The sequence below is a fragment of the Syngnathus leptorhynchus genome, chromosome 1 (genome assembly GCF_054491065.1).
Source record: "Syngnathus leptorhynchus isolate UIUO chromosome 1, UIUO_Slep, whole genome shotgun sequence".
Classification (NCBI taxonomy): Eukaryota; Metazoa; Chordata; class Actinopteri; order Syngnathiformes; family Syngnathidae; genus Syngnathus; species Syngnathus leptorhynchus.
The window spans coordinates 16,223,355-16,346,347 of NC_141195.1; the positions used below are offsets into that span (position 1 = coordinate 16,223,355).

Sequence of the window (122,993 nt, forward strand, 5' to 3'; positions counted from 1 at the left end):
ACTGGACTCTTCTGACTGGGTGCTCTCACGTGCACACACACACGCACAAACACAGTCAGTAATCAGATTACTGTAGATTTTTTGAGAGCCTTTCTCCTGAGGCCTCCATCCTTTTCTTCCATGTGTCTGCTCCTTCTCACTTTGTCGCTATTTTTTCCCCTTCATCTGACAGAACAACCAAACATGGACGGTGAGCCGCCGATGCTCAGCCAATGAGAGCAGGGAGCGGCAACAGGAAGCTAGGACAAGTGAGAAAGAGGGCGGTGGCGACGTGGAGCTGCAGATGAAGCCAAGAAACACTTAGAGGAGGTGGAGGAGGAGGAGGAGGAGATTGTGTTGAGCTTGCAACTTCGCTCGCATCATCACAATTTAATACCATCGCGGCCACACACCCATTTGGATCTGAACAGCAACTAAGTTGTTGTTCTTTACCCCAAGTGTGATCAACACTTCCTGCAATTGTTTTAATGACGTGACGGGCAGCAGTGATCGGTCCCCCTTCCCTACCTCTGCCCCTCCCCCTCATCAACATGTCAAGCCGCCGCATCACCAGGAAGTCAGGACAGGGTCAGTGACACACCCCACCCTACACTCCGAAGTCCGAGTGGGTTTGATGCAAGATGGCGGCTGGCGTGGCAACATGGCTGCCGTTCGCGCGGGCGGCTGCCGTGGGCTGGCTGCCGCTGGCCAAGAAGACCATGCCCAAACCTCCCGTGGACAACTCGTCCAGATCAGACGAAATCCTCTACGTCAATGTCAGCGGGGTCCGCTTTCAGGTAAGGGTCAGTGGGTGCAAAACTTCTGTTTAACACGAGTCTCGATGTAATGTCCGGTCATTGATTAATTCTGAATCCAGCCACGTCCCTTGTGAAGCATTAGCCTTTGATGACCTTTTGCCACATTTCATTTGAACCTTTTTTCTTTTGAATGAAATGTAGGCAATGCAAATTGATTCACCCCCCCCCACCCCCCGCTTTTCTCTCAGTGCAGCCAACTTGAGTCTAGAGATTCCCTGATGATTTCTGAATGATCCAATGTAGACCTAAATGACTGATGATAAAAAGAGCCCATCTTTGAGTAATCTTGTCTCATTATGACTGCATCGGCTCCGCCATGGTCACAGAGGTCTGTTAAAAGAGCATCGTAATGACCAAGTAACACATCAGCCAGGTCCGGATTCAATTTACGGAGTCGTTTGAAGCAGGATTAGGACGTCAAAAGAAGTTTTACATTTCTCACGGCGCATCTGTTTGATCAATCATATTGAAATGGATCACTGCAAAAATCACAATTTGTAACCCTATTCACGTCCTCAGCAGTCCTGAAGTAAATCCACACCTTTGTTGTTTGTTCAGACATGGAAGAACACACTGGATCGCTATCCCGACACGCTGCTAGGGTCCTCGGAAAAGGAGTTCTTCTACAACGACGATACGCAGGAGTACTTCTTTGACCGGGACCCCGAAATGTTCCGCCACATTCTCAATTTCTACCGCACTGGGAAGCTGCACTACCCGCGACACGAGTGCATCCAGGCCTTTGACGAGGAGTTGGCCTTTTATGGAATTGTGCCCGAAATCATCGGCGACTGCTGCATGGAGGTGAGCAAAGCCCCTCCTTGTGAGTTAAAGAGCTTTTAACGGCTGGCTTTATCCTTGATGCCAAGGAACTATGTTGAAGTGATTGGAGGCAAGTCATTTCAATTAAACTTGTGCTTCGATGCCCTCTTGTGGCATCTTGGTGCCAAGGAACAATATGAATGTGATTTGAGGCGCTTAAATTAAACAAAAGTAGTGCATTGCCACCTTCTTGTGGCATCTCGGTGGCAAGTAACTATGTTGAACCTTTGTTTTAAATTAAAGGAGTGATTTGCTCCTACTCTGTGGAATCTTATTTCCAAAAATCTATGTTGAGGTTAGGAGCTTCATTTGGACAAAATTAGTACTTTGATGCTATCTTCTGCCATGTTCATGCCAAAGAACTTTGTGAAGTGAGGAACTTCATTTCTACAAAGAAGTGCTTTGACTACCTCTTCTGGCATCTCGGTGACAAGTAGATATGGTACAGTGAAGTACATTGAAGAGTTTCATTTAGACACAACTAGTGCATTGGTTTCAAGATAGGACCTTGACTAATTAATTTGCTGTCCTCTTGGTGCTAAAGAATCATGTTAAAAGTAGTGCTTTGACATAATTCTATGGAATCTTGGGGCCCCCAAGTTGAGGTCAATTGAAAAGCTACATTTAGACAAAAGTAGTGCTTTGACACTCTGTGCTTCATAGCTCTGTCCATGTCCAGACTGCAGTATGTCAGTGAATCATTTTCCCTCTTCTGCTCTGAAGGAATATCGAGACAGGAAAAAGGAAAACCAGGAGCGCCTGGCTGAGGACACGGAAGCTAATGAAGCGATGGATGCTCCCCTGCCCCCGCATAGCACCCCCAGAGAGCGTCTGTGGCGAGCTTTCGAGAACCCGCACACGTCCACCATGGCGCTGGTCTTCTACTACGTGACGGGCTTCTTCATCGCCGTGTCGGTCATCGCCAACGTGGTGGAGACGGTCCCCTGCCGGCCTCCCAAGGGGAGCGTCAAGGACCTCCCGTGCGGCGAGAAGTACCAACTGGCCTTCTTCTGCATGGATACGGCGTGCGTGCTCATCTTTACTTTCGAGTACCTGATGCGTCTGTTCGCCGCGCCCAGTCGCTGCAAGTTCATGCGCTCGGTCATGTCGGTCATCGACGTGGTGGCCATCATGCCCTACTACATCGGCCTGGTCATGCCCGAGAACGAGGACGTGAGCGGCGCCTTTGTCACGCTGAGGGTCTTCCGTGTCTTCCGGATCTTCAAGTTCTCACGGCACTCGCAGGGTCTGAGGATTCTGGGCTACACTCTCAAGAGCTGCGCCTCCGAGCTGGGCTTCCTGCTCTTTTCGCTCACCATGGCCATCATCATCTTCGCCACCGTTATGTTCTACGCCGAGAAGGGGACCAAGGGCTCCACCTTCACCTCCATCCCGGCCTCTTTCTGGTACACCATCGTCACCATGACGACATTAGGGTGAGTTGCCCCTCGTTGGCTTGCGTGTCACCATAGCGACCGCGCGCACGTTTGCCTCGTATTTCTGTGTCCCGCTGAGTGCACCTCCCACGCCGCGCTGTTCGAGCATGGCCGCCCATCCGCATCCTGCCGCCGCCCACGCGTATACAGTAATCCTTTATAACGACGGTCATGGCGTCTTAAACCGACGTGCGCTGTCACGGATGGAGAAGCGTACACTTTCATACTTCCAATACTAGTGAGTCACAGCAAATAATCACGAGCTTTAGTGAGTCACGCTGTGTCCTCCTTCATTGTAATATTTCCCAACATGTCTTCTAGTAAGTCACGGCATGTATTCATCTGGAATAGGAGTCGCAGTGTTAAGTCATTGGTGTCTTCTCGCATGTTGGTGACATGTTAAATTCAGTTAAGGGGCTTTGTTTGAGACCCAAAAAGTAGTGGGTTGACGCCATCGTGTGGCATCCGTGCCGAGGACCTATGTTGAAGTGAGGTGTGGAGTTTCGTTTTGAAGAAATGCACCCCTCAATGTCAAATGGTATTTAACGACAAAGATCAAGGAGCGCTGCAGACATTGGAGAAGGTTCGGCCATCAACTTCGACCAACACTAACCATCCAACGAATGATGAATGAAATGTGATGACTTACAGGAATAAAGTCGGCAGAAAACGGGACAGCAACGGGAGACGGGACTCCATAACTAATACCCTGGTGCCCTCTAGTGGCTGGAGGAAACCTCTGAACATTTAGACAAAAGTAGTGTTTTGTCACCATTGTGTAGCTTCTTAGTACAGAGGAACTGTCAACATGAGTTGAGTAGCTTCGATTTCAACAAAAGTGGTGCCTCTCATTCATCAATTATGATCAAGCGAGTTGTGGAGCTTCATTTTGATGAAAGTCGTGATTCGCTGCCATCTTGTGGCATCTCAGTGTCAAGGAACTATTTTGAAGTCGGTTGAGGCGCTTCATTTCGATGAAAGTAGTGCTTCGCTGCCATCTTGTGGCATCTCAGTGTCAAAGAACTATTTTGAAGTGAGATGAGGTGCTTTATCTTGATAAAAGTAGTGCTTCGCTGCCATCTTGTGTCACTTTTGTGCCAAGGAATAACTAAGTGATATGAGGATCTTCATTTTAGACAAAGTCAGTGCTTTGCCACCTTCTCGGTGCTCATGGATTATGTCGGAGACTTTGTCTAACCTCCATTTGGACAAAGTAGTGCTTTGCCGCATCTTGTGGCATTGCTCTGCGAAGGAAATATATTTTATGTCGACATAAGTAGTGTTTGCCATCGTCTTGTGACATTTCAGTCAACTTGATGTAGTTAGTCAACGAGTCAGCGTTTCATTGAGGTGTGTTGATGTCTCTATTGTTTTATCTAAAGTGCTTTGTTACAGTTACGCTATATAAATACAATTGTTTGTATTGTATTGGATTCAATCGTTGTGAGCCGCTCCGTGTAGTCAGGTTCATGTTTGATGTCGTGTGTCAAAGTGAGTCGTAACGTGTGGAATACTTCACAGGGTGCTTTTGCATTTTGTCAAGTTGTCATCTGGAATTGCACGTTAAGTCATAACTGTTCTTGCAGCGAGTCACAGGGCTGCTCAGAAACATGCTCCTCGTTGTAGTTGTGTGTTGCTTCAGTGGAAGAATCGCGAGTTCGACTCCCAGATCAAGCTCACAGCAGTCGTATTTTGACTTTAAGAGAGGCAATTACAGAAGCTTCTTCTCTGAGTCTTTTTTTTTTTTTGTTGCCACTCTTTGTTTGCTGATTTTGTTGTTACAGGCGCACGGTATCAACTTGTCTTTTTATTGCTCTGCTCCACTGGCCGCCACCGCAATGACGACGGCCACGACACAGAACTTATCGCTTGCAATTTTAGCATCAACAAGAAAGTTTAGAATGGACCGTACACTATCAATCTTTTTTTTTTTTTTTTTATATATGACTAACATGGATGGATGGATGGATGGATGGATGGATGGATGGATGGATGGATGGATGGATGGATGGATGGATGGATGGATGGATGGATGGATGGATGGATGGATGGATGGATGGATGGATGGATGGATGGATGTTTTATTTGAAGTGTCTTTTATAAATAACCAGATGAGCTGAATATAGATGCAGATTTTCATGTCCGCTTCCAATTTTGTATTCATCTTTTATTTTAACTTGTATTGGCGGGTTCAGTAGCTGTCGTGTGTGTGTGTGTATACTGTGTACAACTGTACGTACAGTATATGATGGTATGTGTAATTGTTACTGTATATAATAGTAGTGAGTGTTACTGTGTGTTATCGTTAGAAGCAGTTGAATTTTCCTTTCGACACCAAATTATTGTTGTATCACTTTCGCAGCGAGCGAATTGCCAGTAATAGTTCCTGTAAGTAACTTGTGTTAACTTTGTCAGAATGACTTCAATCTTGTTGTGATTGATTTTCTTTTATTGTTACTTTAGCATTTCCTGCATCAACCCTCTGTTGAGATTCAGTTCAGTGCCTTATGGAATTATTTTGTTTTTTTATTGTTGGTTTTCCATTAACCTTTTGTCTTTAGTTTGAACTTTTTAAGTACTTTATGTTAACTTTTTTCCACGTGGTATGTGCACATTTTGTTTGTACTTTTGCTACTTTCCACACTCTTAAAGTTTAAAAATAACCCAATTTGAATTAAAAACTGGACGGCTCAACATTGTGGGTCCATTGTCTTGGGTCGGTCCAATTTTTTTTACCCAGCGGTTTTACTGTGACAACTATCATTGCTTTTTGCCATCACCGCTATCATTAGCCTTTTCTTTATCAGTCATGCTAAATGAAGTTGAATTACAAAGAAATGTGTACATTTATCCAAACTCATAGAGACAATGAGTGCAAAAATAAGTGAGCTGTGTGCACGTGACGGGAGAGGGAAAGAGTGAGAGTGACTCAGTGAGACAGACGAGATGTGCTTGGCGGGGTTGTGACAGAACTCCAGTACCGCACTGTACAATCTGGCGTGCACTTAAAAATATGAACTTGCAAATGCAATATGGCATTCAATGTCATTTGTTCATATCTATGAACATTCACAGCTTGAGGAAAACCTATACAGTTCCTTTGCAAAGTCACATTTTGTTCCCACAAATCAATTGATAAACGTTCACAAGCATTTTATAAAACTCTCATTCAAGCTTACCATTCGCTACCATTGAACTAGAGTTGAATAGGAATCACATATTTTTCAGTCACCAAACTAATAATTAACAGGTCACATAAAATGCATGGAGTTAATTTAGCTACAGTTATGAGTAAAGTAACTCAATAACTTTTCAAGTTAATTTGTCAATGTAACTCCAGCAACATTCTTGTGTACACATGGTAGTCAATTGTCATTGTAACTAATGTTAATGTGGAGTAGTGAGTGTGTACTAGTAGGTCCTACTGCATATCAGTGTGTGTTACTGTGTACTACTTTGTGTCGCCGTGTACTTTGTGTCACACTCGCTGTCGGCTTGTAGGCTAAATATACACAAAGTATATGCACTCTTGTAAATGTACAATACATAGCTGACCAGTGTAGTGAAAGTGGAAAAATAGATGTCTATTTAGGAATGGTACTGTCATGTTATATTATATATTGACCAAAATGTGTCAATAGAGATGATGTAGCACAATAGAATACTGCTGAAGTACATTCAAATGGTAATAGATAGAGAGAGTCACATGTTCAGCAGCCGGGGAGAATACACAGAACCAGCATCCTTGCTCTTGCAACTTTCATCATCACATTATCAATTAAACATGGCTGCCAAAGAGGAGAGAGGGCAGATCTCGCAAAGGACGAAAGATGAGGAGGACAAGGAAGGCGGGGGGGACTCCGGCGGCCTTGAAGCTGCACTGTTAAATGATCAACTAGCGCTCGATACTGACATGCTTGTGACCCACCGCTGGGACTGTGACAACTCTTTCACCCACCGCCTCGTAACACGAGAGCCAAGACAGTCGGCTGTCAGTATGACTAGAGAGGCAAAAAAGGGCTTTTTCATGCCGCACTTAGCAGCGAACAGAGAGCCATCGACGAACCCATTCATTGTGAATGCGGTGGGGGGGGGGCGGATGTGGTGAAGCTGTGTGCACGAGGCTTTCAAACTGCTCTCTGCTCAGCTTGAAATATGCCATGAAGCATTATTGGTGCAACTGCAGCTCACCAACATGATTAAACTCTCCAAGTTCCTGCCAATCCATTAGTAAGTGATGCATCGGGAATCTGGTTTTCTTCTTCTTCTGCTGGTTTTATCCACCTCCTCCTTAAAATGAGCAAATCTTTTGGAATAATCACAGTACAGTCGACTTCTCGTCTAAACCAGCGGGAGAAGCGTCCGTGTTTACTTGCTGCGTCAGCACTAAATAAGGGCGAGGTTCCACCAGGACTCCGTTGTGCATCCATACTGCCCTGAGGACCTCCGACCCTAAGCAAGAGTCATGTGAAAGGGCCTTAAGGCAACACCCCAATCTTTTCACCATCTTGGATCGGATTACTGTCCGACGATATTTTTTAAGGTGTGGCGGATAAATACAACAAAATAATCCGAGCGGCATAAAAACAATGGTATTGTGGTGCCGAAGGAAAGGAGACGTAGGAGGTGTGTCGCAAAAGACTTGATTAAATATACTCATAAAATGATGTGTGCAAGTGCCTTAGCACATAAAATGCACGATCACAACACACCCCATCAACCCTTAGTTCCATGGAGGAATTCTGTTTGCGAACACCACAGTAGAATATATGTGAATCAACTGTGTCATGAAACTTTACGAGCAGCGTCACCGAGGTGTAGGAGAGAATCAGGTCTATTTTTTCAAAATAAAAGATCGTCCGGACTCAGATAAATAAAATAAAAAGAATGCACGTTATTTATTCTTTCTTGTGCGCCCGGTATCAAATGGACGCAAATTTCGATCTCTTTTTGTGTTTTGACATGTGAAGAAATTGACAATAAAGCAGACTTTGACTTTGAAACTTCATCCAACATGAGAAAACTTGAAAGTAGAAGTCACTGTTCCGTCTGGTCTGCAGCCCACAAGAGGACTTTTGGTCTCCTCTGAGTGGAGTGAGCCATAAATCAATTAACATTGGCTGTCTGTGCTGAATCATGATTGGCTGATAAACATCAAGCCAAGTCTGATTGGTCAGCTCACCACTAATGGAGTTTTTATTTTCTTCTTTTTTTTTTTTTTAAACAGGCCTAATCTGGAATCAGATTGTTTACTTTCAGGCCCATTAGAAGACTGCATGATTCATTCCATTTGTCTCCTTGTTCTCACTTGCTTCTCTTCTTGTGCTCTCGTGTCTGTCAGGTTCACGTGTCTGTTTGTCTGACGGTTGTCATGGCGACCATTCAACTCTCCACCATCTTTTTTTTTTTAGTGTTGTTCTTCTAGAACATTTTCTTCTCAGAGTTCCCCCCCTGTGTTGAGTGCAGGATGACATAATCCCGTCATGAAATATTTAAACAGTAGAACCGGGATGACCCGGCCCGTCTGGGACCTCCCACGCTTGTAAAACCTTTATTTGTCCTGACATCTGACCAACCGCCACCCTCTCTTCTTTTGGTGTGCGCGTTTGTGTGTCACATGAAGATGATATTGACATGATATTGACATTAGATGACATAATATGACATGAGAATGATGTGACATGATAAATCAAGTCACATCATTTGACATGAAAATGATGAGGATTACATCAGGTGACATCATGTGACATGAGAATGACGTGATATGTTGATATCACATGACAGAAGAATGACAAGATGATGACATCATGTGACAATCTGGCGTTATCATTCAACCATATGACCACAAGTGGCACGAAGATAACCTGTGACCGGAGGGTGACGTGATATGTGAATGGCATGAGGTTGCATGAGAATAACATGTGAAATGGAAGATGACATGATGTAATAAGAAGGTGACATGTTAATGACATCAACGACATTTGCTTTGAAGTCACAGTTTTTCATGTCAACATTACGCTCCGCAGGTATGGTGACATGGTACCCAACACCATTGCCGGGAAGATTTTCGGCTCCATCTGCTCACTGAGCGGTGTGCTGGTCATCGCACTCCCCGTGCCCGTCATCGTGTCTAACTTCAGCCGGATCTACCACCAGAACCAGCGTGCGGACAAGATGCGAGCGCAGCAGGTCAGGGCACCGCAAGAAAACCACGATACCATCAATATCAACACAATCATCGGTATCATTACATTCAAGAAAAGTTCAAACTTGACCGACTTTCAACCTCACCACTTCTACTAAACTCACTACCTGCTCAGATGTGCTCCTCTGACAACTTGACCCATACTTCACTACTTTCACCATACTACTACAATTGTTCTAACTACATGACAATGAGTAGACTAATTTCACTACTCTAATGACGTACATGACTAACTGCATCACACTAACCATACTATACTACTCTAACTTCATTATTTATATTAGACCGCTACCTTACTCTCACTAACTACATGAACTCCAATCCAGGGTGTTTGTAAACTAACTTTAACAGCACAATGTTTATAATCAATCTGTGTCACAGAAAGTGCGTTTGGCTCGAATCCGCATGGCCAAGAAAGGAACTACTAATGCCTTCCTGCAGTACAAAGAAGACCGAGCCATTGGGGTGAGACACACATACACGTTTTTGACTGTAGCCACGTGTTTCAATTGCCTATTTTGTTTTTTGTTTTGTTGCTTTGTTACAATACATGCAATTTGTGTTTGTAGGATATTGTGTGAAAGATTAGATTTTGTGAATTTAAATGAAATGATTTAAAAAAAAAAAAATGCACACACATAATGGTCTCAAGAAATCACCGCGTCATATGCATAAATAATTATTAATTCATTTCATAATTAATTTGCAGCCTTGGCACACAGATGGTAGACCATTTATACTTTTACACTGTTCAAGCTTTGGACATTTTACAGTATATAAAGACAAAACAAAAGTGGTTCAAGGATTGAACCCTGTGGGATACCTGTGATAAGATCTTTGAAAATAGATTTTGTATCATGTATTTTACCTCATTGAGATTGTCCATTAAAGATTTAACCCTTTCAAAAAAATAAACAGTTAAGTGAGGGGAAGGCATAGAAAAGTTGACCAGAGTTAAGATGAAAAATAAACTGATCTGCCGCTAATTTTTCAGTAATCATTTCCACGGCACGAAGAATGTTTATTGGGCTCTAGTTTTATACCGAGTGAGGTTCAGCACTCTTAAAAACAACTGCTGGCTTCCAATATTCATGGAAAGTTCCCTGTGTGAATGAAATATTTACAATGTGAGTTACAGGTTTGGTCAAGACACAAGCGAGTTCCTTAATCACAACAGTCCATTTCATACACATCCTTTGACCATTTAGATTTGAGTGAGTCAATTACCTTTGCTACTTGACTTTCAGATATGCTTTCAAAATTACAAAATGGCACAGCCGGGTTTAATGGCTTTGTGTTCATTTGCACAGGAACTCCCAGTGTGGCATATTGCATCTACCAAATTCACAGAAACGCTGAACTACTCCATACCCCTGAATGCAGTTCATTGCACTCATCACTTTTTTTATTATACGTGTGTGTGTGTGTGTGTGTGTGTGTGTGTGTGTGTGTGTGTGTGTGTGTGTGTGTGTGTGTGTGTGTGTGTGTGTGTGTGTGTGTGTGTGTGTGTGTGTGTGTTTGCATGTGTACAGGACCGAGACAGCGACAGTGGAGCTTTGTGCGTAAGGAACAAGTCGACATTCGAATATCAACATCATCACCTTCTTCACTGTTTGGAGAAGACCACGGTGAGTAGAATATGCTTAGTCATTGTCAGTACATTACATTACACATAATGTTGTAATAATAATAATCACAACGATAGTAATAATAATGACTCATAATAATTTGCGTACTCTTTGAAATGCTACAAGCCTTGGTTATAAAGAACATGGAAATATTGAACCTCAGTTTTGGTGTTTAATTTGTTTGAAAAAAAATCTGATGAAAGCAAATTTATTTGAAAACAGAAGCAATATTTCCGATAAGAAAGAATGTAACTTCATCGTACGTTGCTTTAAGTTGTTTCTTTGATTTGATTTTGTTTCTCCCCTTAATTCATACGCTTTATACGGGCGCGTGCAGTTCCGGTAGGAAAGTCGAGCGGGTGTGTGAAAACCGGGATGAAACTGAAATTCCACTGACGTTTAAGACGTATATTGAAATGATACATCTAAGATGTTTTAGTGTCTGAAAGGATCCAAATTTAGCTTCGATTATTAGTGGAAGTTCCACTGAGTCTTTGCCACGTTTGTTTTTTCCCAGCTAAATGGCCTATAAAGGTTCTATATAAAGTTCAAACTAACAAAGAGACGCTATTTTGACAGGTTGTAACGGCCACATGTACTTTCAGTGGCAGAAATAAAATCAACTGTAAGGTATCATCATGGAAGACAAGTTTGAAAGTATTTGAACACGTTTGGGTATTACAGTTTGTGGTTGGACAAGACTGGAGTTGTAAGCAAGACAATGATAAGGAATGAATGTGAAACAAGTAGCAAATACAAAACAATATAGGACAGAAGTGCTGAGTCAGACAATGCTACAACACTCTGACCTCGCCTTTCACCCCCCATAGAACCACGAATTCACAGACGAGCTTAACTACAGCGAGCTGTGCATCACCGAGTCGGTAGGCTTTCGGACCAGCCGCAGCACCTCCATGTCCAGCCAGCAGGGTGCGCTGAATCACTCAACGGGCTGCTGTCCTCGCCGAGTCCGAAGGCGAGCAGCCATGCGGCTGGCCAACTCCACCGTGTCCGTGAGCCGCGGCAGCGTGCAGGAGCTTGACACGCTGCATGGAAAGGGCACACCTGGACCACCGCAAACGTAAACCTTTGCACCCCATAAAACATTTCCATGATGTTTTACATTGACCTCCTCCTTCCATATTTCATTCTGCTTCACTCCATTCACGCGGTCGTTTGTGTGTCAGGCGTTCCAGCCTCAACGCTCAGATCAACCTCAAGCTGAACTGTGGCGACCAAGACTTCAGCGCAGCCATCATTAGCATCCCCACGCCGCCCGCCAACACGCCCGACGAGAGCCTGCCGCCCTCGCCCGCCGCCATCCCGAGCGGCATCCTGCGCAACACGCGTGCCACCGCCTACACCTCTGACACCGTCAAGATCTCCTCCTTGTAACATCAGCCAGGGATTTTCCCCATGCGCCTCGCACCCTCTTGCCTGCCCGCTTGCCTGCCCGCCCGCCTGCCCGCCTGCCTGCCTGATGCCCGTCGCAGCTGACAGTCTGCAGCCGGCTGAGGATTGTGGGTAGAAGACATAAACACAAAGTCTGTTCTTCCAGTTTTGTCCTCAGCTGATGATGAAAGTGGACATCCAAAAATATGCAAACAAAGCGGGACGTCATCGCAACGTTGGAACTAACCGTCAATAGTCAACAATAGGATCAAATGTTTATGTGTGCCGTGTTTGACAAACAAAACTAGTCGACAAATGAAGGAAAAAAAATTCCAAACTCAGCTTCCTTCCATCGTACAACAATGCTAATGTGATTCCATTTAACAAAAGAAAAACAGACAAAAGCACTCGAAATAGATAAACCTCTCATGTGTAGCAATTTCAACCGTTAGACTGTTTATTTAGCAGCATCACGGCTGCCTACTAGCTAGTACATCTGCCTTTTTGTGTTCCAATCTTGGCTAGTTTTCATATTGTTGCTGTGCTTGCATGCATTTTCCTCCCACGTTCCAAAAACATGTTAGCATGTTCGCTTCATCGAAGATGCAGAAATTGTCCATATGTGTGGATGAGAGTGCTTGTTTGTTTACTTTTACGGACAGTCTGCCGTTTATCTATAAACTATGTGCCCTTATGTTGACGTCGGTCAGGGAACATATTATATGGACAATTAATGGGACTGGTTGCCGGTCAATTGTAGTCTAATCAGTGTCATTTCAAATGAATTGATACTTTTCAGAAGGTTAATACATGATCATGACATTTTCAATCACATTTGTTGTCACAATGGAAGAAAACTGAAGCTAAACCTGACCGCCCGCTAGCTTAAACATTTGTGCTGCTTGTGCACGTGGCCACTTTGACATTCCTCAGTTTCCTCCTCGGGCGTGTATGGGCGAGCGTGTATGGGAGTGTGACCAAGCACAAATTGTAACATATTTTGTAACATAAACGTTTACCTGCACCTGTCAATCACCCCTCATCCCCTCAAAAAACTAGGAAAAAAAAAAAAAAGCAGCTGTGGACATCGCCACCTGGTCTGTGCATGAGCATCATAAGACTTTCAATTTAGCCAGCATATTCCCAAAAAAAGAAAAATACAATGAGGGGGAAGATTCTTTCTTATTTTGCATGAGGACTTTCTAATGATTTTTCTTTTCATTCAACCACCAAGACGTGGCATCATTCAGGAATGTTCCTGGGCTGGAATGCTGAGAGACGTCACTACTATGCATGGATACCGTTGTAGGTATTTGATCTCAACACAGTTTTTGTTCACTGGACTTCTTCTGAAGATGGTCATGAAGGCTACCTTTAGCGCAAATTCTCTTCAGTATTTGAGTATGCTAATTTGCGCTTACGTTTTTCACCTCACTCAGTAAATAACCTCTGCGTCCATGATGGGTGTGTTACTACTAGTGACGACAGATGCTAATTTATGTTAAGTTTGTGCCTTGGAAACAAGGCGATCGCAACAATTGCTTATATTAGTGGCAACAGATGCAAATTTGCTCACACAGGGAATACTTGGGGGGCATTGAAAATATCTGCACCAATGATAGTGACCACTAATGGTATTAGCTAACAACAAATTTAGCTAAGATTAGCATTAACATTTTGACAAAAGTAGGGGTTGAGGGGGTTCAGTGAACAAATTATTAATAAGTAAATGATAAAACCATGATAAAAGCACATACATGTATATTCATGACACCAATAAATGACATGATAAAAACTCCTCTTCCTCTTTTTTCTAACTTTATTGACCTATATTGTTTTATTTTTTAAACACACAATCAAAACTAAGAAAAACATCTGTATCCAGTCAACTGGATTTATTTACCTGCTGCTAGCATGATTTTAGAATTATTTTTCAGAACAAATAGACGTGACGTCTCCAGGGACTTGATTCTCATTTTGGGCATTTTTATCCCGCCAAAGAAGTAACCTATGAGAAGAGACATAGGTCACGCCCCGCCCAACACAGGTGGAAAAAGTCGCGCAGTGCATTGTGTGAGGAGTAACTTCGTCGGCTGAAAGGACCAACGCTTTTTTCCTCTCATCGTCTGCTTTTCTACGTTTTTTGTTGTTGTTTGTTTGTTTTTTGTAATGGGGCGGGAAAGATTAAAATCCTGTGATACGCTTTGTGATCTCAGGCAACCTCAATAGACCACCTTTACCTTTTTTTAAGTTTTGGAAACCTCTTTTCTCTCTCTCTCGCGCGCGCGCTTTCGACGTGGACGCGCACACTTACCTGCTCGCGATGGAGGAGTACGCGCACACAGCCAAGTGAGGGAGAAGTGACGTCATCATGGATCCCTTGGAGATGGGACAGAAATTCAGCCTGAGACAAGTAAGTGGAGTGGACTAACCGGTTCAGCATGTCTGTCTCACAGTTTCGGTTCTGAATTTGAATTTGAAGTTTGTCTTCACCTTGTGCTGGTGTGAGTGTATTTCAAAGTGTTTAGGTTTGAATTCTTGCCTATACATTATGTGCCTTGGCAATGACTGGCAGTTCATCGTTTATCTTCCATATATCCACATATTATATCATATTATTACTCGGTAGAAAGACCAGAGAACATTAATAGCATTCTCTGAAATGAGTGGATCACCATTGCCCTCCCATCAGGATCTGGATCTGGACGCCAACCTTCAATTTCTACCAGCCCCAGATGTGAGAAAAGTGGAGAAGAGGCCAGTTCTTCACAGAAAACTGTGCATTGCTTTCGGCCTAGTAGCGGCAGCTGTCTCTCTGTCTCTGCTGACCGGACTTCTTGTGTGGCGCTTCCACTGTGAGTGGACCCTTTTTTTTTTTCCTCCCCGCACATTTTGTCTGTCTGCATGAACCAAAGTTATTGGTTATGTGGTTAGTGCACCGGGACATGGCCAAGCCACGCATCTATGTGGGCTCCATGTCCATCGCCAACCAGCGCTTCCTGTCAGACTACGAGGACCCCGACAGCAAGACATTTGTCAAGATGGCATCTCTCGTCAGTCAGCAGGTGAGTGACGGCGTGGGCTCGATGAGAGTTCAACTGTGGCTGACGTTATCACGTTTTCGTTTCGCAGCTTAGAGTGATGTACGACACAAACACGGTGTTGACCAAATACTTTCAAAACTCATCGGTGGAAGCGTTCAGGTGGGTCACATGATATCGTGTTAGCAAAATGTGTTTTTCAACAAGGTGGTATCTTTACCTCGCTGCAGCGACGGCGGTAGCGATTCTTTGACGGCGTACTACCGCTCCGAGTTCAGCATCCCCGAGCCCCTGCAGGACTCAGTAGATGTTGCCGTCCAGTCGCTGCAAACGGCGGCAGGAAGTCAAAAAAGTCGGCAAGGGAGAGTGCTGCTGAAGCCCCAGCACTCGCTCAACGTCGACGCCGTCGTCACGAGAGGTCGGTCCTCCCGCGCCACTCAATTGTCAAACAAGTGATTTGTTGTCGCCATTTTAGGTAGCGGCATCAGCTGACACATCCATGTAAAAATGTCCTTTTTGTGTGCAGCCATTGATCCACGGATGACATCATCATCCTTATTGGGTAAGAATAAGATGTGTTTTTGTCACTGCTGGCACCCAGTCCATCTGTTTCTTTGTGTGTTCTGCCAAATACTCCTGATTTGTTTGTCTTTATTCACCATGACATTGGCTAATGACAAGCATTTTCGAAAAAACTGTTTTAATATTTTGGTCAAACTATTGATATTTGGTGTGACTAACAAAGTAACAACCTGCTGGTTTCCAGTCAAGAAGTCCTTTAACGTGCATGTCCGAGAGGGCGGAGTCATTCAGTCGCCGGGTTTTCCTGATTCTTCGTACCCGTCCAACGTCTACCTGCAGTGGCGCTTGAGAGCCGACGCTGCCCACCGCGTGCGACTGGACTTCCAAAAGTTGATTCTGGAGGACGACTGCCAAAACGACTTTGTCAAGATTTACGATTCGCTCGCGCCCATCGAGCAAACCGCCATCGCTGAGTGAGATGCTTCATCTTGAGTATTACCGTCGCACGTTTTCTTGATGTTTATCTTCTCAGCATTCATCTCTGTGGCCTTCTGACAAATACTTGGTAACCTCTGTCCACTTTCATGACCTCATCTTTGTGACTTCAGTCTTACCTTTCATTTCCTTAATCAACATTTGTACAACTTCAGTCAAAGTGCACGTGTTACGTTTTCAGACATTGCGGGATTCCTCAACATTTGCTGTCCTTTGTGTCGTCGGGGAACGTAATGCTGTTGACGCTGGTCACCAACAAGGAGAAGGACTTTCCAGGCTTCCTAGCCAACTTTTCACAGGTCCCTCTGGAGCCACCAGGTGGGTACGTGACTGTTTTTTTATTTGGAATATTTAGGATGTTGCATTTAAGATCCATGCTGCCAGCAGACTGCGGGGGAACTCTGAGTGGTGACGTGGGCCAATTTTCTTCACCGTACTTCCCGTCCAGCTATCCTCCTCGGACTTTGTGCGTGTGGAACATCCAGGCCAGTATCTATTACTCCGTAGTCTGTCCCCTGCTCACACGCACTGACAAATTGTTGCAAAACTTGAAGTGGGAATGCTGCTTGTGTGTGTGTGTGTTTTTTTTTTTTTTTTAGGTGTCGAAGGGCAAGTCTGTCAAAGTCAAGTTCAGCAAGTTCGACGTTGGAAACGACTCCATCGATTGTTCCCGAGATTATGTGGAAGTCAACGGCCGAAGGTTCTATTCTCATTGTTTCAGTCTAACGTGTTGTTTTATGTGATGCATCTAGTATACAATACAATTTTTATTTACCAAACACATAAAACAACCTGTAGGTACAAATGTTCCTTATATGTAGAATACTTGCATCATGTTGAATGTATACTCAACACACGTTTAAAGTAACATATTACCTCGGAGTTAATGATCCGTGCCATCTCTAAGAAATCGTATTTGCATCACAGGCTGTGCGGGTCGAAAGTGGGAAGTACAACAGTGGCCAGCAGAAGCAACCTGATGAGCGTCAAATTCAATTCGGACTGGTCGTATGTGCACCAGGGTTTCTTCGCCACCTTCGAGGCTTTCATCCCTAGTGACTGTAAAGTCTTTTTTTCTACCAGTCAAAGAGTCTGTGTTGTGTTGTTGTGTGGGCGTATTGTGTTTTTATGCTTTTTACAGCCTCTTATGTATGTACCATATTGGGGCTAGTGTTATTGAATTAGCATTGATTATTTGAATAATTGGATACAATTCTATTTGCATATTTAAGTATTTCAATTCAATAAATCAATACATTTAAATGTATTTATTTACGTATTTAAAAAAAAAACTTGATTGTGAAACTGATTATGGTTTAATAACTAATGAATGATGTTTTGTTTGGGAGCAGCTTGTCCGGGAAGCTTCCGGTGCACCAATGGCTGGTGCGTGGACTCCAGTTTGCGCTGCGACGGTGTTGACGATTGCGGTGATGCCAGCGATGAGGAGGAGTGCAGTGAGTTTCAATTTAAAACAGACAGATGGGCCAGATCATTTGCAGAAATGTTGACTTAAAAAAAAAAAAATCAAAAATATTAAAATGTATGTCAAAAATCATGATAATAAAAATTACAACAATACACATTTATGCTTGTAAATGCAATTTAACGAATTAACTGGAAGGCGTATCAGGAGTTTGCACACCATGATGTGAACCTCATTGTTTTGAATTTTATTTTGTTCGGCAGGCACCTGTGCTCCCAACGTATACCGCTGCAAGAACGCTCGCTGCGTCTCGCGAACGACGTTATGTGACGGCAAAGATGACTGCAGAGACGGGTCTGATGAGTTCAAATGCGAAAAATGTGAGAAGGAACACGCTTCCTGTCTCGTGAATACATTTTCAAAAAATATTCCAATTCTCCACATATTTGTGAAAATAAGACACTTCTATCAAAATAAGAAATTTGGGACAGAACAAGACATCCACGTTGAAATGAGAAATCTGTTGTCCAATGAAGAATTTCCTATAAAATCGACACATTGGGGTCAAAGCAAGACATTTGTTTCATAATCATACATAATCATGTTTACTTTTGTACCCCTAACACGTGCTTGTGATGTCCCACAGCGGACGCCGTGACGACGTGTTCCGACTCCAGTTTTCGTTGCAGAAACGGACAATGCCTGGACAAAGTCAACCCCGAGTGTGACGGCGAGGTTGACTGCGAGGATGAATCTGATGAGGAAGCCTGCCGTATGTCCATTTTACACACGTGCACACTATCTACCCTTTCTGTTATGTTATTGAAGTCAAAATGCAAAGACGTTTTGCTGTATGGAGCTTAAATGCTGACATAGCCTGCCTTTAAAGTTCATTCCAGGTTCAAAAGCTATCCATGATTTCAAGTCAGGCAGTTTTATGTTCTTTTTTTTTTTCAGAGTGTGGTTTGCAGCCGTACCGCAGTTCTCGCATTGTCGGTGGTGAGGCGTCGCAAGAGGGCGAGTGGCCGTGGCAGGTCAGCCTCCAGCTGGTAGGCCAGGGTCACGCATGTGGCGCCTCCCTGCTGAGCGGCCGCTGGCTGCTGACGGCCGCCCACTGCGTCCAGGACAAGGGTTCGACCAGGTACCAGCAGATCAACCACAACAAGTTTGAAGATTTAAGAGTTGTGGAAAAGACTTCAAACTGAGACCGGATTTACTTTCTTAGGTGTCTTTACAGAATAGTTATGAGTTTTCAAAACGTCTATACATCAATTGAACTATGACTTGTTAAAGAGTCTAAAGTTGAATCAGACTAACAGTCTTCACCAACAAGTCGGAATTTTTCAAAGGCTTTTACAGACTAGTTGTAAGATTCTTTAGCGTAGCAAAACATTTGGCACTAATTGAAATTTCTAAAGTGACTCATTTTAGTCACTACAGACTAGGTGAACTCTCCAAAGAGTCTCTCAAACTAGCTTTAAAATCTTCAAAGGTGTGTTTAGAAAGTTGTCTGAATTGGTAAAGAAACTTTGCAGTCGTGTTGAGGAGTTTGTAGATTCAAAGTTTTTGAAGTTTGAGAATTTTTTTTACAAAGTTTATGTTTGAAAGTGACCAGTAATAAACAAAAGGCTTTGTTTCACAGGCACTCACAGGCTGACCAATGGGAAGCCGTTATGGGCCAGCAGATATTGAGCCAGCCTAACGAGTGGACGGTGAGAAGGAAGGTGTCGCGGATCGTGGCCCACCGTCATTTCGACCAGTTCACTTTCGACAACGACGTGGCGCTGATGCAGCTGGATTCGGACGTGCCGCTCAACCAGCACATCTGGCCCATCTGCCTACCTTCACCCACGCACCGCTTCCCTGCCGGCCAGGAAGCCTGGATAACCGGCTGGGGAGCCAATAGAGAGGGAGGTGGGCAAACTGTTGACATTTTTAGTCTCACAAGTTGTCAAATGAGAACTTTGACGGCATCCTTGTGTCATTTGTAAGGTGTGGCGGGGAGTGTCCTGCAGAAAGCCAAAGTTGGCATTATCAGCAGTTGGGTGTGCAACATTGCTATGAACAATGAGGTGACCGATGGGATGATGTGTGCCGGCGTCCTCAAAGGTGGTGTGGATGCCTGCCAGGTGAAGAGTCTTGAATGATTTGCTTCATTCATTTGTTTCAAGAGATTACTGAGCAGTTGCAATGTCTGAACAGAATCTTTACGATGGACAATTTCTTTTTATCTTTGACTCTTGTCAGGGTGACTCCGGTGGTCCACTGTCTGTTATCAGCCCAAACGGGCGGGTCTTCCAGGCCGGCGTGGTGAGCTGGGGTGACGGTTGCGCTCGTAGGAACAAGCCAGGCATCTACACGCGAGTGAGCCGATATCGCAATTGGATCAAGGAGCACAGCGGCATTTAGCAACACAGCTAATTCTCACCACAGGAAGTTGAAGAGTTTCAAGTGAAACTTTGAGAATTTTAGCAACATATGCAACAAGTCTTATGACATTACACTAGGATCTCGAAAAGACACTAGTGACAAGAAACTTGTCAAAAAGCAAGTTGACTTTTGGAAGAGCTTTTAGACTTTTGGAGTCTTTATAGACATGTTAGACGTTTTGAAATTCTTTATAAAATGTCAGAAAATTCTTTACTCAAAGTCTTTACTGGGCTGTTGGGGAGTTTTTAAAGAAACAAACAGGTGAGTGACAAACAAAATAGTCATACAAAATGCCAACACTGAATGTGTACCACTGAGTTTTTTTTACCATAATAAAACAGTGAAATTAAGATATCGTTACATCCCTGCTCGTTTCCCGAGGTAACACTCTAGTTGGACAAATAAACCCTTGACTCTGATTGTCTCCATACAAGTGAACCCGGGGCGGCAGCTTCAAAGTTTGTTCTAGCAGGCAGCCGATTGGTTTGCCAGTGTTCGGGGGCGTTTACTTGGCGGCTCCTCCGATCGGTCGTCGTCTCTAAAGCCATCCATTGTGATTTGGTAGTTAACTGTGGCTTCCTCATGTTCTGGAGACTTAAAGATGGTCGCCTGCCTTTGAGAACCTGCCCACCGCAGGAGGAGCCTCACGGTGGGCGCGTGGCCCCAGCTCTCCCCCAAAGCAGGGACCAGCTGAGATTGTCCGCCCTGTAGCCGTGTGGTCATCTGGTTGCTCAGGAGCACCGCCAAATCGTGCTTGGTTGCCATGGAGATGAGCTGCTGGGCCAGGCCATTGAGCAGGCGGGTTCGCTGACTTTGCAGCTCGTCAAAGTGCTGACGAAAGGGAAAGGCCACGCTGTCAATCACTAGGAGGCGGACCTTTGGGTGACTAGACAGGAAGTCGGGTAGAAGGTAGATCTCGGCCAGGAGCTCCACGTAGTCATGGCAACGCACCTGAGGTACACCAAGATGGAAAGTGAGCGCACGACTACATCACCTGATGATGTTAAGTAGATCCAGGTTCTTGTAGGGGTGTCACGTTACCAGGAAGATGTTGGACAGGATCGTTTCCACAGTGAAGGCGGAGGCGGCATCTCGTTGCTCGGCTCCTTCAGCCAGCAAGGTGCAATGGCGGACGGTGGCAGTAGCAAGGTCCACTACTCTTTGAACCATGAAGCTTCCCTCTGTGTCAATGAAGACCACCTGACCCCCCAGTCCACCAAAACAAGGGGGCACCTGAACATCCACGGCCAGCTGCAGACTGATGCCATACACGTGTCACATCATCTGCCATCGTTGTACTTTTATTCATTTTTGATTCTCTGCGAAGAACTAATAGTACTGCGGCTTACAGAAGAATTTAGGGCCATCTAGAAAAGCGCTATATAGAGCTTATGCAGGTCCCTCACCAAAGTTGTGTTTTTCCCACTCCCGGCGCTCCACAGATCTCTGTGGTTTTCCCGACAGGAAGTCCTCCTCCGAGCGCAGCATCCAGCCGTGAGGAAAACGTCACGATGCGGTTTTGCTCTTCTTCTTTCTGCAGAAGATCAAGTGCGGTCAAAGAAGCTCCATCTGCTGCTGCTCCTTCTCCATCAGCTCCTCCCTCCCGCCTCACGGCCTTAAGCACCTCCAGCGCCTCCTCTTGGCTCAGACCTGCCTCTGCAACAAAGAGATCTTCAGGTCTCAACCATTGTGCTTGGAATTGATGTTGATGTTCTGAGATTGTGTTGATACCATCCATTCATTTTCTATCTTGATTTTAAGATTTGGGGTAAATTGGACTCTATTCCTGCTCTTTTGGGCCAGAGGCAGATTAGACACTGGATTGATTGCCAGCCAGTCGGGAGTTTTTAATACTCATTAGTTTTATTTATTTGTGTCTGTGTTTGTGACCTGAATTAGATGCTTGTGTGTTTTGAAAAAACTGATTTAGGGATTTTTTTAATCAATTAAGGCCTTGAATTTATATATATATATATATATATATATATATATATATATATATATATAGATTAAATGTATTTTAAGAATTTAAGGATCCTCTGGAACCGTGTATATTTTGCCATTATGATTTTGGAGGAAATCCTCACATAAGAGCTATGCATTATTTTCAGAATTTCACAAGAAACTTTCTGAGGAAAATAAGTTTTAAAGCTAGTAAAGGAATTTTCTTTGATGTCATGTATAAAATGACATGTTTGGTTTTTCTATAATGAATGGAGAATATATTTTTGTGAAGAAAACAGGTGCAGATTTTACTTACTATAAGGTCATAACGCCTCGCTGTGTCTGTGAAACGAGAATTTACCTCGACTAAGCTCGAGTGCGCTGACTTGCATGACGTCATCCAGCATCTGAAACCCTGCGTTGAGGATTTTGACTTTGACCTGCGGACTCAGTCGCAGAGTGGTCAACGGTCTCTGCATCCTGTTTCCCTGCTAAACATTAGCTTCTAGCGTCTAGAATCTGCCACTTCATGACAATCGTCCTGGACAGCCTCGACACAAACGCCTGGCAATTAAAAAAACATCCATAGTTAACTTCTGAGACATTCCAAAATTATTTGCACAAAATGCGATTGAACATTCCCGCGCAGATAAAGTCGCATATTGCTTCGCGCATGGCAACACAAAAATAGGGACAACTCACTTCCTGTAAGATGCGCGACTTCAAAATAAAAGCTAGGCGGTGACGCCCTTTTGCATTACGATTGCATTTCGAGTCAGTACAAAACTAAAATTTGTTAATAAAAAGGATACATTAAATAGTTCTAAGTTGTATTCGTTTTTAAAAACCAGCACAGAACAACTTTAGTTCCATTGAAATGTGGCATATTGTGTCGAGGTGGCCTATCCCTTTTCTCAAACAAGATTTCAAAGTTTTCTTTAATGGAAAGCTACCATCAAAATAAACTACTTTTAGTGTCTTAATACGAAGTCGCCCGATTTAACAGGAAGTGAATAATCGTCACTACTTTGTCGTCACTAACATGCGACCTCTTTTGCACGTGAAGGAGTTTTAATGGTGAGTTTATTTGATTTGTGGTAGCTAGGTAAATGTACATTCATTATTTTTGGAAGAAAAATCCCACCACTTACGTAAACGTCCACGCAAATTTAACGGAGGCAATCTCTTATCGATTTTGTACCTGTAAATAAATTCACCTGCTTTTTCTGCATCATGCTAATTGTTTCATTACATTTGTTTAAAACATTTGCTACACTATTACTCACCCCATAAAACACGTAAAAGTAGTTATATCATAATAATAGCTGTGTGAAACTAAGCTGAATTGACATTGTTGACATGTTTACAACAAACGTACATTCGTTTCTTCAAGTGTACTATACGCGTGGAGCCATCGCTTATTTTTATTTTAAACCAAATATTTTTAATTCTATTGAGTAGAGATGGACAAGGGGGAGACGACGACAGCTCAATTAGAAGTGGAAGAAAGGAAGATGATGACAGCTCAAAAGGAGGAGGAGGAGGAGGAGGAGGAGAGGAACTCTACAAATGAAGAAGGGAAGGAGGATAGAAATATTACAACTCAAGAAGAAGAGCAAGCAGAAGAAGAGAAGAGCACAATTCAAGAAGGCGAGGAGGAAGATGGGAAGCTCTCAAGTCCAAAAGAAGAAAAGCGAAAAAAACTAATACTGAAAGGGCTGGCAAAGACTTCCTCTTCAGCGGACAAAAAGTGTGTTCCAGGAATTATTTACCTGGGTCATATCCCACCAAGATTCAGGCCTAAACACATGAGAAATCTTCTGGCTGTTTACGGCGAGATTGGCCGAATCTTCTTGCAACCTGAAGGTAGAGTTCAGTGATGGATTGATTTTATTACAGTTAATGAGAATTTTTTTTTTTTTTTTAATGCAGCGTTTGTTTTTGAAAGCGTGCCTCCGCTGACTAAAGAATGACAATGAGAGGATTTGTTGAGAACATAGCAAGTTTGTTGCGGTAGTTCAGGAACCTTCCCAACTCCTCTGACTGTGTTTCACGTTGGCTTTAGCGGCTGACGGTTGAACATAAACAAACCGCTGCAATTTCTGTGATTCAGTTTTTTGTTGGCGGGCAACCATGTCCTTTTCGTGGTTTTCTTCATCTGACCGTGTTGTGTCGCCGTTTGTGAAGATGGCCAGGTAAAATCGAAGAAGAAGCGCACGGGCCGCAAGAAGAAGGGCTTCACCGAGGGCTGGGTGGAGTTCCGTGACAAGCGTGTGGCTAAGCGCGTGGCGTTGTCTCTTCACAACACGCCCATGGCGACACGTAAACGCCAGACCTTTGTGTCTGACCTCTGGTGTATCAAGGTACGGCGAATGCTCGACATTCATCGTGGCTAACAGCTAGCTAACAGCAGGTCTTTGGCTTGGCAGTACCTACACAAGTTCCAGTGGACGCACCTGAGTGAGCGCCTGGCCTACGAGAAAATGGTTCTTCATCAGCGCCTCCGCACCGAAGTGTCGCAGGCCAAGCGGGAAACCAACTTCTACCTGGAAAATGTAGACAAGAGCGCTCACATAGATAAAGAGAGCAAGAAGGGCAAGCGGAAGAAGATGGACGTGCAGGAGCACGTGAGTTACCTGCATGCGCACACACACACACAGACTTTCTGCGTTTTTCACTCACTCGTGCGTGCGTCCGCTCTGTCTTCTCATCTTGTATTATTTTATTCCTCTTTTCCTCTTACACTTTCTTATTCCCCCTCTCCTCTCTCAATTTCTGTCTATATTGTTGTCTTTTTATTTCTCTTTCCATCTCTTCCTTCTCTCCCCTCACCATTTCTTTTCTTTCCTTCGTTCTATCCCTCTTTCTCCTTTTTCACATTCTCTTGTCTCCTACTTTTTCTGTCTTTCTTGCTCGCTGTCTCCTCTGTTTTGTTTTTTTCTGTGTATCATACTTGATTTTTCATATTCTCAGTTGTTTCCCTTCTCGCTCTTCTGTCTTGCACTCCCCCCCCCCCTCGACCTGTCACTGTCATTGCTTCTTTTTGTTTTGTGTATTTATTTTTTTCCTCTCTTTATTTTTTTTGACTTTTTTCTCCCTCTCATTTCCCACCCTTTGTATCGCTATTTCACTGCAAACCAAACCATGACACGCTACATATTCACACCGTAATATTGTTTGTAGAAGAAAGAGCAAACGTGGGACTACACACAACACCAGACGGAGGAGGAGATCCAAAGAAAGAAAAACAAGAATAAAAAGACAACAATGACTACGATGAACTCTGTCAGCAAAAAGCAACTAGACAAGGAGCGCATGCACCAGCTCAAGAGCCAATCAAATGTCTCCTTGTTGGCGAAGATTTTTAACTCCCAACAGACTTGATCTGGTCAAGGAATAATGGTGTGACAAAAAATGTACAGTTGGCGTGTCTGATTAAATTAGGAAATCATAATGATTAGCCTGCCAGTCAATGTTATCTGTATAGCGTGCAATCCGTTTCATGCACGGCGGCCATTAATCCGAGCTACAGAAAACTGAATTAACTTGACTGTGTCAGTGATCATGTTGAGTGTGAATTTTTACAATGTCTATTTTTCAAACAACTTCCCTGTTAAAATGTAACAGCCAATGTTTTGTCTTGCTTGGAAGCGATTTACTTCTTCAACAAGGCATTCTAACTGCCGTGTCGGCTAAACAAGGACAAATATATTTAAACCATAAATCTTGCTTTTTCAGTGGCTTTTCCATTTATTAATAACAAAGTCTCTAATTGTGTTACCCAGAAGTCATGGTGAAAAGTTCTATTAGCCATCAACGAGCTGAATAGAGTCGTTGTGTGTGCTAAGATTTTGTTGATCAAAATAACAGATTCGAATAAAGTCTCGTATGATTTTTTTCCTCAGTCTATTTGAAAATGGTTTGCTGTAAAAATGATATTACGGAACATGAGACATAATAGGCAATCTGTGCGCGCGCACAGGACGGTGGCAGGGGGCCGTGACGTCACGAATGTGCGAAGGAGCAACATGGCGGCAGATTACTGGGAGCAGGAAAAATCCTACACACAGTCACGCTGAACCGAGCCAAAGACAAGCAGGGCGACGCCGGGACCGGGCCTCCCGGTGAGTAACCCGCTGCTGTGTTCGCGTTGGATGTAACGGGCACAGGAAAAGGGTAAACGGATGCGATGTTAGCGGCTGATAACCCGGGGATCACGCCGATTCGCCTACATTTAGAATGCTTGAGGTGCAGCAAATAGACGCCCCCTTTACTACCGAGAGCTTGGTGGGTGCAACCTAAACCATGGAATAGCCGTGTCCCACGAAATCGCCGGGAAGTGGGACGACACTGTCGCTAACAGCTAACAACAACAAGCTGGAATCACATCTGACGTTATCGAGCGACTTTTTCAATTGGTATTGTTGTGCGAATATTTAGCGATCACAAATTATCTTGCCCTTAATGTATCCCACAATGCACTTTGTGAAGAAGAGCGCTAAGATTATCAAATACATCCCAAGAGGCGTTGCGCTTGTGAGCTCATGCGGATTTTTTTGTTTGGTTTGAGTTGTTGTGCGAAAATATCTTAAACGCTTCACAACACTGATCAAGATTAGTATTGATTTTGTATTCATCTTATAGGATGGACACAGTTTTAATCAAAATGTACGGTAATTTATATGTGCAATATGTATAACGAAATGAAACAAATGAAATAACGGCGAGCTCAAGCAATGTTTTCAAACTTTTATCTCTTGATGAAGTGTGCTATTTATTCCACTGTATTATCCACTTTATTACTGACATCTGTCCTGGAGGAACCAATGTGGGTGGAACTTCCGGCAAGAGACTTCCGGTCAAATGCTCCCATTGGTTACAATAAGTTTTGCTTCATGAAGCGCTGTTTTTTGAACGCTTTTCTATACCCACTTTTCAAAGTGATCATTAGCCGTCATTGCATTGAAATTTGTCTTGCTAGTTGCACTTCTGCTGGTTGTATTAACGAGCAGAAGAACTTGAATCTGTTGTTTTTTGACTGGCTTTCCCAGATGAGGGCAAAGTGCTCTTTTGAGCCTCCAAAGATTCTAACTTTTAGAGTTTGAAGTTGACAAAGGTAGAAATGTTCACATAAACGTTGAAGAATGAGCAAAGCTTTCTGTTGTTGAGCAACGTGAAGCCCTGAACTGATTGTGTTTTTACATTTTTATTGCATTAACAAATAAATGCTAATTTTGTGTTTTTTGAGACCATGTTTGGTCCAGTGTACAGTAAATGAGACCTTTGTCATTGTTTTGATGAAATAAAGGTTCAATAAAATTAAACAAGGCAGACTTAACTATCCATCCATCCATTTTCTGAACCGCTTTGTCCCCACGGGGGTCGCGGGCGGGCTGGAGCCTATCCCAGCCGTCATCGGGCAGTAGGTGGGGGACACCTTGAACCGGTTGCCAGCCAATCGCAGGGCACACAGACACGAACAACCATTCACACTTGCACTCATACCTAGGGACAATTTAGAGTCTTTAATCGGCCTACCAAGCATGTTTTTGGGATGTGGGAGGAAACCGGAGTGCCCGGAGAAAACCCACGCGGACACGGGGAGAACACGCAAACTCTACACAGGAAGGGCCGGAGGTTGAATCGAACCGGTACCCTCCTAACTGTGAGGCGGACGTGCTACCCAGTGTGCCACCGAGCCGCCTGACTTAACTATAGTTCTTCAATTATTCACATTGCCATTGTGCTTTATTTGAGCACAAGTCAAAGCCTTCTTCTCCTTTCGTTCCTCAAATTGCTGTCGTGCTACATGTTAGCCTTCCTGGATGACAGTCACTTCATGTGCGCAGGTGCGTCGTCCACGCTGGCTGCCCCGCCCCCCTCAGCTTCACGACCCCCCCTCATGGAGAGGATGAGGAAGATCAAGCGGCAGCTGTCGCTCACCTTGGGGAGGGGAGGGGCTGGGGGAGGAGAGCGCACACTGAGCGACCACCAGGACATTACCTCACACAGCGACTCAGGTAATATTTGTTCCCAACAGAAAAAAAATCAACAATAAGTCAGAATAACATCCAACACGTTTGAGCTTTTCTACTATGCTTTGCTGCTATTTGAACTGCATGATTTAGTGAAGTTCAATAGAGGTTTTTAGAGGTTTTTATGTTCTAATCTTCAATTTTGCACCTCAATTTTGTTGTGTCTGCACCACACAATGACAAGTCTTTCTGTTTTTTGTCGTAACCCTTTCAGAGGCTGGCACGCTTCGTCCCACATCGGGGGGAGTGAAGGTCAGAGGGTCATCTTCATCAGTTCAGTCTCTTTTCCAGTCGTACAGCCGCCGGCCTCGAGGTCTCGGACGCAGTCTGAGCTCCTATTTGAACCACAGCAGCCGGCTGGGTAGGAGCCTGAAATTAAGTCTTTCATTTTTCTTAGCAAAAATACATCTTATATTCTTTCCCTCTCCACGTAGAGTGATTTTTGCTTTATTTCTAAGAGTGCTTTGGTTTTCAGCGCCATTGGCTCTGTGATTGCCTCTCTAAAGCAATGTGGAAATGATTCCATAGTGACTGCTAAATTGGCTGCCTGCTTTTTGCCTTGCATTTTTTTCCGGTGTGTTCTCACATTACTTCCTGCCTTTCCGTGTCCAAGCAGAGATCGTACACGAGGACGTCAAGATGAGCTCTGACGGAGAAAACGAGCCCACGTCGTCTTCCGATGACGTCCAGAGTCCAGTTCGAGTTCGACTTAGGACCAAGAAGATTTCCACTGAGGTAAACCAACTTCTTTAGTAGCTTTTATAGCTTCTTTTTCATCTATAATCACTTGAAACAACAAAGTGTATGCAGGAATGGAGGGAGGGGCATAGCATACATGTCTGTTGACTTGGACTAACTCTGTGGTGAACATTCTTTTCAGTAAGCGAGTGCAATCTCTTATTTATTTATTTTTAAACAAGTCCTTATCATATATAATGTAATAGTCCTCGTGAAAGCATTATTTAAAGAAACTTGAGTTGAGATTCTGGTGTGTGGCGTGCTTGAATCCATTTTCCGTAACGCCTGAGCCAGTGTCATAGCAGATGGAGACAAACAGGAATTCACACACTTTTACTTGCTTTAAAGATGAAGTTCTGCCTCTAAAAGTGATAGCATCTGTCTTTCTCTACTTGCTTTTCTCATTGGACTTATTTGTCAAGTAGCCAGTAACGTAGTTGCAATGCCCAAACATCACTGCTGGTTGCCATAGTAGAACAGGTTGGCCGTTGAACAGCATGAGTCACAAGTCCCAAAATAACATCATTCTCATCGTTTTACATTTTGTCGTCCCTGTTTACATAACTGAAACGTGAATACACATAAGTTCACACTGACTCTCTTCTCTGTGTGTTTCTCAGGACATCAACAAACGTTTGTCATTGCCTGCGGATATCCGTCTTCCAGACGGCTACCTGGAGAAGTGCAATGTGATTGGTCCAGCTCTCTTTGAACAGCCAATTAGCAGGCGGTTGCGTAGAGTTTCTCTGGTAAGCCTCTGTCGTGTCGTGACTATGGATATTATCGTTCGCTGGCGTTGATCCTCCCGTGTCCTTTTGTGTGCAGTCAGAGATTGGCTTTGGCAAACTGGAGACGTACATCAAACTAGACAAACTGGGAGAGGTCAGAACCGCTTGCCTGTCTCTCTCTCTCACTTCTCATTTCGTTTGTCCGTCTCTGACCAATCTCGTCTTTGACATTTGTGTTCAGGGCACCTATGCCACCGTGTACAAAGGCCGCAGTAAACTGACAGACAACTTGGTGGCTTTGAAGGAAATTCGTCTGGAGCATGAAGAAGGAGCTCCGTGTACGGCTATCAGAGAAGGTGCTTGTGGATGTCCCGTGTGTTGTATGCGTTCATGTTAGTGAATGATGCCTTGGGGATATGGCTGGAATATTTGGGTTTTCTTCACAAAAATTGGATTTCTGATTGAATCTATAGTGTGAAAATCTGATTCATCTGAATAATTGAACCCCGCCCCTAAAAGCTGTTTGTCTGCATCAGTGTCTCTGCTGAAGGACCTGAAGCATGCCAACATTGTGACGCTTCATGACATCATCCACACACAGAAGTCCCTCACACTGGTCTTTGAGTACCTGGTGAGAAGATGCGAGCACATTTGTGTAGCTCTTTTCACATGGTTGCATGCCTCAATGAATGGATTTGCGTGTTTCAGGACAAAGATTTGAAACAATATCTGGACGACTGCGGCAACGTCATCCATATGCACAACGTCCAAGTGCGTCATCTTCTCATTCTTGAACACTTTCAGCCCGCAGAGGTTTTGACCTGACCCATGTGTTCTCTTCTTTCTCAGCTTTTCCTCTTTCAGTTACTCCGAGGTTTGGCCTACTGTCACCGCCGGAAAGTTCTCCATCGAGACCTCAAGCCCCAAAACCTACTCATCAACGAGCGAGGAGAACTCAAACTGGCTGACTTTGGTGAGAGCTTGTGGTCTTTGTTTGTCTACGTGCTTCTCTATGTGGATGAAGTGATTTTCAACATGGTGCTAGAGTTTGTTCATGTGGTTGCAAAGTTCCCCCAATAGGTGGATTTTGTCCTCCATGTGGTTCTAGTCTGCCCATGGTTCTATCATTAATCCATGTGGTTCGATTTTTTGTCCTTTTAGTTCGAGTATATCGATGTGAATTGATGTTGCAGGTCTGGCCCGGGCCAAGTCGATCCCGACCAAGACGTACTCAAACGAGGTGGTAACCCTTTGGTACCGCCCACCAGACATTCTGCTGGGCAGCACCGACTACTCCACACACATTGACATGTGGTTAGTTACCATGACAACACACACTTGTTTTTTTACCGACATGGACCTGCCTCACTTGTGTGTATGTGTGTGTGTGCGCGCCCACGCTCACGTCTAGGGGTGTAGGGTGTATCTTGTACGAGATGACAACAGGTCGGCCGTTGTTTCCTGGTTCCACAGTAGAGGAGGAACTCCACTTCATCTTCAAGTTACTGGGTCAGAATCAAACTTGGAATACACTTGATCAGAGGTGACACAAACGCATGTTGACCCTGTGTGTGTGTGTTTTCCCACTCACAGGAACACCAACTGAAGAGAGCTGGCCAGGAATCAGTTCCAATGAAGAATTTGTGGCAACAAATTATCCTCAGTACCCCCCGGAGAACCTCGGAGATCACACGCCCCGGTAATTGTTACCTCCCTCATCCACAACCAGAGTTCGTCTTGTTGGCAGGATACCAAATGTGCACAACATGATGATATTGTCTTTTTCAGGCTCAACAGCAGTGGCGTTGAGCTGCTGTCAAAGTTCTTGCAGGTCAGTGAACGCCTCATGCACACACACAAAACAATCATATGTGTAGACAAATTGTATTTGTTGTACTAAGTTCATTTTGTTTCACTTATCAATCACTTTTTTGGGGGGGGTTCTTTTATCACAAACTATTTATTTTAGGTTGCATTACCTGACATGTTTCAGCACGTACTTCCGCCTTCATCAGTCAAAAAAGAAAAAAAGAAATTGTATTTGTGTATTAAAGCATATGAGTAAGTAATTTGTGCTATTATCGCCTGTGTGTAGTTTGAAGGAAAGAAACGGACTTCAGCAGCTGAGGCTATGACTCATTGCTACTTTAATAACCTTGGAAATAGAGTGTGCAGACTTCCTGACAGTAAGTACACGTTACAACTCTACTATAACCATTACTGCATTACTATTACCACTATTACGAGAAAACGAGTACTACGCAACAATTATTGATTGCTACAAAAGTATTACTACTTCTACAAAACATCAATGACTACTTGAATACTCGAATGATATTACCAAAACATCGCTATGACTGCTTGACTCGTACTGCTACAGAACCGCTAGTATACTACTATGTTCTATGGCATTACTACTACAACGACACTTTTACTACTACTACTACTCTTTGATTAGTGCTTGTAAAGTATTACTGTACTATTACTACTACTTACAACAATACCTATCAAGCTATTATGCGAGTGCTACTAGGCATAGTTTACTACTGCAGTACCCAGTAAAGTGAAGAGAAGATGTTTCACTCCGTTTATTCCAGCGACATCAATCTTTTCTCTGCCGGAGATTCAACTGGAACGAGAAGCAGTAAGATCAGCAGATCAAGGTAACGCACATATCCGGCGTACATGTGGACCCTATGTGTCTGTTGTACATAAGTGACGACAGTGGAAGGAACCTCAATTCTATTCCATCTTAAAGCCCAACTCTTGAGTCTGAGCAAACCTGTTTGTGAAAAATATCCCTTCGATCAGTCTTTTCCAAACATTACAGCATGTCAAAAAATCTCACGCCACACTATCAAAGACATCGTGTGTACATTTCGCCCCCCACCCCCCCAACATTCAATTATTTGCTAGCACACTGACCTAGATGTGAAATATCTGTCAAGACTTCTAGTTTCATTTTAGAAATGAAGAAATGAATGTTTGTTTCTTTCTTTGTTCCATCAGTAAACAGTCTGAGCAGGAGGCGAAGTCTTCTCTTCTGACAACGGTCAGTGAGGCAAAGGTTTGCATGCAGACGCCATAGTGAATGAACGACCAATCGTGAGACAGACAGGACATTGTGTCCATGGCAATAGGTCTTCCATATTTCTGAACATCACTGCTCTGAGGTCAGTTTTAACATTCTGGTCGCCTCATTGATGACATCTCACGGTGATGGAGCGAAAGTGTTTGCACAGGAAGTGACGTATTCTTCCGGAAGCCATGTTTATGCGTGTGACTGTAGAGCAACGTTTTTGTGTTTATGACTGTAAATAATCACAATACACTTGTCTGTCCTGTTGATTAGGGACGCCTTCATTTGGACCGCTTGTTTTTGTCTTCACGGCAACAAAAACCTTGTTCACACCAGTAGCCGCAAATCTGCCAAATTGTTGACTTCAACTTCCTGAGAAGATTTAAGCCACCTGACGTATTGCTAGAAAATAAATGAGCTCAAACTGTGATTTTAGTATTATTAAAAAAAATCCTGTAGTATATCTGATGAGCAAAAATGGTATCAAATGAAGGAAACAATTTTGAAGAGACCTTTCCTTGTATTGGTTGGTGTGCAAACGTTGGCGTTCTTTCTATAATTAATATTATTATATTATTAATTGTATTATTACAGTTCTTTCATTCAAGAACCATTCAGACAGCTCCTAAATTTATCACAACTTGAAAATCATAATTCCATGCATTTATTTGTTTTTTTTCCCCCATTCTACCACGTCTGGCCCAACCAGTTGTAAATGTGTTCCACAACCTTTTCTAAAAATGAAATTAACGATGCACGCTCTCTAATTGGATGTCGAAAAGTAATAATTGAGACTGAATACAATTCTGTCACATTTCCAGGGGTCTCAAGAAAAGCCCCTGATTAGGTTGTTTAATTTCTCACTTAATTGGTAGGCAGGCACATAACAATTTGGATCTAAAAGATGAAAATATCACTTTTGACATTCGTCCCATGTGGAAATATTGAAGATCCCACGTGGCTGCGGTGTGAACAGGTTTTTCATTTCGAGTCGGCCAACTCTCCGTTCAAGCTTCTAGATCAGGGCTGGGCAAATTTTTTTTGTGTTCAAGGGAAACGTGTCAATGTATGTGAAATAGATTATTTTGATAAGAAAATACCCATTCATTTTTTTTTTCAATTTATTATTCATGGTTCTTTTAATTCTATTGAATTATTTAATAGAATTTAAAAAAAAATGTGAAGTGTATGTACAATTAACAAATATTTTGTCAGCAATAACCATGTGAAGATTTAAAAAGAAGAATACATAGATTTTAGAAAGATTGAAATGTGTAAAAACAAATATTTTTGGACTCTTGATTCATATAAATGTTGGGTAGGCCAAGATGAAGAACTATTGATACTCTATATATTTTGCCCATTCCTGTTCCAGATTCTTAATAGGGCGTCCCTATTCAACAGATTCAGATAGGCAACAGCGTGACGACATCACACGTCTCCGATTGGTCGGCGTCGGCAAGTCGACGCTTTCTCCGTGTCACAAACGGTCCAATCAGTTCGCAGAATGTCCAATACTAACACTAGATTGCTGTGTTTGTTTGTATTTTTCTGATGATGATTATTTATATGGACTTGTAGCTCCAGGAAATGGGACTGTGTTTAATTGGTGCTGATCAGAAGGAATACGTTTGCTCATGCTGAAAACGATTTGACTTCACACAAAAATGTGAACGCAACATGGGCTGAGCCAACTTGATCATGTGACTGTTGAATGTAGTATTGTTGGCTGAGTTTACATTTTCATTTGTTATTGAGAAAGGCAGAGAAAACAGAATTGTTGGCAAACTATTTTTCATTTGCACAAAAAGGGAAACCTGTTATTTTGCAGTCTCCTGTCATGTTTTACTCCCGTCGAGTATTTTTTTATTTGTATTTAATGTTTTCGGATTCGATTCTGTTTTCTCTGCGTCTTCTGTAAATGACACCAAAGCTCTCTGCAATATAGCGCAATGCATGATGGGACTCGTCATCGTTCTTCCAGTGTCTTCTCCTCGTGTTGTACTCGCAATATATTTACACCACCAAATATTAAAAGTTTTTATTTATTCTCAACGCTGCAGCTCATTCTTGTGTGTTGTCGGGAGCTCAAGTCAGCACATTTACATGAACAGCTAAAATGGTTGAAAAAGATATTCTTGTTCATTTTCTTATTCTCTCTTTGTTATGGGGGATTTTTTGTGTGCTTTTTAACTTTGCATTGTGAGCCAAAGTTTGACTTATACATCACTTTATTGAAGTGTGGGGGGGGGGGGGGAGAGCCAATGAGAAACCTTTATAGAAACTTTATTTCATTACATTCTCTTCGATTTTTATTTGTTAAAAGTCTTTAACAAAAAATGTGGTTTTATATCTGGTTTTAGTGAAAATAAAACCAGATCTAAAAAATATTTAAAAAAATAATAGAAATTATTTATGTCTTTATTTTGCTATTTTTGCTGTTTTGTTTTTTTACTTTTCTTCTGTTTACATTTCCATACACGCATACCCAATGTCATCAATGTCGTTACTTTCACCACTAGAGGTCAGTGTCACTACTCTAAACGCACGCACACATTACGCACTGCTGATTGGAGCGTCTGGTATGAGGTGGATCATTTCCCCTTCTACCAGGTGAGCTTGACCAAATCAGAACTTCCACAGTGGGGCAGCCAGGACGTGAGCCCTCCGGCCGGGAGGAAGCACTTCCTGCGTAAGAGAAATTCTTGATTCATTACAACAAGTTTGTCATTGTTTATTATTGTCAGTGTTAATCATAATTTGGAAGTATTCGTTCACCAGCTGACATTGGTCCAATGTTGTTTTATTAATCCTGGTTGCACTATTGCAGTAGGTGAGGTGGGTGCAGGGGTTCATTTCATCATCAACTATTGTGTTGAAATAATTCGAATTAAAATGTACCTTGCAATAATATTCAATGTGCATCCAGTCAAGACAAATGTAACTTTTTTTTTTACCTTTTTTTTTTTTTTGTGAGCTCCTACAAGAGGTGTGTAAAATGGAATCGCCTGTTGTGCGTCAAAAGCACTTAACGTCGTGCTGCAAGTATTTTTGACAGGACATTGCTGTGGGCATCTGTCCTTTCACATGGGGGCAACAGACCAGTGACGTCACACCTACTTGCGGGTGGCAAAAGTACAAGTGATCTGACACTCCTGCTTGACAGAGTGATCGAGCAAAGAAGGCAAATGTTTTTGAATGATGCAGCGTCATCTCTAGTCAGAGTTTGATGCTAGGTGAGGCAAATTGTTTTAGACTGAGTGGCTTTAACTTACATTTTGACAGGCTCGTTGATTCAAATTAGACCTGGTTTGAATTGAGGAACTTCATCTCATGTTTTACCTCCATATTGGTGCAATCGTGTTGGGCGGGGGGCTCTCATTCACAGATTTTTGCTATTTGTGGCATGAACATTACAGTGGAGTAATCCCTCCTTCATCCTCCAGACCACATCACAATAAGTGAAATCTGCAATATACAAGTATCCTATGCAAACACTTTCAAGGCATGTTTTGTAATATTTATGGCATTATTATTTAAAGGTCTTTATATATTAAAAAAAATAACACAAACACAATTAAACACTGCATATTGCGAGAAAGCAAATGGATAAAAACATGACAATTTCTGGGGGGGGGGGTCCTTCACTAAAAACAGTGTTTTATGCCTCTCAAAGAGCAAACTTTAGTGTTTGCATCAATCACTCAGAGCATATCATCGTGATTTACAGAATTTGCAGCAAATTCTTCCTTGATGAGCTTTGTTTTTGTTTCCCTTTTGGTGGCAGTCAAATCTGGGAGTAGCCCTTGGAGGGATACCTTAGAAGAGAAAATGTATAACTATTCTTTCCAATGAAATATCGCATATCACTATAGAGACTGAAAATAATGTGAAAACATTGCAAAGAAATCAATTGGCATGAGCTGGAATACTTTGTTTTTATTGTTCTTTGAAATGTAGTGTCAAACTGAATAATGTGCCGCCGTTTAGTGGTCATTAGTAGAATTACATTTAACAAGAGGCAGAATAAAATGGTAAGGAATTGTTCTGAAAAAAATCTTTCAACCTGGAATTCACAAAGAAGGAGGGATTATTGTATTTCCTTTCAAGGAATTGGATGAACTGATTAATGTATTGATTTGTCTCAGGCATCGCACACTGGAAGGATGAAGATAGTCAAGTGAGAATCGGAGTCATAATGTCATCGTCAGTCCTCCTCCTCCTCTTCCTCCTCCTGGATCTTTCGATCCAGGTGTGGGCCTCCCACCAGCATTTCCACCCCCACTCCATCAAAATCCCAGGCGACATCACCCTGGGCGGCCTGTTCCCCATTCACGCCCGCGGACCCCATGGCCTTCCCTGTGGCGAGCTGAAGAAGGAGAAGGGCATCCACCGCATGGAGGCCATGTTGTACGCGCTGGACCAAATCAACGGCGACCCCTCGCTGCTGCCCAACATCACGTTGGGCGCGCGCATCCTAGACACATGTTCACGGGACACGTATGCCCTTGAGCAGTCGCTGACCTTTGTGCAGGCCCTCATCCAGAAGGACACATCCGACATCCGCTGCTCCGATGGGCGGCCGCCCCTCATCCGGAAGCCCGAGCGCGTCGTGGCAGTGATCGGGGCCTCTGCAAGCTCTGTGTCAATCATGGTGGCCAACATCTTGCGCCTCTTTGAGGTAACCCGCACCGCCGTGCTGCTGACAACTTGGGTTGGTTGCCAGTGGGACTGTCCTGATTGATATTATTCAAATCAACTCTATTGATTAGTCCACGGGTAATCTGGTTTGGCGTTAAATATCCCAAAACATATATATTTATTATCATCATCATTATTATTATTATTATTATTATTATTATTATTATTATTATTATTATTATCCAAATTAAAAGCAGATATTTGCAAATGTTTTTTTTTTCTATATTCAACACAAAAGCATTAAAATTGGAACGCTGATTCCAAACTTGCGGTCACTTTGTTTCGAGCACTTTTTTTCTCCACAACTTACCCTCCAGATACTGTTAGCAAAATTCCACTGATTAGCTGTATTAAGACTGTAGTAAGAAGAAATTCTTATGATTAGCTGTGAACATTTTTGGTGATGATTAATTTGTGGATTAATTGATTATTTTTTTTGTTATTTAAATTTATAAATATTTGATCACATCAGAAATGTGTGAGACATCTTCTAGTTTAATGGAAATGACAGGGCAAAAGTCTGCACATGATTGATTAATTGTGGATCAATTGGTGTCTGCTTCACTGCTGCTTTCAATTTTTTTAATAACTTCTGCATCCCTGCGCGTGTATCCATGCATGGAGAAGTTGGGCGGGGGGGGGGGGGGGGGGCAAGGAAAATTGCAGTGAAACACGACGGGGCTCACACATAACCGGCAATCAGGTGAAAGTTTAAAGATGACCTTTATAGAAAAATAATGGGATAATTATAACAGAAAGTGAACATGCTAACATGGTTGTCATGGCAACCTTTTTCTTTTCTCATTTTGCTGCTATGAAATGTTGTGGGGGGGGGGGGTGCAAAAGTGCTTGTGTTACAACACTGACTAATCTGCAAACACACACACACACACACACACACACACACACACAATGTGTCCTAATGTGATTGTTACTCACTAGATTGAAGTGTGACACACATTCATGCTGTTGCACAACTCTAATCCTTTTGACTGTCCTTTGTTTTGTATGTATGAGTACACAAACATATATATATTTTGTTCATATACAAGCCGCATTGGACTACTATAAGCCGCAGATGTTAGAATGTTTCATTTCCATATATAAGAGCATATACACATCTTCATTCAATATCATGAAAAATCCATAGGTAAGTCACACGTTACTGTAAGTCGCAGGGCTCAAGGCTTACGTAAGTATTGGCTTGTAGTCCAGAAACTAAAACTAATGTCCTGTAGATGGAGTTTCAGAGTTTGTCCTAAATATCTTAATTTGGGTAGTGATATATGTTCGTATGGAAAATGATAGTCCATTTGACTAACTACTGTTCGCTCAGATCCCTCAGGTGAGCTACGCGTCAACTGCTCCCGAACTGAGCGACAACAATCGCTACGACTTCTTCTCCCGAGTGGTTCCACCGGACTCGTACCAGGCACAAGCCATGCTGGATATCGTTAAAGCTCTGGGCTGGAACTACGTGTCTACGTTGGCCTCTGAGGGAAACTATGGTGAGAGCGGAGTGGACGCCTTCGTGCAGATCTCAAGAGAGGCTGGTGAGGTTGTTTTCGTGACATACACAGATCATGTCTTTTTGTCAAGAGCTGTCAATTATTGTCTGTATTTTGTTCTGGGAATTTATAAACGTGACCTTGTTACAGGTCAAACGTTCAAAAATCAAAAAGATGGCCACATTGACAAAATGTTCTTGACAAAATGTTAACAATATGGTTGTCAGCTCTTGTAGTACGCACCTATTCTGTATGTAGCAAGCAAATACATGTCAAATGCATGCTTGTGTTCTTTTATTCTTATGTATTAGGCATGATTCACATCGTGATAATGATGTCACAATATAAATGGCACGAGTCTTGTTAGTCTTATGTCAATGTAATAGCTGTGTTTATCCCAGGTGGCGTATGTATCGCCCAGTCTGTGAAGATTCCCCGTGAGCCGACGGACGGCGAGTTTGACAAGATCGTCAGTCGCTTGATGGAGACCAGCAACGCCAGGGGGGTCATCATCTTTGCCAACGAGGACGACATCAAGTAAAACGCTTTGCCGCCGAACGGCTCCCACCCTTGGGGCACCTCATTTAATTTAAGGCGCCCTTGTGGTTGTGCCAGACAGGTCCTGGAGGCGGCCAAGCGTGCCAACCTGACGGGACACTTCCTGTTTGTGGGGTCCGACAGCTGGGGGGCAAAGAGCTCGCCCGTCATGGAGCTGGAGGACGTCGCCGAGGGGGCCGTTACCATCTTGCCCAAACGAGCGTCCATAGACCGTAAGGACGTGTGTGTGTGTGTGTGTGTGTGTGTGTGTGTGTGTGTGTGTGTGTGTGTGTGTGTGTGTGTGTGTGTGTACCGAGCATGTATGTCTGGTTATCGCTTTGTATGTGTGTCTTGAGATATGAGTTAGTATGTTCTATCAGCATGTTTGTAACTCAAAACTCATGTGTTTGAAATAATCCTTTTCCACTGAAATGAATGGAAATGCCATTCATCCATCCATCCATCCATCAATTCCAGGCTTTGATCAGTACTTCATGTCTCGCTCTCTGGAGAACAATCGCAGAAACATTTGGTTCAATGAGTTCTGGGAAGACGACTTCCGTTGTAAACTCACCCGACCTGGTGTCGAAGTGGACCCTGGCAAGAAGAAATGCACAGGTGGGCTCAGATTCCATTGGATGTCGGTGTTTGATGTACAATCATTGACCTTAGACGATTAACAATTAAAAAATAAAATACAAATATGATTCGATATATACATTGGATTATTAATGATGGCAGCGAATGAGATGACGCTGTCATGTCTTACATTACGGATCCGATTCATGCCGTCATTGATGGATCGGAAAATGATGACATTACAAATGATACATTTTGTCCCCCCCCCCCCCCCCCAGGCCAGGAGAGAATCGGCCGGGACTCTCCGTACGAGCAGGAGGGCAAGGTTCAGTTTGTAATTGACGCCGTTTACGCCGTGGCCTACGCCCTGAACAGCATGCAGCAACAGCTCTGTGGCGACCGACCCGACGGCGGCGTTTGCAGCGCCATGGACCCGGTGGAGGGACGTTCCTTGCTGAGCTACATCCGAGACGTCCACTTCAATGGTCAGATCCCTTTTACGTCCAATGAAACACACAAATACGATATGAACATCAGTCAATCCATTCACACACACCAAGCAGAATCGAAGGGGGGTCACCGAGTCAAAAGCGGCCGCGTCTTTTTTTCCCAACAGGAAGTGCCGGCACCAGCGTCTTATTCAACGAGAACGGAGACGCTCCCGGCCGTTACGACATCTTCCAGTTCCAGATGACCAATCACAGTCACCCTGGCTACCACGTCATTGGTCAATGGACCAACAACCTGCGTCTTAATGTAAGTCTTCGATCGGTCCTAAGCGTTTATGGCCCATCATGTGACCGTGGGAGATCTAATGTGTGTGTGTGTGTGTGTCAGTTGGAGGAAATGCAGTGGTCCGGAGGAGATAAGACACTGCCAGACTCCATTTGCAGTTTACCCTGTAAACCCGGAGAGAGGAAGAAGATGGTCAATGGGGTACCTTGTTGTTGGCATTGTGAGGTAATAATAACCTTGTCTGTCTGTTTGCATGTTGCTAGCATTGTGCTGAATCTTCGCACCTCCACAATCATCAAACTAAACCGGCGCAATAATTCGGACCATGCCTAATGTCTCCAGCTCTGTGACGGCTATCAGTACCAAGTGGACCAGTTCACTTGTGAAACCTGTCCGTCGGACATGCGGCCGGTCCCCAACAGGACCGCCTGTCGTCCGACGCCAATCATTAAACTGGAGTGGAACTCGCCGTGGGCCTTGGTGCCCGCCTCCCTTTCCATGCTCGGTATCCTAGCGACCTGCACGGTGGTTATCACCTTCGTCCGATTTAACGACACGCCCATTGTCAGAGCGTCTGGACGGGAGCTCAGCTACGTTTTACTGACAGGTTGGTGACATGTGAACCTGGTGTCGAAGAAAATGTATGATGTCATGATACGACTTGCTGTCCTCTCTCAGGGATCTTTTTGATCTACTTCATCACGTTCCTGATGATCGCCGAGCCCGGCGTGGTCGTGTGCGCGTTCCGTCGCCTTCTGCTGGGCCTGGGCATGGCCATCACGTACTCTGCTATGTTGACCAAAACCAACCGCATCTATCGCATCTTCGAACAGGGCAAACGCTCAGTAACCCCGCCCAAGTTCATCAGCCCCACCTCGCAGCTGCTCATCACCTTCATCCTGGTCTCGGTCCAGGTGAGAACATCGCCTCCTGTTTCTGCTGGCCTCACGTGTACTGCAAAATAGTGGAAGTGGGTTTGGTGTAGATTTGTTGTTTGGTTAAATCTTGTTTTGTTTGGTTGGTTTTTACTCAAATATTCTTCAATCTTCTTGTTGAATTCCCTTTCCAATAATACTTGTTTTGTATTACAATATTACAATATACAATATTCATTCAGTAGTTCTTGATAAAAGGATTCAAATTTGGTGGGTCTTAGCTTCCAAATCCTTGCCCTGATTGACCTAAAATTTGGAGTTTATTATCATTCAAATTAAAATCTGCTTGGCTAAAACCACTGGATGATTTGCATTATTGGTGATTTATTCAAATGATTTGTTTAGTTTGTAGATTAGGTAGGTCAATTGGTTGTTTTTTGGGCAATCAATTGAAGGCTACTTTTTTTGGTCAGTTGATTGATTGATTATTAGTGGATTTGGTTTGGTAGGTTGGTAAATTGAGCTGAGCGAGATAGAAATATGAATCAGGTCTGTGTGTGTGTACGCACCTGGGTCAGGTGTTTGGCGTGTTTGTGTGGTTCGCCGTGGTGCCGCCTCACACCATTGTGGACTACGACGAGCTCCGTCCCCCGAACCCTGACTTGGCCAGAGGGATTCTCAAGTGTGACATGTCTGATCTGTCAATCATCTGCTGCCTCAGCTACAGTATCGTGCTCATGGTAAGAAGTCAAGCCGCACCCACTGAGCAAAAGCGACCCGGCGACGCATGACCCGCTTCGTTTGTCTTCTTAGGTGACGTGCACCGTGTACGCCGTGAAAAGCCGGGGCGTCCCGGAGACTTTTAACGAGGCCAAACCCATCGGCTTCACCATGTACACCACCTGCATCGTTTGGCTGGCCTTCGTACCCATCTTTTTTGGTACAGCCCAATCCACAGAAAAAGTAAAGAGCGCGACTGGAGCCGTCATCTAGATTGCATTGTAGCCTCTGAAGACTGATGTCCTCCCTGCAGATGTTCATCCAGACGGCGACTTTGACCGTGTCCATGACTCTCAGTGCGTCCGTCTCCCTCGGAATGCTCTACATTCCCAAAGTTTATGTCATCCTCTTTCAGCCTGAGCAGAACATCCAGAAGAGAAAGAGGAGCTTCAAGGTGAGGAGGAAGCGGATGGATAAGGTGACGTTCTCATGCGGTCAAATCGTCTCCAATCCTGAAACTGGTTGTCCGGCAGGGTGTTGTCCAGGCTGCTCAGGTGTCTCGCAAATCCATCAAGCAGAATCAGAATGGAAAGAGCATGTTTGAGCCCGACAGAACGCAATAAATGCAAGGCACGCTTATTATGGATGAAGGTACAAGGAACACTCTTGTTTCAGCATAAATAATTTTTTGTACATGCTTCGGTCAAATGGCAGATAGATGTGGTGTTGCATTTGAGTTTGTCAGTTTGTGCTGTTTTCTTCACAGGGCCTCATTTGACCAATCCCTGCGAACTACCTGATGACGTCACTGTCATCTGAAGAGCACGTTTTCACTCCTCTGCAAATGGTTCCATTTGAAATAGGTTTATTGACAAATGACGATATCATTCAACAATGTGTCCAAGTTTATTTCAGCATAATGTAGCCAAGTGTGTTTTGATGCAAGAAATGCGTTTGATCGTGTTAAAACATTTCATACATCAAGAAAATAAACAGAGAACACGTTGGATGATGATGTGTCAGTCAATGTCGCCCCCTGCAGGAAGAAATGAGGCAGGTCACAGATACACGTTATTTATTGCTTTGCTGCCGGCAACACGGTGCGCACTGGTCAGCCTCAGAGTTCAAAGGTTGCAGGTTTAATTATGGCTCCCTGTGTGGAGTTTGCATGTTCTCCCCGTACCTGCGTGTGGTTTTCTCAGGGTACTCCGGTTTCCTCCCGCCTTTCAAAAACATACATGGCAGGCCGATTGAATTCTCTAAATGGCCCATAGGTGTGAGTGTCACGATTCGTCCCCGGTTGTCATGGTTTCTGTCCGCGTCTATGTACTCGCCCCTCCCTTCCTGTGTCTACTCACAATCAATGTCACCTGCCTCTCGTTACCTGTCTCGTATTTAAGTCCTGCCTGCCCTGTCGGAATGTTGATGTTCTTGTTTCTTGGTTCCTGTCTTTGTCAGGTGTGTTTCGGTTAGCCAGTCTGTCGGTCGGTCGGTAGGGTAGGTTAGGTTAGGTTAGGTTAGTTTGCCGATCCTAACAGTGAGTGCAGATGGTTGGTTGTCTCTGAGTGGCCTGTGATCGGCTGGCAACCGGTTCAGCCGGGGAGCCACTTCATCAAAAAGTCATTTTGTGGCACTTGCAGGCAATTAGAAACTTTTTTTTTATTTTATTTGGAGGGCATCAATTGCGCATTGGACAAAATCTCTGTGACAGGTTTGCCTTTATCGGGGGCCTCCAGGAAAAAAAAACTCAAATAATTGCTTCAAATCAAAATGGCGGATTTACTGTTTATTTTCTTTTCGGGTCTGTCCATGATAGAGATGTCTGACAAATTTGATCTTGGTAAGTCAAAGTGGCTTCAGGGGCTGAATTTTCCAAATGTTTGAGTGAGAAAAGCTCTCAAAATGATGACAAACACGAACTGAGAAGTATAGTGCAAAACGTTAATAATGGTCAGTCGGTGCAAGTGCGCTGAGGCGTGTCTCAACTCGGTGCCTGTGGTGAGACTTATCCATCTGAAAGTGATTCATGCTCTGTTTGACTCTACTCTGCTGCAATAGGGAGGCTGTTGCCAGGCAACCGCCGCCCATGGCCTCTCATCTGCGGTTTAGCTCCGAGGTGTGTTTCCGTGGCCGTCATCAAAATCATTCTCCCATTACTTACTCCCAAATAACTATCAACTGGGAATGCAATTTTAACACCCTATTTTTTTTATGCTAACCAAAGTATGAAACTCCAACCCTAGTTTAAAACCCTAATTTGAAATAATAACAATAGTTTGAAATTCTACTTGGAAACACTAACCCTGCTTAAAAACCCTAATTTGAAACCCCAACCCTAGTTCGAAACCCTAACTTGAAACTCTAACTGGACTTTAAAACGGTAATTTGAAACCCTAAAAAGTTTGAAACCCTAATTAAAAAAATTAACCCTAGTTTAAACCCTCAGTTTGAAACTTCAACCCTACTTTGAAACTCTAACCTTATTTTGAAACCCTCCTTGAAAAGCCTAACCCTAGTTTGAAACCCTAATCAGGGTTTGAAACCCTAACCCTAGTTTGAAGCCCTACTTTGGAACCAGAAACCTGAACCCCTAAACCCTAATTGCTAACCCTAACCTCAATGCTAAATGAAAACCCTACTTTAAAACCCCTAATTTGGGTCCTGCATGTTTCATATGTCTCACCGCTGCAACACAACTGATTCAAATGACCTCGATCTTTATCCATCTTCTGCGGACCTTGCTGATGATCTGATAATACACACAGCATTTATAAAACAAGCAGGACACCAGATGGACTGGTGTTGGTGACCACTGACCAATATATCAATGACTCAGTGAAGAGTAGAATGGCCAATTCATTAGACAGTACATACAGTACAAGGCACAACACTTGGATGTCACGGCCAGAGAGTCCATTAAAGGGCTCAGAAGAGCATCTGGTTTTCTCCATGATGTCATCAATCTCTGATTAATCATTAACTTCTGCTAGCATCCAAAAAGGCTGCATCCAGTACCTGATAGGACCTGATCGCATTTCACTCATGATGTCAGACGCGATGGAGACACAATGAGCTGGCAAATAAACTGTGTGTGTGTGTGTGTGTGTGTGTGTGTGTGTGTGTGTGTGTGTGTGTGTGTGTGTGTGTGTGTGTGTGTGTGTGTGTGTCACAGCACACTCGTCATGTCCAAATCATGTTTATTAAAAATGAATGGGTAACGGGACATCATTGTGGTACAGTGTCAAAATGTTGAGACACTTCCGACTTTTAAGAATTGGAGCAGCTATGACTCTACCTGTCCACCTGATGTCACTGGTGCGTCCTATTCAATAAAACTTGTTTTTAAAATTAATAATGCAAGCCTCAAAAGCTTCACAGGGCTTCATCAGCACGTCTCTGCTAATTGTATTTCTTTTTTCTTTTCTTTTCTTTTCTTTTCTTTTCTTTTCTTTTCTTTTCTTTTCTTTTCTTTTCTTTTCTACCACGGTGTGTGTGTTTGACCTCCGCTGCGCGTTTTGATTGAGACAAAAGGCTGGCCGGGATGGCGTGTGCGCATGCTCTGTGCATCTTCATCTTCCTCACCCTCAGTCTTGCGGTCGGACTTTCTTTTGGCGCAAACGCGTCACAAGCCATCACCACCACCACCACCACCACCGCAGCAGCACAATAACATTGGCGAGGTTATCTCGTGAGAGGTGGGGACGCCATCTGCATGTTACCACAGCAGGCGCCGGGCTTCAAAGATGAAGGTAAGCGTCTCCATCTTGCTTGTTTTCTTCCTCAATGGAAGCTCTCTCAAGGCTGCAGAACAAATCTAATTTGTGTATGATGAAGGTACAAGGCGTGGAGGTTTATTCGAAGCCGAAATAATGAACGGATAGATGTGCGAGATGATGCACGTGACGTGATGTGCTCTCAATGGAAGGACAAGATGAATGAAGGACGTGTTTTTTTTGTTTTTTTTCCCCCGAGGAGCATAGACAAGTGCAGTCAGTGGTTATACATTTAAATTTTGCTTGAAAACGTGCTGCGTTTTTAAAAATCAATGCAAAATCTGATATTTTTGCACGTTTTATTTTTTCATTTTGCTTTTATTGAATCTGTTTTTGGTCACCTTGTTTTGCAGGACAGTTTAGCCACCAACAATTTTGAAAAACAGACCATTTGGGGGGTTAACTTATGTTCAAGACAAAACAAGATTTATCCAGCTAAACCTTCATTTTATTTGTATTATGCAAATTACAGTTACTGGGCTATAAGGCAATGCTTAGGTTAGTTTTTGGTGGTCAAGACAGACTTAGTTCTGATTATCTTGTAAAGTCTGTAAAGTACACCACCCTCATTGGTTATTGGAACTACTGCTACTTTAACTTCTATTTTTTTAACAATAATATAGGAACAAAATTAAAAAGAGTTAAACCCAAACTTAAATATAAATGCATATACTCAGCAGTAAAAAAGATCCCATTTTAAGAAATTTTACATCATATGTCAAATTGTGCTACAATTATTAGGACCCTTGACTTTGTTTCCAAGCCCCTTTTGCCAGCAACACAGCACCTATGTTTCACAAAACAGGAGACTACAGAAAGAGAGATCTTCAAACTTTCCTTTGCACAACCTCTCTAAATCACCCAGCAACCTGGTTCCTCTCTTCACTCACCTCTTTAGCTCACTCCACCGATTGTCAATGCGGTTGGTGAGGTCTGGGCACTGAGATGGCCGTGGGAGGAGCTTGACTCTGTCTGGTGATCTATTTCTAAAATTAGCAGTATGAGAATATGCTTCCGCAAGAAAAATGGAATTCATTTTAAGCCGGTGCCAATAATTATGGAGGGCACTGTGTTTATACAGAGATACGTGCAGTTGGATTGTTAATAGTGGTGTTTTGTTTATTTTCCATTGTGTTCTTACTATTTTTGTGAGGGGGGGGTGTTCTCCTTTTGTGTTGATATACCACAGAGCAGCTAGTTGCATTTATAAAGTGGATTTGTAATGTACAAATTGAAAACCGAATCAAAAGAAAATGTAAAACTGAATAGAAATTGTCCTCCAATTCACTGAACTTGATCAGAGGGGAATACTCAAGGTTTTCTGTTTGCTTCCATCCTTTTCAGCCCCACTAAGCAATGTCCCAGACTTCTTCAGCGACTAAATCACAGCCCACCTCTTCGGTGTAGAAATCAATCTGCAGCCAGTCAGCCAGCATGTCGCAGCCACCCAGCAGAAAACGGCAGCCCAGGAACGACTGCTTGGACTGGGCCCTGTCCTTGCTCGTGTGCATGGGCCTGCTGTGGCCTCTGGGGGGGGCATCGGTGGCACCTTGCATCTGCGCCTCCAACATCCTAAGCTGCTCCAAAATGAACTTGAGCAGCGTACCCATGAGCCTGCCGCTCTACACCGCCGTCCTGGATCTCAGCTATAATGACATCGTGAGGCTGAAGTCGGAGTGGACCACGGTGAAGCTCCCCAAACTTCGCAACCTGCTACTGAGCCACAACGGTCTGATCTTCCTGTCTTCGGAAGCCTTTGTGAACGTGAAGTATCTGCGCTATTTGGACCTGTCCTCCAACAGCCTGCAGCATATGGACGAGTTTGTGTTTGAACCGCTGGTCAACCTGGAGGTTCTCCTGTTGTACAACAACAAAATCACCCAGATTGAGCACTCAGCCTTCATCACCACACTCAACCTCCAGAAGCTCTACCTAAGCCACAACCAAATCTCCAGATTCCCCGTGGAGCTCATCAGGGAGAAGTCTCGTTTGGAGAAGCTCGACCTGCTGGACGTGTCATCCAACAAGATTAAAAAACTTCCTTTGGATGAGATGGGGGCGCTGCCCGCCTGGTTAAAAAATGGCCTCTATTTCCACAACAACCCGCTGCCGTGCCACTGTGACCTCTACACGTTGGTCGCCCACTGGGACCTCCGCAAGCTCAACTCGGTGGTGGACTTCAGAGATGACTTCACTTGCATCCTGCCGGGCCCGCAGAAGAAGCAAGTGGATGTGTTTAGCCTGAGTGGCGACAGCATGAACTGCAGTACCTTTAAGGAGGCAGAAGAAGAAGCCTTTCTGGAGCAGACGCTGATCCTGGGCTGCGACACCAAGCGTAGGAACATGCTCAAGACCTGGATGCTTCCCGGTCCCTCTGCGCTGATTCCCGACGGAAACCAGACGGCCAAACTCTTGTCGGACGGCAGCCTGCGAGTCAGTCCGATCCGGTTTGAAGACTCCGGAACCTACACCTGCTTGGCCACCAGCGAGGCCTTCAACGAGACCATCTATGTGGTCCTGAAGGTGCACAACTTCACCATGCACGGCAGTGGCGATACCCTCAACACGGCTTACACTACCTTGGTGGGCTGCCTGGCCAGCGTGGTCCTGGTTCTGGTTTACCTCTACCTGACGCCGTGCCGCTGCTTCTGCTGCCCCGGCAAGGGCAAAGGCCGGGGTGACGACAGCATCCGCTCATCCGTGCTGAGCGTGACGCCCACTCACGGAGGCGACTCCTCAGCGCTCAACAGGCACGTGGTCTTCACAGACGCCAAGGAAGCACGGGGCCAGAACGGAAAGCTGAACCCCAACGAGGACCAGGATGACGAAGAGGCGGAGGCTCGCGCGCTGATGAAAGGAACCAGGAAGAAGTCCGTCGCGGAGTCCATCAGCTCCGTTTTCTCTGACACTCCCATGATGGTCTGAGAGGGGGGGGGGCAAAGATGAGGAGAAGGAGGAACAACACGCAGGATTATTATTTTTCCAGCATTCTAATGTGTAGCACTTATTGAATGACATACTGTGAAGGAACAAGGAGTGGACGTCTCAGGATGTTTTCCAGGCAACTGGACTCTTCAGTAGTTTAAACAACAACCCAAAAGTGAATGGAAGCAACTGCTCTCTTCTGAGTTGTTGACCTTGAAGAGTCCAGTTGCCCTCCTTTTACTCATGCGGATGACCATGATGCTGAGGACCTACACTGAGACATAGGTCAAGGTGTCATGGATGATATCAGGCCAATATTTGCAATTGCTTCTTGCCTAGAACATATAGTAGCATAGGTACAGTGTTCCCCTGAGTCCTACTGCAAATAGCTCAAATGATCAAAAATCCGAGTAATTCACCCCACCCAATGATTTTTTGTTGTTGTTAGACAAATTATAAACTTCACATAGACTGGTACTTGAGTCAAGTGGAAAAAAAAGTAGCAGATGCATAAAGTTGACACTCACACAGAACTAAACACATTAATTGGCCAAGCGGAGCTCTTTTAAGGCACAGTACAATGCTATGAATTCTACCGTGTGTATGACTTCACAATTATTTTCTCCACCAAGTTGCCACAAGATGCTCTTTAACTTAGTTCACCATACTTCAATGGCATCAAGATGTCACCAAACAATACAGATTTGGCCTGAGCACAAAACAAAACAAAAAAAAATCCACAAATAAGTATAGATATGAGTGAGGAGAGAATATACAGGGGAACACTATTTTTTTTAATCCAGTACGGGGGACAGATTGGCTGTCACCGACCTTGAGTCATCCAGAGAGGCACTCGGTAGGTAATAAAGGCTGGATTTACATTGCACCCATTCTCATGTCTTGCTCTCAAGTGACCATTCGTGTGCCATGGCAGCCTTGAGAAAAAAGAAAATGAAATTGGATAGCCTCAGACTGGGAATCTGATACATGTGGGACATCTGCCAATGTACCTCGTCGACGCCAGCTTGACGTCCAATCAAATTCGCTGACATACGTATGCCCACGTCTGCACAAACACCTTGAAAAACATGACAAATTACGTTCATACATTACATTCGAGGTGTACAGTATAGCAGTGCTTCTCAACCAGTGTACCATTAGTGTTCCACGGTTAAGGTGTGCCGTGAGAAATGATCAGTTCATTCAATTTTATAACCGATTAGTACGTATCTTTGTTGGTCTATCTATAACTGACTTATACTGACAAACAGAGCGAATATACGATCTTCTATTTGACCGTAGGAAGTATATTATTGATGACTTTAAGTAACATTTTTGTTTGGTAGTGTGTCGTGAGATTTTTTTTTTTTATTATTAACTTAAAATATGTGCCTTGGCTCAATAAAGGTTGGGAATCACTGCAGGATTAGATACGATGTAAATATGTTACATTAAAGATGTACAGAACGTTCAATATGGTCTCAATAGCCACATTAGCGGTTTGTGGAACATCAAATATGATGCTAATACAGTGGTGCCTTGAGATACGAGTGACCCGACTGGAATTTTTTCAAGATCCGAGCCATCATTCGAAGTCTTTGTACTTGCTACAATCACACAATGATGCCTTCCGCTAGCACCGGATGTAAACATCATAGACAGGCTAGCAAATTAGTCATCTTGTTAATCCTGTCAGCAGAGGATATTGGAACAAAAACGGTGTCTCAACACATGTTGACAAACAACAGAACAACCCCACGGGCTTGTTCTCATTATCCTTTGCGAAAAACGACAAACATTACTGCAGAGTCACGTCTAGTAGTTGTGAAAGTCTTCTTTGTGTTTTCATGACTGGATTCTCCTGGAATGAATTTGACTTAAGGCACCACTGTATGCTATATTAGAGATGTCATAAGCATTAAATTAGAAAAATAAAGTGTAGCCATGTGGAAGTTCTCCTCATTCAAATCAGTGAAGAAGAAAAGTCAGCCCAGGACAACTAAATACTATGTTTCATTTTTTTGTATTTGTATATTCTCATTTACTTCCATGTTGTCACTGCCTGGTGTTGACGCTTGTGTTATTAAGTGCAATTTGCATGTTGTTTCTTTCATGTGGCTATAAACACAGTCATGCATCATCACATAGATCCAAATAGAATATGGACAGTGGGTGGGGAATTGGACCTGCAATGTAAATCCAGCCTACATGGATCCATCCGATAGTTGACAGAGACAAGTGTAGCATCAATAGAAGGTCGTGTATAGCCATAACATAGCGGACCTATCCTTTTGTAGTCAGGCATAGAGTTATTGTTCACACATTCTACTCTGTATAACTACGCTGTGTAAGCCTTATGTGACATAACCTCCAGCAAATAAATAACAGTATTGAATGCAGGGAAACGTTTTGTCCCACTTGTGGTATGAATATATTTGACATGGATGGGTTCTGAAAGGAAATCATGATTTTGAAACAGCAGTGAATCAGGAAGTGTGCATCGAGTCTACATGCTGTAATCAACACTATTGCAACGGTAGTAAGTTTTTGGTAATGTTAGTTTTTTTTTTTTCTCTCTCAACTTGACACTGTGTTGCATGGTATATATAAAGGGACAATAAGGCTACTAAGACTTTACAGTCAACACTTGGGTTTATTAATAAAACAACAACTATGGACACCATAGACTTTATTGAATATGCAGATATTTACAATGTTTTGCGCAGAATGTAACCAGTACTAAGGCAGACGACAATACGTACTGTCCATTTTGTAACAAAGCAGATTTTATGAGTGAAAACACTTCATGTTATTCACTGAAATACTACTGGACCTTCATGATGACAAGTCTTTTCACACCAACAATAATTCAAGACAAAGCGATGAGGGGGGAAAAAACCATCTGCAACAGTTTGCCTTACCATTAATAAAAACAAATGAGAATAGCAGAGTGATGCCATGTAGAGTGACAGAGGGGAAACCGCAATTAAACACACAAACCAAAAAACATGCCAACTTTTGAACTCCTTCTCTCAAGCATTGAACCAGGAAACACAATTCTTCAAGAATTATATTTGGCAATATGACAGGGAAATCCAAGTGCAGCACTAATGGTATTATTCTTTAGAATTATTATTACTATAAGAGTCCACACAAACTCAAGCATACGAAATAAGGGGCTCGGTTATTCCAGCCATTGGCTTTTAAATGTTCTATTTTAAATATACAAACTAGTCCTCTTATAGGAGAGTAAAACCATTTCAAAGGTTTGCATTAATCTTGACAATCACGCAGTGTAAAAGGCTGCAAATGTACTCAAAAGTGCCACTTGCAAAAAAAAAACAAAAAACATCATCATCTCCTGACATCAGTTCTACTAAAAAATTGGCCCCTGCCGGAACTAGGTAGCCAGGAAAGATGGACAAATTCAAACCTTTTTTTTTTTCCTCTACACCATGTAATTCAGAAGAGCATGGCATCAACATTTGTTATTATGATTAGTCCAAAAACACTGGCTATATATAGGCACTAAACAAAAAAGGGAACTCAAACTTGCAGTGTAAATGTCTGACCTAACAACTGCATATCTTCTCATCTGCAGCTGTCATTCACCACTTTGTCACTTCATGACAAGCAGACATGCTGCTCAACAATTACAGGATGACGAGTTACATCGGTGGGGCAGTGCCCTCAGCATCTGCAGCCGGCGGTGCGTTTGACTTATGGAAAGGAGTTTCCTTATAAATGAACCAGCAGTTGCCACTCCACAAGATGAAGTTAAGGAAACCAAAAATCTGCACACACACACACAAAAAGAGGAGCGGATGTTAATATGGGTGGACATCATGTTTTGCTTTTGATATTTTACTTTTGCAATGCTTCACCGATGTGAACTTACCACTGAGGCGTTGAGTCGGCCCATGTGAGGTGTGGCGCCAGCCGTGCACTTGTTGTTACCATCCTTGCACACGGTGAGAAGTGTCAGAATGGTGGAAGGACTGGTGGACCACTTGACGTCGGACAAGCCTTTGGCCCAAGCGGAGGAGGAAGCCAGCCACAGGAATGCAAAGGCCGTAGTCAGCAGCAGGTCCTTTTACAAGCAAAGGAGTCATTCAATCATTTTTTTGGTGGTGATTTAAATTGCCACACACTTGGATAATTTAAAGTGTTGATAGCGGCTTGCGCTCTTTGACAATATCATGTTGTTGGCTTTCTCCTCAAAAATGAAGGTTTTGGAAGTCTAAGAAGTAGTCCGTCCGACACCGGTGATAAACAGTTCTGGAAGATTTTCTTACAAATACACAAGTCAGAAAAACGAATCATGTTTGATCAGTCTAATAATTTACTCATAAATATATTGTATATAGGCACAGTCACATGCTTTCAATGTGTAACAGAATTTAAAAGCAGCCTGGTGCCGTCAGCTGCCGTGACAGCCAACATTTCATTTACGCTACTCTGTGAAGCCTCTTTCACACTGTCTATCTAAAGCGAACCTTTTTCCCTGGCTTGCTTTCCTGTGTGTATAAGATGTATAAGAGTTTATTTCTTATACATGTGTAAAAAACGTAAAAACATGCCATTACTGTTGTGTGTAAAATGAATGGGGAGAAAAAAAATATTGAATCTATTCTGGAATAAAGTGGTAGCATAACATCGAAAAAGTGACAAATTGTTGAATTTCATAATTGATGGGTCACTTTCACATATGTGCCCTTCAAATTGTAAATGTATATAATTTGCACAATAGGACTCCTTGAAAGAATTGGTGAAAAGGTTTATCGTGAGCGTGTGAAATGCAAACCTTTACAAACGTACCACAATTGGGCCACGACTGGATTCTCTGTACAGATGCTGGAAGCCCAAATAGATGATGAGGGAGGCGGTGCTGTACAAAAACGCCAACACTCCGATACACACGTAAAACTGTGCCGAAGATGCGTAATCTCCAGTCAGGTAGTGCACCACAGGCTTGGTTGCATTTGCAACACAGGTGGGAACATCATAAGGATGTTCCATCAACCTGCGGAAAGACAGGAAAGAAAGAATGGCGAGAATGCAAACACATTTTATGTGTATACTTTATAAGGCACACATTTTCTAATAAGAGAATCTCAAAAAAATAAACAAAAATGTCACAAAAATATGAAATCCAAAATTTTCTTTGCAATATGTCCTGTGTGTCCCTACTATTCTAAGCATAATATATTGGAATAAGAATTAAGCAGATGAATTCACCCTGTATGCAAGAAACCTGAATGGACAATGGCATGATTAGCCATGCTCACCTAAATGGGTAGTTGAAACCTGCATGTATTTCTTGAATCTTGCTGCCAGGGCACTGGACGTTGACGCTGGTCGTGCCGCTGTAGCCTCCAGTTGTGGCAAAGGCAAATATTGTGAATACCTGCAATCACAATCATACACACACAGTTGTTCAATGGACAGGAAATCCATAAGCTGGTCATATCTACATGCCCCAAATTACTTTTGTTTATTTCTAACCTCGCAAGACACTATACACACGCCTCAAGGTCTTGACAATTTCCTAAAAATGCAGCAGACCCTATTGTAAAAATATAATTCATGCAGTTGTGGCACTTTTTATTCAATAATAATCGTGCCAGTTTTTTTTTCCAGATTTGATTTTTGGTAACATCAAACTTATATACAGCCAATAGAATGGGGGCAGAAGCCCGTAAAACTCGTTATCCCCAAGCCAGACTTCTGGGTGGCTCATTGCTGATGGCATCCCTGGTGGGACAAGTTGATTAGACATTTCTTAACCGGGAAATGAAATTCTCTAAGTGGAGAAAAGGGACCACTTGAAAAACCAAAATGCAATTCCGGATCGGGGTTTGGTAGGTTGGCTTTGTTGATTCCAGCCAGCCACAGTCGTCGTCATAGTTGACTTTTATTCTGGGTGTCAAATCCCTGATTGGTGATTATTTTTGGGAGTCTTGAGAGAACACTTTTTTCCCAATTGATTAGAACATCTGACAAGGCCACACACACACAGAAGGCATGGCAAACATCCTTCTTGCTTAGTCAAACATTAACTTGTGAACTACTGTTGCATAGGATCTTCATAATGGACGCACGCAGGGCATCTGAAGACGTTGAAACATTCTATACGCGGATTTTCACCAGTCACGGGCCAGCCCGGTCCCTTTCCCCGCGAATAAAACTCCCGTTATTCTCTCTTAACTCTATAGAAAAATAAATGTTTAAAAATACAGGAATTTCCTTCACGAAAGAAATGCATGGGCGGAATGTATGCAAGAACTACGCCCATTTGAACGCAGAATTAACAGCGATATTAGGAATAGTTTAGTATGCTAACAGACATTAAACCAGCGCGCGGCATCACGGAAGTGGATAAGATGTAAACGTACAGTACGTCATTCCACTTTACTGATGCTTTTAATGCTTTTAGTTCATGAAATGGCTTCAAAGTCAAAGTTTTGTACTCACAAGATCAGCGAAAAAAATCAGTTTGCAAGTTAATTTTGTCGCTAGCGAAGGAATCACGAGCGATTCATTTAGGCATATGGCGACAACTAAAACTTACCCATTCGAGCAAACGAATAAACGCCAGAGGCTCTTTTAAGGGACCCAGGTCGAGAGCAAATCTCGAAGACAACACTTTCTAAGAGACCATGGAGAGAGCGCACAAGTTACTTGCAACAAAGTCACTTTTTGAACTTGAATTTGTTGTGCTGTAATTGTTGTTGTTACCTGGGCAACAGATTCCATTGTTTCCCCACAGAAAATGATTGCGCTGATTCTTTATTGTCGTGAATGCTGAGCGCTAGTTTTTATTCGCCTCCTGTGAGCTTGTCAAAACTTTTTCTTCAACTTTCGCCTGAGGAAGAGTGACGAACACGTGATCAGTGACGTGCACCGAAATTATAACATGTGTCAAGGCGTTGTGAATCCCACTGCAGTTCTAGCTAGGACACGCCCTACTGCATTCAATGTCAGGAAAGGTATTTTGCGACTTCAGTGTGACGATATAATAAATCACACTAAACCTGGACCTTACCGACTTGATTATTTTAATTTTTACCAAGCCATCTCATATACCATAATGGTTTACGTTTCCTTGGGCGTGTCCTGGCTGGATGCAACAGCCAATCACATTGTAGAAGGGCGCGTCTATGCCGAGAATGTAGGATTTATTATAACGCGCCAGGAAGTGATCGTCTTACTTACGTCAACATTGACACCATATTAGATGTGGCAAAGTCAAGGAGTTTTTACCCCATTCAAGCAAAATTGTGTTCACTTAAACCTGGAGACTACCTATCTGTACACGAGATTGAGATACTTTTGAATTTGCAAATATTATATCAGGGAAGGAGCAAGTAGAGCACAAAAATGAAAGAAGAAAGAGTAGAGAAAAAAGCAAAGCCCAGAAATGCAAAAGAAAAAAGTTCTAAACTTATTTGAATGTCACCGTCAGTTGCTTTTTCTACAAGGGAAGCGAAACAAATGATTGAATGAATTTGTCCTCAAAATTTCAAAATGTGCTCAATCAGTGTGAAATGTTGGCCTTGCATGATTGACAAAAGGCGGATACACCAGTTTATTATACCTTCTTCCATCTAACGCAAGAGTATTTAATTAACCAACCTGTCACTTAACGTCAATGACGCACTGATATTTTGTACAGTACAGTGAATAATATCTATCAAGCATATTTTGCACTGAACTCATAAAACACAATTGTGCCACGGCCAAATGGTTGTGAATTTCATTATTAATTGTGATATTTGATATTTGAAGCCAAGCTATTAGCCAGAGGCAAACTCACCCAGAAAATTCTGGTTGAAGAGTGACTCCACTGGGATTCATACTGTGTTGTTCAACAAATGATCACCATTAAATATAAACATGTCTGCATTAAGACAAGAAATGTATCCCAGTATATCGAGATGCAAGGCATGCAAAGCATGAAGTTTGTGAAAGCCTTAAAATTCAGCAAACTTGTTCTGCCACTTTTTAATTTAGGCAGCTTTTTTTTTTTTTTTTTTTCGCTGCTGTGCATGATGGGAACGTGTCAGACTGGTTTTGCTGCCCGGCGAGTCAACAAGAGCATAATCAAATAACCTGGAGAAAGAGAGAGAGAACATTATCTGCTCCTCCCTTCCTTGCCAAATCCTTGCATTTATCCTCTGAAGCACATTTGAGATGGGATTACATGGTAATATCAGACACTACAAGAGATTTATTACATTTACATGATCTATTTAGTTAATAACTTTCTTGCCATTTGAAACAGAGGATATGAAGAGTTTGTTGCCCTGTCACACACATGACTAGCAGTCATGGGTTTGCGCGAACTCTTTGGCCCATCGTCACATGCGCACATTATTTAATCATGCACACACTCACACACACAATCAGTGATACATACAACGTTATCAAAAATGTTTTTTTCCCCAAATCTGAATTTTAATCTAGGAATGGATTGGGAAAGCATGTTGTCGTCCCCCTGCCCCCCCCAAAACATAATTGACCCGCTCTGTGACCTTCTGTAACTGTGCCATTGTTACCCTACGTATTTTTAGTTGTCAAAAGGATTTGATTGGAGCCAGTCTTTCTTAACTCTGGATAATTTAGTCTACGATCAACATCATGCATGTTGTTTTTTTAATGCACGCGCGTGTGTGCGTGTGTGTGTGTGTGTGTGTGTGTGGGGGGGGGGGGGGGGGGGGTTCTGGAATACAATAAAATCTGCAGTAAAACACCCAACTTGCATGGTCCACAAAAAAAGATAAGGCAGCAACTGGACGTCCCCCAAAAGAAAAATCAGGTGTGTGAAGCGGATGTGAAAGCCTACTCATTTGCCAGTTCATTTGCGTATTTAAAATTTAAAATGTAAACAGTTGAATAACATTAAAGAGTTGAGGTTGTGAGTTTAGGATGAAAGCATGAGCTTTGTTTTGTTTTGCTTTATACACACGACAGCTTTGCTCTCAACCGACCCTGGAAGTCTCTTGACAGCCTTGCCTATTGTTACCTCCTGATAAAGACACCGCCTCCTATCTAGAACCAACCAATCAAATAGAGAAAAGGGGTGGAGCCACATGAAATGCCAGCCAATTACGTCCTAGCTTTTAGATGCGCGGAGGTACAGAGCCATTGGGCACTATATTGCCTACCCGCTTGGTGTCAAGTGGACCATCAGTCTTTGGAGTTGAGCTTCTTCCGTCAATATTTTTTAAAAAAAATATATTAATTACATTATTTTGTGCCACCTTTCAAATCGTGAAATTACAACTGTCAAAGGCGTTTTTTGTTGTGGCTCTCATCCGCTCCACCACAGCCTGTATCGACCTTCAATTTGATCAGCGAGGCTTGAATAGACATTTTATTTATTTATTATTCACGGTTTTATTATTAGATTTTTTTTCAAGATATTGTTGTTTAGCTACAGTGGCGACAAGAATGGGACTTTCGTTTCGCTGCTTCTTGCTGCTTTCCCTTTTAACTCTGTCAGTCTGTACGGATTTCCTCCTGGATATTAACAAAGCCTCCGGACGGACACTTTTACGAGATTCAAACCGAGCCAAGCAATCCGCGTTCGCCGGTTGGCGTCATAGTGTGAAGAAAAGGAGCGCCCCGGCGGACGTTTCTTGCGACGCTCTTCGAGGATATGAGGGCAAGTTGGGCAACAACACGCACCGTGTAAGTTACCAGCCGCGCTCCAGTTACACTGTGGACGGCCCAGGTAGGCAGGTACACTAATTGGCCCTGTAACAGCGGGCTGGATTGCAGGTGTCGAACGGAATGCGTGGGTAACGCAATATAGCAGTACAGCGAAATCCCTAAAATAGCCTCTCAGGTGCATGTACAATTGTACACAACTTAATTGTTGTCTGAAATGCAAGTGATGATCACAAGTGTTAGAAAATTTCGCTATTTCTTCTAATTGTATTGTCAGTAGAGAAAAATGTGTCAAAAGGAAGCTAAGAAACAGTCTACTGTCTACTAAACAGTCTAAAACAATGGCTAGAATGAAGGTGCCGAACAGTAAAGGTTAACAAAAATATCAATATTGCAAACCGTCATATTGTATTAATATCGCAAAAGGTTTGCCATGGAAGCCAAGGTTCAGGAATACTAAATGGTGACATGATTGCCCGCTACAGAACTCTAATGCAGTACAGAACTGTACTACTTGTGAGAGAAAGTATTAAATTGTGATATATCAAACTGTATCAATAATAGAATGTCCATTTATACAAATCTGCCCCTCAAATGGTGGCTGGAATGGAGGTGCTGAACACTGTGGGTTGGATTATATAGCTGTATCGCAATACTGATAAATCATAGTTTTTAAAATAGCAGGAAGACCAATTGGCTTTAAAAAGGCAACTGGATTGCAGGTGCAAAACTGTATGGATGAAATATATTTATATTTTGTACTGTATCAAATCAATTCACCAATGTCTAATTTAGCTTTCCTGGATCTCAGCTACTAATTGACTTTAAAATGGCGGCTGGATTGCAGATGGAATAAGATATAGCTTCACTATTTCTTGGGCTCGTTATAGCCTGACTAAATGAAGCTCCTCCCATCTTGTTATACAAACTGTCAAAACCGTCCTCCATATATCTGACCTATTTGTGTGTTGTTTGCAAAATTATGTCAGTTCTGGAAATGGTCCACCTTTTGTTCTGCAAAACCTTTTTGCTCAACATCACTACAACAATGATGTGATAGTGGGTGATGCCATGGAATGGCTACAAAGCATTTGCTTGTCATTTCGCCTTCTGTTGTGTTGTGGGCCAAATGGCCCCATATGAACTCTCCTGTTTGTTCCTCTTGAACAACAAAAGGAAGAATTACTTATCTGAGACACATACTGTGTTCCTGTGTCGCATGTCTCGAATTATTTGTGTAAGATTTCATCTCAACAGTTGTATCGTGAGTGTACAATGTTGGGAAAGTGTAACCCGCTATACTCGCTGCACTGCTCTCAACCGGTTTTGCCTCTTTGGCGTTCTGTTGTTGGTTGTTCCACTGATCTACGTTGCGTCGTTTGCTCGAAACCTTTTTGAAGCTGAGAGCTACTTTTTGGAATATATTTTTTAAAATGACACATTTGCTCAAATTATCTTGAATAATCCTCTTAGTATATAATATTGTTAATAATTAATTATGTTCATTTATGGAAAGTCGCAGATCTTGTTTATGATTTCTCACAATAACAAAATTATGACTATGAGGGCTAATTATGTGGTTCTTGGGTGGGATACATGGGGGCCGTGTTAGTGAATCCTGCTCTAAACTATCTGCCTGACTGGAAAGGAGCATAAGGAAGTGAGTGGCCTTGTGACAGACTGTGTGCTAGTTATTAGTTAATTAGTTTCTTCCCGGTTTGAAGACATCCAAAAGTCGTGGTTCGTATTTAAACATTTCAAAAGCAGTCATTTATCTACGTTGGAAACATTTGATACTTAACATGTGCGTAAAGATATTAAAGGCGCACAAGAAAAAAGAACAATTTAGTGAGCTAATATGGTTGCACAAGCGTGCACATTTTTTTAATAACATATTACATTCAAACTCAGGTTAAATGGGGGTCAACATTTAAAGTGCCTCTGATTAGCCCCAAATAAATTTCAGATGTTCTAATCGGATTTTCCTTCCCTAACAATGACATTAGAAAAACCCCGAATTTGAAACATCACTCTGAACACCATCTATGACCAGAAAGCGTGTGGTTTAAAAACTCTTGGAGATGATGAGGAACAAAACAGTCGGGCCAGGAAACTGCGCAATTGTGCTGAAGCCCAATCCGTCGCCAGTTGCATCCCTTGCACCATCCCCTCAGGCAACTTTGAACATGTGCATGCAAAATAGTGTCTCGTGTGGAAATTTTAAGTTAACATGAATATTTACACCAGTTGGAACCTGTTATAGTCTTATCACTAACCTGGTTAATTCAGAGGAAAAGTTCTAAAAAAAAAAAAAAAAGAGGCTTTGAGTCCCTGTTCTTGTTCATTTCTGTTTTGGTCTGAAAACATGTTTTTGTTTTTTAGCATACTTTCAATGACCTGAGTGGATCAGTGTCACTGGCTTGGGTTGGAGATGGCACGGGGGTAAGTCTTACATCACAAATTATTATTATTTTACTGTGTGTAGCTTGTATACTTACTTTATATTATTTGCCCGACGATACAGTGCTACCTTGACAGTCCACATTCAAAGCAAAATATAAAATCCACGCAATGTTTTAAAGAACATTTGAATATTATTAACTGTCATACATATAAGTCTAACATTTATCAGATTTTTATCGATTAGTTTGCGTTTATACCTAGATATTGATATCTATTTTTCGGTGGTTTACATACAGTTAAAAGAATGGCCTTCTGCCGTGCATTGTTAGCATGAACAACATGGCTACAGTCAATGTTGATAGCTTAATGACTTGTCTGTTTCTTCGTGGGAATAAGTCGCTCGTCCTTTCTTTTGTGCTTTGAAAAATGCTCACTAGAGGGATCAGATAAATTGCTCAGCAAATTTGTTACAATCGCCATCAAACCTAACAATTGAACTCTTAACTAATGGATAAAATGAATGAATCTCACAGCTTTAATCCATTCTATGTCTCCCTCTTGTGACAGGTCATCCTAGCTTTGACCACATTTCAGGTTCCCTTCTTTATGATCAACCTAGGACAATCGAAACTCTATCGAAGGTATTTGTGGCGCTGTCCCATCTGATGTCAGACACGGCGAGTTGCTCTCTGATTTGACACTGATGTCATTTCTTCCAGCGAGGACTACGGTAAATCCTTCGAGGATGTCACCGACCTCATTAACAACACCTTCATTCGATCAGAGTTTGGCATTGCTACCGGCCCTGAGAATTCTGGCAAAGTGAGTCAAATGCACTTGTAATCTTTTTGGATTTACTAATCTGGATTTTGTACGGCAATGCGGCAGGTCATCTTGACCGGCGAGGTGTCCGGTATTCACCGCTCTCGGGTCTTTGTCTCAAGCGACTTTGGAAAGAGTTTCACCCACCAGGAGCTGCCCTTCAACCAACACTCGGTCCTCTCGTACAATCCTGAGAATTCCAACGTGCTGCTGGGCCTCAGCGACAAAGTAAGCAAACAATAGTCGCCTGGTTTAAAGAAGACATTGACACCTGAAAACCTTTTGTAACTGAGGAAAAATCCAGAATATGTCGTTCAACACATATAGATTAAAACTTGCCCTAATTAATTTGGTATCTCTGACCTACATTCTTGTTTTTTTATTGCGGCGCCAGCAATAACTTCTGCTTGTCAATAATCAGTCAAGTATTGACACAGAGTACATTTATTAACACAGTCCAAGTTTGTTAAGGTTCATTGCTTTGAAGTCAAATGGCTTAAGCTTGTTGTTGTTGTTTTTTTTGGTCCTCAGAAAGAGCTGTGGCTGACTGAAGATTTTGGCCACAATTGGAAAAAGATCTACAACTCAGTGTGCTTGGTGAAATGGTGAGAGACTCTCATTTTGTCAAAGAGCCAACTCACTTTTAAGTAACAAATAGTCCAAACATTTTCCAGATCATTTTTGAATAAAGGCCACTAACAAAACATTGCCTTAGTTTAATTCCACATTTGATGGTTGGAAAGTCACTTCTGGTCAACAACTGGGATACAGCATATTCCAAAGTCCAGCATAATATGTGAACTTTTCTGTTCATTTGGATGAGGCAGAAGTAAATATGTTCTAAAATGCTATTCTATTCACTTTCCTGTGCACACAACTGTTGATATATAAGATGTAGTTCATGCCCTAGTTCATCCAACTTGATGACTCTCATTACTAATGTGAGACAAACAAGTTCACATCAACTCTCCGGGGGTTTTCCTTGCCGCTCCAGCGGCTCCACCTCTGCAGTAAAAGTCAGCTGGCAAGCAAACTTGAGTTGTTTTTTAGAGGCACTTCCTTGTACACACAGCAACAGTCGAAAACAAATATTTAGGAAGGGCCCGTCTCGTATGTTGCATGGTACTCGAGGCATACCGTGTTCTATTTGTCTAAATCAACCCACAACCATTGTTCCTTCCTTGCCGCAGCACACTTTTGTTTCTCATACTTAATTAAAAGCCTGTTTCTCTTTTAATTCCAGGGGGACAGGAAATACCATCTTTTTTTCTGCCATTCGCAATGGATCCTGTAGTAAGTGTTCCAAACCGTCAATGATTAAACACTTCATTAATGCCTCACTGCTACCAGTTGTTTCTAGCGTACAGGTTTCAGGACGAAATTGACCTTTTGCTGTTATTCAGATGATCACGGAGCACTGGAACTCATGAGGACGACTAATTTCGGGAAAACAATCAAGACCGTCGCTACTAAGATCTACTCCTTCGGCCTCGGCGGTCGCTTCCTGTTTGCTTCCGTGATGACGGGCAAGGTTGGTATGCGGCTAATAATAATCAGGATAAATTATTATCATGATTATTATTATCATAAAATGAAAAGGATTGCACATAAATGTTAAATAAAAAGATGGAAGTGTGTGTGTGTGAGATGTCATGGAATGTCTAAGATTTACTTCTGTGTGAAAATTGTTGCCTCATGGGACCTAATGGATGTTGGACCATCATTGCTATTGTTCTCAACTCATGTCAGCTCTGGTGTTACTTTGCAGGCCACTGAGAGGATGCTCCATGTGTCGGTGGACCAAGGCGACACTTGGAACATGGCCCAATTGCCTGCCATCGGTTTCGAGCAGTTCTATTCCATCTTGGGAGCGAGCGATGATATGGTTTTCATGCACGTGGACGAGCCAGAAGGTCGGTCCAGTAACCTGACACTTTGATCTTAACAATAGGTGATGGTTACATGACCTGTATATGTTTCTTCAGATGATGGCCTCGGGACCATTTACGTGTCAGATGACCGGGGCACCGTCTTCTCCAAGTCACTGGAGAACCACCTTTACACCACCACAGGGGGCGACACTGACTTCACCAACATCACCTCCCTGCGAGGAGTTTTTATCACCAGCGTCCTGGATAAAGGTAGCTCTCATCATGTGTCTCCAACAAAGGTCCCCTGAGCCTTAGCTTCATGGGGTCTGCAAAACAACAAAGAAATGACATCGTTTCAAAATGTTGTTTCAGACAGCAAGTCTGTGAGGTCTGTCGTGACCCATGACATGGGAGGGGAGTGGACTTACTTGCAGAAGCCTGCCAACATCAAGTGTGACGTGCAAAATGTAAGCCTTTTTATGGGGAGGGGAATGAAGGTTTTTCATTTCCAAAAGTTATTTTCAATAAAAAGGAGATTTTTTTTTTTTTAGGAATAATTTCCAAAATAGCTGTTATTTTGGAAAAACTTGTATCAACCACCCAGAGCTCAATACCACTTGAATTATTATAATTCTTGACATATTTGTTGAAGCAGTAGAAAGGATTATTAGCATTTCCACTTAAGATCCAATCTGTTTTGAGCTAATCGTTTGTGTTTGACAGAAAAACTGGCCAATTTGCGAGTTTGCCAATCTCGCTGACTGTATTTACATATGTTTGATTTAATTTCAGCAGTCACAGTGGATTTCGGAGGTCCTCTTCCCATGTATTAATGCTACTTTGTCTCTGTTGGAACAGTGCAATCTCCATATCCATGCGTCATACAGTACCGCATTGAAGCTCAATGTCCCTATGCTGCCCCTGAGCGAACCAAATGCTGTGGGCTTAATATTAGCTCATGGTAATTACACTTTCAAATCAGTTTCCATGACATATTTGATTTTTGATGCTTAAATGGACATTTATGGGCTTATCTTTGCAGGGAGTGTCGGCAATTCCATCTCTGCGATGACCCCCGACGTGTTCGTGTCTGATGACGGAGGCTATACGTGGATGAATGCACTGAACGGCCCGCATCATTATGCCATTCTGGACTCGGGTGGGCTGCTCGTAGCTGTGGAGCACACCCCCGAAGAACCGGTGGACAAGATCAAGTGAGTGTTGCTGTAGCAAAAATGTCTTGTTTATGTTTTCTGAGTTTGTCCACGCTCTTTCACAGATTCTCTACGGATGAAGGACAGTGCTGGCACACGTACACGTTCACCGAGGAGCCTATAATCTTCACCGGACTGGCGTCGGAACCGGGCGCCCGCTCCATGAACGTCAGCATCTGGGGCTACAAAAGCGGCATCCTCAGCCAGCATTGGGTCTCCATTACTATCGACTTTCGGGATCTCCTCACTAGAGATTGTGAGTGGCGGGCTCCATTCTTGATTGTGCCCACACAAAATGGAAAAAAATCACACATCTGGTTTTGAATCTGAAAAGAATGTGGAAATCACGGATATACAACTGGAACACTGAGCATGAAAAAGAGAATTTGGGGGCCACTATGTAACTTTTTGTGTTTGTTGACTTTTTCTGTAGGTGCGGATGCCGATTACGTGCAGTGGTTGGCCCACTCGGATGACATCAGCGACCCCAACAACGGCTGCATCCTGGGCTACAAGGAAACATTCCTGCGTCTCCGTAAGGATTCTGTTTGCTGGAACGGACGAGATTATTTGGTCAGCACGCAGCCGACTCCTTGCCCATGCACTTTGGACGACTTCCTTTGGTAAGACGGAAGACGCATTGATTAGGAGCATTTAGTGTTTACATTAAAAATTTGGTAAGGGCACATTTATGAATGGATGAATTCATTGAGATACTGTAGCATTTGTTGGCTTTGAGGCCTCTTTTGTGATGTCCTTTCCTTGTTGATCCAGTGACTTTGGGTTTTACCGCAAAGAGAATAGCTCCGAGTGTGTGGAGGAGCCAGACATGAAAGGCAAAGTGCTGGAGTTCTGTCTGCACGGTCGAGAAGAACAACTGCGGACTCAAGGGTAAAAAAAAAAACCTTGCTTGACCTCAATTCAGACAGCATCAAAAAAAAAAAATGTTCGTCTAGAGTGAGGAGCCGAGTGTTTAATCTATTTGATTCATACGTTGGAATTTACATTCCTCGCAAAAAAAATTAGGGATATTGGGCTTTCAGATGAAATTTCAGGATTAACCTAAAATGTTGTATGTCTAATAATTAGATATGTCAAAATTGTGTTTTTTGATTTATTTTTTAGTTTTCCTTCCATAATATTTGTATCCTTATTTAATCTCGCACGTGTCATATATGTTAAAACTATTCAACTTTCTCTCTACAGCTACAGGAAAATCCCCGGTGATAAATGTGAGAGAGGTACGATTCCTGTGCGCAATGAGATTGACCTGAGTGTGCATTGTGTGAGTGATCTGCTCAACTCGGAGATCCAGGTCAGTACAGGTTCTAGCTTCCTTTCTTTTTTCAAGTGTCCTTCATTTATGTTTTTCTTTCTTCTTCTTTGCATTCTTTTTTTGTCTTTTCTGTTGTCTTTTTGCTCAATTTTTTGATAGGGGAAGTCAAGCCCCAAATTTACTTTTTGTGTGGCTAAATTCACCCGTTTCGCTCCATCTCGAGCGGCCATTTTTCAACATTTTGTCAACTAAAACTATGATGTCATTTTAAGTGGGTGAATTTTGCTGCTTAACTCATATTCTACAAACGCAACATTAATCAGAATGTGACGTTTTGACAAATGTGGCCGATTTCCCCTTTAAGGCTGTCAATTGTCACGTTATAATTATTATTTTGTTCCAGAAACAAGGCCACCACTCCTCTACATCTGTGGTCGTCGTGATAACGATCATAATCATGCTACTGAGCATCGCCGCCGGAGTCGTCTTCATCAAGAAATACGTCTGTGGTGGCAGGTTCGCGTGAAATTAAATCTCTTTTTGCGTAGCAAATGTGTGTCTTATGCATGTTAAATTTACTGCTAGTGGGAATGAGTGTATATTTTCATTGAGAGAATTTCCACAAAGTGATACTTTTCTGCCATCTTTTAGGCCTACATATTTAACGTAGCATGTATGGAGAGGTATTAACAAATCATATTGACTATATGTGCCCTAAGATTGAAAGGTCCATCGTATGCCAATGTGTACTTTGACATTGACAAGCAACTCGTTTATTTGTATGCAACGGATAGATGTGGAACATGTGGCTTGTGTTCTGTGCAGGTTCTTGGTCCACAGATACTCAGTGCTGCAGCAACATGTCAATGAAAACACAGCAGAGAGTGCGGACGACAGGTTGGATGAGCAACTAGAGAGCAACCACCGCGTCAACGGAAAGATCGACTTTCACGACGACTCTGACGAGGTAGGCTGACGCGGGCGCGGCTCGGTCAGCAACTAGTTATTGCTTTGTGTCGATCAACATATCTATGATTGTTTTAGTAACACGATCGGTTTGGTGATAATAATCTTGATATATTTTCCGATTGTTTCATCTCAAATAATTTTCCCATTTTTTTATATTTCAGGACATGTTGCAGTAGCAGGTAGAATGAGTCCAATCATCTATTTCATCTGTTTCTGACTTCGCACTTTGGCGAACAGACACTCCGACCATCGCGCTACTTCTTCCTTTGGCTTGAACTTTGTTCTGGTATATGTCTTCTTCCTAACTTTAATGAATGTACGTGCTCAGAAGTGAGGAGAAATTGGTCTGGAAGGAAATGTATAAGATTTTCTACCTTTTTAAGCAAGAAGCACAACTCCAAGCTTCCATTTGATAGCAATAAGATGTACATACTTATTTCCATGCATGTCAGTCGCGTCCATGATGTAAATATAGCTCCAGATGCTGTGCTTGATAAATGAAGGCAAAATTTCATCTTTCTCCAAGTTGGACTACAAGCCTCAAAGTTTCTCATAATGATCAGTTATCCAAGAGTATATTAAATAGAGCTCATCTTCAATAAGGTCATGTTAGGGTGAGTCTGTTTTTGCTGATTGTGTGAGAGGCGGATTACAACTTGGACTGGCCGCCGTTCAATCAGAGGGCACATGGAGACAATCAATGGACTGTTTAGAATGTCCTGGAGCTTTTTGAGCCTTACTTTTGATGTAAAAAAAAATATTGGGTTCTTGAACCTTAGATGTCCAGAACCCTTTGTGGTCCAGGAACCTTGGATGGCAATTGCAATGCTTTTACATAATATTTGAACATGGTGAATTGACTTAACAGATCAGCACATTTAACCAAATATGTGTGACTACGAATAGGACTTTCTTTTTCAAACGTGAACTGGTTTTATCAAAATGGATTGCTAACATAAAGCTTGACTATGAAACACTTGGAAATGGCAAAAAATGTGTCGGCTAACCAGTCGTCGGCTAGCGCAGAGAGCTAACGCAGCAGTCTATATCTCATGACGTACGTGACAAACAAACCAGGCAGGCAGACTGACGGTCCAAACAAAAGCTGTTTGAGTCCTGACAAAATGAGCATCTTTTAGAATGGTGCAACTTGAAGGCAGTACTGTTTGGAGTTTTAATAGCACAAAATAAACAAAATGAACATCTTTTAGAATGGCGCAACTTGAAGGCAGTACTGTATTTGTAGTTTTAATTGCACAAAACAAAGTGAAGTTATAATCACAAGTTGTTTTGTACTCCAAAACAAATTGCTATGCAGCTCATCAGTGGCTACAACACGAGTTGGGATATCATCCATGGATTTTGTGTAGGTAATTCGTCAGCAGTCGCTGACAACATGAGCAATTTAATGTTGGAAATGTTGTAAATAAGTTTGTTTTCCTTGTAACTTGGATGTACGTTTATACTGTAGATTCATATATTGATACAGATGGCATCTTGATGGATGCTTATTTCTTTTCGCAATATTAAAGTGAGTTTCCAGGTGTCTCGGTAGCAACTCTCCACTATTCTAAGAATAATCAATGAGAGCAGAACTATCTAAATTAGTTAGTTACACTGTGACATCACAATCCAACTAATTTTTGAAGGGCTCAGTTGCAAACATATTTGGAAATAATCAGCTAACAAAAGATCAACTTTAATTTGACAGTTGATGGGTGGGCAAGCACTCCAGACACCAAACTATTTGTATACATAATGTTTAAATAGTCAATGTATGTAATGTCCCATTGAAATGTTTTTTGTTGTTGTTGTTGTTCCTTCTCCTTGAGGCATTTGCACTTCTCATACCTTTTTTCTATTTATTTGTGCTTTGCATGTTCAGAGTGTGGTGTGGATCTTATTTGAATTAATTTTTGCCTTTTGGCTGAAGTCACTTTTTAACATTTAGACTTTTTTTTTTGGATTACCGTGATTTGGATGACTCTGAATCTACACAGACAAACATTTTTTAGCAAAGAAATTATTTCTAAACTGAGGTGACGCGATTAGGCCAAAATGGAATGCGATGCAATTGCATTCTTCTCGTGATCTATAAATGAGGTATGATTGATTAAGGGTTCATTGTAAATATGCAATCTTTGTATCTGCTGTTTGTATCATTTCAGACAATTTTATCCTTGGGTTTGCCAATAAATTTCTGTTTCTCTGCTTGTGACTACTGCTTAACTTTTTTTTTTTTTTTAAACGTTGAGGTTAGAATGTCAGGTTGGCTCTTGGCTAGCAGTCTCTTGTGGCCCATTTGCAAAATGAATTGTCCACCACTGCTCTACAGTAATATCGTAAAGCAACCTATTACTTTCACATTCAATGAATGTGGTATGAATGGTAATAAATATATTAGTTTGGGAAATAATCTGCCCAACACTGCTTATTATTCAGAAAGCAATCTTGTAATGTATTTTACTTGTCTTTTATTAGATGGACTACATTCAAATCTTTTGCATCAATAGATTCTGTACAAAAAATGGCCGTTGCAATCAAAAAAGTCATTCCCAACCTGCAGCACAGGTTCAGCTTTAGTGCCCTGAAACTTCTCGAGCTCTTCCTCAGAAAACACTCGTCCATCCCAAGTCTCGTCTTCCGCCTCTGCCAGATCGGCATTGGCTGAGTCGTCCTGTCCCGGCCAAGATGTTGTCGCTACGGCATCTTTGTGGGATTTTGGCGGCACCACCGGAACGGTAACGAGCGCAGAAGCTTTGTCTTTATCTGTGCTTCCAGTCACAGGAACCAAAGCGGCTTCTGGATTTCTGGTAGGCAAGAACTGGCGTAGCGAGCGGCCTGCGAGCAGAGCTGATTGACTTTGCTCTGTCCTGGTCTCACCCAATGCCGAACGCTGAAGCATGGACATCACCTTAGTGTAGGATTACAAAGTGGTGAAATAATTCCAGTGAATTTCCATGTAATGTTATCATGAGAAACAGAGAAATTGACCAAATAAATAAGTTTGGGCACTTGGAAGTTATGGCTCCACTGTTTGAAATCTTGTTATTCACACTTATCAAAAAAATATATAGTTTCTGCACACATTTTAAGTTCCCTTGTCCCTCAGTTTGGTTATTTTTTACTAATGAATTCCCATGAACTTTTTGAACTTTAAAAATTTCCACAATTTTGCAACCTTACCTTTGCATCCTGCTCTGCTTTCCTCTGAGGCGTCGGGCCGAACTTGGTGCGGAGCACCCTCTGGATCACTTCGGGACTGACTGAGAAGCCTTCAGATAGCTGTCCAATTGTCCACTCTTCTGGATGCTCTCGCTTTAGAAACCTATCATTTGGATATATGTATACTGAATTTCTTAATGTAAATGTAATGTCAAATATCCTGATACGTATCGTCTTGAAGGCCATACTTCACAATACATATTGTCTGGTGATGATGATGATGGCAATAACCAGCCCTGGCATACCTGATGGTCTCCATGGCCTCCCAAGTCAAGGTCCTCTCTGGAGCCCCGGATGGTGTCATCTTCCTGTGCAATTTGTTGTATTTGATCATCTTCTGCTTCCTCTTATTCTCTCTGGCAAAATACAAACAAAACAATAGAATGAACAGAATTTCATATTAAACAATGTAACAACTTTATACGTATTCCCGTGTGGGTGACTAGCCGAGTTCTGCTTCAACTTTGACAATAGCAGAAGTAGTAGTGTTCATCATTAAAATGTACGGCCATGATTCATATAAATCATAATTACAAGTGGAAAACATGACATTTCAGAAGCAGCCTTACTCCAACACAACGTTGAGTTTGTCCTCGACCTCCTTCATGATATCGTCTTCATCATCATCAGATTCATTTCTGCGGGATCCGTATTGCTCTCCGCGTGTCCTCCCCACACGCCTACTGCTGCTGGCATAACGACAAAACGCCGTGGGAGGACGAAGCGGCGGCGCCGCCACCTTGGGGATGCACGCTGACGGGGTCGCTACTGCTCCAACCCACCGGGAGAGCACATAGAAACGTCCGGCGGTCATGGCGCCTATGGGTCGCAGACGTGCGAGTCTTGTCGGTTGGAAGTTGGAAGAAGTTTCGCGTTCTTGTAGTTGATCAACAGATTAAGGTGACAACAATATCCAATTTGATGATATTGCAGCCGTGACCTCTGACCTACTCGAAGCATTTCCTGTTTTTGTACGGCAAGAGTATTTGGACAAATTACATGTGCGCAAGGAAGAGGCGACGTCTTCCGGGCGCGCTCAGGGCACTGGATTAAATCCCTCCCATTTTCACCTCCCTCCTCTCTCCCTCCCTCCCCCAGTGCGGGGTTGCTTCATTTGCGGCCATTTTGTTCGCTCACTTTGTTGATTGGGCTTTAGCAAGCTGTACTGGAGCCAATCAGAGGGAAACCGGACAGCGGCGAGCACACGGTAAGGGAGAGCCGATTGAAGGCATTGGGTAACTGTCAGCACGGATTGGTTTGCCGCGGACCAACCAAATGACTAACCCGACAAAGTGCACAAAAATCGAATGACGGCCGTACGTTTTGGGGCCTGTGCTCAAATTCGCGGGACACCATCGTTTCGTGCTTCGGTCGGGCAAGCTAACTATTTAGCTTGCTAGTGCAAACAAAGGAACGGTGGGGAATGGCTTCGTTTGCCACCCTTGAACGACTTCCAGCCGTATATAGCGGACTAATGCAAATGACTTCCAGTCCACCCTCGTGATAAAACTCCTTCAAATAGCCCGTCAACCAGGCCCCAATATTAGCGTTATTTACTCCCCCACCCCCTTGTTGAGTTAGCTAAGGCGCCATGTCGCCCCGCTATCAAAATAACAAAAAAGAATTGCATCATGCCGAATTGGTCCTGTTTTCTCTTTTCATAAGAATCTCCTGGGTATGCACACGTTTTCCGTTTATTTTCACTTGGACATTTTTTTTGCTAAATTGTGGAAATATATTTATAATTTTACTATAATAAAGCCACATTTCCCCCTTGTTTTGAAAATATATAGTTTGACTTCAGTGACTACCCATTTGTAAATAAATACAACTATATATTAATAATTTCCTCCTGTTGGCTAAATGGCATATGCAGGTACACAGATATGGATAGATTATTCAGAGACCTAATTTGTATTAAAACCTTTAGGTTGTTACCATGTATGAATTTCTGTTTCAATTTACTGTTTTCATTGTCATTGTGGTTATCCCATTGCCATATGTGAAGCGCTTTGTTACCGCTGCAGCTGTTATGAAATGTGGTATATAAATAAAACCTTATTGTATTGTATCGCCCACTGCCCATGGTCACAGTCATGTGTATCATAAATTGAAAGTAACAAAAATGAAATGCATCTAATAATCTCATGGCTGAGTGAAATACTGTTCCCTCTCCCTGACTGTGTGCGTTTCTGTTGAAGAACGGCTATGGAGCAGTACACGGCTGCCACCACGGCGACTGGAGAGCAGATTGTAGTGCAGACTACCAATGGACAGATCCAACAGCAGGTGAGTTCTCAATTGCTTTTGTCTCTAGGGGAGCTCACACCACCACAACACATTTAATGTTTGACATCCCAACCACATGTACTGGGAAAACGTGCAGAATGGGAGCCTAGTGATTTGATTCTGAAACATATGTGACCATGGCGCTGAAATTGATTCTAAAGAAGCAAACATGATTTGATCCCCGTCATTTTTCTTGTATGTCAACTTTTATCAATTAGAAATTCCACGTTGTTTAGATGTTGGACTATGATATATTTAGTTATGAATGTTTAATACACTGTTGTGTTTTTTTTCTGGGTGAGTTTAAAATATTCTCATGTCTTTGAATGGGCCTTGCATTTGGTGCTGACAGTCATGTCATTGTTGCTGTTATGATCCTTTCTGTTTTAAAGATGAACCCCATCAGGTGGAGTATATTACAAGCGATAAGAGAAATTGTCAAGTCTGGCTTGATGCAGTTATTGCACGAGAAGGTTATGCCACCAAATATTATGTTATTCACTTGAAGTTCATTTAACAATATCAGTTCCAATACTTTTGGCTAGTTGAAAAGAAGATCGCTTCAAAAAAGTTGCATTTCTGAACTTTTTTTCTGACATTCATTTTTTTGATCTGAAATTCAAATGTCTTGGGTGTGCAACTAAAAACAATGCATGAAACTTCACCCAAGTTTAAAATAGAACTGCTAATGTCATTTTCAATGTGAACACCATGCACACAAAACAGTAGCAGGTCCAGCTATGGATATTTTGTATCCAAGTGTTGTGAAAAGCAAAATAGACTCCAGATTGTCCTTTTTTGGGGGGCCGTTCCAACTTGAAGGCAGCTCTACTGTGTTGTTTAGAAGAAGAAAAAAAAAAAAAAAAATGAAGTTGCCTTGTGGTGACTTGCCCGCAGGCCCAGGGCACAGTGACCGCTGTGCAGCTGCAAACGGAGGCGCCCGTGGTGACCGCCTCGGGCCAGCAGGTGCAGACACTCCAGGTAGTGGTGTATTGGCCACCCTGTGTCGGTGGCGTATGCCTCACATATGACTCCATATTTGCTGTTTGGGATCTTATGACCATAATAATAAATACATCCAGAAGTTTAAGGGTCCTATTTTAGTCAGCTGGCGCCTATAACGTTATTGCCGTAACGTCACAAGTCGTGTCTAGCGTGTTTGGGGCCGTGTTGAGTAAAAACGGGTGTGTCGGCATTTTTTGTACAGGGTCTGGTCACAGTCAAACACACAGCGACATGAACCAATTGGTGAAAAGCATTCTGTTGAAGAATTAATGCCTTCAGGGCCATCCGCTGCTGGGATTTTAATGACTGTTTCTGGTCATTTCAAACTAACACTACTGAATAAATGTATCGTCTCTCCCGCCACCATTTGGAATGTTATGAGGATCGACTTCTACCCCGAAAGAGTGACTTGAATGAATCCCTTGCATGTTGTTTCAAGAAAACCCCTACAAAAAGGTCGTAATGCTTATTTTCAATTCGAAAATATTCGGGCTTGAGCGTTAAGATCTTATGATACTAATTCTGAGAAAAATTGTAAAAAAAAAAAAAATCCTCAGACTTTTGTTTTTTGCCGATAAAAATGTTAGCCAAAAAATGTCAGATTTCTTTTATGATAAGAGCTAAAATAAGTCTAAAATGCCATGCAGCAAATTTGGAGCCCTATGCGTTTACATACAACAGTTTGGGCCGATTGCTTGTATTTTCATGAAGCATCTGACCCGCGGCATGCATCTCCCAGCTGTCTGAATTCACTGCATGCTGCTCACTCAGCACAGCGTCTCGTGTGGCGTTTTCCCGTGCTGTCACTTTGTGCCATGACTTGTTTGCTGGTGTTGAAAACATCTACAAAGGGTTTTTGGTTCTTCGTGATCACAAGTGAATTGCATGAATTCATTGTCATAGTCCACACAGCAGGAACCTTCATTGAGTTTTTTCACTTTTTGTTTTCTAGTTGTAGTTCAAATGTTCTGTGTGGCAAGGTAGAGAGTTTATAAACACAAACTCGGGCTGTATTCTGCTTGATTTGAATTACTGTGATCAGGTGGGCAAGGACAGTCTATTACAATTTTTTTTTTTCAATGTGGTGTTGATATTGATATCCATGATAGTTTTTCCTCACTCATTGCTGTAGGACATATATATATATTTTTTTAATCATTTCATCTGTATTTGCCACGAGCTTGTACACTCATTGTTTTATGTGTCTTTTGCCTATCAAGTTATTGTTGCTACTGAATGTTTGCCAAACAGTCAACCCTCGCTATTGGCAGAGGTGAGGGGCCAAGATGCACCGCAATGAGTAAAAAATTTCAAAGTATAGTCTCAGGAAAATGTCCATACAATTTTACAACCCTAGCTATGTTTGTCTGGAGGTGACGCAATTGGCGAGGGCTGACTGTACATCAAATAATTCTCAGGCTAGAAGACGAAAAGAGTCTGTCCTTCATGTGAAATCAGTAAAGCTTGCTGTGCTGCTGTGACAATGGTGGTCCTCACATGCAGGTGCAGGGGCAGCCTCTGATGGTCCAGGTGAGCGGCGGGCAGCTCATCACGTCATCCGGACAGCCCATCATGGTGCAGGCCATGTCAGGGGGCCAGGGTCAGACCATTATGCAGGTTCCTGTGTCTGGGGCTCAGGGATTGCAACAGGTGAGGCGTGAAACTCGCGTGTTTGCATTCTGTGTACTGATGTAGTGTGTGTTTGTAGATTCAATTGGTGCAGCCTGGCCAGATCCAGCTGCAAGGTGGTCAAACTCTGCAGCTCCAGGGTCAGCAGGGCCAGCCTCAGCAGATCATCATCCAGCAACCCCAGACGGCCATCACCGCTGGACAGAACCAGGTGTTAAATATTGGCCAACAAAGTGTAAGAGATTTATGACACATTTTTACCACTAACTTATGGCATTCTTGTATTAACATTCCGGTAAGGATCAAGAATTACAGTGCACTTACATGCCACTTAGAAAATTCTGGTTGAAATCACTAAATTCAAAAGTCAAGTAAAATGTTTTAAAATTGAACTTTCGAACTTTTTCTAAAATCTCAAAAGAACTTCAGATGCTAGCCTAGATTCAAACCAAGTACCTTAGTTCTATGAATCTGTGAGGAAACATTGCTTATCATTTGTCCAGTGTGCTGCATCAAATCCAATTTCTAAAAAGGAATCAAATCTATTGAATGTATTTTCCCTGCAGGGTCAGCAGATCAGTGTGCAAGGTCAACAAGTGGCTCAGACAGCTGATGGACAGACTATTGTCTACCAGCCAGTCAATGCAGATGGAACTGTCCTACAGCAGGGTAAACAGAGGCACATAACACAGACACTAGCCAATCGTAGTGCAGGTTTTTTTTTTTTAATGCTTTTTCGGTAAATTGTGGGGATACCACTTGGTGTTGTATCACTGGTAGATATATCTCTGTGTCATCTTCATACTTCATAATAGCTCTTCTGATTAATGGCACACTATGTAAGCACCAGATGAAAATAGATTACGTCTCATGTAAACAGGTGACTTGGGAAACACACTTGCACAGTAGTTTTCGAAAACAGTTTGTCTTTACATTCTTATTTATTCATATTTAATCAAATACTAATAAATACAAATGGGTAAATCTCGTAACCATAAAAACAGTTTTGGGGGAGGGCTGGATTAATTATCGGCATTCCAATACCTAATGGGAATATTGATTCGCTATACGTACAGCTACAAGTAAATTGAGATGGAAAAAGAGTGGGGGATACATGAGAGGTTGATTCTTTATTTGCCCTCTGCTTGTAAGTTTTCTAAAAGGAGGGTGTGTGTGTGTTTGTTAGGAATGATCACAATTCCCGCCGCCAGCTTGGCGGGCGCCCAGATCGTACAGGCAGGAGGTGCCAACACCAACACCACCAATAGCCAAGGCACTGTGACCGTCACCCTGCCCGTCTCTGGCAACATGGTCAATGCAGGTGGAATGGTCATGGTAAGACCCAATGTTGAGGTACCCAGCATCTTATTGCGTTTGTTTTTGTTATCAATTAATCATACACACTGCTTGGAAGTGTAATTTTTTAATTTTTCTTTTTTGCTTCCTCAATCTAAATAACTCAATCGATGCGTTAGGACCCAAATGAAGTACTGCAACATTTTCTAAATTGAAGAATATAATTGTACCCTCTGAAGAATACAATTGTACCGTTCTTGACCAGATGGTGCCGGGAGGTGGCACAGTGCCCACAATGCAACGGATTCCTCTGCCAGGCGCCGAGATGCTGGAGGAGGAGCCCCTCTATGTGAACGCCAAGCAGTACCACCGCATCCTAAAGCGAAGGCAGGCCCGCGCCAAGCTGGAGGCTGAGGGCAAGATCCCCAAAGAGAGGAGGGTAAGGCTCATTTGTCATCATGCTGGTTAGACGGCGTCGGTTAGAAAATCCAATGCAAGCTCTTGTTTTTACTCTCAGAAATACCTGCACGAGTCTCGCCACCGTCACGCTATGCAGCGTAAACGAGGTGATGGAGGGCGGTTCTTCTCACCCAAGGAAAAGGAAGAAATGGCCTTGGCATTGGCACAGGTAAGAAGCTTGTCGGGCCTTCCGGCGAAGTTGGGGTCAATCGTGGTCGACCGTGGCCGAAATGAATGCGCGCTCGTGATTTGGGTGGCCGGTCAATCGCAGCGTGTCTACCGTAGACCTTTTCACCATGACGTTACATGTATTTCTGGATGCCAGCAGATGAACAAACCCTGCATCTCCTTTGACCAAGGCAGGGCAATTGATGACTCTCGTCACCTTATCTACTGCCATAGTTTGTATTGTGCAGATTTAGATTTAAGGGGACTGATTTGACACTTAAATGGAAGAGCTGATGTAGCTTGCAGACGAGTTTTTGAAATTATTCAAAGACATTGCAATCAAAACATTTTATACACAAATGGCACTTGAGTAAAATTACTAGTACCTTACTTAACAGAGCTCAAACGTTTGCCAGAACGGCAACTACACGACCGCTGTCAGTTAAACAAAAAAGGATATTTAGTAACCATAAGTGGCCGATGTTATTTTTATTGCATAACGTCATCCTCAAAGGGTTTGGGGGGGGGGGGGGGGGGGGGCTTGTTTCTATTTTGGTCTCCTTGTGCTATAAATAACCAATGTTTCTCTTCACAGCAACAGCAGGAAGTGGCACAGGCGGCAGCCGACGAAACGGTGGCTCAGATGATCAGAGTGTCGTAGCATGACTCAGGTTGACCCTTCATCATGTTTACCAGCTCGTCTTATTTGTCACTCTGAGCTTCCGGCTAACAGGCCAGCAGCAGCAGCAGCAGCAGCTGCCCTCTTTTCTGGAATTTCTCATTCTCTTTTCGTGTGTGTAGTTGAAAAAAAAAAATCCTTCTTCTGGATAAATATTTCTCACTGCAATATTCTCCCTGACAAAAGTTATGGCTACGCCGTTTTGTCGTTTGTAAAACTATTGTTTTAAGATGAAATGCTTTCTTTGGCCAAACACTTAGCACCTACTATTTATTTCCCACCCAGACTAAGTCATGGTTACACCAAGTCTACTTCGTTCAATGCTGATAATGAATGAGTCATGACGTTTAACTGGTACAGCCTTTTTTTTTGGGGGGGGGGGGGGGGGTGTCTGAACTTGTTAATGCATGTTCTGGTTTTCCTTTGTTTCGAGTTTTCCCCTCACACCCCCCAAAAAACATTTGTGAAAATATTGTATATTAATCATGTTTCCCCTCCCCTACTGTACTTTAGCTTGCCAGCTTTTTGGAACAATGTATACAATGTTGTTAGGATTTCTGTTTATAGGGAAAACGTTCTATCCACACGTGTTTGACTTGTATATTTTTATTCATTAAATGAAGCAATGTTGTGTTTTTTTACATAAACAGTTTATAAAAAAATAATTGATTGAATGTCTATTTAATTAAACTGGAGTCGGTCTCATGTGGTTCCTTGTACTGTTGTGCAAAATTTTTTACAGGTGCTATTTATTGCTTTTTTCTTAAAGATGCATTAGCCTATTTTCTGTATTATGTTTTTAGTTGTGATTATTCAACTTGTAGTTCACAATCACCTCTGGTTCACGATCACTGTGGTGAGGGCACTAAGAGCAGTAGAATTATGGGACTTTTATTTGCGGGGAACTGTGTGTAATCATGCAAAACGACATTTACAACCGTCACAGTAACTTGTGTACAAAGCAACTCCCAGTCAAATAGTTTAAATAGTTATAATTAGGACATAATTTTGTTGAATTAAGGCCCCAACGCAGAAACTCAGGTAGCCCGGGCGTTTCACAATTGACCAATCATGGCGTATCAGGCGGGACTATTACAGTCTTCATGGGGGGGGGGATTCAAAACACCCGATTGTGTAACCATGGAAACACAATGTACGACTGTCGCACAAATACAATTGTACAAAGCAGGGAAATAACAGCTTTATTGTTGTTAGTTTGACTGCCCCGCTTTCCTCCGCAGAGCCAATGGAGCCTAACACCCCCACCCATCCCGTGCCGAGAGCTCAGGTGACCCACTCGCATCCGCCCCCCCCCCCCCCCCCCCTCTTCCTTCCCGCGGAGATCATCCTGCCTGCGCACCGATGCGATCGCAGCCTCCACTAGAACCGAGGAAGTGTCATCAAACAAAGTCGCTAAGACACAAAACAGCTTAATATTAACCTACAAAGTGAAATTGTTATTTTCAGCTGGGCCCGCACGACCGCGCTTCTTCCTCCTTTTTGGGTAACCTCGTCAACTCAGCCCCCCTGCGCCCCGAAACGGGACACCTTACTCGGCAGATGAGATGAGCGACTCGACGGCGTCCGACGGAATGGTGGAGGTCAAACAAGGCACCAAGTACGTCAAGGAGACCGAGAACGTGGCGGAGAAATACTCGGCCTTGACTGTGAGCAAGAACAGCAGCGACGTGAACATGAACGTCGGGGAGATGCCCTCTGCCGCCTTCACAGCCGTCCCTACACTCAAGTCCGTCAAAAAGGTAAGGACGCTGCGACCTGACATCAGTCAGCCAGCCAGCCAGGGAGGAGGGGGCGCCGCCGCCGCCGCATCATGAGGGGGGCAGACCGTATCCTGGCCCGGTTGATACTGCCGCAGTAGAGTTATATGATGATAACATCATATGGGGGAGCTACGAGGAACCCGTGGAACGTTTGGGGCTGGGGGTTTGGGTTTGCGTGTTCTCCCTACGTGGGGCTTTTCCTCCCACTGTTCAAAAAACGCGTTAGCCTGTTAGCTTCATTAAAGAACACCTTGTTCAGAAGTGTGACCGTGAGTAGCAAGGCTTGTTTGTCTTTTTGGTGAGGACTGAACGATTTTATTTGAAAAATAATCTTTTTTCCACCTTGATTGCGATTAATATGCAAATATTATTTTTCAGGTTCTTCTCATCTCTCTATTTTTTAACAAACACAAGCAATAAATTACTCTATATACATTCGGACATTACTCTATATCTATATACAATACTTTTTTTTTTTTGCTTATGTTTCTGGTGAAATAAAGACATGAACTATTCATTAATTTGAAAGGATGAATAAATTAATCTGTATTGTGATTAAATTTATGATACATAAATGTGATGCACTAAACAATTTTCAAAATTCTACCAAACAAACGTGGTGTAAACATAAGTCGGTAAATCATAAATTAGATCACAATAATTTAATTATATTGTAGCAAGAAACATTACGTCGATACACGCAATTTGCTTTCGCGAGCGACATAATGATGCGGCGTCACCGACCATTCACTGTTCTGTCTAAACAGTGGTTTATTGGACTTATACGACTTTTTACAACTGAAATGTGTGGCAAGATGACAACTCAAATCAAAATTTACACAAATAAAAAAAAAAACTAAAAAATAAATATAGGAACAAATAAGAAATGGAGAAAAAAAGATGAGGCCAGCAGATCTTTTTTCTAAATATTAACAAGTCAATTTGAGCTGCGGTATTAACAGTAGGGTTTTCAATTGATGGTGCATGAACAAATATTCTCATTCAAAGCAGGGTATGTTGTGTAACGGCTCCATGAGATGAAGACAGAAGGTCACTGACTCTCTCTCTCTCTCTCTCTCTCTCTCTCTCTCTCTCTCTCTCTCTCTCTCTCTCTCTCTCTCTCTCTCTCTCTCTCTCTCTCTCTCTCTCTCTCTCTCTCTCTCTCTCACACACACCACAAAGTTGGACAACTTGATTAAAACATTGGTTAAAAACACACCCAGTTTCATTGCTGTTGGCTTTACGGTACCCGGTCGGTATCAGAAAACTTTTTGTGGATAGGCCTTGAAATATACAAAAATAGTCAAATAAGTCCCCTTGAAGCATATGTACTCGCACGTTCACTGTTTTTCTCCAGGCAGCGGGTGCCGGTTCAGTTGGACTTGAGCCTCTGGTGTGTATTCATAACAAAATGCTTTGTTGTCATAAGCTCTCTGCAGCATTCCTAACATCCAATATGTTTTTCTATCGGAACTCAGTCCACACGTTGTTCTTATTGCCTGGCAGGTGAGCAGAACGTGTTATCCTAATGGTTCCCAAACTGGGGTCCTCGGACCCTCATGGGTCTCCAAGTTACTGCTTGGAGGAATACAAAATAATTTGCAATAAATGATTACAGTCTAGTACCAGTACTAATAATGCAAGAAACCCAAATACTCCTCCCTATTTTCGATTTTATGCCGATTACAAGTTCGGATATGCTTGTGTCGTATCATCAGGTGCTGTTTTGTGCATGGTGACTCAATAGCGTCAAGGCTTTTATTTGAAGACATGGACAAATGGCCAATGTGTTGATGTAAGAGCGTCTGTCGGATGACATCTGGGTCAGTAAGTCGCTAACACGGGCCCGACAGAAGGACCGAGCCGAGCCAGTTTAAGTCAGCCACTTGCGCAGTAGTGAAGAGTGAGTTTTTCTTTAGTTTGAAGTTGTCAGCCACCGCTTAGTTGTTTTAGAAATACAAGCGCCAAGTCAATAAATTGCGGTCATACACATTATGCGGCCAATTTCGATGATTTCCTGACTGACACATAGATGCTTTTATTTTTTTTAAGCAAAAGTAATGAATTAAAGAAGAGAAGGAGAAGGAAATAAAGAAGGAAGATGGAATGGGAAGAAGGAAGGAAACAGACGAGCAAGACAAAATGAATGAAACAAGGGGACAGAGGAAGGTGGAAAAAAGGGCAACAGAAAGTAGGAAATCAGGAAAAGAGGAGACAAAAGAAACAAGGAAATAAATGGGGAATTAGAAAGGACGGGGAAGGAATAAAGTCAAAACGAAAGGGATGAAAAGAGTAAGAGGTGAAGGAAAAAAAAAGGAACAAATTGATCCAATAAGGAAGCGTGGAAGGGATGAATGAAAAAAGAAATGAAAGAACAAAAAAGGAAACAAGGGTGACAAAATGCTCTCTTTCCCTCCCTCACTCTCGCTGGCTCATTCCTTCCCTCTTTCTCACCATTGCTGTCTTGATTTCCATCTCTTCCTGTGTCCGCCTCTTTCCCTTGGCCATTGGAAATAAGGATGACAGGTGAAGGGTGCCTCCCACCCGGCTTTTTTGGGAGGGTTTTTCCTCGAGTTAGTATCACTGGCTCCACCAGGTGTTGAAATGTCACACGGAGGACGCAGAGGCAGGGAACAGGCAGTGATGGCGCACAGAGAAAGGGTGAGTGACTGCTAACAACCCAAATTCATCAAACACATTTCAGACCCAAGACGCAGATCACAATTCTGGCAGATCAAAACATAAACAGGGAAGCTGGCAAAAGATCAATTAGGCTCTCTTCTTTCATCAGAAATATATATTTCGACCATTTGTCATTCTTGAGGCAGCAGAATATTGCTAAATTGAACTGAAAGTCTTGTTTCTGGGGAAAAACTGAGAGTTTTGTGAAAATATTTCTTTCAAATTCAACTTTGACACCAATATTTATTTGCTTATATGACAACTAAAATATATAAATGATACTTTCCTCTCGTTAAACAAACATAAATTCTGGAAAAGCAATTATGATAGCAAAAACAATGTCTTTCCAAGTAACTAATTATTTACAATTTTAACATTTACCAAAAATGGATGAACATTGTGCAATTCAGGTGGACATCATGTACATTTGCTGCTGAATCCATTAGACATGGAAATATGTACATTATCCTAAAAACACTTTTTCACACAAACACACACACACACATAGACGAGACATTTTCCACATTACCGACTTGCATTTACATTTGTTTGTTCTTTGTTGCACGGCTACTTATTTATCTCTGCCAACTCAGTGCTTTTAGCTTTAGTGTGCAAGATGTAAAGTACATACGAGTGGCAAAAACAATTAGCAATCTTGAAGTTGAAGGACATTACTAAAAGCATGAAGGAAATTTGTGCTTACCTCTTGACTTTGGGATTGAGGGGGATGTTTCTCCACCACTGTCAGCTCATCTCGGGCAGAAATTCTTCATTTACAGTTAGGATCAAGCGTTACAAAAACAATTTCAGTTGAAGTTACAAATCTCACCTGCTCAGTGGGATATATGGACTGTTTCCACTTATTAAGTCCCCCAGTTGGAGTCTATCAAAATATGAAAATTCACCCAAAATGGCTCCTTCAAACCAAAATGGTAGACATCCGTGTCCTCAAGACTTTTTGATGTGTCCTGTTCTGACAGATACATCCACCCACTTCCTTGTCAATGGGGCTCAAAAGCTTTTTTTGTTTTTTTCTACTTTCTAGTGAGAACTACTGCTAGAACTCAGAATTGGGTCCCATTTTCTTGATAGAGTTTGTCAAAGTAGAAACCCTTGTCACCGATGCGCTCCCGGATTTATGCGTGTTGTGTCAACTCCACTGACCTGCATGTTGGTTTTTAGTGCAAACACATTCTATGGACATCAAAAATAAGGAGGAAATTTGACAGCATTCCACAGTGAATGAAAAGAGTTGAAGAAAGTCATCGCTCAAGTCCTCTGGATATGTCCGCAAGCGAAACAGGCTTATCCTTGCAAATGTTTTAAGAATTAAAAGGCTCAACAAACAATCTGGAGGTTTGTATTCATTTGCAGTAATACTGCTTTTTGGTTCACTTTCAAGACAAAGTGATGTTTCTCAATAGCTGTGAGAAGAAAAACAGGACATGGAACTGACACTCTATGACTGACTATGAACAAAACTTCTTGGAGAACATTGGAGTCTATTGTGAAAAAGTAAATTGGCAATTTTGTTGTGTTTTTTTTTTTTTCTCTCTCTCCCCTGTAGATCCAGTTTGCCAATGCAGAGGATAAACAGGAGTTCAGTAAATACCCGACCAAAGCTGGCCGCCGTTCCCTCTCTCGCTCCATCTCGCAGTCGTCCACAGACAGCTACAGCTCAGGTAACGTTTCAATTTATCAACTTTGCATCTTTCATATCTGTAGTGTTAAGGTATGTGCTATTTATGACCCGGCCACTTCTTGTTTTCTTCTTTGGCCAGCTGCGTCCTACACTGACAGCTCTGATGATGAAACCTCCCCAAGAGACAAAGCTCAGGTCAACACTCAGGGCAGCAGCGACTTCTGCGTGAAGAACATCAAACAGGCCGAATTTGGCCGCCGTGAGATTGAAATTGCCGAACAAGGTACTTTTGGCAATTATTGTAAATGACTAATATCATTGAAAAGAACATGATCCATTTAAACATGTGCTGGTGGAGTGATGAGCTCATTTTCGTCAAGATTGCTTTGAATGTTGTTTCTGGCTTTCCTGTGTGCCCTTTGTATTTTGTTTTCCACGGGGTACTTTGATTCCTTCCACATTCCAAAAATGTGCATGTTAAGATGAATCAGCTGATGTATTAGCTTCAAAATTAGGGACTGGGGGGGGCAGATTTTTCTTTCAGTATTAAAATTTAACAAATACTACTTGCCAAAGTATCTTAAAACAAATGTTCTGGCTGTAATTCTGTATTTTTTAATTTGTTCGATATTTTTTTAATTCTTGGGCCCATTAACATATTTTTATCTTTGTTTTAAATTGAAACAAACATAGTACATACATAACATGGAAAAATGTCCACCTTAACTCACATCATGACTGGCATCCAATCCATATTTTTGCTTCCTCTAGATATGTCGGCCCTCATTTCCCTGAGGAAGAGAGCGCAGGGTGAGAAGCCTCTAGCGGGGGCCAAAGTGGTGGGCTGTACCCACATCACGGCTCAGACGGCGGTAGGTCGCTGACTTTCTCGCCATCTTTGCCAGTGTGTTTGTAATTTTGTTTATCGTGATGGCCTGTCAGGTGCTGATCGAGACCCTGGTGGCTCTGGGGGCTCAGTGTCGCTGGACCGCCTGCAACATCTACTCCACTCAGAACGAGGTGGCTGCTGCTCTGGCCGAGACAGGTGAGGCACCCGCAGACGTTCCCGGACCCCATCGGAAATGAACCCACACTTACGATAATTAGATTGTGGGGGGGGTAGTTTTGATTTAACCTGTTCATATTTTCTTGGCATTTCACCTCCTGCAGGAGTGCCCGTGTTTGCCTGGAAGGGTGAGACCGAGGATGATTTCTGGTGGTGCATCGACCGCTGTGTCAACATGGAGGGCTGGCAAGCCAATATGGTACCGTATGGTATGGTGTGGCGTGGCTTGGTGCAGCAAGGAGACCTTCAAGTCTCATTGTTATTTTCCAGATTTTGGATGATGGCGGAGACTTGACACACTGGGTTTACAAGAAGTATCCCAGCGTGTTCAAGAAAGTGCGGGGCATCGTCGAGGAGAGCGTCACCGGTGTTCATCGGTGAGAATAGAAGTGAACATCTATGGCTCAAACACCTGTTGTGAAGGTCGCCACTTGGCACGATCATGTCAGACCACTTGTCGTTTATTCCCATTACTTGTGAACGACAGCAAAGCGAACCTTTGAAATGGCTATCGCTTGCATTTAAAAATGTATAATGTATGGGTCGTGACTTCTAGGAAGATGGGGCTCATAGGGTGACAACATTTGGAAGGAGAAGCACTGCTGTAGATTTTTCATTGTGTGGCCACGTTGCAGACTCTACCAACTATCCAAAGCCGGGAAGCTGTGTGTCCCGGCCATGAACGTGAATGACTCGGTCACCAAGCAGAAGTTTGACAACCTCTACTGCTGCCGTGAATCCATCCTGGACGGGTGAGTGTGAATGGAGCATCTGTCTGTCTAATAAATCCATTGTAATTCACTCTTTTTTTATTTTTTTGCCAGCTTGAAGAGAACCACGGACATCATGTTTGGTGGCAAACAAGTGGTGGTGTGCGGTTATGGAGAGGTGATTTAGCAATAGGAAATGATTATGATGTGTTTTACCGATGCATCTCTGTATATTACTAAAGTTCTTTTAATTTGAATGATAATGACTTTCACTTGTTAAAACAAAAATAAAATTCAGTACAGTGAACACTATTCGAGGGGAATGGAGACCAAGCTGAAATTACAAGAGTCTAGAAATGACACCTCCTTTAAATGCTTTGTCTTTAGATTATATAAAAGTGCGGCAAAGCACATATGTCTGAATGAGGATCGGCAACTAACTGCGACATACGTGCGTGTCACTAAGATGCCACCAGATGGCACCAAAGCAACCCTGTCATTGAATTTCACTTTTTGAATTCAACTACTGAAAAGTTTTCCACCATATCAAATGTCTTGAGATGCTCCTGTATATGATGTAGGTGGGCAAAGGCTGCTGCACAGCTCTGAAAGCACTCGGAGCAATCGTGTGCATCACTGAGATCGACCCTATCTGCGCCCTGCAGGCGTGGTGAGTCCTGATTATTTTTCACGTCAATTAAAGTTACTTTTACTTTATTGAGAAGTAGTTTCATAAGAGCTCGGAAAAGTTGCTATTTTGCTTACACTTGCTGTGCTTTTGTAAATTAGCTGCTTTGCGTTCAAAGCCATGCTCTTAGTGTAAGCCACTCATAAGTCCTGGAATTACTGAGATTTTTTTCAAGTTGTTGAAAATGTTTGTGTAATCACACCCAATCAGCATGGACGGCTTCAGAGTGGTCAAACTGAGCGAGGTGATCCGGCAAATGGATGTGGTCATCACTTGCACTGGTAAGATAGCAGAAGAAGAAAAAAAATTGACATTTCTTGGTCACTATTCTACCATCTTTGTATTTTGTGGTAGTCTCATTTTAACCTGTACTGATTTTGTGGTATACTTTGAGTTCAGTCTGTAAAATTTGTTGGTTTTATTTCCTAAACCTGATCCATTTTTCAGTCATTTTTTTTTAATACCCACAACCTTTCGTTGGGGAGTGGTTTGTCATGTCACGTAATGGACTGGTCACTCAAGTTATTTATTATAGGGAACGCAAATTAAACTAAAAGTGGAAAAAAAAGATTTTTGTTAATCAAGTAAAATAAAAATGAGAATGCTTTAACAAATGGTTTACCACTCTTCTCCGCGTGAAGCAACTTCAGTTTGGATGCCCTGTGAAAAAAATGTGGGCTGACGCAATATTTCATGTTAGGTCTGAATGTAGCATTACTGACTGTACAGAAGATTAAACACTTGTTTGGGAAGTGTAGTTTACTTTCCTTCATTGCGGGATATTTCGTTTTTTTACATCTTGCACTCCAAACCAAAAACTAACAAACCAACTCAGAAAACTATTTAAAACCAACTGAATTTAAAAAAAAAAACAATGTCAAAATGAAACAAAAATGAATGAAAAATCCAAATCTATGATGAAATGTTTGGTCCCAAAGGCAACAAGAACGTTGTCACCAGAGAGCAACTGGATCGCATGAAGAACGGCTGCGTGGTGTGCAACATGGGCCACTCCAACACGGAGATTGACGTGGTAACAAACGATGACATGTCTCTCCTGCGTCATCTTGTTGAAGACCTCCTCGCTGACTCTGATTGTCTCCGATCACGCAGGCCAGTCTACGTAGCCACGAACTGACATGGGAGAGGGTCCGCTCGCAGGTGGACCACATTATCTGGCCTGATGGGAAGAGAGTTGTTCTGCTGGCTGAGGTGACAGACCATAGGCGAAACTGCTTTTGAATGATTGCACTACTCATCGTGGCCATCTTGTGTTTGTTTGTGTTCTCTCTTAGGGTCGCCTGCTTAATCTGAGCTGCTCCACAGTGCCCACCTTTGTGTTGTCCATCACCGCGACCACTCAGGTCCGTCCCGGAGCGCCCGCTGTGCTTTCAAGTGTGCATACAATTAACATTTAAGTCCATGTTACAGCAACAAGGACGGTGCCCTGCTGCGAAACGTGAAAATGTGCATCATTGATGCTCATATGATGTTTTGTACTGTAAGCACTTTTATAAATGACACAAAATAGAAGCCAGGCTTCCCTGTATAGTTACATTACTGGGGCTAGTCATTTTTTTTCCCGGATGTCATGTCTCAGGTTCCCTACACAACACCTTATGAGCACTCTCCCTCTCTCTCCCTCTCTGTCTCTCTCTCTCTGTCGCTCGCTCTCACCTGTGATTTGTTTGCTTGCAGGCTCTGGCCTTAATTGAGCTGTTCAACGCTCCAGAGGGACGTTACAAGCAGGATGTGTATCTCCTGCCCAAGAAAATGGGTAAAGATCCACTCTCCACTTGACAAAGCAGAACACGGTGTACCCCCATACAACAGTCACAGAGCGGCCGTCACAGTGACCACAAAGTCACAGTAAACGTAAAATATTCAGTTGTTTTATTTGGGGAATTGTGCATTTATTTGACATGCACGTGCTAATTTAACCAATCCCGGGTAGCAAGCAAGACTTTCCGACTTTCCGATTCTTCTATTTTTCCAAAAGGACAAGCAAACATGACAACAGTGGTCCTAATAATAGCAGCACCATTCTCATTTCCTGCACGGTGGGCCAAGAGGATTTGGCCTAATAATAACGTTAATCTACACATTCCTATCCTGTATGTTTTGGGTTTATTTAAGTCATCACTGTAAATCACTATAGATCACTTCCATTTATACTAACCACTTATCTGTATATTGCGGATTCCTGACAAGGAACAGTGAAGGAGTTGGCGCTTGGTGCACAAAACAATGTCATTTTAAACGACTGCTGTCATAAAAAGTACATGCCGTGAACGCAAAAGTCAAGATAAAGGAGGCCATGTAAACAAATCATAGTTTTTATACAAATCGAGTGAAATTGGATTTGACGATTAGGCATTTCCCCCACTGTGACCATGTTCCTCTATCCCTGCAGACGAGTACGTGGCCAGTTTGCATCTTCCCAACTTTGATGCTCATCTCACAGAGCTCTCTGACGAGCAGGCCAAGTATATGGGCCTCAACAAGAACGGCCCCTTCAAGCCCAACTATTACAGGTACCACTATATTGTACCCTACAGTATGTGGTGCTGGTTTGATCTTACACTATATTTTGTCTTCAGGTATTAATGGGAAGGTCTGCTGCTGTTTGGCTGAAATGAACAGAGATATCTATTTTATTTGAAGAATTGCTACCAAATGGATGACTTATTGTACTTATGTATCCTAAATAGTACATCAGGCATAGCTTTAAAAACAAATTGTATAATCAGCCAGCATGTTTATTGTCTTGTCAAATATGTAAACCAAAGCTTAATTGCATGAACTATTTGCAGCTATGGCGTTTTACTTATTTATTCTATATGAATACATGACCTCAAAGGTACTATTTTAATCCCCTTTATTTAAAGCAGCAAATTGATTTGGAACAACTGTTCCAGATCGGTCCTCAATAAATCCAGAACATTTTACTCTAGGAACAACCGCAAGCTTAATGTTTATACATAATGGAATAGACAGGCTAATGAATAGCATCAATAGTTGCAGTGCTATAAATATGGAAGCAACGGATATTGGAAAACAAATGGTGGAGAAACCTATATGGACAAACTAAATCACAACAATTACAGGCATATATGCTTTATCCTCTAGGAAGAGCTACATCTAAATAAATAAACTGGGAATCAAACCTCCATCATCAGGTTTTAAATTAAATTTGAAGGCTTTTTGCATGTGGCAATGTTTTTATTTCTATATGATGCTAGTATCCTAGCCTGTAGGTCACATCTACATTTTTTTTTTTTTTTTGCTATTTCCTAAATGAATTTGCTAGTCATTCGCTGATCATGTTAACTCTGTCTGAATCGCTACCATGTCTATGTTTGAATCGACCCGTTGAAAACATTGATTTGTCCTTTGTAACGTAATCTGAGATAGCATGTTTTGTGTCTAACATAATTGTCTTTGTTTGTTGTCAACGTGCATTCAGTCAGCAATAATCTCAATCTCTTGTCGGCAGAGGCGAGCGCATCTTCAAATAAAGCTGCATAAAAATAGAGATTTTGAGTGATTGAATGTTTATTTTAAACAAGGAGTACATAAACACCATTGCTAAATAAATATTCTCCCTTTAATAAACATTGAGTACTGTCGGTCCAAAAAATAGAAGAAGTACTGTAACTATTTAAAGTTGATGCTTGCACTTGACTTATCCTGGAATAACTCATTAGTAATATTTAAGCATTTGGCTGTTTCACAACCATTACTTTTAACATCTTAAAACTGCAGGGACTTGAAAATATTAAATGATGTTCAAGCCAAACGTTTCTAGTTTTCTCTTACTTTGAAAGCCATAGCTATGACTATTTTTTTGTTTTGAAAGACAACCGGAAGCAGCGCTGACATAAAAAGACTTGCCTGCCCAACTTTTTTTTGTGACGGGGCTCATCAGTCCCCTTCAGCCTTAGCAATAGCATTAGCAGCAATACCACGATATCGTCGTCACGATGGCAGTTTCGAGTCAGCATGGGCGACGCTGAGGGGGACAACGGAGCCGCGGAGGCCAAGCAGAGGCCACCGAGTAGCGGAGATGAGAAGGTGGACGAGGCGCTGCGGCGCTGGATGCGCTGGGACAAGGTGAGCTTTGACCAAAACCAAATAAAAACAAATCATCCTGTCAATCACAGTGTTCGCCCAGTACAGTTTGACTGACTGCTCCTTTCGCTCCACTGACAAGCTTCACGAGTCACGTGTGCTGCATTGTTGACAAAAACAAAAAGGCGAGGAGAAAGTTGTCACGTGCTCCTTCAGCGTCTGTAAAGTAAATCGCTTTAAAGCCGAATCACTTACCTGAACGTGCACAATAACAAAGTATGATTATTTTTAATGACATTGATTAAACCAGTGCGTCAAAATGGACGCATATGAGAAATGAACGTTTGTCATAGCGACTTATGAAATGAAGGTGTGCTGTGCAAACCTTTCATGTGGAAAATTCGAGATTTTTTTTTTTTTTTTTTCTTGGAACGCACAAGAACCTTCTGGAAAGTTCCCGGAAATCAAGTCAAACGTCATAAAATAAATGATGTGAACTCTGACGACCTTTAGTGTAAATGTCAACTGTGGCCTCATCTGTTACTTGACACCACACACACTCACGTATGACACCCCCCCCCCCCCCCCCCCCCACACACACACACACACACACACAAACACGCTCATAGACACTACACGACCTCTCCCACACAAATATAGTGAACATGATGACGACACATACACACTTTTACACAGAAGCAACCTGATCACATGCAGACAAGTCATATCGTGTTACAAATGCACACGGGTAACATGACGATGTACACACACACACACACACGCACACGCACACACACGCACACACGCACGCACGCACACACACACACACACACACACACACACACACACACACACACACACACACACACACACACACACACACACACACACACACACACATTTAAAGAAGCGTGTACTGTGTAGTAGTTTTTGTAAATATTTTCATATTTCAACCAAACAAGGAAAGCACAGGTTCCCTAAGTGCCGCGTTTTGGGTTGAGTTAAGTGACAAAAGGAATTCAGCCATGGCAAACATGTAAACCGCATGTATTTGTGTATGCATTTGTGTTTGTCAGAACGAAAGGACTCGGGCGCAGGCGGTTGCCTTGCTCGGATCGGTCAGCGTATCTGAGCTGCAGCGCCGGTTCTGCTCCACATTGACTTTTGGCACAGCTGGACTGAGAGCGCCAATGGGAGCAGGGTTTAACCGCATTAACGACCTCACCGTCATCCAGTCCACACAGGTCAATATGTTTGTCTATATAGTATGCAATATGTATGTTTTTTTTTGTTTGTGTTTATGTTCATGTGTTTGTGTTGCAGGGGTTGTGTGCCTACCTGCTCAAGTGTGTTCCAGATGCAGAGCGCAGAGGCGTAGTGGTGGGCTTTGACACCAGGGGGCAGCCGGAGATCGGCTGCAGCAGTCAATGGTGATTACAACGAATAATAATCCATTTTATTTGTAAGGCGCCTTTCAAGGCACTCAAGGTCGCCTTACAGACATAAAATAGCATACACTGTTTGTCATGGGAACAGCTTTTTTACTGGTTTAGGCATGGAAGCGACAAGTTTGTGTTGCCATGGAAATATCACTTTCACTGTGGCATAGTGCTAGGGAAGCAACAGTTACTGCTTAATGTTGCCATAGAAACAGTATTGTCATGCCGAACTCACACCGGGTGTGGAACAACTGCCAACCACCCACACGCAGCTGCCTGTCGCCATGTTACCATTGAGGTGTCGGCGCACGTGCGTGTCATTTTTAGGTTGGCGTCACTGACGGCGGCCGTGATGCTAAGCAGAGAGGTCAGGGTGCATCTCTTCTCTAGCTATGTGCCAACGCCATATGTGGTAAGCAGACGTGACATCGATTTTTTTTTTGTGGCAGGGTTGATGTGTGTATGCATGACAACGTGTTACGTATTGCAGCCCTTTGCCGTCAAGGAGTTGGGCGCGGCGGCGGGCGTGATGATCACTGCGTCTCACAATCCCAAAGAAGACAATGGCTACAAGGTGTACTGGTCTAACGGTGCTCAGGTGACGGCGCCTCACGACACCGCCATCCTGGCGAGCATGAAAGAGCATCAGGAGCCCTGGAGTGTTGCCTGCTGGGACGTCACGTTGGCACAGCGCAGCCCGCTGAGGAGTGACCCGCTGAGGCACGTGGACGCCGCCTTCATGTGCGCCGTCGCTAACCTTTGCTGGCACAGGTGAGAGGGCTTGTTAAGGAAAGGCACATTTATTGTTGTTCTTATGGAAATTAATGTTGCTCTACTGTTGTTGCCAAGGTGATGTCACACTGTGTGTGTTGCCATGGAAATCTCACTTCTGTTGTCATAACATCTCATTCAAAAGTGTATGTGTCACGATGCAAACCGTATTTATGGTTGTTGCTTTGAAAACAGCACATTTACTGTGGTACGTGTTGCAACAGAAGTGCGTTTACTTTGTTGCCATGGAAACAGCAAATTTACTGTTGTATGTTGCAATCACAACTACGTATTTTTGTGTTGTGTGTCGCCAAGGAAACCACATTTACTGTTGTTGATAGACACATTTACTGTCATAGCCATTGCAACAGCACATATACAGCTCGACACGTGTAACCATGGAAACGGTAGTTGTTGCCATGGAAAGGGCACACGGATAGAGCAGGTTGATTGCAGTGCAGCCCGCGTTGCTATGAAAACAGCACATTCACAGTTGTTGCCATAGCAACATGACATTCACAGCAGTCTGTGTTGCTAAGGGAATAGCACATCGGTGTCGTTGCGAAAATATTCACGGCCTATTATGTTGCTGTGTGAGGGGATGATGTCAAGTGTCATGCACATGCATGCAGGGAGGTGAATTCCAGATGTCCCCTCAAGTTTGTGCACTCATCTTTCCACGGAGTTGCACACGACTTCGTACAACGAGCCTTTGCCACCTTCGGGTTCCATTCGCCGCCCATTGCAGTCCCCGAGCAGAAAGACCCCGATCCTCAATTTCCAACTGTGCACGTTCCCAACCCCGAGGAGGGTCACTCCGTCTTGGTAAGACACCAACTTTGTCTTCCTTTTCTTCCTCCTCTTCTTCTTCTTCCCTTTTCATTTCCAGGAGCTGTCTTTTCGTCTGGCTGAACACGAGAACGCCTCGGTGGTCCTGGCCACCGATCCAGATGCCGATCGTCTAGCGGTGGCGGAGCTAAGCGACAGCGGTGAGTGGAAGGTTTTCTCGGGAAACGAGCTGGCGGCCTTGCTCGGGTGGTGGATGTTGTCGTCGTGGAAGAGCACGTGTGGCGACGGTGCCGACCTACGGGATGTCTACATGCTCACCACCGCCGTCTCCTCCAGGATCCTCCACGCACTCGCCCGCCAAGAAGGATTCCACGTGGAGGTCTGATGCCACGATGACCACATACACTATTTTAAGCGATTTAAAAATACAGGAATAACATAAAAAGAAACGAGTCAAATCTTTGCTCTCTTTTTTTTTTGTCAATAGGAAACGCTTCCCGGCTTCAAGTGGATCGGGAACAGAATTCAGGAGCTCACAGCAGAGGGAAAGACCGTCTTGTTCGCCTTCGAGGAGTCGATTGGTATTCGCCAACGCCGTTCCGCCGCAGTCATCATGCCGCCCTGATCTATGCCATGCACGCAGGCTTCCTGTGCGGCAGTCTGATTCCTGAGAAGGACGGCGTGAGCACAGCCGTCGTGATAGCGGAGATGGCCGCCTACCTCCATGACAGGAAGCTCAGTCTCCAGCAGCAGCTGCACAACATCTACCAGATGTGAGGACACACCTGCTTCCTGTGTAGACACACATGAAGTTCTTGCGTGAACTCGCATCTCATTCCTGTATGCAATGGCCGTGTGTGTGAACTTTCTTTGCACAGGTACGGTTATCACATGTCGCGGACATCTTATGTCATCTGCAACGACGCCGTCACCATCCGCCGCATCTTTGCTCGCATCAGAAACTTTGATGGTAGCGGCTCGTATCCGGACGCCTGCGGCGGCGTACGCGTGGTCTACGTGAGAGACGTCAACACGGGATACGACAGCAGCCGGGAAGACGGACGTTCGGTAGCACACCTCCCGACTCCCTGCTTTCCTCTCGTCTAACCCTTCTCCTTCTTGAGTCCACTTTCTTTTCCCTACTTCCAATGTCTTTTGCTTTCTTTCCTCTCTCTTTCTCCATCCTTCTAGTCGTCACACTTGCCGTTTAGTCTTTCCCTGTTTTCTCGGCTCAGGTACTTCCCGTGAGCAGGAGTGGTCACATGATCACATTCACGCTGGGGAACGGTGTCGTGGCCACGCTGAGGACGAGCGGCACCGAACCCAAAATCAAAATTTACACTGAACTGTGCGCCACGCCGGGAACCAGGTCATATGATTCTTATATGTTTATTTATTGATATTGTTCATGTGTCAACTAAACACGGATTCTGGATCCAAAAATTCTTGGTTCCCCAAATATCACCATAGTTCAACATTACAATACGATAGCGTCGTTTCATTCAAAATGAGGCGATGGTTTCATTCCACAAAAGTATATTTAATATTAACATGAAGCAGTTTGAACATTATCAATGTGCTTGAATACATATACAAGTTAAATACAACTGAACTGCACCTAAAACAATGGCACCGCATTTCAAAATAGAAAAACAATTTAAAGTCACTCCAACATTATGCACAGCTTGAAATTTATCACTATGCTTAACAAGTTCAATAATATCAAAGGATCAGTCGGTGACCGTGTGACTAATCAGAGTGTGACATTGCTTTCTGTGGACTGCATTGCAGTGAGGTGTCTAACCTGGAGGTGGAGCTTCAGAAGGCTACTGAGGCACTGCTGCATGACTTCCTGGAGCCTGAAAAAAACAAATTACTTCGCCCTGCTGTTTAGCCGCACACCCCTTCATCATGTCACTTCCTGTTCTGTTCCATTGACTACCTAAAGAATCAAATGGCGAAGCTTGAAGTGGAGGTGACAAATCCAAAGTGAATGTTTACATGCAAGGAGATTGAAAAGATGGACGATAGCTTTATTTATTTTTCTAATGTTGCTGCTTTGGTTGTTCTTGAACATTTCATGTTCCGCAATAAAACTGGCTTTAAAGTCAAAGACTAAAATAATGTTTGTAGTTTTACGTCAGTAATTTTGCTTTAGTAGACAGCACAAATTTGGTTGCAAAATATTTTGTGGCAGAAGAGAGGAACATGTGAGAGGCCTGGTACTGAGGTCTGCCACAATGTTTTACTTTTCCTATTTCAATACTGTGTATTTTAGTGAACTTTAGCAAATGTCAACTTTCAGTGTAAAAGAACTAACATTTTGGGTCTTTTTGATTGCAATCGATGGTCAAAATAACTCAAAGGGGACGCAGACGATATTAAGAATTGATTTGTTTCAAATATTTGTCACTTGAGTAAATTATTCAGATGGCGTCACGTCCAAGCACATCAATATTTGAGTTGTGGTCAAAGATCAACGGAGCCGCCATTTTAACCCCAAAGTAACGCAAACTGTCAACCATCGTCCTCAGCACCAGGTAGGTCTGCCGTTATGCTGACTTGTGTTATACGTATTCATAGAGAGTATTCATCATTGACTGATCTCCTTAATTTACTTCACGTAATGTTTTACCAAATAAATAATATCGAACATATGTGGTTCAGAAAATAGATGTATTATAGTTGTTAGTACTTTCTCTCTTCTTTCCATTGAAGTTTAAATAATGTTGTGCCATCCAGGTTTGGATTTAATGGTTTAATGTCTATATGAGAAAACATCCTCTTTGCTCAGTGGGGCATAGAACTGTCATCTTCTCACTTAAGATGGAACTTTGTCCTCCACAACTTTTGTGAGGCCTTTAGGGAATGAAAATCTATCCCAGCCTCTCGTACAGTGCAAAAAAAAATCTCTGACTGCAGTGAGGCTGAAGGTAACAGGTTGAGAGCGGTCATGAAATATCTTAACCCTATTTTACAGACATGTTGACATCTATCACCACGACAACCACAATACTGCTGCTCAGCGCCGTCCTGGTGGAGAGCACAGGTGAGCCACGCTTGGTTGTCGCTCGGCGCCTGTTGATGCTAATACCGGTGTTTTTCGCCCGCAGCAGTGTTCTTGCAACGAGACTCTGCCGAACAGATCCTGCGCTCGGCTGCCGTCACTAGGAGGCGGCGAGCAAATTCCAACACACTGGAGGAGCTTTTTCCCGGTGACCTGGAGCGGGAATGCTACGAAGAACGTTGCTCCCAGGAGGAGGCCGCCGAGATCTTCCAGTCACAGGAGAAGACGGTGAGGCCTGCTTTCTTTGCTCAGGGTACTGCTGTGATATGCTGTTATATGCTGCTCTCGCTCGCCAGCTGGAGTTTTGGTTCCGGTACACCAGTGAGTCCACCTCGTCGCAGGAAGCAATGACGTGAACGGGAATCAAAGAGTTCCCCGCCAGAGTAAACAGGAAGTTGTTCTTCCCCAGACTTCAATCCATGTGCGACCAATCCGTGTGTCAATGGCGGGAAGTGCACGCTGGAGCGGGAAGACTTCTTGTGTCTGTGCCCGCCCCGTTACCACGGCAGCACCTGCCAATTGGGTAACCCTGGCGATTGTTCACCTTGCCTACTCTTCTCTTTCCACTATTTGTGTGTGTACATTTGTTTCTTTATATACGTGTGTGTGTGTGTGTGTGTGTGTGTGTGTGTGTGTGTGTGTGTGTGTGTGTGTGTGTGTGTGTGTGTGTGTGTGTGTGTGTGTGTGCATTTATGTTTATGTATATGCAAATGTACTTGTGTGTAAGTGTCCAAGTGTATTGTGTGCCTGTAGAGGTGTCATCATGTACCTATAGAAATGGTGGCTGCCTGCAGTACTGCACAGACCTGCCAGAGGGCGCTGGTGTTCAGTGTGGATGCGCTGATGGTTTCAAGCTGGAGTCTGATGGACAAAGCTGTTCAAAGACAGGTACTGGTCCACATCAGTGACTGTGTCAGTGACGCTGTTAATCACACACATGCAAAGGCACGCAATAAAATGAAATATGATTTGTCTTCTACATGTTCTCAGTGGCCTTTCCATGCGGCAGCCAGCAGGTAGGAAGGTTGCATGGAGGTCGCTCCCTCTTGGACCTCTCAGATGACACCAACTTTACGGCAGAAACGGGCGGAATTTTAGATGGTGCTAATTTTACTGTTGAAATGGACGACATTTTGGAGGACACCAATGTCACAATGGAAATGGACACCATCTTAGATGACAATCAAGACATAGGCTTCAACTGGACGGAATTTACAGACGAGCGTCTCAATCCTCGCATTGTGGGAGGAGCCTTGGAGAAACTGGGAGGTAGTCCCTGGCAGGTAAGGACATATTGAGGATAGAAAGGGTTCCATTTGCAGGATTTAAAGAATTAAATTTCCCTCATGGGAAGAGTTCTGTTACGCTTATAGGAAGAATGTGGTTTGTATAGGAAGTGTTACATTCAGTGGAAGAGAAGAGTTCAGTTCCATTTCGGAATTCAATGAGTTCCATTTCCGGGAAGGAAGTAGATCGGTTTTAAAAGATAAAGTATTTCGACTCCTACCTTGTGTTTCAGGTATGGGAAGAGTTCTGTTTTGAGAAAGGGTAGAGTTTTATTTTCAGGAGGGAGAAAGTTCGAGACTTACTTTCGATGTACAGCATGTGACTTATGGCCACCTGTGCTGCCTTCAGGTGCTCATCCGTCGTGCTGATGGCTATGGATTTTGCGGAGGAACCCTGGTGTCAGATCGCTGGGTGATCTCAGCTGCGCACTGCTTCCAGCAGACTGCTCACCATGTCACCATAGGTGATGTGACACGCTAATCCTAGCATGTAGCATTAACACAAGCGGACACCATGATGGACCCCACATGTCTTCAATAGTGTCAATGTGTTACTTTTATTGAGGCAATATGTTAGTCACAGTGTTAGCTCAATTCAGGCTATGTGGTACTGACAATGTTACATAATTATTTAACATATGTGTTAGCCGCAGGCTAGGTACTGTATTTAGGATATTTATTAGCCACAGATCAGCTATTGTTAGTCTGTGTGTTAGCCACTGGTTAACTACTGTATATTAAAAATAGGCACTAGTTAGTTCTATTTAAATTAGCACAGGTTTTCTATATTCAAGCTATGTATGTTGCTGTTCTGCGTAAAGGCGACTATGACAAGCAGCGTCGTGATCCCGGCGAGCAGAAGATTCCTGTCAAGCAAGTTGTGGTTCATCCTTACTTTCATGAATTCACTATGGACAGCGACGTGGCTTTGCTCTACCTCGCTCGACCCGTTGTCAGGGGGCCCACCGCCATCCCCGCCTGCTTGCCGGACCCCCACCTTTCTAAATACCTGCTAAAGGTGGGCGCACATGTTTAACTTTACCACATCGTTATCACATTTTGACCTTCCTGTGTGGAGTTTGCATGTTTTCCACAGGCAAACATTGTTGGCTGATTGAGTACTCCAAATTGTCTGTAGAAGTGAGTTTGAATGGTTCTTTGTCTATGTGTGCCCTGCGATGGACTGGTGACCATTTCGGGGTGTACCCCGCCGACTGCCCATAGCTGGGATCGGCTCCAGTACATCCGGGACCTTCGTGAGGAAAAGGGGCTTAGAAAATGAATGAATGAATGGATGGGTGGACTTTCATTTCATGTTTTGATTAAGTTTTTCATGTTTAAATATGCCATTTGAATGTGTCTGTACAGGATGACAATCGGGGCCTGGTAACAGGGTGGGGGGCCACACAGTACCTGCGCCGATCCTCCCGATTCCTCAGGAAGGTGGCGCTTCCGGTGGTCAACCACCATCTCTGCACAAATTCTACGAAGCAGGTGAGCATTAGCGTCGTGCTAGCATTGTTAGCAGCATGCTGATAGCCTGTCAACCAGAGATAGGAAAATCAGGTCCAGAAAGTAAAAACCCTGCCACATTCTGGGTTTAGCCACAGATGCTTCTACTCAAACGAGAATAAACAAAGCAAGCTAGTTTGTACGTAGAAGCACTTGTGGTTAAAGCCAAAATGTGGCAATGTTTTTACTTTCTGGACTTGTATTTCCCATCTCTGCTTTTCACCACCCCATACAGGTAATCACGGACAACATGTTCTGCGCAGGCTACGTAGACACTGGCTTGGATGCGTGTAGCGGGGACAGCGGTGGTCCCTTTGTAGTCCACTACCGTGGAACCTGGTTCCTGACAGGTGTGGTTAGCTGGGGTGAGGGCTGTGCCACCAGTGGCAAATATGGCGTCTTCACCCGCTTGGGAAATTTCCTCAGCTGGATCAAGATCACCATGGACAGGGTGGACCGGAATGCCACACACAATTGAGCATGATTTTCCTTTATTGGTTGGATGGAAGAAGTGGGTCAGGCCAAGTGTGTATGTTGTGCTTGTGAATATGTGTACAGTGAAATACAGATTGCAGTATTTTAGACATTTGAATCTTCTAACATTTTAATGACAAACTTTTTCGTGTTTAATTACCCTTCTCCCAATACTTTTATAATGAGCATAAAATATTTTTAATTTTGGCCATTTGGATGCCACTATCCCCCGCAGATAAGCATTGAGCCACTATAAGGGCTGTCAGACTGCACAGGACTATTTAACCTGGTAGTTTGTGTAATCTATGACCTCACCGGCCACCCCACTAAATATTTTCTAGCTCCGCCCCTGGTCAGGCGATGCGCGGTCACCATGGAGACGAGGTGGTATTGGAGGGAGTGGTGTCGGTGGAGAGGCTGACGGTAGGGCTCGGGCGCCGAGGGCGGCCATGGCAGCGGCGCGGCGACACAAGCGTATGCTGTTGAGTTTTGGAGGCGCGCTGGCGGCGTGCTGCGCGCTGGCAACCGCGGTTTCCGCTGGACTTCCTCGCTGGGTGGACGGGTTCGTCCTGTGTAGAACCGGAGCAGAACTCGTTAACGCCACTGGGAGCGAGCTCAATAAGTTCGTCGGGCGTCTCGCCTACGGACTCTTCCACGGGGAGAGAGTCAAGACCTGTGGCTTGGGCGGCAGGACCTCACGATTCTCAAGTACAAAATATGCGTACATCCTTACCATTGAACGGCACTCCTCTTGGCCAATTCAATCATTGGAAAATTGTTTTGAATGAATTTTTCAATTAATCCAAGCAAATAAATTGTAAATTTGAATTAATCCAAGCAATAAATTGTTTTGAGAAATGCAATTGTCGTATAAACGCGATCCATAAATTCTAAATACGAAATAGCACTTGAAAATGCTCTTTTGGTTCTTTCTTGTCTGTCCTAATGACCAACCTACATCTCAAGTAGCTTTAACAGATAAAACAAGTATTAAAGAAACTTTTGGGAGTAGGCCTATGATTCTCTTTACAAATTACTCTGTCTGAATAGTCTTATTAGTTATCCAGAAAAAGAAATACAAGTGAGCTTCATGAGTGAGTATGGACATCCCATCTATGTATTGTGTATGTATTGTGTGTGTGAGTGTGTGTGTGTGTGTGTGTGTGTGTGTGTGTGTGTGTGTGTGTGTGTGTGTGCTGCACGTAGTGAATGCGCACACTTGTATTTCAGCGTTATACACGCCAATGATAAAGTTTCACTTCATCAATAATAAAAGACAGCAGCGGCTTCTTCAATTATTCAAAAACTTCTCGACACTAAAACACCATTATCCTTTATATATAATGTATTTTAATGTTTATAGTGTACAGTACTATACATTATATGCTATACAGAATAGGTGATTAGGAAAAGGTCATTGTTCAATATTTTTGAAAAAGCCTGATATTTTGCCGCTCTCTCGGCACTCTTGACAAGAGGATAACTTGTGGACAAAGAAGTGGAGAGTTAGATAAAGGACAAGTGTTTATTGTTTCAAGTTATATGAGAGCAGTGATCCAGCACTAACAAGTTCTCAGTGACCTTTCATGTTTCTGCCTCAGTGCTTCACAACTCACTCAACTATTCTGGCCTCCACTGCCTAGAAGTCCTCACTGTGTCTTTAAATGTCCCCATTGCGTGTGTTAAATTGCATAATTTTTGTGCCTCAGTCTTTTCAGAGTTGCTGGACGCCATCCCAGCAGGTCTCCATGTGACCATCATCATCTTCTGCGGCGCATTGATTGTCTTCTCGTCTGTGTCCAGCGGCTTCTTCTTCTTCAATGCCTTTGGACGTCCTTACGAGACGCTGCATGGCCCTCTGGGACTTTACTTGTGGACGTCCATCTGCTGTGAGCAATTATGACGTTCATTAATATTGTACATACAAAGTTGTCAAGTTGACAAAGTGAACATTGCCATCTAGTGGCTTAGAATATGTAGGACACATTCATTATTAAAACACTGAATTAAATTCTTCAGAATTGACTATTTTACTATCAAACTGAAGTATTCTATAGATTTGTCATTCAGATTTTGTTTCTCATTGACCTCGTCAACAAATGACCTTAGAAATTAAAAATGAAACGTGTCAGGAAGTGCCTCCAGTGTAAAAACCTAATCATGCTAGCGACTCGGGCAAACACTTGTTAATTAATTGCACCATCAGCACCGTTAAATTGTTCACTAGCATGGATAGAAGAACAATTATGCATGTGTTAGATGGGTGAAATTTGATAAGCATGTCTATCATAAACTATGTGCAAAACAACACAGGAAGCCTGCAATGTTGGCTTGAAGCAGCCATTTTAGCCTCATATAGGTGATATCCAGGAATCCTTCATTATTGTAGCAAATATATCATGTTCGGACATTGTCTTGAATCTGTCAATCATGTCTGAACTCCGCCTCCTGGCAGGTGCGTGCAGCTTCTTGGTTGTGGTTCTGTTTGCGTCTGAAGTGAGGATCGAGCGTCTGTCGGAGCGCATCGCCAACTTCGAGGAAGTGACTTTTGTGTTCCAGACACACAGCGAAAGTTTTGACATCTGCTTCTGGATCCTCCTTCTTGTCTTCTTCCTGCATGCTCTCAACACGCTGATGATCCGACTGGCAGGGATGAACTTCCCCATGTTGCGGCGAAAAGACTTGGACCCAAGCGGCGGCGCTGCCGACCTTATGTACTGAATCCAAATTCATTTCTTAACACGTCACAGCAAGATAACTGCTTAGCATCATCAACAGTGTTTGAAATCAGTGTTACCGATTGAGACAAATTGAAATGCCAATTATCAATTCAAGCCCATAAATCATGTTTTTGTTACGTTACCTTTTTAAAAAAAATAATAATGGCACTGCATAAAACTACTCATAAAAAAAGCTGTCGTGTATGTTTGCCTTTGAGGGCCTAATAAGGAACATCAGGAAAATGGCCATTAGAATTTGTCTAAAGCCCCTGTCCAACTGAGCCGCAAACAACTGCAAGTGTTTTCAAAGGTAGTGAATGTTCTATTTTCTCCAGGGTTCAGTATTGCATAAGTTAGCCAAAATGGTCACCAGACGTTTGCATGTACTTTTAAGCTTCTCTTGTGACAAGAAAAAGTACTAGAAATGTTGCCTAATGTCAGCGCAAACATTCGTAACCCTTTTGCTACTTTTGCCAACAGTCTAATTATTTGCTCCTCAGTCAAATAGGGGCTTGTTTCTGGACATGTTTTTTTTGGGCATAATGTAGCATTATATATTTGTACATTTGACCGTACTGCTCAATAAATGGCTGAAAATGAAGCAATGACGTTCCCTTGCTCTATTGTTTTTCCACTTTAATTGAGTTGTGGCATATCTGCTGCATCATTGGTGACCAGTCTGCTGTTTATGTGCATTGGCATCAACTTTGTATACCGCTTAAATAACAAAACAGAAATGACAAATTCAGAAAATAGGCACTCGTGCAAACGACTGCTTGCAAATGTTTGGATTCGCTTTCTAAAATTACATCTGCGAGACTCAACTGCGATGTCTGTCTGGTAGGGTAGATGTCTGCAAAACAGCAAATATTCCTCCGCGTAAAAAGGCGTGCTACGACTTGGACTAAACAAATAGTCCGGTCGTTTATTCCGAATAATACACTTAATACCCATTAAATGCTATCAAAACAGTTAGAATACGAGTAGGCAACAATTGGCTAAATTTGCCGGTAAGTCTGTGAAACGAATTGGTTTATCAAAACAATAAATAAGACTTGTCCACAGGAACAGGAAGCGAGGAGATTCTCTTAGCGCCCGACTAGAAAGAAGCTACAATTACGTCTTACCGATGCCTGTACTATTTAGCGCCGCTACGCTTAAGGACACGTATCCACTCCCAAATACACGGTAAGAAAAATAGAACAGCCAATTGCTGGGTAGGTTACGTATTTTTATTTTGTTCAGGGAGAGCGTTTGGGCGGTCTGGCGCAACTTGAGGCCCTCGAGGTCCCCAGATGAGCTTCCGTAAATGCCTGATGTAAAAAGACTATCGCCTGTTGGAAAATGGCGACGCGGCGCAGGCAGGATCAAGGGCAGCTAGGCCATTAGCTACTGCATGCTAAAGTACTCTAGTACAGTACTCCCGTTTTTTGTTTTCACTACATGTTTTTGAGACCTAAACGTCGACTTTGCCGAGACTACTAAATATGTTTATTTGTCCGGCAACCTTTCAACAGACTTGGGCTTTACTGTATAATGTTTGACCAACATTATCTGTAAATGGTGTATGAGGTTAATGCTACCCAAGTCTTAAAGACAAGGAAATCAAACCACGTTTGTTGTTAAACCCCCACCAGGCTTTCTATAATTTATTTGTGACGTTCTCATTGCCTGATTTGGGAAAAAATATCTCAGAGATTCGGAAATTATTAACATTTGCAGTGAAGCTCATGCTCAGTGTCTGTCGTTGTGCTTAAATTACCAGTGAACTACGGTGACAAACATGCAAGCCAGTAGTCTTGAAACGTTTACACCAAATCCTTGGCTCTCCAAGTACCACCCTTCATGATCAACATTCAACTGTAGTAGAGTGGTTGGTCAAAGTGGTCAACCAAACCACTCAGGTTTTTATCCTTAAAAATAAGTATTTAATATAAATGACTGTAACGTTATGTACAGGTTGAAAATGAACACTGCATTAAAATTTAAGGAGAAAACGAATTGCTATTACCACTACTAATGCATATCAAATGCATTCTTGCATGTGAGTACAGAGGATTAGGGCCAGTGAAGGAAAAAAAAATGGGTCACAGGATTCTGACTTTCTTTCCTTAGAATTCTGACTTTAAAGTCAGAATTCCACTTTAAAGTCAGAATTCTGACTATTCTCAGAATGCTGACTTTAAAATTCTGACTTTATTCTTTAAACCACTTGGTTTAGAGTGAGAATTCTGAGAATAAAGTCAGAAATCCCACTTTAAAGTCAGAATTCTGACTTGAAAGTCAGAAAGTGGGAATTCTCACTTTAAAGTGACTTCAAAAGTGGAATTCTCACTTTAAAGTCAGAATTCTGAGGAAAAATTGAGTGAATTTTGGTTTAACTGACTCCTGACTGATTTGCTCCTGAGGAAGTCATTAGCCTCGGACTCGAATACGTTTCCCAACTGTGCACTATGAATGCTTATAAGATGTTACCAATAAAAGCATGAGAACATACACTTTGGGTGTTATTAGTTTATTATTACTTGGTGTAGTTAGTATGATGATCACGTCGCATTTATGAACAATTTATTTAATATACATATAAATGGCTTCAGATTGAATGTTTCTAATATTTTCACTCATTCAAACTAAGGTAAGGCAAAAAAGTGTCACCTTTCAAAAAATATGATAATTTCGAATTTTTGAAGGTGAAACTTTCCCGTCAAGGAATTGTTTATCATAATCAAATTACAGTAACATAGTTGCATAAAATGCTCATATATTTAATTAGTAGGAGTATTATTTGTCTGTGCAGACACTGATTTCATACGTCCTTGTACAGTAGTGATGGATTCTGAGGAGAATGAGGTGGAAAGCAGTAGTGATGCAGGCCCCGCTGGTATGGAGGAGCCGTCGGAAAGCGGGATGGGCATGGAGTCGTCGGAGGCCATGTCGGCTGACAGCAGCGACGCTGCTTCCTCTCACGCTCAACCGCCCGAGTCGGACTGTCATGTGGGACAGAGCTCCGAGGGACTTGTGGTAAGATATTGCAAGACGTTAGGAAAAGATTGATTTGTAGTGAAAGCCAAAAAGAAATAATTGAAAGTGATAAAGGAACAGGGAAGTGGGGTCACTACATAAGAACCTAACCTAACTAAGGGTACAACAAAATGGACGTTAAACACACACAATTATTGTTACACTATGTAACTATGACAGCTTGGCGATAAAGTACGCTGTTTAAAAACAAAAATCCTTTTGCTTAAAAAAACCCCACCAGTCTCCTATGAATGTTGAGCTTGCTAAGCGATGACATCACCTCTATCCTTCAAGGTCTTCATCCCGGAGACAAGCTCCAGCACGGACGTCCGAGTGTCCTCTGTTCACCTCCCGGACTCCTCTTCGGTTGCCCAGTCCACCAGCGTTTCCAGCGTGTCCACGGTGACTCAGTCGGTGCTGGTGTCCGAGTCGGCCCAAGTGCTTGTTCATTCCAGCGCCGCCGCATCTGAAGGAGCCATGATGGTGTCCGACTCCACTGCCTCTACCTCATCTGACCTGGGCTCAGCCATTGACAAGATCATTGAGTCCACCATTGGCCCTGACATCTTGAATGGTATCTTCATGTTCCTATCTTGTCGGAGAACAGACAACATAAATTGTTTTCTTAGGATCGCTGGCAAAAGCAAACATGTTTTATTTACACTCCTCTTTCCAATAGGGTGCATCGCCGTAACCAGTGCAGAAGACAGAGATGCAGAACCAACGCAATATCTCATACTACAAGGTCCTGAGAATCTTATGTGTGAATAATTTGCCGCATCAGTTAGTCGATCTGGTGTTCACGTCTGTGTCTCCTTTAGGCGCTCCGATGGTAGCCCACATGTCCTCCTCGGTCTTGTCTGGTCGAATAGCCACCGAGGCACTCGCCGAGGGTCCCACGTCCACCTGTCTGGACCAGGGAGACATGCAGAGGAGCCCGGAGCCCGACCAGCCCGACGACCAGCCGGGACACTCTGGCTACCCAGAAGACAGCAGCAATCATCCTGATCAGCCCCAACACTCTCACCCATCCCAGTACCTGGACTGCGGTGCAGATGGCCCAGACCAAACAGGGGAGTCCTCCCCTTCCTACGCCGAGTGTTCTGAAGAACCCGACCAGACGCGCTCCCAGTCGGGCTTCCCCGACTACAGTGGCGACAACAGTGACCAAGACCTGCCCGGATATGTTGAATGCAGCAGGGCGGATTCAAACCCCACCAGCCGGGGCAACTACGTGGTGGAGTGCAGTGCCCGCTATTTGTGCGCTGTGGACGACGGAGAGCGACCGCATCACTCCCGCGCCTACATCGACAGCAGCGCCGATCACAGGACGCAGATGAGCCGGCAGTACACCGCCGCTGCCGATTCCGAGCAACCCGAGTGTTCCCGTTATCGGGCAGACGACGACGACGACGAGCGGACTCAAGATCCCGATCAGCCACAGCAGCAACCCCAGCATTCCTGTTATACGGAAAACAGCAATGGCCCCGACGCGTCCCTCTATACCGAGGACAGCTCCTCGTCAGACCACCCTGTGGCTGACACGGCCGATTCTGGGGGGGTCCCAGAGGTGGCGGAGTGCAGCCAGAGCCAGCTGAGTCTCTACATCAGCAGCAGCGGCACTTACACGGCAAACTACAAGCCAGATGTTACGCCGCAGTGCTCAGCCAGCCGGGACGACCCTCGGCAGGTGGAAGCCGCCCTGGGCCAGCGAGCCAACGCGACGGCCGTGGCCGAAGGCTCCGGAGACCGGCCGCCCAACCTGGCTGAGCTGGAGGAGATGATGGAAGTTGTGATTGTACAGCAGTACAAGTGCAAAATGTGTCCGTACAAGAGCGTCTCCAAAGACACGCTGATTAACCACATGCGGGAAAAACACTTCAAACCTTCAGGTAGGTCAGCATGGTTGTCAATATAGAACTTTTCACCAGGACATCACAAGTAAGAGCAGTAAGAGCGCTGAGGGCAAAATAATGAACAAACCGCACTTGAGGCACTGGGATTAAAAGAGGGTGAATGGCTTGAATTATAAATGAGACTTCTTTTCTACTGCCCAACTCTGAATGTGTCGCGTGTCATTCAAAAAGATGTTCCGTGAGAGCCAATGTCAACCAAAGGCGTGGTGAACGTTAACGAATGATATTTAGGTGGGGTGTATGTTATAATCCTCGTATAAAGTTTTAATTGATGACCCCTGTTGTGTGTTAAGGGGGTTTGCAAACAAAGCGCAAACGTGGCCGGCCTCCCAAAAGCGCCACGGCGGCTTCTCAACAGGCAGACCAAGGGAAGAAGGAAGAGGTGGCGGCAGAGAGGAGAGCAATGCAGGCAAAGGTATCCGCATCTCATCAAGCTCAAGAGGATGACGACCAGGAAGACCAGATTCCAGACGCTGGTGCTATTGATGATTCTGAAGGTCAGTGTTAAGAGTTGATCAGGGAATCTCACTTTGGGTGGGAGAAGCTCAGTGCATCCTGGGCTGTGTCAAAAAGTAGAGACGGCTTGCTGAAATAATTTTTTAAAATGAAAAATCAAATGTTTTGCATTGCTTTTTGGAGTGTATCTGTTATGTCTACCTGTATTTTCTTACGATCTTGATCTTCCTGATAATTGTGGTCATAAAAAAGGCACTTATCTCTCATCTCATCTCTCCTAATTTGTTCCTCAGAGGACAGTAACTACAACCCAGCTGAAGAGGACTGCCACGGAAGACTACCTGCCATTTTGAAAAAACACACTCCTCCCATCTCTTCCTCCTCTCAAGGTCGTCCTCAGCGTAAAGTTGGCCGTCCAAGGAAATACAACATCCTGGAAGAAGATGACGACAGCCAAGGTGGGTAGTCCCTTTTCCCAAAGATCATTACAGCACCGGTGCGAGTAACTTTCCTCAAAGTTGCTATGGCAAAAACCGAGCAAGTTAAGTCAATCCCCAGTGCCCACCCAATTACAAGCAAACTAGGCATTACTTTGGGTTAAGACGGTCATTTGTCAAGTCTTCCATTAGCTTGAGCCAAGATTGACTATCGTTTCAGTCTAACCTTGCTGCTGGAGCCCCATTCTCTTCCTAGTGTGACCCATGTGTGTATTTGTCATTCCATACAGAGGCAGAGAGTTTAGCGAAAAAGCCAAGAGTGAATCCCGACGCCAGCGCGGCAGACCAGGCGAGCTCCTCGGGCTTGGACAACGACGGCGGCGCTGTGGCGGCCGACGGGGACGAAGAGGTGGAGGTGGTGGTGAGCCAGTCGGACTCGGAGAACAAAGACCCCTCGTCCAACTCTCAGCCGGAAGAGTTCTTTAAGAGGAAACGAGGACGCCCCTCAAAGTGCTTTCTCCGCAAGAAATACAAGAAGCATTTGAGTCGCAAGTAAATGCCTTTCTTCATTTTTAGCTGCACGTTCAAGGGTTCTTTTCGTTTTCTCCGTAAGGAGAAATGTTAGGTCAAAGAATGGACAAAAGAGACCTAAGTGCTAGGGCGGACATACTAAATCTGATATGGCCAGTAATGCCAAGTTTCCTCTTTCAGTCGATACTACAAATCCCTCAAGCCGCTCCTGAGACCTCACAGCTGCTGGATCTGCGGCTCGCGCTTCCTTACGCAGGAAGATCTGCGCTTCCACGTGGACTCCCACGAGGGCAACGAGCCAGAGCGCTTTAAATGCCTCCAGTGCAACTACCGCTGCAAGCGCTGGTCCTCGCTCAAGGTCCGAAGGCGTTCAATCACACCCGTGCCCTTCAGCTTGCGTACGTGAGTGTAATGTCGGGTACGCTTGTACGTGTTTTGCAGGAACACATGTTCAACCACGAAGGTACGAAGCCGTTCAAATGTGAGAAGTGCGAGTACTCCAGTGTTTACCGGAAAGATGTCATTCGTCACGCCGCGGTTCACGACAAAGAGAAGTAAGTGTCACCGGCCAGTGTGCACCAGAGGTTGGCAAAGTAGCCGAGTCGTTACGTTCTCAAGAATTCTCTAGTAATTGTTGCATTCATTTTATTTTTTTTTTTCCTTTATTATTTCTTATTGTTCTTTTTTATTTTTCCAATTTTCCCTCTAAAATTCATTACACCCTGGAAAGGTTGGCAGCAAATAGTCAGATTTAGTTTATTCAATAATTGGTTCATTAATTACATTTCAAAATTGGTCATGACTTAAAACATGAACATTTGACTTTGATTTTAGTTTCATCTTGGCATGAGCTGTCTGTTCTAAAAATCCAATGGAGTCTTTGCCCACCCCTGGTTTTGACTATACTACATGAATATATTGTTTGACAGTTTCTAACTGTATTTATTTTTACACCCACCAGGAAAAAAAAGACAGATGTGGTAAGTTTTGGCAAATCAATTTAAAAAGTTGTGTCTTCACTGTCTGTCCAAACATTGTGTGAAATGATCCGTCGAAGTCAACTATTCCCAAAATGTGTTTTGTCTTTTAGACAGTGGTGACGGTCACAGAGTTCCCGTGTCCTATGTGTCACAAAGTTTACCCCATGCAGAAAAGGCTGACTCAGCACATGAAGACCCACAGCGCAGAGAAGCCTCACATGTGTGATAAGGTCCGCCGAGCCCAAATGTCATCATGGCATGTTAGCGAGCCAATGGGAAAAAATATTCTAGTGCCCTTTGAGGGACTGCTCAGCTTTTTGATTGTCCTGTCTTAAAAAATGTGATCAGTTTCTTTTTGTGATCTTTCAGTGTGGCAAATCCTTCAAGAAGCGCTACACATTCAAAATGCACCTCCTGACGCACCTTCAGAGCGTGGGCAACAGCACGTCAGTACTATGCACTCTTTTTGGATTCAAAATGTGATTCAAAAGTATAACTCCTTATTTTCAAATATTTCAGCCAGTCTAGGTCCTAGACATTTGTCAATTTAGAACTGTATTTCACATATACACTGCCATTTAAAAGTTTAAATGTCACTTGTTCCCCACCCTAAGAAACGCCTTTTTTTTTTCCATACTTATTTTTATTTCCAAGCTCATTAACGACTCCTAGATACGTTTTGCTCAGTGTGTGTTTGGTTTTCTTCAGTTTCAAGTGCGAATTCTGTGACTACACTTGCGCCAACAAGAAGCTGCTGCTGAACCACCAGCTCTCCCACACCAGTGATCGACCCTACAAGTGCGAGCACTGTAAATACACCACCTCCAAAGAAGACTTCCTCGTGTCCCACCTGGCTATTAAACATACAGGTCAGTTTCATTGGATGGAAATATTGTACGCTAGATGTAGACAGATTATGAAATATGATGTAAATGACATTAAAGGCTGGACAGATAAATCAATATCTTAAATTGGGACACAATCGAAGCGTGGACCAAAATTGGTTACAAATGTATCACGTTTGAGTCTAATGTAAAATAATTAAATGTAAATGTAAAATAATTCATATATGAATATGAATGGCTTATACATTTCCAGTATGATATCTTCTTACATTAGATATAAACAGGTTATTCATTTCGGCTGCTCTGTCAATATGTTTTTGTGTAGGAGACAAACCCTTTGCCTGCACTATGTGTCACTTTGGGACCAAACATCGCAAAAATCTGCGGCTCCACGTGCAGTGTCGCCATCCGGAAGCTTTCGAGGAGTGGTCTATCGCTCACCCGGCGGCTGAGACCAAGCCACGTCGCAAGCCTTTTTATGCCCTGCAGCACGTAGAGGAGCAAAAAGAGCAAGACGAGGGCGGAGCTCAAGTCGTGCCAAACAGCATTGTGAGTCCACATGGCCGCTTTGCATTTGATTTTCAGTCATGAGGGAAACGGGCAACCATGCTATTCTGTTTTTACGTCTTGTTAGGTTTCAGTGGACCCTGCAGCTCTTGAAGCTATTCAGGGGATGGGAAATGCGTCAGTATCCCAGGATGCAATGGGAAACACCACCATCATCTATGAACATGGTTAGACACATTGGCATTGCACAATTATTTGTTTTTCTGAAACAGCTATAATCTCATTTACTCATGTTACCGCTCGAATTCCATGCTTCACTGGGGATAATTCTCCCCCCCATTAAGAAATGCGTGTTAGGATCTTTTATTAAAAAAAAAAAAACATTTCGAAATAATGAAAAAAAATCTGTCAAAGTTGAAGAGCAAAACTGAAAGGAGTGTTTGCGTCTTCCCCAGCTGAATCTGGTGAGCTCTCTGCCCAGAATGCCCTGAGCCTGCTGCTAAATATGAGCAACGCCCGGGAACTGGTCGGAGACGCCTTACAAGTTGGTGACACTGCTCAAATAGCAACGTTACCGGTGACCTTAATAATTCTTCAACCATCATGACATTGATTGTGCTCCTCAGGTGACCGTGCTCAAGGCCGACGGCAGCACAGATGTCAAAGCTCTCGAGAAAGAAACGTGGAGCGCTATTTCGGCGGCATCGGGTCAGGCCCACAAGGTCGTCACAGTCCACGTGGCTGAGAACGGTGACACCGTTTTGCAGGAGGCCTATGAGGCAGAGACGGAAGAGATTGCTCAGATCGCCGTGGAAACCTACACGGATGAAGGAGAGTTCAATGTGGTGGAGCAGGTGACCGAAGAAGTCCAAAGCTCCGAGTGCAGGTGAAGGAATGATTTCAAATGACTTTCTGACTTCTTGTAAACAGACGCTAGCTTGCTAGCAAAGTTACCTTCAAATTTGCAACGGTACCCAAGTTATTGACACACTGGAGCCCCGTGAAGGATGGCTGAAAGATCTCAAATGCTCAAATGACTTTTTGACCTACAAATAGTTAACCAGGGACGTATTAGTCCACAAAATTTGGCCCTGAAATTTGAGATGAAGTGTGTCCAAAAGCCGAGCATTATTTATTTCTTCTGCCACGTGCTTAAGCTCTGACCAATGAGCGGTGACAGGAAATTTAGGTTACATCTTTTTTGTGACATGCCAAATACATTTTCTTGTACATTTTTTTTTTCCCAGTAATGAGAACATCGATCAGGTTCAGGAATCCGAGGAACAGAGCCTGAAGAGTGACAAGTTCTACCTAGCTTCTGGTTTGCCTGACGGTGTTTTGCAAGTGGAGGTAATATTATTATTATTATTTTATTTTTTTACAAAAGACGGGTTCACATTGGAAAGGTCTCGCGTTTCTTTTCACATTCAGCTCAGCAGCGAAGCGCCCTCATCTCCTTCTGCGACGAGCTCACCCTGTGTCAGTGGCAAGAGGTTCTCCTGTCGCATATGCACGGCGTCTTTCCACTGCCGCTCGGACATGGAAAACCACAAGCGGGCACACGTGGATACCAACACCTTCAGGTGCCACGACTGTGACTTCACCTCAAGCTCCTGGCCCGAGGTTAAGGTAGGTACAGAAGGTGGCATGGTTATCAGCAGCAGATGTTGTATGGCATGGCAGAGGTGAGTCTGAACTTGGATCACTTGCAAGTCAAGGTGCTGAGGGCTTGAAACTTTCCTGCAAAGTTCCAAAGAGTTTCTTGCAAACTGCCATAAGAAGTTAAGCTGTGGAAGTTTGGAGTTGACATCAGATAAGGTTCCTTCTACAGTTTGGGTAACTGCAAAATATTTTTGTTTTTTTTCCCCCCCTTTCTTCAGGCTCACATGGAGCTGCACTCGTACTTGCGACCTCACAAGTGCCTCAACTGCAGCTTTGCCTCCAAGAACAGGAAGGACCTGCGCAGACACCTGCTGACACACACCAACGAGAAGCCGTTTTCTTGCACACTTTGTGGACAGAGGTAGGAAGAAAAGACAAAAACCTTTTGGGGTTTTTTTCTATGAATGAAATGAACAATTTCATTTTAGACAGTTTCTACCTTGGCGACCAATCCAAGTATATCCTGCTTCTGGTCCATAATTATCTGAGGTGTATCTAAAACCCCAGATCTAAAAATCTGACTTCCAAATAAACTTGAACGAATCGATTTCAAGTCAAATAATCGCCCAGCCTCAGTGTACCTTTGTGGTCTGACGAGGCACATGCTTTACCAGCTTCAATCGCAACGGCCACCTCAAGTTCCACAAGGAGCGCGTCCACAACCAGAAAGAGACCACCACGCGTAAAAGCCGGGGTGCCGCGTCCCAGCAGACCATCGTAGTCAATGGCGACGAGGAGGCGCTGGCCACGCTGCAGTGTAAAACTTCACCACACTTGATGGATTAAACACCAAACGATTTGCATACATCACATTCAAAGCCCACTTTTGGGTTCCATGTGTATATTACAGCCTTGCATGCCCACCAAGCAGTCATCAGCACAGATCAGCTGCAGGCTCTGGGTCAAGAGCACATCATCGTGGCCCAAGATCAGTCCCTAACTGACCAGGTAGTGCAAGCCTAGCGTTCACGCTAAGCTACACCTATGATAACATCCTTGTTTGCCTCCATCAGGAGGAGACCACATACATCCAGCAGATCACAACCATTGACGGCCAGACGGTCCAGCACCTCATGACTGGAGACAATCAGGTCACAGAGGTGAGGAGCTGGAGATCTTTTGCTTGACTTGGATGACTACCCAAGCTACCGTACTCAGAAGCAACTTGCGCTCACCGTCTTTAGGTGCAGTACATCATCTCCCAGGATGGTGTGCAGCACTTAATCCCGCAGGAGTACGTCGTGCTAGCAGAAGGCAATCACATCCAGGTGAGCGCACGTCACGCTTGATCCGAGGGCTGTCCCCGATCCTCGCGAGGCTCATCTGCTGCCAATGTCCCTCAGATACCAGATGGACAGATCATCCAGTACGAGCACGAAGAAGGCTTTCTGCAGGAGCAACAGGTGATGCCATAAAATGGGCTCGACTTTGTTTACATTTCCAAGCAGTCACTCTTGACTCTCTTTGGAATGGATTATCATGCCTCTGGACTCAGGGGACCAGTTTTCAAATCGGGTTGGGTCATGCATAACATACCCAGCCACTAGGCCCACTTCCACGACTCATATCTAAACAATAATCTTGAGGTTTTGCGTTTTTCACTAAAACAGCAATTGTTCCTTCCACTTGGTTCTTTTTAGATGGCGGTCAGCACCGACAATCCAATCCAGTACCTGCCCGCTGCTGCCTCAGAACAGCAAGCTCTAGAGAGCGCCGCCCACTCTGCTGTCACAGGTCTGTACTCTGATTAGACGCATTTATTGATTTATTCCAAGACGTGCAGCGTGAGTCACAACACGGTGACTGCTAATGTTAAATTCAAACATACACAAAAAGTGACAAGGATATGACATTCCTGGCCAACATTACAAATGCATGCAAAGATTAACTGGCTTTTTTCATACAAAGTTGCTCCAGCGGCTAACTAGAAAATTATGAATAATAAGTAAACAGATGAAAACGAATTACAAGCTACAGTTGAAGTGACACAGGGTAAAAAAAAAAAAAAACATCCAAATCTAAATTATGACATTCATTTTTTTCACTTGGAGTGCAGAAATTCCTCAACTGCCTCTTTTAGAAACTTCAAATAATACATAAAATTGCTCCATCGTCAAAATGTTTGTTTTATTTCATATGATGTGAGCCAACAGAATACAATCTTTAATTTGTAAAACTTTAATTTCAAATGAAATCAATTTGACAACAATTTTATGTTTCGAAAAAGGGAATTGAAAAGTTAAGTTTTCATGGGTTTCCCCTGGATTTCACAAAACCGACGGCTTGACGTTTTGACTTCTTGACCTTATTCGGTGATTCCCAAACTTTAACCACCTAAAAAAGTACTTTACTTTCCAAGTACCGTGACATGAGCAAATCCAAACTCCATTTGTCTGTTGCAGCGGTAGCCGACGCGGCAGTGATAGCGGAGGCGCAGGTTCAGGAGGTTTACACGACGGAAGCTGTGCCTGAGCAGATGGAGCAACTTCAGCAGGAGCAGGAGCAGGAACAGCAGCAGCAGCCGCCGCCGCCGCCGCAGCAGCAGCAGCAGGGCGTCCACTATGACATTATCGCCTTCACTGTAGAGTAGATCTGCCATACCACCCATCTGCTTAGTCATGCAGTTTGTCTGCATTTTTTGAGCGCCGCATTGTTGCCCCAAGGATTTGCAAAGTATACAGGGCAGTTTATGAATGTCTTTTGGGGAGAGAAAAGTGACTTGTCTATTTAAGTTTATTCATTTTTAGAATGCCAAAAAGATGTTAATAGAAAATGTTGTACATAGCTTTGACTTTTGTTGGTTTTTTTTTTTTCTTCTGGTGAATCTCAAGTTTTAAATAAGATACACGCTAACACCAAAAAAATAAATAAATCTTAGTTTCGATATGTAACATGTATTTGAGAAACAGTTCTGGGGGAAAAAATAAGACCAAAATAAACACTGGACATTTTGATCTTTTAATTATGTTTCTTTTTTTTCATTTTCTGCAAATAACATTCATATTTAAATTTGGAGGATTATGTTAACGGTTTCCCTCGTAATTAAAAATAGTAACATCAGAGATATAGTTGTTTATAGTTGTCCATTATAGTTTCTTCACAGAGCTGCACATAAGTGATCTTGGTTTTCTTTTTCATTCATGTCGTTTTTTTCTGATAAACTGATTTGATCAACCTTCTCTATTGCTATGATTGGGCAATTATAAGTCTTTAATAAGCTCTGTACAGTATCGTAGTCTACCGTATAACAATGTGGTAGCTGCTAATGACATAAAAGAACTGTTTTAAGCAAGATGAATAAAAAGTTCCCAGATGTTTACTAAAAACTGACATTCTTTAGTCAAAATTGATGAATTACAGCACACCTAATTTGCTTTCATGGCAGTTGTATACAAATTAGTTTTGAAGGCATCATGGACTTGTATTGGAGAGCCGCTCGCCACATATTGGGGTCACTTCTCACCATACATTTTTATTTCAAGCACTGATATTTTTGTTCTCCTTAAGATTAGATGTATTAAAAAAAGGTTGATATTGCCTATACGGGTCTCTTCATTTGTTTTTTTGGAAAAATAAACATGAGAAATTGGTTTGTGGGAGGGGAAATAATTGATGTTGCTTTAGCTGGGTCTAAACTATTTTAGTTTAAGTGTGCTTAAAATGTGTTGAGAGGCACAAGAGTTTGAACACACGACACTAAAAAAATCCATGTCCCCTTTTAGTCTGACTAAATGCTAAAATGGGAAGTCAAGGTTGTTCTGTGCAGCTAAACTCAACGGAGAACTTGCTTCTTTCTGTTTGCAAGGACAAAAGAGAAGAGGAAAAAGCCTAAAGTGGTCTCATGATATGAGATTTAAAATGAAGCTACAGTTTCTGATCCTTCTTTCATTAGGTGAGGCAAGACACTTTTGCAATGTTCTGTTCTCTGCTTCTTGACTAATGATATTTATTCCCCAGATGTTTCCGGATGCATCGTCCTGCAGATGGTACGAGAGTTTAATGCCATTTCCCTGAGACTTCAGTTCTCACCACTTTACAGAAGATATGTCAAGTCGTGCTGCAAGGTGTTTTCAAACGGGTGTCATACCCTCCTGGACAATACAGGCTACACCGCGGACTTCCTGAGAGGAAGAGTGAGCTTCACGGAGACAAACGGCTGGATTGAGTTTAAATTGGCTCAGGTACACAAAGCAGATGAAGGCTACTACAGATGTGTACTGCTGGGCGCTCCCGGCTACATTCACGCGGATCAGTGGTTTTACGTCTTTGGTAAGCTTTCCCTTCACACAACTATAGACTTTTTCGAGATGACTAGACAAACGCTGTGATTTCATATGGCAGAAAATGATCACTTTCCACTGCTGATCTGAACAACACGGAAAGCTTGTTGCTTATATGCAACCCCCCCCCCCCACTTTTGCACACACTGAGGAGCTATATTTTCATATTTTTGTCAGGAACCTCAGCTGACCAGGACAACCAGTACCGGATCTTGTTGCCGACAATAACCGAGAGCCCGGAGTTGATCGGGACTCAAGCGGCACAAGTGACCAGTGACCATCTCATGTATGCACAACTACAGTGACGGTTTGACGGAAACTTCCGGCAGTTTGTGGTAGGACCTGTTTAGTGGTTCACATGGCTCTAAAGCTTTGTCTTGTTTAGAAGCAGAACCATTTGGACTTTTGCCACCCTCGGCTCCATCATTATGATTGTTGTTGTTGCCTCAGTGATCGGAGCGCTTTGCTTCAGAAGCAAGACCAAATCCAAACACTTGGGTAAGCTTTTTATTATTAGTATTATTCATTTTGACTGGTCACTAATCACCAACCAGTTTGATCAAGCCAGCCAATGGCAGGGCAAATATAGACACTCATTTGGCCGATTGCCGGTCAATCACATCATAGTTCACGCAATCAATCCAACCAATCTTTCCTTTTCCATCCTTACTGAAGCCAACATGCTGACATTGTTTATGTTTATGAGATGGGAACAGCATGCAACCTTCCCACAGGAAGGCCTAACCCAAAAATTCTTAACTGCCCAAACACCATGCTGCCCAATGCAACATATTTAGATCAATTCACTTTAGTTTTCTCCCCTGAATGAATCTACTGGTTTCATTGCAGGCAAGTGTGCAAAAAGTCCGCCTGAGTCATTCAAAGAAGACGCCATAGTAGGTGTTAAAAGAGGAACACGACCCCTCTGACTCACTCTTTTCTCCCTTTAAATAAATTTAAAAAAAGAACTTGTAACACATTGTTTGCGCTCATAGGAGACGTCTGATGTCATCTACACGACAGTAGACTTCCGAAGTGAGCTGTACGCCACGGGAGCACCTGATGCTGGTGGGGTAGAGTACTCCGTACTTGCTGGAGTATCCAACCACAAGGGGCAACGTTAAGACTTTAGATGTAAAATTGACTTTTGATTGTATTTGTATCCAAGATTCTGTGTTCTGTGGGGAAATGAAACACCCAAGTCATTTTTATTGTTACTTGACCACGCTATAAAGGTGTGGCTAATTGATCACCAGTATTAGTGACAATTATATTTAGTTAATTGCATCATCAGCGTTAGCTTCTGATTACGTTCAAAAAGAGTACACAACAAGAGTGTTGCATTAAATTAACATCCCCCCTCCCCAAATGAGTGTTACGATGTTTATGTTAGTTTGGAGGGATGTTTTCCGATTACCAATGTTTTATTCCAGTTGATCTCTGAAATAACTTATTTTAAATCTTTTGGATTTATTGACTTTAGCAGGGTAATTCCAATTGAAAGGCTAAAGAATTCATTTGTGTGCTTATCGTTCACCGTGAGAGCTTTTCACAATCTAAGCTCTGTTATCATGTCATCTTTTTTCTTCTTTGAGTCTGGTTACTGGCTACGAGAAAGCCGCTCGATATTTTATTCTTAGTCCAAGCTTTTTGCTTGTTTTTCAAAAAATCCAATAGATTTAATAGTGGATTGAGTGTCACGTCTGTGACATTTGAGTGCAACAATGACAAGCCCGATAAATATCATATTCTGCTCTCACTTCACTGATGAAATCTATGACATTGGTGACAAAAACGGAGGCACCGTTCCTAGCCTCCCTCGTTTCTTCAATGATTGAAGGTTTTAGTAAAGACTGAGTGGATTTTGAGAAACACAGCTTCACGGCATATAAAAAAATCCTACTAAAAAGAGCTCTTTTTAAATTGATTTAAAATGTATATTTGTTATACGTTAGCCATCAAAAGGAAGAACAACAGTTTTTGCCTTCAAATAATGTAATACAGCAAGGACTGGTATGTCATTTCATCTTTTATTGGCAAGATCAGTGTACAGTCCTGTGATAAATTAGCAACATACAGTACAACAAATACTTTAATGAGTCACAAAACCTTGAATGTGTCTGACTGGCTTCTTGAGGCATGAAGTGCATGACTGCAATCAAGACAAGTCAAATTTATTGTGCAACTGACATAAATACCATTTACATTTGCCCAACGCTGCTAGTATATACGTAAAGAGTCGCCAGGATGTGTTTTTCGTCTCCAAAAGTCTTGAAAGGGATCCTCTTGGCCTTTATTGAAAGTCTATGTTCTTGTAGTCTTCAGTGCATCTGTACTTGCTTCCGGCGTAGCGGGTGCACACCAAGTGGGGGAGGCAGGGGCACATGTGGTGCTGCCTTTTGCCAAAAAAGGGCACCTGCATGAATGCAAAAATGAATCCAAGTGATAAAATATGAGAAGAAAAGCATTATAATTTGTCTGCTGGCCTTATGTTTTCATTAACTTAAAAAGTTACAAATAAAAATCTCATGTGAGAAAAAAGAGGGCAGATTCAGAATCATCTGATTTAAAAAAAGCAAAAAATAAAATGGAATAGTGTAATTTACAAAATTGAAAAAATATATCCAAGTTTCCTTTTCAAATTGATTGAATAATCCGTATATTGTATACATACATACAGTGAGGCCCGAAGTTCTTCATACCCCTGGGCCGGCCGGGGTATGAATAGCTTTGAGCTTAACTGTTGGCCTATCTCAAATAGACTAGCTAGAGTTACATCCCATATTTTTCATCCCCCTGACTGTAAATACCTAACGTTGCTGTCTGAATGATGTAGGCCACCTTCCTTACATGACATGCGTATCCCACCTTGTGGCTCAGCGGGTGGCATAGATCGCCTTCGGTACCCCTCGGGACGCACATCCTCAGGCCCCTCAACCACAGACTGACGGCACAGCACAGACCCAGGCCACATTGCATGTCTCGCTCACAAGCCTGGAGGGAGGGAGACACAGCTCAGTCACCTACAGATGCTAATAACGTATCTCGCGCTTTACCTATCAGAGGGCAGCCATCCTAATTTACGGTTATTTTTTTTCCCACTGAAAGCACAGTTCAAAGTGTGCATTTCAAGCTTGGGATTCTTGCATCCTGCATTTTTTGTCGATAGAACTGGGTTGTGACAAGAGGAAAATGCCAAACGGACTGCTCTCCCTGACCTATGATGTAAGATGCTTTAGTTGAATTGCACCCACGCGCATTTTGTATGGTTTCATCGCTCTGATCTATTTACAAGCGGCTATTAACTCTAGCCAGGATATCCTTACCTCCGGTGGACGTGAAGGAAGATGAGGATGTGGTCTCCACGCTGTCATACGTAATCGCTTTTCATTTAATAGAACAAGACGTGTGACTGTGCTTTTAGGCCTCTATTGCATTGGCACATGGCGCATGATCTATTTGTATTGAAGCGGATCAAATAAATTGTCATGGATAAACTTTATTTGCAGGGTGGCTTGGCGTCATTAATATTGACAGATTTGCACCAATGCAGCACAGCATATACCTGTCAATGGAAATGAAACCAGGATTGTTTGACAAATGGACCCAATAATTCCCTCATTCGGGTGGATTCGTGGTTAGTATGGCTAGCAATGGTTACTCGAGCTTCCTTCAACATTCATTGCAAAAAAGAAATAAAGAGACATATGTTACCTCTATATGAAAATGTAAGAGAAGGTAAAAAAATTCGATTAGTTTATAGATGATGAATAATTCATTCAGGTGTGTGCAACTTTGCCACTAGGGCGGCAGTATAATACAGTCATGCAGAGACAAATGAAGAAGAGTGCTTTAAGTGACCCAGTAAGCTGCAGTTAATAAGGTGCATTTGCTTTTCATTTCACGATATTAGACATTAGAAAATTCCCCCATATGTTGTAAAACTAAAATCACCATCTACAGCAAACATGTTTCAAATCATGAAACTTTGTTCCAGAACATTCTTTAGGAGGTAACACATGTTTGATAAATATTACCCAAGAATATATTTCATTGTTATTGTTTGAATGATTACAACTGCCCAAAAATGACTTTCACTAGGAAATTAAATGGAAAATATATGCACATATACCATATATATATATAAATAACTCACTCCTGTGATGACGGCTCCTTTTGTCCAGCTTACAGATGCCAGGAGGAAGGACAGCAGCACTACTTGGAAGCTCATGATGAAATGGATCCTCTTATGAAGCTTTCCAGCAGTCACTTGGGTGCGTCTCCCGGCTCCTCTCTTTATCCACTCGGGCTCCCTCACCTCACCTCAACTTACCTCCCGCCCACTCAGTGTGTGAGGTACCCCCACGGCCATCTCATTAGATGCTCGCAGGCAGGAATCCACGCATTGATGGACGGGGGTTCCTCTGTCTTTGAGTTTTTCCAAACATCTATTTCTGTGAGAGACTTGTTAAATTGAGACTGGCGTGTGCCCACTCCATTCTAACTTAAGTTTGAATGTAATTGATTCATTCTAAACACAGCCGCAGACCATTTGTAAGAGTGTGGACACTTTTGTAATTACATTCTTTAGCCATGTATCTTAATAAACCTCATTTAAATTCTTATTGTGTTCATTTATATTAAAACAACAATTAAATAAAAATAAATCGGTTAAATAATCCGACATTTTGGAGAATTTTCCTCACTGATTTTGTTTTTGGTCGTGATGCTATTTAGTTGAGCAAATAAAGCAAAATCTATAAAATGTACGTTTGACTTCAATGGCACACGACCAGGAAAGTGTCAGATTGCAAATTGTGCAGCACTGTAATTGACCAAGATGTAATTGATCAAAAAAGGTTAGTTGTTCAAATACCTTTGAGCCAGGGGAAATCACAAAACTATGGTTCAAATCTACACTTGGGGTTTGACTCTTGAATGATCTAATGTTGTTGAGATGTGCCCAGATAAACAACGCTATGTCATTGATGAAGTGTGTTTGTGTGTGTGTGTGTGTGTGTGTGTGTCACCTTTTGATTGAGTGTATAGCTTTTGTGAGTATTATTAGGATGCGAGCCTGCCGCAGTGCCGCTGATGGATTCCTTCAATGTACCAGCCACATAATCATATCGAGTCATTTCTGCAGCGTCAGCAGCGCCGCCTCTGAGGAAGAGCGAGGTCTTAAGGCTGACTCGCTCTCAAAATCAATCAACATTACACTTTACAAATAAAACGCTCTCGGTTTATGCCCATCACATTAAGGCAATACCATATGATCAATGCGAGGCCTCATGTGAGCAATAGTTTGACATTTTCATGCTGATGTCTTAGAACAGTGGTGCTCAAACTTTGCACCGAGTAATGGCCACCTAGTCCCCCCCCAAGAAACTTGAAAATCTTCAAAATACAGTATTATAACAAACAAACAAACAAACAAACAAACAAACAAACAAACAAACACATTATTAAACATTAAAACTAGATGTATTGTACTTTAAAAATAGATATAACTGAACTATAAAATGCCCCATATTTAAAAAGTAAAAAATAGACAGAACTGAATTTATTTCCTAAAAGTGTTTAGGCCGGTTGTGTTCACAACTAATGTTTGA

General features: G+C 43.0%; 18 protein-coding genes across 38 annotated transcripts; 14 read left to right on the forward strand and 4 right to left on the reverse strand.

Annotated features, from left to right (window-relative positions):
- The first annotated feature begins 603 nt into the window (after window positions 1–603).
- On the forward strand, window positions 604–12,838 carry kcnd1 (potassium voltage-gated channel, Shal-related subfamily, member 1). Its single transcript, XM_085912230.1, has 8 exons — window positions 604–776; window positions 1,356–1,601; window positions 2,343–3,055; window positions 9,082–9,244; window positions 9,642–9,725; window positions 10,793–10,888; window positions 11,719–11,969; window positions 12,076–12,838. Exons 1-8 carry the CDS (start codon window positions 621–623, stop codon window positions 12,281–12,283), a joined length of 1,917 nt encoding a protein of 638 aa, XP_085768356.1. The 5' UTR covers window positions 604–620; the 3' UTR covers window positions 12,284–12,838.
- Window positions 12,839–14,329: 1,491 nt separating this feature from the next.
- LOC147062229 (suppressor of tumorigenicity 14 protein homolog) lies at window positions 14,330–20,544 on the forward strand. Of its 2 annotated transcripts, XM_085912165.1 has the most exons (18): window positions 14,331–14,693; window positions 14,973–15,135; window positions 15,215–15,345; window positions 15,413–15,483; window positions 15,552–15,739; window positions 15,848–15,883; window positions 16,088–16,316; window positions 16,520–16,656; window positions 16,726–16,823; window positions 16,938–17,038; window positions 17,266–17,399; window positions 17,691–17,795; window positions 18,028–18,144; window positions 18,411–18,536; window positions 18,722–18,905; window positions 19,407–19,678; window positions 19,757–19,893; window positions 20,012–20,544. In XM_085912165.1, the coding sequence occupies exons 1-18, from the start codon at window positions 14,652–14,654 to the stop codon at window positions 20,171–20,173; spliced, it is 2,433 nt and encodes an 810-aa protein (XP_085768291.1). In that variant the 5' UTR covers window positions 14,331–14,651; the 3' UTR covers window positions 20,174–20,544. The 2 variants fall into 2 exon arrangements, with proteins under 2 accessions (XP_085768283.1, XP_085768291.1); XM_085912157.1 differs by having other exon boundaries at window positions 14,330–14,693; window positions 16,520–16,823.
- Window positions 20,362–23,902, reverse strand: rad51c (RAD51 paralog C). 2 transcript variants are annotated; one of them, XM_085912335.1, is made up of 5 exons: window positions 23,517–23,902; window positions 22,500–22,702; window positions 21,601–21,850; window positions 21,236–21,452; window positions 20,362–21,145 (listed from the first exon to the last, which is right to left on the reverse strand). In XM_085912335.1, exons 2-5 carry the CDS (start codon window positions 22,615–22,617, stop codon window positions 20,660–20,662), a joined length of 1,071 nt encoding a protein of 356 aa, XP_085768461.1. In that variant the 5' UTR covers window positions 22,618–22,702; window positions 23,517–23,902; the 3' UTR covers window positions 20,362–20,659. The 2 variants fall into 2 exon arrangements, with proteins under 2 accessions (XP_085768461.1, XP_085768454.1); XM_085912328.1 differs by lacking the exon at window positions 23,517–23,902 and adding an exon at window positions 22,841–22,943.
- On the forward strand, window positions 23,052–26,035 carry abt1 (activator of basal transcription 1). The gene is made up of 5 exons (XM_085912347.1): window positions 23,052–23,215; window positions 23,600–24,004; window positions 24,326–24,501; window positions 24,568–24,765; window positions 25,322–26,035. The coding sequence occupies exons 2-5, from the start codon at window positions 23,602–23,604 to the stop codon at window positions 25,520–25,522; spliced, it is 978 nt and encodes a 325-aa protein (XP_085768473.1). The 5' UTR covers window positions 23,052–23,215; window positions 23,600–23,601; the 3' UTR covers window positions 25,523–26,035.
- A 68-nt stretch (window positions 26,036–26,103) lies between these two features.
- On the forward strand, window positions 26,104–34,773 carry LOC147062232 (cyclin-dependent kinase 16-like). 2 transcript variants are annotated; one of them, XM_085912253.1, is made up of 17 exons: window positions 26,104–26,262; window positions 27,988–28,158; window positions 28,388–28,534; window positions 28,790–28,908; window positions 29,532–29,660; window positions 29,737–29,793; window positions 29,881–29,995; window positions 30,176–30,270; window positions 30,348–30,410; window positions 30,489–30,612; window positions 30,833–30,953; window positions 31,051–31,148; window positions 31,233–31,338; window positions 31,428–31,470; window positions 31,735–31,825; window positions 32,237–32,302; window positions 32,649–34,773. In XM_085912253.1, exons 2-17 carry the CDS (start codon window positions 28,041–28,043, stop codon window positions 32,684–32,686), a joined length of 1,530 nt encoding a protein of 509 aa, XP_085768379.1. In that variant the 5' UTR covers window positions 26,104–26,262; window positions 27,988–28,040; the 3' UTR covers window positions 32,687–34,773. The 2 variants fall into 2 exon arrangements, with proteins under 2 accessions (XP_085768379.1, XP_085768388.1); XM_085912262.1 differs by lacking the exon at window positions 26,104–26,262 and adding an exon at window positions 26,310–26,556.
- A 530-nt stretch (window positions 34,774–35,303) lies between these two features.
- On the forward strand, window positions 35,304–43,364 carry LOC147062233 (metabotropic glutamate receptor 6-like). 2 transcript variants are annotated; one of them, XM_085916988.1, is made up of 16 exons: window positions 35,304–35,410; window positions 36,867–37,399; window positions 38,756–38,972; window positions 39,329–39,464; window positions 39,543–39,697; window positions 39,942–40,082; window positions 40,322–40,528; window positions 40,660–40,799; window positions 40,881–41,003; window positions 41,121–41,385; window positions 41,457–41,692; window positions 42,232–42,393; window positions 42,467–42,616; window positions 42,687–42,827; window positions 42,907–43,024; window positions 43,140–43,364. In XM_085916988.1, the coding sequence occupies exons 2-15, from the start codon at window positions 36,917–36,919 to the stop codon at window positions 42,994–42,996; spliced, it is 2,646 nt and encodes an 881-aa protein (XP_085773114.1). In that variant the 5' UTR covers window positions 35,304–35,410; window positions 36,867–36,916; the 3' UTR covers window positions 42,997–43,024; window positions 43,140–43,364. The 2 variants fall into 2 exon arrangements, with proteins under 2 accessions (XP_085773114.1, XP_085773123.1); XM_085916997.1 differs by lacking the exon at window positions 43,140–43,364 and having other exon boundaries at window positions 42,668–42,827.
- A 2,582-nt stretch (window positions 43,365–45,946) lies between these two features.
- Window positions 45,947–51,717, forward strand: amigo1 (adhesion molecule with Ig-like domain 1). 2 transcript variants are annotated; one of them, XR_015066812.1, is made up of 3 exons: window positions 45,947–46,122; window positions 47,491–49,207; window positions 49,298–51,717. XR_015066812.1 is itself a non-coding variant. In XM_085917392.1 (2 exons), exon 2 carries the CDS (start codon window positions 47,581–47,583, stop codon window positions 49,069–49,071), a length of 1,491 nt encoding a protein of 496 aa, XP_085773518.1. In that variant the 5' UTR covers window positions 45,947–46,122; window positions 47,491–47,580; the 3' UTR covers window positions 49,072–51,717. The 2 variants fall into 2 exon arrangements, 1 of the variants encoding a protein (XP_085773518.1); XM_085917392.1 differs by having other exon boundaries at window positions 47,491–51,717.
- Window positions 51,718–51,743: 26 nt separating this feature from the next.
- sypl2b (synaptophysin-like 2b) lies at window positions 51,744–56,125 on the reverse strand. The gene is made up of 6 exons (XM_085917394.1): window positions 55,810–56,125; window positions 55,643–55,720; window positions 54,360–54,478; window positions 53,890–54,094; window positions 52,970–53,161; window positions 51,744–52,865 (listed from the first exon to the last, which is right to left on the reverse strand). Exons 1-6 carry the CDS (start codon window positions 55,825–55,827, stop codon window positions 52,740–52,742), a joined length of 738 nt encoding a protein of 245 aa, XP_085773520.1. The 5' UTR covers window positions 55,828–56,125; the 3' UTR covers window positions 51,744–52,739.
- Window positions 56,126–58,216: 2,091 nt separating this feature from the next.
- Window positions 58,217–69,516, forward strand: sort1b (sortilin 1b). Of its 3 annotated transcripts, none has more exons than XM_085906140.1 (20): window positions 58,217–58,764; window positions 61,126–61,185; window positions 61,714–61,787; window positions 61,866–61,968; window positions 62,035–62,196; window positions 62,500–62,573; window positions 63,212–63,261; window positions 63,372–63,499; window positions 63,737–63,881; window positions 63,954–64,109; window positions 64,212–64,306; window positions 64,698–64,800; window positions 64,882–65,053; window positions 65,119–65,309; window positions 65,487–65,676; window positions 65,828–65,944; window positions 66,260–66,368; window positions 66,733–66,845; window positions 67,155–67,296; window positions 67,460–69,516. In XM_085906140.1, the coding sequence occupies exons 1-20, from the start codon at window positions 58,525–58,527 to the stop codon at window positions 67,472–67,474; spliced, it is 2,439 nt and encodes an 812-aa protein (XP_085762266.1). In that variant the 5' UTR covers window positions 58,217–58,524; the 3' UTR covers window positions 67,475–69,516. The 3 variants fall into 3 exon arrangements, with proteins under 3 accessions (XP_085762266.1, XP_085762275.1, XP_085762284.1); XM_085906149.1 differs by having other exon boundaries at window positions 58,747–58,807; XM_085906158.1 differs by lacking the exon at window positions 58,217–58,764 and adding an exon at window positions 59,724–60,403.
- A 245-nt stretch (window positions 69,517–69,761) lies between these two features.
- Window positions 69,762–71,534, reverse strand: ngrn (neugrin, neurite outgrowth associated). The gene is made up of 4 exons (XM_085906214.1): window positions 71,093–71,534; window positions 70,769–70,879; window positions 70,485–70,626; window positions 69,762–70,212 (listed from the first exon to the last, which is right to left on the reverse strand). The coding sequence occupies exons 1-4, from the start codon at window positions 71,335–71,337 to the stop codon at window positions 69,805–69,807; spliced, it is 906 nt and encodes a 301-aa protein (XP_085762340.1). The 5' UTR covers window positions 71,338–71,534; the 3' UTR covers window positions 69,762–69,804.
- An 11-nt stretch (window positions 71,535–71,545) lies between these two features.
- Window positions 71,546–78,630, forward strand: nfyal (nuclear transcription factor Y, alpha, like). 5 transcript variants are annotated; one of them, XM_085906201.1, is made up of 10 exons: window positions 71,546–71,730; window positions 72,725–72,812; window positions 73,710–73,796; window positions 75,321–75,467; window positions 75,526–75,657; window positions 76,013–76,115; window positions 76,633–76,799; window positions 77,008–77,181; window positions 77,260–77,370; window positions 77,965–78,630. In XM_085906201.1, the coding sequence occupies exons 2-10, from the start codon at window positions 72,732–72,734 to the stop codon at window positions 78,028–78,030; spliced, it is 1,068 nt and encodes a 355-aa protein (XP_085762327.1). In that variant the 5' UTR covers window positions 71,546–71,730; window positions 72,725–72,731; the 3' UTR covers window positions 78,031–78,630. The 5 variants fall into 5 exon arrangements, with proteins under 5 accessions (XP_085762327.1, XP_085762296.1, XP_085762313.1 ...); XM_085906170.1 differs by lacking the exon at window positions 73,710–73,796 and having other exon boundaries at window positions 71,556–71,730; window positions 75,526–75,681; XM_085906187.1 differs by lacking the exon at window positions 73,710–73,796 and having other exon boundaries at window positions 71,557–71,730.
- Window positions 78,631–79,419: 789 nt separating this feature from the next.
- ahcyl1 (adenosylhomocysteinase-like 1) lies at window positions 79,420–90,152 on the forward strand. 2 transcript variants are annotated; one of them, XM_085909863.1, is made up of 17 exons: window positions 79,420–79,808; window positions 84,079–84,193; window positions 84,293–84,436; window positions 84,925–85,025; window positions 85,096–85,198; window positions 85,324–85,418; window positions 85,490–85,596; window positions 85,855–85,971; window positions 86,044–86,107; window positions 86,511–86,599; window positions 86,828–86,898; window positions 87,556–87,650; window positions 87,731–87,829; window positions 87,913–87,981; window positions 88,316–88,394; window positions 89,031–89,151; window positions 89,218–90,152. In XM_085909863.1, the coding sequence occupies exons 1-17, from the start codon at window positions 79,614–79,616 to the stop codon at window positions 89,222–89,224; spliced, it is 1,671 nt and encodes a 556-aa protein (XP_085765989.1). In that variant the 5' UTR covers window positions 79,420–79,613; the 3' UTR covers window positions 89,225–90,152. The 2 variants fall into 2 exon arrangements, with proteins under 2 accessions (XP_085765989.1, XP_085765997.1); XM_085909871.1 differs by lacking the exon at window positions 79,420–79,808 and adding an exon at window positions 81,518–82,490.
- Window positions 90,153–90,482: 330 nt separating this feature from the next.
- On the forward strand, window positions 90,483–95,823 carry pgm2l1 (phosphoglucomutase 2-like 1). Its single transcript, XM_085909851.1, has 12 exons — window positions 90,483–90,730; window positions 91,765–91,932; window positions 92,012–92,118; window positions 92,455–92,539; window positions 92,618–92,898; window positions 93,531–93,723; window positions 93,788–94,066; window positions 94,175–94,268; window positions 94,331–94,460; window positions 94,566–94,755; window positions 94,923–95,056; window positions 95,479–95,823. Exons 1-12 carry the CDS (start codon window positions 90,620–90,622, stop codon window positions 95,579–95,581), a joined length of 1,875 nt encoding a protein of 624 aa, XP_085765977.1. The 5' UTR covers window positions 90,483–90,619; the 3' UTR covers window positions 95,582–95,823.
- Window positions 95,824–96,158: 335 nt separating this feature from the next.
- On the forward strand, window positions 96,159–100,136 carry LOC147062241 (coagulation factor VII). Of its 5 annotated transcripts, none has more exons than XM_085911115.1 (11): window positions 96,159–96,227; window positions 96,668–96,736; window positions 96,801–96,982; window positions 97,051–97,075; window positions 97,164–97,277; window positions 97,508–97,642; window positions 97,745–98,037; window positions 98,390–98,504; window positions 98,862–99,058; window positions 99,409–99,534; window positions 99,788–100,136. In XM_085911115.1, the coding sequence occupies exons 2-11, from the start codon at window positions 96,670–96,672 to the stop codon at window positions 100,028–100,030; spliced, it is 1,497 nt and encodes a 498-aa protein (XP_085767241.1). In that variant the 5' UTR covers window positions 96,159–96,227; window positions 96,668–96,669; the 3' UTR covers window positions 100,031–100,136. The 5 variants fall into 5 exon arrangements, with proteins under 5 accessions (XP_085767241.1, XP_085767273.1, XP_085767249.1 ...); XM_085911147.1 differs by having other exon boundaries at window positions 99,816–99,965; XM_085911123.1 differs by having other exon boundaries at window positions 96,169–96,227; window positions 96,804–96,982.
- A 150-nt stretch (window positions 100,137–100,286) lies between these two features.
- clrn1 (clarin 1) lies at window positions 100,287–103,347 on the forward strand. Its single transcript, XM_085911160.1, has 3 exons — window positions 100,287–100,734; window positions 101,736–101,915; window positions 102,482–103,347. Exons 1-3 carry the CDS (start codon window positions 100,476–100,478, stop codon window positions 102,745–102,747), a joined length of 705 nt encoding a protein of 234 aa, XP_085767286.1. The 5' UTR covers window positions 100,287–100,475; the 3' UTR covers window positions 102,748–103,347.
- Window positions 102,967–116,633, forward strand: LOC147062243 (zinc finger protein 335-like). 5 transcript variants are annotated; one of them, XM_085911094.1, is made up of 28 exons: window positions 102,967–103,056; window positions 105,571–105,767; window positions 106,062–106,341; window positions 106,447–106,512; window positions 106,589–107,659; window positions 107,977–108,180; window positions 108,433–108,597; window positions 108,867–109,128; window positions 109,288–109,465; window positions 109,549–109,661; window positions 110,069–110,087; window positions 110,198–110,317; window positions 110,457–110,533; window positions 110,796–110,956; window positions 111,258–111,481; window positions 111,567–111,666; window positions 111,895–111,983; window positions 112,066–112,325; window positions 112,687–112,789; window positions 112,871–113,068; window positions 113,320–113,462; window positions 113,716–113,858; window positions 113,952–114,049; window positions 114,115–114,201; window positions 114,286–114,369; window positions 114,445–114,504; window positions 114,742–114,835; window positions 115,504–116,633. In XM_085911094.1, the coding sequence occupies exons 2-28, from the start codon at window positions 105,576–105,578 to the stop codon at window positions 115,689–115,691; spliced, it is 4,779 nt and encodes a 1,592-aa protein (XP_085767220.1). In that variant the 5' UTR covers window positions 102,967–103,056; window positions 105,571–105,575; the 3' UTR covers window positions 115,692–116,633. The 5 variants fall into 5 exon arrangements, with proteins under 5 accessions (XP_085767220.1, XP_085767194.1, XP_085767202.1 ...); XM_085911068.1 differs by lacking the exon at window positions 102,967–103,056 and adding an exon at window positions 103,809–103,934; XM_085911076.1 differs by lacking the exon at window positions 102,967–103,056 and adding an exon at window positions 103,812–103,934 and having other exon boundaries at window positions 105,574–105,767.
- A 176-nt stretch (window positions 116,634–116,809) lies between these two features.
- LOC147062244 (uncharacterized) lies at window positions 116,810–118,698 on the forward strand. Its single transcript, XM_085920200.1, has 7 exons — window positions 116,810–116,822; window positions 116,868–116,993; window positions 117,059–117,370; window positions 117,559–117,667; window positions 117,767–117,879; window positions 118,231–118,277; window positions 118,377–118,698. Exons 1-7 carry the CDS (start codon window positions 116,810–116,812, stop codon window positions 118,503–118,505), a joined length of 849 nt encoding a protein of 282 aa, XP_085776326.1. The 3' UTR covers window positions 118,506–118,698.
- Window positions 118,699–119,674: 976 nt separating this feature from the next.
- prok1 (prokineticin 1) lies at window positions 119,675–121,612 on the reverse strand. Its single transcript, XM_085921537.1, has 3 exons — window positions 121,538–121,612; window positions 120,250–120,375; window positions 119,675–119,797 (listed from the first exon to the last, which is right to left on the reverse strand). Exons 1-3 carry the CDS (start codon window positions 121,610–121,612, stop codon window positions 119,675–119,677), a joined length of 324 nt encoding a protein of 107 aa, XP_085777663.1.
- Window positions 121,613–122,993: the final 1,381 nt, after the last annotated feature.

Coding starts and splice junctions, on each gene's coding strand:
- nfyal (XM_085906201.1), top strand. CDS start 72,732: ATGGAGCAGTACACGGCTGCCACCACGGCGACTGGAGAGCAGATTGTA. Junction 72,813..73,709: donor ATGGACAGATCCAACAGCAG/GTGAGTTCTCAA, acceptor ACTTGCCCGCAG/GCCCAGGGCACAGTGACCGC. Junction 76,116..76,632: donor TGGAACTGTCCTACAGCAGG/GTAAACAGAGGC, acceptor TGTGTTTGTTAG/GAATGATCACAATTCCCGCC.
- LOC147062241 (XM_085911115.1), top strand. CDS start 96,670: ATGTTGACATCTATCACCACGACAACCACAATACTGCTGCTCAGCGCC. Junction 98,038..98,389: donor TGGGAGGTAGTCCCTGGCAG/GTAAGGACATAT, acceptor TGCTGCCTTCAG/GTGCTCATCCGTCGTGCTGA. Junction 99,059..99,408: donor TTTCTAAATACCTGCTAAAG/GTGGGCGCACAT, acceptor GTGTCTGTACAG/GATGACAATCGGGGCCTGGT.
- LOC147062244 (XM_085920200.1), top strand. Junction 117,668..117,766: donor GTGACCAGTGACCATCTCAT/GTATGCACAACT, acceptor TGTCTTGTTTAG/AAGCAGAACCATTTGGACTT. Junction 118,278..118,376: donor CATTCAAAGAAGACGCCATA/GTAGGTGTTAAA, acceptor TTGCGCTCATAG/GAGACGTCTGATGTCATCTA.
- ahcyl1 (XM_085909863.1), top strand. CDS start 79,614: ATGAGCGACTCGACGGCGTCCGACGGAATGGTGGAGGTCAAACAAGGC. Junction 84,437..84,924: donor GATTGAAATTGCCGAACAAG/GTACTTTTGGCA, acceptor TGCTTCCTCTAG/ATATGTCGGCCCTCATTTCC. Junction 85,026..85,095: donor ACATCACGGCTCAGACGGCG/GTAGGTCGCTGA, acceptor ATGGCCTGTCAG/GTGCTGATCGAGACCCTGGT.
- sort1b (XM_085906140.1), top strand. CDS start 58,525: ATGGGACTTTCGTTTCGCTGCTTCTTGCTGCTTTCCCTTTTAACTCTG. Junction 61,969..62,034: donor GCCCTGAGAATTCTGGCAAA/GTGAGTCAAATG, acceptor GCAATGCGGCAG/GTCATCTTGACCGGCGAGGT. Junction 65,945..66,259: donor GAACAACTGCGGACTCAAGG/GTAAAAAAAAAA, acceptor TTCTCTCTACAG/CTACAGGAAAATCCCCGGTG.
- LOC147062243 (XM_085911094.1), top strand. CDS start 105,576: ATGGATTCTGAGGAGAATGAGGTGGAAAGCAGTAGTGATGCAGGCCCC. Junction 106,342..106,446: donor TGGCCCTGACATCTTGAATG/GTATCTTCATGT, acceptor TCTTTCCAATAG/GGTGCATCGCCGTAACCAGT. Junction 109,129..109,287: donor AAGAAGCATTTGAGTCGCAA/GTAAATGCCTTT, acceptor TTCCTCTTTCAG/TCGATACTACAAATCCCTCA.
- amigo1 (XM_085917392.1), top strand. CDS start 47,581: ATGTCGCAGCCACCCAGCAGAAAACGGCAGCCCAGGAACGACTGCTTG.
- prok1 (XM_085921537.1), bottom strand. CDS start 121,612: ATGAGCTTCCAAGTAGTGCTGCTGTCCTTCCTCCTGGCATCTGTAAGC. Junction 120,376..121,537: donor AAGGAGCCGTCATCACAGGA/GTGAGTTATTTA, acceptor CCCTCCCTCCAG/GCTTGTGAGCGAGACATGCA. Junction 119,798..120,249: donor GCCACCCGCTGAGCCACAAG/GTGGGATACGCA, acceptor GCATTCATGCAG/GTGCCCTTTTTTGGCAAAAG.
- LOC147062233 (XM_085916988.1), top strand. CDS start 36,917: ATGTCATCGTCAGTCCTCCTCCTCCTCTTCCTCCTCCTGGATCTTTCG. Junction 41,386..41,456: donor CAGCTACGTTTTACTGACAG/GTTGGTGACATG, acceptor GTCCTCTCTCAG/GGATCTTTTTGATCTACTTC. Junction 42,828..42,906: donor AGAGAAAGAGGAGCTTCAAG/GTGAGGAGGAAG, acceptor GTTGTCCGGCAG/GGTGTTGTCCAGGCTGCTCA.
- rad51c (XM_085912335.1), bottom strand. CDS start 22,617: ATGCAGAGACCGTTGACCACTCTGCGACTGAGTCCGCAGGTCAAAGTC. Junction 21,851..22,499: donor CGCACTCGAGCTTAGTCGAG/GTAAATTCTCGT, acceptor TCTTTGTTGCAG/AGGCAGGTCTGAGCCAAGAG. Junction 21,453..21,600: donor GTGGGAAAAACACAACTTTG/GTGAGGGACCTG, acceptor GTATGGCATCAG/TCTGCAGCTGGCCGTGGATG.
- sypl2b (XM_085917394.1), bottom strand. Junction 54,479..55,642: donor TTATTCGTTTGCTCGAATGG/GTAAGTTTTAGT, acceptor TTGTGATTGCAG/GTATTCACAATATTTGCCTT. Junction 52,866..52,969: donor GCCGACTCAACGCCTCAGTG/GTAAGTTCACAT, acceptor GTGTGTGTGCAG/ATTTTTGGTTTCCTTAACTT.
- pgm2l1 (XM_085909851.1), top strand. CDS start 90,620: ATGGGCGACGCTGAGGGGGACAACGGAGCCGCGGAGGCCAAGCAGAGG. Junction 90,731..91,764: donor GCTGGATGCGCTGGGACAAG/GTGAGCTTTGAC, acceptor TGTGTTTGTCAG/AACGAAAGGACTCGGGCGCA. Junction 91,933..92,011: donor CCGTCATCCAGTCCACACAG/GTCAATATGTTT, acceptor TTTGTGTTGCAG/GGGTTGTGTGCCTACCTGCT.
- ngrn (XM_085906214.1), bottom strand. CDS start 71,337: ATGACCGCCGGACGTTTCTATGTGCTCTCCCGGTGGGTTGGAGCAGTA. Junction 70,880..71,092: donor AAACTCAACGTTGTGTTGGA/GTAAGGCTGCTT, acceptor GTATTTTGCCAG/AGAGAATAAGAGGAAGCAGA. Junction 70,213..70,484: donor AAGCAGAGCAGGATGCAAAG/GTAAGGTTGCAA, acceptor TCCTACACTAAG/GTGATGTCCATGCTTCAGCG.
- LOC147062232 (XM_085912253.1), top strand. CDS start 28,041: ATGGAGAGGATGAGGAAGATCAAGCGGCAGCTGTCGCTCACCTTGGGG. Junction 30,954..31,050: donor TCCACACACATTGACATGTG/GTTAGTTACCAT, acceptor GCTCACGTCTAG/GGGTGTAGGGTGTATCTTGT. Junction 31,826..32,236: donor AGTGTGCAGACTTCCTGACA/GTAAGTACACGT, acceptor CGTTTATTCCAG/CGACATCAATCTTTTCTCTG.
- clrn1 (XM_085911160.1), top strand. CDS start 100,476: ATGGCAGCGGCGCGGCGACACAAGCGTATGCTGTTGAGTTTTGGAGGC. Junction 100,735..101,735: donor CAGGACCTCACGATTCTCAA/GTACAAAATATG, acceptor TTTGTGCCTCAG/TCTTTTCAGAGTTGCTGGAC. Junction 101,916..102,481: donor CTTGTGGACGTCCATCTGCT/GTGAGCAATTAT, acceptor GCCTCCTGGCAG/GTGCGTGCAGCTTCTTGGTT.
- kcnd1 (XM_085912230.1), top strand. CDS start 621: ATGGCGGCTGGCGTGGCAACATGGCTGCCGTTCGCGCGGGCGGCTGCC. Junction 3,056..9,081: donor GTCACCATGACGACATTAGG/GTGAGTTGCCCC, acceptor TACGCTCCGCAG/GTATGGTGACATGGTACCCA. Junction 10,889..11,718: donor ACTGTTTGGAGAAGACCACG/GTGAGTAGAATA, acceptor CACCCCCCATAG/AACCACGAATTCACAGACGA.
- LOC147062229 (XM_085912157.1), top strand. CDS start 14,652: ATGGATCCCTTGGAGATGGGACAGAAATTCAGCCTGAGACAA. Junction 18,537..18,721: donor ATCTGATGAGGAAGCCTGCC/GTATGTCCATTT, acceptor TTTTTTTTTCAG/AGTGTGGTTTGCAGCCGTAC. Junction 19,894..20,011: donor GTGGTGTGGATGCCTGCCAG/GTGAAGAGTCTT, acceptor GACTCTTGTCAG/GGTGACTCCGGTGGTCCACT.
- abt1 (XM_085912347.1), top strand. CDS start 23,602: ATGGACAAGGGGGAGACGACGACAGCTCAATTAGAAGTGGAAGAAAGG. Junction 24,005..24,325: donor AATCTTCTTGCAACCTGAAG/GTAGAGTTCAGT, acceptor CCGTTTGTGAAG/ATGGCCAGGTAAAATCGAAG. Junction 24,502..24,567: donor CTGACCTCTGGTGTATCAAG/GTACGGCGAATG, acceptor TTGGCTTGGCAG/TACCTACACAAGTTCCAGTG.